Genomic DNA, 144,179 nt, shown 5'->3' with positions numbered 1-144,179 from the left:
ATTAAAATGATCGTGCTGTATAGGGGTGTCATTTTGGCACTCAGCTTATGAAATAGTGGCATAACAAGAGGCGCGTAAAAATTAGCTGCATTTAGTAATTATTGGAAGGTCAATCAATAGGGCTCATAAAGAACTGAAATGAGTCGCGTCGAAATTTTGAAACTAAACTAGAATAAGCTATCCCGGGGGTGGAGAACAAATGAAAGAGTAGATACCAAATAAGTCGCCAGGTTCGATCGGAATACCATTTTGTTTTACAAAGGGAAATTGGCGGCATTGGCCCCCTCCTTAGCTTTAATTTATCATTAATCTGTCGCCCAGCGCAAAGTCCCGAGCGACTAGGAGGAAGCACAGGTGACTACTGCATATAAAAAGGGCAAAAAGAACGGACATGCAAAATTACAGACCACTGGTTTTCTGCAGTATTCTTCAACATGTTCTCAGTTCCAATATAATACATTTCCTTGAGACGGAAAAGTTTCTGTCCACGAATCAGCACGGTTTCAGAAGGCATCGCTCGTTCTAAACTCAACTTGCCCTTCTCCCAGATATATTCTGCGCACCATGGATCAAGGGCAACAGTCAGATTTCGTATTTCTAGATTTCCGAAAAGCATTTGGCTTGGTGTCCCACACCAGACTGAACAAAGATACGAGCTGACGAATATTATCCGAGGTATGTGAGTGACTCGAAGACTCCTTAAGTAACCCAGTACGTTGCCCTTGACGGCGAGTGTTCATCAGAGACAAGGGTATCGTTAGGACTGCCCCAGGAAAGTGCGACAGGACCGCTGCTGCTTTCTACATACATAAATGATTTGGCGGAGAGGGTGAGCAGGAAACTGCGGTTGTTTGCTGATGATGCTGTGGCGTAAGGTAAGTGTCGTTGTTCACTGGCTGTAGGAGGAATGCCAGCTGAAATCGAGTCAATGCAGATGAGTAGGAGAAACAAACGCATCATATTCGCAGAACGCATTAGCAGTGTGTTTCTTGACACAGTCACTTCGATTAAATATCTTGGCAAAACGTTGCAAACCGATATGAAATGGAACGAGCGTGTAAGGACTGTAGTGGGGTAGGCGAATGGTCGCCTTTCGTTTATTGGGAGAATTTTTGAAGAGTGTGGTTCATTTGTAAAGGAGACAGTATATAGGACACTAGTGCGACCCATTACTGAGAACTGATCGAGTGTCTGGAATTACCAGGTCGGAGCGAACATAGTCATCGAAGTGTTTCAGAGACAGCCTGTTAGAAAAGTTACCGGTACGTTCGAACAACACACAAGTAGTACGGAGATGATTCAGGAATTCAAATCAAAACCATGGAGGGAGAGTGACGTCCTTCTCGAGGATTACTATTGAGAAAATTTGGAGAACCGGCATTTGAAGCTGACTGCAAAGCGATTCTGATACCTCATACGTACATTTCGTCTAAGGACTACGAAGATAAGAGAAATTCGGGCTCTTATGGAAGCATATAGTGTTGTTTTTGTCTCGCTCTATATGTGAATAGAACAGAAAAGTAGTAGTGGTGCAGGATACCCTCCGCTACGCACCGTACCATGTTTGCAGCAGTATTTATGTAGATGCGGCTGTTATTCAATGGTTTTGAAATATTTACTGGAGACTACGTAACCTTATGTTACATATCAGATATTGTCATTAGTGATAGTGCTTCTAATGCAGGAGCCGGCCGGTGTGGCCAAGCGGTTCTAGGCGCTACAGTTTGGAACCGCGCGACCGCCACGGTCGCAGGTTCGAATCCTTCCTTGGGCATGGATGTGTGTGCTGTCCTTAGGTTACTTAGGTTTAAGTAGTTCTAAGTTCTAGGGGACTGATGACCTCAACTGTTGAGTCCCATAGTGCTCAGACCCATTTGAACCATTTTTCTAATGCAGGAACGTTGCTAGTTACCTTAATTAAAAGACAAATAAGGAATAAAGTGTATTATTCATTTTAGAAAGTTAGGTTTTACTTGTTGGATTTTTGAAACGTAAGTCAATATTTTTAAGTCGACATCATTACTCCATAATTGCTCTCTTCTACTCTTTCCATAATTTGTACTTCAGTTGCCCAGATTCGTAAAATTTAATGGGTGATCCCCTCGGCAGATGATTTAGTGTTTCGCTGCAGATTTTTCTGTCAGTCGGTTTTTCGTTCGTCCATCATACGCGTGCAGCTGTATTACGTCGTTATCGTAACGAAAGTAAGTTTGGTACGTACTTATAATATGTACGGCAATATTTTGAAAAAATGCAGCCGCGACGTCTGAGGCGTCTTGTCACGGTCCGCGCGGACCCCCCCCCCCCCCCCCCCCCCCCACCGTCCCTTGGGCATGCGTGTGTGTGTGTGAGTTTGTGTTGTCCTTAGCGTAAGTTCGTATAAGTTAGATTATTAGATTAAGTAATGCTTAGGGACCAATGATCTCAGATGTTTGGTCCCATAAGACCTTACCAGTAATTCAGATCCAAATAAATGCAGTATTATTTGAAAATTGAAAAGAAAGTTTATTAGAGATTTGAACGTCTGTAACTTAATTAGATTTTTCAGTGTGCTGTCTTGTAGTACACCACAACGAACACTGAAAGAGTACTTTTAACTGTATACCGTTAACAAAAGTTCCTTTTTGTCTTTGTTTTCTAGATTACATCACTTGTAAGTAGCAGAGAGGTCTTTAATATCACGACATTGATCTGTCATTGAACACTAAGAAATGGTATGTGATTTGCGTACTATGTAGGTATCACAAACGCCATTACACGATGTCGTCACACATTCACGTATATGGGTAATAGGTAATGTGATCTGTCCCAGCCCAGACTGGTAGACTTTTCACTGCAGATCCAGTTTACAACTAGAAGTGGATCCTGCTGATGGTGACATCAAGGTCCAAGGCAAAAAAAATTCACCAGTTACACGGCGGACTGAAGTTACGTTTATAAATTTACCCGAGTCCTGTATTTTACCGCTAGAGACAGAGGAAACATTTTCCACCGTCAGAACAAGGGAAAAACCGGATCGTAAGAAAAGTATACAACTTGAGCTTATCAAATTATCGTCATCTGTCGTGACAATGCGTTAAATTTATTCTTTGGTCTCCAACATATTTTGGGAACTTTTACTGTGGCAAAGCACGCTACTGGATCATAATTCCTGCTTCTGCTAGCGTGTCTGAACATTGCTATGCCTGATTCGTAAAATCAATGTTTCTATTTCGGTACTGGGTACTCTGGTGTCTGACATGATCATGCCAGTTTCTCATTTACTAAATGTGGAGCAGGCAACGTGCACTGTGCTGATAATTGGTAAATAATTGACTGAATGGTGCAAATTCATGGAGGGATAGACTGAAAGTGAAATTGAAATTAATCTTCATTGTGTAGGGCTATTTTTCGCGGTCCGTGTAACGAGAGAGTGAATGAAAAAGCTTTTTTTGTAACACATGTTGAAACTAATTCCTTAATTATTTTCATTACGCACTGACCTACAGAATTTTCCCTGACAAAGACAACTAAAACTTTACCTATTCATTTATTCCCCACAATATAGAAACCTGACACCATCTGACTGCTATACATTGACAACACGACTTCCAATAATTAACACAAAAGAATGGTCCTGAATTGCAATAAATCCTAACAATAATACAAATCCAAAAAATATAAAATTAAAGAAATTTGAAACTACCTCTAACTCTGTTAATTGCCTAAACTCATTTCAATCACGAATTCCAACAGTGCAAACCCCACTCTTTTTCACAAGTCACTTACCTCACAAGCTACTTACAACGTGTTTCATAATTAGAAATATTATCCCTTGCATGTGCTAAGTTGTGCAGAATACTGAGGCTACCTTTTTGTCACAAGCTACATAAAAATGGTGGACTGAGAAGGATTGTGTAGTCATGCAATAGTATTTTTCACGAAACGCATAAAAGTGACAGAAAGGTAACATTGATCATTAATATTCACCTGCTCATCCACAATGAGACGTTTACACTTTAGCATATTCGCGTTAATCCATTGAGGAATTAAAAAAAAAGCATTGAAAACATATTTGGTCGAAGAACAAGCTAAAAAAAACTGCCGTTGTGAAAAAGGAATCGTGGAGATCATAGCAGCAGCTGCAGAAGCGCTTTCGTGAGGTCAAGATCAGTCGCAAGAACTTGGCATGAAATAAAGGCACATTTACAAGCCACTTCTTGTTAGTAGATTTTCATTACATCGCACCTGTGCAAAGCACTGATCAGCTCTTGAATGCACTTTATTAACCACGCTCAAGACGTACGAGTCACAAACCATGGTAACTGTAGTATTTAAACAGTGGATACAAATGAGTAACGGCGCCCGTTGTGGCCGCGCGGTTCTCGGTCCTTCAGTCTGGAGCCGCGCGACCTCTACGGTCGCAGGTTCGAAACCTGCCTTGGGCATGGATGTGTGTGATGACCTTAGGTTAGTTAGGTTTAAGCAGTTGTAAGTTCTAGGGGACTGATGACCTCAGATAAGTCTCATAGTGATCAGAGCCATTTGAACCAAATGCTTAACCGAATCTAAAAGTTTGTAGCCACACCTTTCGTTGCTCTTTCAAGCGAGCAGAAGATTATGTCAGCCAAATTGTATACTGCATAATGATCGGAAAGTGACGTAGTCGAGTCCAAACATACCGAGAAAGTATTTTCAAAACGTAGAGATCATTTTCTCAGCAACGTGTATGTTTCATAGTATGTAGCAATAAAGCTGTTCTTGTAACCAAAAATAGGTATGTCAAAATTCCACAATGTCCTACATAAAACTGAATATCTAAAACATATCCCATAAATTAATTACTGTTGTTGAATAACGATGTTAAATGTTTTGGATGGAACCATTTATGCGTGAGCAGCGTCCGGTGCTAAGCATTTATTCACACCTGCCCCCCCCCCCCCCCGCCCCTCTATTTCTCTACCACACATACAAAAAACACACACACCACACGTAATATACGAGGGCTATTCGGAAAGTAAGGTCCGATCGGTCGCAAATTGGAAACCACAATGAAAGTCAGAAATTTTTTATTGGCAACAGTTAGCCATAGCTTCCTACTACCTCTCTAAGTAGTCGCCACCCGGCTTTGACATTTGTCGTAGCGTCGTATAAACGTTCCAGAATCTTCGTCACAGAAAGCAGCCGCCTGTGCATTGTGTGAATTCTCTACACTGGTCTGCCATTCGTTGTTTCTGCCAAACTGTTGTCGTTGTAACCAGCGGTTCATTTGAGCAGAGATGAACATCGGAGGGAGCAAATTGAGGACTGTATTGTGGGTAATCAAACGCTTCCCATCGAAAACGCTGCAGGAACTTTTTCATTGCCCCTGCAGAATGCGACTGAGAATTGTCTTGAAGAGAGAAACGTATGACATTTATGTTATGTGGGCTGCATAGCTTCAGGCGAAATCTCACACCAGATCCACATACTTGGAGGGAGACGCTGTTGTTGTAGGCATTTCTACGAGCTCACTGTGCGCCCTGTACTGAAAAGAGCGACGTGGCGCTAACTACTGGCATAGCAGAGACGCTGCCCGACACACCTGTTCAAAGCATCATCGGATTTCCGATTTTCACAGAGGTTTCCATTTCGCGCCGAATCGGACCTTACTTTCTGAATACGTCTTGTAAAACTGAAGAGTAAATTTCAAATAGATGCAAAATAAGTCAACTGTATGTTGAATCGAAAAATAATACATCAGCGAACGGTACAAAACACAGAATGAGATTTTCACTCTGCAGCGGAGTGTGCGTTGATATGAAACTTCCTGGCAGATTAAAACTGTGTGCCCGAACGAGTTCGAGTCTCGGTCGGGCACACAGTTTCAATCTGCCAGAAAGTTTCGGTACAAAACACGTTTACGCAAAAACTTGTGGCAATAGAATAGAAAAGTGGGCGGAAGATAATTTTGACAGTTGTACACTACTATTCTATACATTTAAGACCATAGGTCGGATGAAGAACTATTGTCCGTCTATTGCATTTGACAACATGGCAATTTCGAACAGTGATGTGATATGCAGCTGGGAAATTAATCATTTAGATATTGAGAATGTGTTACACGTAATTAATACTGACGGTACTGAATGTATAAAATTTTGGTTCTATACTACTATGTGACTATCAAAGGCGTTTAGTGTAGTGAATATTTTTATGAAATTACCTGCAAGCAGATCGTGTAGCAAAAAGGAAACGACAAGATATGTACATTTTTTTTATTTTCAGTGTCGTATAGAATTTATAATAGTCTGCTAGTGACGGCGACTTTCTCTGTGTTGTAAGTAGTTCTGCTTTCGGGTGGCACGACTCCAGGTGTCGCAGCGAACACGTTATTTTCGGTTGGCCTTCGGCCATCCAGCGAATATACATGTTTAGCTTGGGTATTGGACCGGCACTGTAAAATTAACCTTTCGTATAAAGCTTTCATCATCCGCATCCTACCGTAACACAGTACAGCCTGGCTCTCGACCTCTCCTAAATTCCATAAATCGCTTGAAATCTTAGAAAGATGTAATCCTCTCATCGCCCTCCGCATCTGCCTGCTTTCCCCAACACGTATACTATATCACATCAACCATATTACTACACCTTCTCGTCCTGGACCATCTTCAGACTCAACTCCCACTACCCAAAGATCAAATTCGTCTGGAGATATATCCTTCATTCCAGCCTTAATAAACAACTCTCCACCTTATCCCACCCTTCCGTTGCCCCTTCCTCTATAATCTTCCTTAGTAAGCGCTAGATGCTCTCTGCGGTTCCACGGGGCCCCATCGTATTATACATCATTGTCCTTCCATAATTAACACGATCATTTCCATCCACAAGCATCATGATCATTTTACCATAACAGAATCGACATAATCTCGTGGTTACCTTTTAACTTTCGTTTCAGTTCGTCTAAAATACATCAACAATGTACACATTTTTAAGAACAGCCTTTATCTAATTGTTTTACTTCGTCAAAAGTTTAAATATATGAAAAATTTGGCTGAATAGCCGTTTTGTTAGCAGCCAGACCGATCTCTCGCAAGCAGTTGAGAAAAAAAAAGAAAAAAAGTGAATCGTCCTACCAGAAAAAGTATCAATGTGATTTTCTTATAATTTTTAGAGTTATGAAGACCAATTCAATTTCATCACATTTTTAAAGCGTTTATTCATGTGGTAGTATTTAGTTGCTGCATATGTACTACAGTTTTGGGAAATTCAGATTTGCATTATAACAGTGCAGCATTCATATGAAATGCTTCCACCGCCTGTGAGGGTATTAAATACACGCTGTCGCTCGGCAAGCTGGCAGAAGACTTGGAAGAAACTGATCTTCTCTCATACATGTACTGTAATAACATTGTGACCGAGCCGTGCTTTAGTTCTTTTTATTATACGAAAAGCTTTATAATTATTTTGTTGGCTTTCTGCTTCCTACACACAAAATAAAATGTTACACACTTCTCATCCTCCCTCATTTTGAAGATTTACATGTCTCCAGCAGAATCATGTTTCTTACTTTTCCGTAAAACGTTTATATCAAGGATATTTATGCGGCAATGTTTTTGACCGTGAGTGTTTCTTTTTGTATACGTTTCCTATATCTTTGACGGTACAGTCGTGCTGATAAATTCGTTGACATACTGTCTATTCGACTTTAATAATCTGACCACATCGTGTGTAGTTTGATTTTAAGTGTTTCACTAACATGTATTAATGTGTTATTCGCTGGGCAGCGATAAAACCTGCATAAGGGTCACATTTTGATAAGTTTTTATTAGATCGATTTCTTCTCTGTCCGTCAGTTCCGTACAAATTTTGCAGTCGATTTTAAACTACCTTCACGAAGAGATAGAGTCTAGAAATTTTGAACGTAGCGCAGAATTGAATGATAAACACGATTTTTTCTGTTTGATTCAGTTAGCTCCCTTAGGGGTGGGTTTGGCAGAGGAAAGGGTTGGTAACGCTGTCCTGCAGGACCGGCGTGTTGTGCGAGAATGAATTCGATATATTCGCCACGGCTTAGGTTTTTGCCGTTGTTGCATTACTCGTTTGATCTTTGTTATTCTGACGTGCCTTCTCCATTGTCCGTTTTCCTCTTGTTCTCATATTCACACTTGGCTAACTACTGTTGATGGTCCCTGGCCGTCGGCCATTCTCTGTTGGCTCTTTGTGTCGTTCGCGATCCTTGTCTGGTTATGATCACAATAACTGGCAGCAATAACATAATAATCGTGCATTTCTTCTACGATCAAACGGACAGTCACCCAACTTAAGTGACACATAGAGAAGGAGAATAGAAAACGACAAGAGAAACAAAAAAGCTGATAAAGTGTCACTAGAAGCTTTCCTAAGAGAGAATCTCCATTCCTTCCGAACTGACTACGCAAATGTAGACGAGATGTGGCTCAAATTCAAAGATATAGTAGCAACAGCAATTGAGAGATTCATACCTCATAAATTGGTAAGAGATGGAACTGATCCCCCGTGGTACACAAAGCAGGTCCGAACGCTGTTGCAGATGCAACGGAAAAGCATGCGAAGTTCAGAAGAACGCGAAATCCCGAAGATTGGCTAAAATTTACAGACGCGCGAAATTTGGCACGGACTTCAGTGCGAGATGCCTTTAATAGGTTCCACAACGAAACATTGTCTCAAAATTTGGTAGAAAATCCGAAGAAATTCTGGTCGTATGTAAAGTACACAAGCGGCAAGACGCAGTCAATACCTTCGCTGCGCAGTGCCGATGGTACTGTTACCGACGATTGTGCCGCTAAAGCGGAGTTATTGAACGCAGTTTTCCCAAATTCCTTCACCAGGGAAGACGAATGGAATATTCCAGAATTCGAAACACGAACAGCTGCTAGGATGAGTTTCTTAGAAGTAGATACCTTAGGGGTTGCGAAGCAACTCAAATCGCTTGATACGAGCAAGTCTTCAGGTCCAGATTGTATACCGATTAGGTTCCTTTCAGATTACGCTGATACAATAGCTCCCTACTTAGCAATCATATACAACCGCTCGCTCACCGATAGATCTGTACCCACAGATTGGAAAATTGCGCAGGTCGCACCAGTGTTTAAGAAGGGTAGTAGGAGTAATCCATCGAACTACAGACCTATATCATTAACGTCGGTTTGCAGTAGGGTTTTGGAGCATATACATAATGAATCACCTCGAGAGGAACGATCTATTGATACGTAATCAGCATGGTTTCAGGAAACATCGTTCTTGTGCAACGCAGCTAGCTCTTTATTCGCACGAAGTAATGGTCGCTATCGACAGGGGATCTCAAGTTGATTCCGTATTTCTAGATTTCCGGAAAGCTTTTGACACCGTTCCTCACAAGCGACTTCTAATCAAGCTGCGGGCCTATGGGGTATCGTCTCAGTTGAGCGACTGGATTCGTGATTTCCTGTCAGGAAGGTCGCAGTTCGTAGTAATATACGGCAAATCATCGAGTAAAACTGAAGTGATATCAGGTGTTCCCCAGGGAAGCGTCCTGGGACCTCTGCTGTTCCTGATCTGTATAAATGACCTGGGTGACAATCTGAGCAGTTCTCGTAGGTTGTTCGCAGATGATGCTGTAATTTACCGTCTAGTAAGGTCATCCGAAGACCAGTATCAGTTGCAAAGCGATTTAGAAAAGATTGCTGTATGGTGTGGCAGGTGGCAGTTGACGCTAAATAACGATAAGTGTGAGGTGATCCACATGAGTTCCAAAAGAAATCCGTTGGAATTCGATTACTCGATAAATAGTACAATTCTCAAGGCTGTCAATTCAACTAAGTACCTGGGTGTAAAAATTACGAACAACTTCAGTTAGAAAGACCACATAGATAATATTGTGGGGAAGGCGAACCAAAGGTTGCGTTTCATTGGCAGGACACTTAGAAGATGCAACAAGTCCAGTAAAGAGACAGCTTACACTACACTCGTTCGTCCTCTGTTAGAATATTGCAGAGCGGTGTGGGATACTTACCAGGTGGGATTGACCGAGGACATCGAAAGGGTGCAAAAGAGGGCAGTTCGTTTTGTATTATCGCATAATAGGGGAGGGAGTGTGGCAGATATGATACGCGAGTTGGGATGGAAGTCATTAAAGCAAAGACTTTTTCGTCGCGGCGAGATCTATTTACGAAATTTCAGTCACCAACTTTCTCTTCCGAATTCGAAAATATTTTGTTGAGCCCAACCTACATAGGTAGGAATGATCATCAAAATAAAATAAGAGAAATCAGAGCTCGAACAGAAAGGTTTAGGTGTTAGTTTTTCCCACGCGCTGTTCGGGAGTGGAATGGTAGGGAGATAGTATGATTGTGGTTCGATGAACCCTCTGCCAAGCACTTAAATGTGAATTGAAGAGTAATCATGTAGATGTAGATGAACAGGAATCTGAAGCAAGTCAGTCTCAAAGTCTAGCCAAACGGCGTAAGCGAACTAAAAAAGTTCCAGGAAGGAGCGCATTGTCGAACGTAAAAATGCCAAGGACAGAATGGTTCAGGCGTGATCGAATGAGATGGTGGATGCACATTCCAGTGCCAGTGGCGTGCAACGATTTGCTTAAGCAAGAGGAAATGGAACAGCCGACGAGTATCTCGCTCCCCTTGCTACTAACGCACTTAGTCATGCTCAAACAAGGGCGGTTGAGACTTCTAAAGCTCACATGTCTCGTTTGGAATCTGATGTAATGAGACATCCTGAACGGAAGCAGCACTACAACGTCAACTTGAGGTCTATGCTCAGTGGATAGCTGATGGGGTATATTTTCACTAAACCATAGACAGTTTGTGTGACAAATGCTATGACATCTACCTGAAAAGTTCTATCCAAATCATGTAGTGAAATAAAGTTTGATTGTTCCGAAGCCGTAATGGAACTAGTAACTAAAACAAATTTGCTTGTTTGCAATCGATGCAATGTGCAACTGAAGAGTTCAAAGAGTCATTCTATACTTGCTACAGGGAGGCATTCTCGGTGATACTGCGGTACTAACTGAACCAGAACGACATTTGCTTCAACGCATCATTCCGTATGTCAAAATGATCTAATTCCCAGGCAGATTGGGTCAGCACAGTTTCAAAGAACATACAACGTCATTTACTCTCGAATGTTTGATGTCACCGACAAGATGACCGGAATGCTTCCTCGGTCCAAAACAGACATAGGGATTGTTCTGGTGACTGCAACTATGGAGAGCTTGCCTGAACGTCCTAACGAATTTCAGTACTGCTGCTCCAACGCGCAGTGCTTACATGCGAATTAATTATTGATGTCGATTCGTACGTTCTTCCAGGAACCAAAGAAATGAAGAAATATTTCCGACCGGGCGCCAATGTTTCCCAACAGTCGTGGCGAATTTAATTCTTGCTGCCATTCTACCATCAAAGGAATGGGATACGAATGTTTTAAATCGATACCTGAGTGAAGGCGATGGACTTTCCAAATGAACCCATTATGAAACCATAAGTCAAACAGGTGCCTTTCCAGCTGATAATCGCAATTATTTACAGATAAAAAATCTTGACGTTGTAAGCTACGACAGCCTGATGTTTGACAATGCCTCCATTGTCGAATATGATGGTCTAAATGGCTTGCGTGATGGCAGTTTTTGCGATAGGGGACACGATGGTATTACTTTCCTAAATCTTTGTATTTCGATAAACTTACTGCTCGCCGAGAGTAATGTTGAAATTTTGATCATTTCTATTCTCGCTAACCTAAGGGAAAAAGCAGTGCATAGAATGGATGAAAAGCCTGTGTCATCATATGAAATACTATTGAAGAATTTCTCTCTATTATCCGCCGAACTGTGCATTGCAATAACGAGAAACAATTTTCAGTTGATGTCATCAATGTTGCCGTGAATGGAGGAGTTGAACCAATGCAGCAATGTTTGCAAGCACTTGCATCGATACAGGTGGATGAAGTTTCTGCCGAAAATGACCTAGACCCAGAGCCAATGAATGATCGTATCTGGTTCCTGTCAGTACTGTAATGACACCAATTAATTACAAGCTTCTGATGGAGATGACGAGTTTCAGGTAACTAGAAACATGTCATAAATTATTGGCATACCTAAAAACAGTTTTCTGAATGTGAATAGAGAGTTGAAAGCAGAGAAGTTTTCATAGTTCCATCTCATTCCACATGCCAACATTTGATTGAACGGAGAGCGCCAGTAAAAATTATTCCGGTCTGTTATTTGCAACAGCGAATGCTAGGTTCGGATACCCTTTTTAGAAGAAATGGCTGTTTGTTTTAAGCACTCTCGATATTTGACTGTCTTCGAGAGGAGTGTACGATCAGTGCATATGGCAGAAGTACGAGGAGCACAAGAAGATGTCGCCGAACTTCATGTTTCTTCACTTTTTTTTTAAATTGTTTTTAAATCATGAGTTTTCTGTTTGGTTCGATGCCCTCCACAAATTCCTGTGACAGCTCAGAGTACAGTTGTAATTTACGTACTAAGTTACTTGCTGGATGTATTCCAGTCTCTGTGTTCCTCTACAATTTTTATCCTCTACAGCTCGTTCTAGTACCATGGAGGTTTACGTGATGTCTTAGCAGATGTTCTAGCATCCGGTCCCTTCTTATTATCAGTGTTTTCCACAGATTCCATTCCTTGCCGATTGTGTGGAGAACCTCCTCATTTCTCAACAAATTTTCAACATTCTTCTGTAGCACCACATCTTAAATGCTTCGATTCTCTTCGGTTCCAGTTTTCCCAAAGTCCACGTTTCACTGCCATACGATGCTGTGCTCCAAACGTACATACTCAGAAATTTCTTCCTCAAGGTAAGGCCTATGTTGATACTAGTAGACTTATCCTGGCCTGAAACGACTTTTTTGCCAGTGCTAATCTGCTGTTTATGCTCTCCTTGCTCCATCCATCATAGAGTATTTTGCTGCCTAGGTTGAAGAATTACTTCACCGTCACCAATCCTGATATTAAGTTTCCCGCTTTTCTCATTTCTGTTACTTTAATCATTTCCGTCCTTCATCGATTTGCTCTCAACCGTATAATGTACTCATTAGGCTATTCATTCCGTTCAGCAGATTCTGTAATTCTTCTTCACTTTCACCGAGGCGAGCAATGTCATCAGCGAATGTTACCATTAACATCGTTTCATCTTGTGTCTTCAACTTTCTTTTATGCCATTATTATTTCTTCGACATATGGACTGAACAGTATAGGTGGAAGACTACATCCATGTTTGAGACCCTGTTTAATCTGAGCATTTCGTTCTTGGTCTTCTGGTCTTATCGTTCTCTCTTGGTTGTTGTACATGTTGTACATTATCTGTATTTCCTTGTGGCTTACCTGTATGTTTCTAAGAATTTCGAACATCTTGCATCATTTTACATTGCTGAACATCTTCTATAGGTCGACAGATTCTATGAATATGTCTTGGTTTTTCTTCGCTCCACTATCAGCCGCAGAGTCAGAACTGCCTCTGTGGTCCCTTTATTTTTGTTGAGCCAAAATGATCGTCATCTAACAGATCCTTAATTTTCTTTTCAGTTGTTCTATGTATTATTCATTTCTGTTTGAATAATCTAAGAGGATGCGGTTAATATTGGTGGACAGCTCACAATGAATTATTTGCATTTTTGCTCCCTTGTTTCTCCAGCTACGTTTATTAATTTCAGCTATAATGATCCGAACTGGTCTGATATGCGCAGAGCATTTTAATACGTTGTGTGTCCATTCAGTATAATGATTTTAAAGTAACCTCCGATGAGTTAGATACTGTAAATTTTAAACTTAGCTAAGAACTGGATTACAGTGTATTGCTAACTCACTTTCTGTCAATCTGTTTGGCAGGGGAGGGGAACCACACGATATCTTCAGTTGTGGTGAACAGTGTGTTCGAGTGGCACAGTTCTTAATGCAGCTGCGTAGTACACCGGAGATCTCAGGTTCGGCACACAATTTCTCTCGTCGCCTCTGATTCCGCGTAAATTCTCGATGCAGCTGACACCAACTATCTCTACCTTTCCCGTACTTTTCCCGCTCTCCACCTCCAATTTACATGCCACACAGAGATTTCATACGCACTACATTAGAAAGCAGAAAATAATTATTTAAATAAAAATAAACTATTACCTACAGTAACACGATTTTAAACTGGACTACAAAGTATAAAATAATTTCTCCTGGTGCCTTACAGATTTCTATCCGTACACAGATAGGCCTGAAAAACTGTATTCGTGAAATTTTAATAGCTATGACCGTGGCTGTAAGATTTATGTCGGTAAATGTGGGGCGCTTGCAGTAGACAATAGTTAGGAGCTGAACTATTCATCTATCAGTTATGTGATACATGCGGTCCACGTACCAGTTTCGCATGAGACCAGCAGGCCCTGCTTCAGCGACGTAGCGCCATTCAGCTGTGTGTCGAAATGGCTGCCTGTGACGCGAGCGCCTAGTAATCAGTGAATGGATGTCTCTGTACAGGGACATTTTTAAAGTACCCAACAAAGATGCACAGGTGGCACTGATTGTGAGGCTTTTTCCTAACTGGGACCCTTTGCTGTTTCATTGATGCATGTACCATTGTATCAGTGCCGCTCCCTCGCTTCTCTCTCCCCCGTAATCGCGCCACAGGAGGACTGAAAACCACAAAGATCCATTGCTGCTCCGGATAGCGTCCACATTGCGTCGAATGGTTTTGAACAATCCCTAGTGACTTCACCCTGTACACCGAGCAAAAATTTTGGTTGTAGTATACCCCAAAGGGGTGCGATTAAATTCAATGGGGTTGCTGGATCACACTGTCGAATCATCTGCGAAATTTTTGGGGATCAACGCCCTAATTGAAGGATATGTTTCCTTGACGCCATTTCTGCCAGTTCCTGAGGTCTTTTCTTGTCAGTTCTGAGGGGCGGTGTGTCAGAAATTTTCACCTTGGCCACTCATAAGAAAATCGCATGATTACAACGTTGGGCATCTATTCTGACCTCCATCGCAGAGGCATCAAGAGGAGGGGTGGACCTTGGGTAAGAAGGGGTTGTGACGACTTCGCCATAGTGTGACACGACTACGGTGATGGTGAGCGGAATTAGCCCCTTACACCTTGCATGAACTTCTGAGCTCTAGACTTCTTTTCGCCGGGCCCGAGGGTGACGTCGCAGGGCGCCATGCTTTTGCCCCATTAAAAGCAGGTAACAGTTACTGAGCCATGCTGCGGCTTGCGTTGGTGCTGTTGGAGGCCAGACACATCGTTTAGTTGACGTGGTTGCAGTTGTTTGTATTCTTCTTGTGTTTACTGGGACCACTTGGTTTCGCAAGGGTTGCCTGTCCGCTAGTGGCTGCAGTGGCGTTATCGATATGCACTTACTGTGGCCCTATCTTTGGGGTGACGTCGTTGTTCTTCCGGGTCTTGTGAGTGAGCAGTTCGGTTGGAGATTCCGGAGGAGCGAAGAGGGCAATGTGGAAACACGCCGGGACTGCTGTCGGCACGCATGCACTGCCGGGTGAAAGGGCTGTGGATGCGAGGGTGCACGATCTAGTCGTCAACCGGATCCAGTAAGCTTTAAGTTGAATGGATTTTAATCCTAGCAGTGAAACCTCCAACATTGTGAGATCTCGTTATTCTACAGTGATTTGGGTTCGTGTTGCTGCTCACAGTGTCGCCAAGATGAAGAGCAGCGAGTGGATTGCTTACAAGGGAACCTCCCCATCGCACCCCCTTCAGATTTAGTTATAAGTTGGCACAGTGGATAGGCCTTGAAAAACTGAACACAAATTAATCGAGAAAACAGGAAGAAGTTGTGTGGAACTATGAAAAAAATAAACAAAATATACAAACTGAGTAGTCCATGCGTAAGATAGGCAACATTAAGAACATTTAGGACTCAGTAGCGCCGTGATCCCGTGGTTAGCATGAGCAGATGCGGAACGGAAGGTCCTGGGTTCAAGTCTTCCCTCGAGTGAAAATTTTTATTTTTAATTTTGAGACAATTATCAAAGGTCAGGTACTCACACATAATCAACTTCGCTCTCTAAAATTCCAGGACATGTTCAGATTTGCTTGGACATATGCAGGATTTGACAGTCCACACACGAAAAATTTTAAAACGTTAAAAGCATATGTTTTGACAGAGCACGGGGAAAACTGCGCGACTGTGAAACTGTTGCATTTATTTGTTGCAGTTTATGTGACAAACACTTATGTTTTCATCACGTTTTTGGGAGTGATTACGACATCCACAAGAAAACCTAAATCGGGCAAGGTAGAAGAATCTTTTCACCCATTCGCCAAGTGTACAAGTTAGGTGGGTCGACAACATATTCCTGTCATGTGACGCACATGCCGTCACCAGTGTCGTATAGAATATACCAGAGGTGTTTTCCTATGGAGGAATCGGTTGACCTATGACCTATGTTTTCGGTTCCCATTGGAGAGGCACATCCTTTCGTCTACTAATCGCACGGTTTTGCGGTGCGGTCGCAAAACACGGACACTAAACTTATTACAGTGAACAGAGACGTCAATGAACGAACGGACAGATCATAACTTTGCGAAAATAAAGAGAGTAAAAATTCTCACTCGAGGGAAGCCTTGAACCGAGGACCTTTCGTTCCGGAGCTGCTCACGCTAACCACGGGACCCCGGCGCTACTGAGACCAGAGGTTCCTTTCTGTTGCCTATCTTGCGCATGGACTACTCAGTTTGTATATTTTGCTTATTTTTTTCATAGTTCCACACAACTTCTTCCTGTTTTCTCGATTGATCTGTGTTCAGTTTCTCAAGGCCTATCCTCCGTGCCAACTTATAACTAAATCTGAGGGGGGTGCGATGGGGAGGTTCCCTTGTTAGGGCAGGCAGATCTAATTAGCTTTCCTCGACTTCTTGTTAGTAATTGCTGCATTCTATGTGTTACTGTTTGCTAAGTTCGACCAGCGATATTCTTCCTGCCTGGTGGCCGCTAACGCCCCAGTGACCTGCCCTGGAGGTTAGTGTATGTAACGGCAGTGTACATTTCGTCGCCTTGCCGCTGCTGTCCGGTAAGGCGTGTAGTTTTGACAGTTTCCTTTATTTGTAGGTCGGTTGGACTTTTTATGCTCTAGTAGTAGCAGTCCCTTTCTCCTTTCGGACCCTCTAAAAACGGCATTCTGAGGACATGGTGCTGACCGCCGGTACCGGCTTTGGCGTGGTGTTCCATTGTTGCATTGGTTATCGGACGTTAGGTAGCTACAGCTGATTATCATTAGTCATTCGTTAGACTGCCACTAGTCTGAGTTACCATCTTGTGAAGCGAATGCAACTCTTGGTTGCCTTTCTCATCGCTCGCGGAAGTGGTTTTGGCCTGACCTACTCAGAGGGCGATTCCTGGAGCATCGTCTGTGACTAGCCCTTGTGTTTTATTATTGAGTTATTATTTTATTATTGTATTACGAAGTTACCATCATTTGCTTCACCTTTTTGGTGAGCAGTTGCTTGTCCTTTTGATTTAACTATGTTATTGTATTTGCTGTTTTATTTTATGATTCTAATTTTTTTTAAATAATTGTCATTCTTGGCGTTACAGCAAGTTTAAACAGTTGTGCTACCAAGTTTACTATCATTTTGTCTCACCTGTTTGGTGGCTACTGGCCTGTCTTTTAAATTAACTTTTGCTGTTGCCTTGCTGTTTGACAGTATGTTTCTTAAATTATTTTAATAATTACCATTCTTGGCGTTAAAAGCATTCAGCCGTGACAGTCGCTACTTGTCCAAAATTCTAATGTGGTAATTGTATTTTAGCAGTTAACCTTTAAGACCTTGGTGATTTTTTTTAATATTTTAATAAATATAGTTTGTGAGTTGCAACAAGTTAAACAATTCTTAATTTATTGGCATTAAGGTCTTCAGCCGTGAAACAATTCTTAAATATTTGCCATTTTTTAAATTTGTTGCTGATTTTAAATAAATTGTGTGTGATTAAATGAAAAGCCAACCAATAATATCTGATTATGGCCCCGTCCACAATCGTAACCGAATCCTGCCTTCCCTGACTAGCAGGTCTCAAACTTTTGCTTCGCAGATAGGAGACAATTACTGGTTTGCGAAAAAGTGACCCTTCATCTGTTGCCTAGAGTATTTTGCACACTCTGTACTGTCTGCCTCTTGCCCATAAAATACCGCTTGCTGTCACCCTGCAGTTTTAGCTATTTTAATAATTACAATAACAATAAAAATGTAAAAATTTTAGAGAAGTAATTAATTTTTACATCATTGTTTAGTAAAACATTTTATTGTAACTTCTAGAAATTGAAGATCATTTGGAAAGCTATCATTCAGGAATTTCAGAGGTACATGTGCCATGCAGCTCAATTATGATTCATGAATCTGTCACGAATTTGATTTACGAGAGAAGAAAACCGAAGTGTGTATTCAAACTTGTCTGTATTTCTTTTGAAACTATAGTTAGGAACACATGTCCGCAGACTATGGCTCTGGAAAGGAAGCACATCGGGAATGTTGTTTATTTCAGTTATTTCCATCTACGAACGGGAAACTTCAGCCTTTCTGTTTTGTTTTCTTAGTGGAATGTCTTTCTGTTTTGTCTTACTAAACGTTTTGCAAATTGCCAGTGTTACCTGTGGACTCACGAACTGAGTCGGATTTGTTATTGGCAGCAGGTTCGGTCATCTTATCAATTGGCGCCTTTATTTGGATCGAGTATTTTTCCAGACATTCAGTCCATTCATGTGGCGAGGCCCTCAGACAAGCAACTGAGAAGTATGCTGTGCTAAACATAGCTTGCAATTTCTAGAATTTCTCCCCATTTGCGAAACCTTTAATTTTCATTCTACTTTAGTCTACGGAAGATGGAAATACTTAAAAATATAAACTCCTTGGTGAACAATCTATGATCAGCATGAGCGTCCATCCTTTGCCTTTGGATGTGTACCTGCTGAACTGAACTTACTAACGATAAGAGAGGAGCCAAAGTTATAGACAAAATCATACGACATCTCTACTAACCACAAAGACATCCACTGACAAAGTGCTCGATGATAGCTGGCTGCTGAATAACTCAATTTTAATAGCTTAAAGGCCATCCACCCTTCTCGTTTCAGTTCCACGAGGCGTTTTCTTTAACATCTGGTTAAAGAAAGGTGAGATGAAGGCTTGTGTTGATACCAGCCGTCACTAAAATTCAACTGCACCAAATATAACTATCATTCGCTTTATGTTATAACGTGATGAAGTGTAAGGTTCCACTCAGTGGTGGTGCAGTTTTGTAACAAGTTACGTACAGGCTTCAGAAAGGAAGTTAGACATGTTGCCCGACACTGAGACCATTAGTAGTAGGGTGATGGGGTTCTCAGTGAAGTTCTGATATCAAATTGATATGCAAATTAATTAAATTGATCAATTAATTGACCCCCGACCATTCCACCCCCAGATGATGTCATGATTTTTCTCAGCCTGCATGTGAGCTCCCTCTCCACCATCCCACTCCTTCCTTGTCCTCCACCTACCCCATAGGCGGGAATTTCGAATTTTGGCGGGGATTTCGAATTTTAACGGGAATTTCGAATTTTGGCGGTAATTTCTTTGTTCCAGGGCTGTGCTGACGTCCGACCCCGCCCGCCACCGGGCAGCTGGCGGGAAATTAAAAATGGCAGTACCCTTTCTGGGATTCGATCCCTGGTCCTTCTGGACAGAAAATCCAAATGCACCTCCCTATCACAATTATACTACCAGAGGCATTTGCAATAGACGGGAAATTAAAAATTGCCGTGTCCTTTCTGGGTCGAAAACGCTTGTCCTTCTGGACGGAAAGGTCAAGTGCTCCTCCCAATACATGGAAACTGTCCAGATGCAGGAGACGAAGGTTAAGTTAGTTTATTTATGGAAATGAAATGGCTCTGAGCACTATGGGACTTAACATCTGTGGTCATCAGTCCCCTAGAACTTAGAACTACTTAAACCGAACTAACCTAAGGACATCACACACATCCATGCCCGAGGCAGGATTCGAACCTTCGACCGTAGCAGTCCCGCGGTTCCGGACTGAGCGCGTAGAACCGCTAGACCACCGCGGCCGGCTAGTTTATTTATTTTGGTTGAGAAACTAACGTTAAGATCGGCGCTAATTCTGTAATTAATCTTAAAAATTGGGTTTAATTACGCAACTATATGCATAGCGATACACAAGGACCGCCTAAAATCGCAATGCAGCTCAAAAATTGATGATACAATGCAACTAGTTATATCCTCCTGGGAAAAAAAAATTCACAATTCCACTCGAACCTCAAACTCTACCCTTTAGCTAAATGCTGCCAGGTAAAAGGCTGGTGTGTAAGGTAGTACCTTTATTCTGCCTGGTGGGAAGTATGTTCAACTGATGAGATGCTGGCATTGGACAGAGAGGGGTTTAGTAAGAGTATTACCTGTAAGCATACAACTGAGGACAGTATCTGTAGTTGTTTGACGTCAGAGTTCCCCACAGACATTTGCTTAAAAACCACTGAGTAGCCCAGGCAATCGAAGCCAATACGCGCTACCACAACTGATGGAAGAACTGCATCACAGTTCTTATTAAACTTCGAAACTGTCATAAAAAAACCAGTACTGGTAACGAACAGTTAATAATGCAACACATGTACTGGGGAAAATGTCATCCCCAAAGACAGCAGAGGGGTTCAGAAACTGCCAAAACTCAAGGCCCTCTTGCCTCCCATCATACCTACCCTCCCTCGCTCCCTCGATCCGTCCACCTATGGGCTATGGTTGGGGGTCACAGGATTTTTCAAATGGCCATCTGGTCTACCATGCACCCCCCGGCACGAGCTGGCTGCCGTCATCGTCCAGTCTTCAGGCAACTGTCCTTCGCCAACATTAAAGCATGTATAGTCAACTAAAAGGACGGCCGCCATAAGTGCAACCTGTTCGTCTAAAATATAGCGACACAGCCCCCACACAACGACCCCACGTCCCTAGCAGCCAGCCATTCTGCAATGGAGAACAACTGAATTTGATGTCAACGGATCTCCTATGATCAAACATCTGTTAAAAAAGGAAAACATAACTACGCCGATAATAAATGTTCTCTTTCCACGAAAATACGATCAGTCTGTTGAACTGTGAGTTATTTTCATAGAATATTCTTAAGAATTTATTTTATTTACTAGCCATTCATCAAGAACATTAACACATTTAATCACACTATGTAAGTATACAAGTAGTTGCCAGGGACTAAATGACGAAATCAAAACCTAATTCCTTTTAACTTTAATAGTGTCCAAAAGCATTTTTTTTAAAGAAACAGATTTAAAATTGTAATCAGAAAGCACCCTCTAAATATCAAAGTTACAATTTATTTAGAGACAGAAAGAAACAAGTTTTGACTGTATGAGCTTTTGGGCAGAGAACCTTGCCGCTCCCTTTTGACACGGCCGTAGTTACGACCGCTCACAACAGCCTCTGAAAGACTACACCGGCGCCAATCGGCAACACACCAGATAACTTTAAACTGAGAGTTTTAACAATTTACACAAGCACACAACCTATGCACCCCACCATAGGGGGGATGTACATGGTACGAAACACTAACATTTAAGATATTAACCTTGCCACCGAAGGTGCAACTTGATTTTAACTTCTAAGAAAAGTCTTACGGTGAAAGGGTGGCAACTTTATATACTAAAATGACCATTTAAATAAAAGCCCATGAAATGCAATCTTATATATAATTCTACAAGGTTGGCCAAACAATAGTTAAGATGCTCTGCAGCACACTGATACCGCCTCTCAAGATCATAGGCAATAATATCAAAGTTTCCAAAGATCAAAACATATTTCAGGCACTAGGCCGTTACATTCCAAGCAATAAATTCGTTAACACACCAAATCCGACAAACATGACAGAGGCAGCTACTAACGTACGGTAGATTGATAGGGAGATTACAACTCGAACCGCAGGTTGTTCTAACCCACCCCTCCTCCACAAGGGAAAAACGGACCACCCAATTTATAAACAACCATCTTCCTTTGGGTGGGCAAACGAAGAAGAATGGTGGGGCGACCCCAAAGCAAAACGGCTGGTGACCTCACCAAGAAAAAAAGTAGAATTTAACAAGAGTAAATCAAACAACATATCACCGATCACTTAACTGCTAATAAATTGCAATTTCTCGAGAAGACCTGGCGTAGCACCCCCAAATCGCTGTCCCGAACCGTCCGCTACCAGCCGCTTCATCGGACGCAGGAAGGCGCGCCCATCTCCCGTCTCACGGCGTCGCAGCTCGCACCGGCCAGACTGGTATCATGGGTTGACTCCTGTTGGTCTCGTGTCGACCGCGATGTCCCTACCCCTCGCTATACGTCGCGGCCCACTGGACTCACGTGGCGACCTCACATGCGCTGACGCTCAAGACGGTGAATTCAGTTTGCGACCCACCAACCGATCGATCCAGCCGCCAATGACAATTGCCTGAGCAAATTCGAGCAGACTGGCGGCCTAACGCTCAGATGCAGGAACTAAGCCCCGACCGGGCGACCACTCGCTGAGTTCTCTTACTGACCGAGTGGAAAGACTCTCATTTCGCTGGCTTTAAAGGTTGATCCGAACGACAGACATACTAGCACTCCGAACGACAGACAGATACTAACTGCCTACCAAATGCGGACGAGAGACAGACTAGCAAGCTGGGGACGAGAGACTGACCCAGACTGACCGACAGGCGAGTTTTTTTTTTTCTTCATTGAATTTCAATTCCCCCCGAAGGGGGGCGGTCTGGCACCAGCTTAGTATGCCGCTCTTCAGCCTACAGACTTTGTGAGAAAGATGAAGAGAATAAATAATAAAAACAGGTGATAAAATCAGAGACTTAAAGAGTAACATGGCGAAAAGAAATCGTGGAACTTAAAACAAAGAACAGAGGGATGATGAGGCTAATAAAATACATACGAAGCAGACAGATAAAACAATAGACAGACAATTAAAAAACACGGCAACAGTCTGGATTCTGTTCGCAAAAGACATAAAATTCACACCTAGCGACAGCATGGTTTCTGTTCGCAACACAAGAAAGACGAACAACACTGAATAGTCACTGGAACACTGCACTAAAAAGTTGGCAAATGTGACATACCACAGCCGAGAGCAGGTGGGGGGAAACTGGACAGATGATGGGAAAACAAAAAAGGGCGGAATGGAGAGTAAAAGCGAATGGGGGAACCGGGAAAGGAGCTGATGGAGGATGAGGACCCATAAGAGTGGTGGGGGGCAGACGCGACAGGGAGTGGGGTAGGCAGAGGAGGGGAATACAAAAGGACTTGGGGGGAGGAGAAGGGAGGTAGGGAGAGGTTTAGTGGGGAGAAAACAGGACGGAAGGGGGGAAGAGGGAGCCCAGGGAAAGGACAGAGGAAAGGAGGGGGAGTGAGGATCAGAGTTGATAGGAGGGATAAATGGAGGGAGAGAGGGCATCGTTCGGGAGGGGGAGTTGATGGAAGCCACCTTGGCAAAGGAGATGTAGGGTGTAGAGATGGTGGGTAGGGGGGACACAACGGTGAAGACGTGGCAGGGGGCGGGGATGGGAGAGGAGAGGAGCAACCAGGGGGTGAGGGGGTTCAAGACGGCGGGAGGTGTAGAGGATGCGGATATGTTCGAGGAATAGGAGCAGATGGGGGACGGGAGGCGTATACGGAAGGCGAGGCGGAGTGCATGACGCTCAAGGATCTGGAGGGACTTATAGAATTTGGGGGGGGGGGGACAGATATCCAGGCAGGACTGGCATAACAGAGGAGACAGGCGAGATAATAGCGCCCCTTAAATGCACGTGAACAGGCAACCTTTCCCCTTTCCCACCAAAGGGAGACACCAAAGCTGCAATTGCCACAGCGGCGCCACCGCCAGAAACGGAGGGCGACTCCTTCACACTATGCGCTGCGGCGCACTCTTCAAAACAGCAATTTTTACCACGGGTCATCCATTCTCTTTGGTTTTATAATTGGTATAGTTTTTACATACAATTGCAGGATACAATTCGTATATAACGTTTTGCGACGTCCAGTGAAGTGTAGCATCGCCGATTACGGATGATCAGCAGAGTCATACCCATCCTGCGTCAAACGGGGAGAAAAACTTCCACTATTTTGATGCAAAAACTACCAATATTTGCAGAATGTCCTCGTTATTTCGAAACCGTCATCGGAGTAAAGACAAAGCGAGAATTTAAACTCCAAAGAAAAAATTTCTATCAGCTTGATAGACAGATTACATGACCTGAGATCGTCTCTCATATTCTGTGTCTTCAAATAAAATTTCATGCACATGAGTGTTACAAACATTTCAGACACGTAAAATAACATTAGAGAATACAATCTTTCACGCTATTACTTCATACATCAGAAAAAAGCACGATCATTTTATGTTCGACAACAACGAGCTACAATTGAAGAGAACTTAGCTGTCATGTAGACTATGGCAGGTCTGATTTCAGCAATGCAATGCTATATCATACTAGCGTTTACGAAACAAATCGCGAGAGCCTGTCTCGCCCTCTGTAGGTGGGTGATTGTAAATTCATTAAACTATATCCCCACAATAAAAAAAAAAAAAAAAAGAAAGAAAAAAAAGGAAAGGAAACGCCTGTCAAGGCAGCACGCCATTGTTACCAAATTGATAGGCTAATTAATTGAATTGACCATGAGAGTCATTTTGCTCGGCGAGTAATTTTTTTTTTCAGCAGTCGGATTGCACTCAACAGGTAGGTCAAATGGGAGTCCATGGAGGGAAGAAGACGTTCTTTTTGAGGAACAGTACTGAGAAACGACATTTGAAGCTGACCATAGAGGGATTCTACAGCCCACACCATATATTTTGCATAAGGACCGCGCTATTAAAAACACGGTCATAACGAATATGTTTGCGTCACCCTACATAAAAAGCCTTCTTGAGTCTACAGGTCGCTGACAGTGTTGCACTTTCTGGTAGAAATGCTGTCTGCGATTTGGAATAAATTATCCATTCAACCACATACTTGCGCTGGATCCTGTAGCGATGTTTTCTGATGATTACAGCCACTAGTGAACCATACTCATGCCATTCTAATATCTTGAAATGAGTCACCTTTCTCGAACCTATTTGCTGAGGATCCCATACAGAAAAATCTCCAACGCTGTTTTTAGGCAGTCCCTCTGCGTTTTGTAACTGTTCCACAATCTCTGTAACTCCTTCCCTGCAGCTTCGTCCATGTGATCGTCCCAATTTATGTTGGGACCTGAACGGAAGTCGGACTTCATCCCGTGGAGAAACAGGGCGATGTGAGTTAATGCGACAGGACGGCGTTTTGACCACTCAGTGGAAATGGGAACATGTTGTCGTAGCTCCACCAGCTGTGTACAGTGTGTAAGGTCAGCACCAAATGAAGCCCTGCAACACAAGGTAGTAGATAAGATAATACGAGCAGTTACGGTGGCATTTCTTGTTGGGAAAATTAGGAAGACTCCACATACTGAGCTTGGAAGGAGGATGAGGATTTTGCTAATGCATTGCGGCACATCTCCAAAATACATACATGTACTGCAGTTCGAAGATGATTTGCGTCTTTCAGGGTGCATTAATTTCTATCAACCAAACATTGTCTCCCACCTTGATATTTTATACCATTGGCTCTCACAGAAAACTGGACATCGCATGATGAAAATTATGCTACTGTTGCTTCCACAATACAGGATGATTGAAATAAAAGGCAGAGGAAGTGGTTGCTATTGCCAAAAAAATGCGGAAGACATATGGAAACTAGTAGAGTTTTGTGGCATTGGGTGGCGTTTCCAAACAGCTATCCGAGGTTGACTGATGACCTCAAACATTTAAAGTCATTTTTCACAGTGACATGATAGCATATGTCTAGGTGTCCCGTTTGGATTGATATGTCACATTGGAGTCATGTACGCGATCACTGTTTTGGTGCAGGGCATCCTCAGAGGGTGTTGCTCCCATTAAGACTCTCTCTACAACTCAAACATGTTATCATCATCATGTAGTAATCAACAGCTTACCAGTGACAGATGGGATGGGGAAAGATGCTATCTATTTACTGTAATAAGCAACACAGTTGATCTATCAATTTTAGCAATTTTACAAGTTTTTCTGAAATTTCAACACAGCTCAGTGAGGCGGTAGCATACTTCCCAATTTCTGTATCATCGCTAAACCACCCGTTCACTACTTTGCGAGCACCATATACGAGATTGCGAATCGTGCAATACATCCATTCAATGTTAATTCTCGCGCATATATACAGGGTGAGTCACCTAACATTACCGTTGGATATATTTCGTAAACCACATCAAATACTGACGAATCGATTCCACAGAACGAACGTGAGGAGAGGGGCTAGTGTAATTGGTTACTACAAACCATAAAAAAATGCACGGAAGTATGTTTTTTAACACAAACCTACGTTTTTTTAAATGGAACCCCGTTAGTTTTGTTAGCACATCTGAACATATAAACAAATAATTAATCAGTGCCGTTTGTTGCACTGTAAAATGTTAATTACATCCGGAGATATTGTAACCTAAAGTTGACGCTTGAGTACCACTCCTCCGCTGTTCGATCGTTTGTATCGGAGAGCACCGAATTACGTAGGGATCCAAAGGGAACGGTGATGGTCCATAGGTACAGAAGAGACTGGAAGAGCACATTAAGTCCACATGCTAACACCTTTTCATTGGTCTTTTTCACTGACGCACATGTACATTACCATGAGGGGTGAGGTACACGTACACACGTGGTTTCCGTTTTCAATTACGGAGTGGAATAGAGTGTGTCCCGACATGTCAGGCCAATAGATGTACTTTGTGGTGGCCATCATTTGCTGCACACAATTGCAATCTCTGGCGTAATGAATGTTGTTCACGCCGCAGTACATCTGGTGTAATGTCGCCGCAGGCTGCCACAATACGTTGTTTCATATTCTCTGCGGTTGTAGGCACATCACGGTACACATTCTCCTTTAACGTAGCCCACAGAAAGAAGTCCAGAGTAAGATCAGGAGAACGGGCTGGCCAATTTATGCGTCCTCCACGTCCTATGAAACGCCCGTCGAACATCCTGTCAAGCGTCAGCCTAGTGTTAATTGCGGAATGTGCAGGTGCACCATCATGCTGATACCACATACGTCGACGCGTTTCCAGTGGGACATTTTCGAGCAACGTTGGCAGATCATTCTGTAGAAACGCGATGTATGTTGCAGCTTTTTTAGCCCCTGCAATGAAGTGAGGACAATGTTTCAAGCGTCAACTTTAGGTTACAATATCTCCGGATGTAATTAACATTTTACAAAAAAATAGTTCAAATGGCTCTGAGCACTATGGGACTTAACATCTTAGGTCATCAGTCCCCTAGAACTTAGATGGTTCAAATGGCTCTGAGCACTATGGGACTCAACAGCTGTGGTCATCAGTCCCCTAGAACTTAGAACTACCTAAACCTAACTAACCTAAGGACATCACACACATCCATGCCCGAGGCAGGATTCGAACCTGCGACCGTAGCAGTCCCGCGGTTCCGGACTGTAGCGCCCAGAACCGCACGGCCACCGCGGCCGGCAACATTTTACAACGCAACAAACGGCACTTATTACGTATTTGTTTATATGTTCAGATGTGCTAACAAAACTGACGTGGTTCCATTTTAAAAAACGTAGGTTTGTGTTAAAAAACATACTTCCGTGCATTTTTCTATGCTTTGTATTAAACAATTACACTAGCCCCTCTCCTCACGTTCGTTCTGTGGAATCGGTTCGTCAGTATTTGATGTGTTTTACGAAATATATCCAGCGGTAACGTTAGGTGACTCACCCTGTATACCAAAGCATATCAGACAGCGTCCTATACTGATCTACATGCTTCCAGTATTTCGACCATAGTGCGTTATTTACAATTACGTTTGCCCATATTTCCTTACGCTGCTGGGATTCACAGAGCATTCTCACATTCTTAGGATAAAGTTGTAGAATGAGAGATCTCCCCACATTGCCTTTGACCAGCCCCCCATGACTGTGTCACAGATTCAATTTGGAGCTGACCATAAGTAGGAGGATGCTATACGCACACTATGCAACAGAGTGAACCGAGTCCGCAACTGCTGTCCAGTGAGGACTATTCCGCACTAATCGTACTCACAGCGCCCACCCAAGGGTACAAGATCTCTCCAGATGCACGCATGACGAGGAGGTTAACACCCCTTGTCGGCGTATAGCAGACGTGAGGATGTTGTTATGATATAGCAGACGGTTATGAAGAAGAAGCGTGTAGTTTATACACGATGGAGCTCTAGACGGACGTAGTTTGAAGCATTTCACATAAATCAACTGCGCTATCAATTCAGAAGTATAGTTCTAGTGTGTCGGGTCATCAACAAGAAGGTATTGATAAGAGAGAAATGATGGTGGAATATAAACACATGCAGTCCTAAGGCTACACGATTCTGCAATTAACACAAGCTGTACTGCTAGAGCGGCGCGGCTTCCGACCCATTAATCGTGTAGAATACAACGCCGTTAATATTCCAATGTAAAAAATATTTTCTTAACGCATGATATACTTTCTCCATTCATGTTTCTCTACCATAAACTATGGTGACAAACTGTAAAGTATAAAGCTACTACCAGTCACAACAAAGAAAACATCGATTCTTTGTAACAAAAACACTACGTAAATTCCATAGGTGTATGACTCATGTCGTTTACGAAGTTCAAGCCCGATTACGGTTCAGAAATTATGATACGCTCACAACAGCCCTATAAAATGATCGTTGACAGCCGAAATTTCATACGAAGGAATAAACACCACGACCAATACCCAGAGGAGATTTAACAGTCTTTTTGCAGTTTACCACCGCCCTGGTAACCTTCCTCTTGCACACAGAAGCTATGGCCCGATGTTAAGTTACATTGCTCATGTGCAGGATAATATTGCCGTTTCGTCTTGACGCCACAATTCCAGAATAACTCTTCTCTCCATTATTAAGGCGTGTGTATGTAACATCGGCCTGTTCTCCTCCTCCAGAACACGCAGTTTTATTGATTTTCCTCAGTACTCTTTTCATGGCATGTGTCTCCAATTTTATGTATTCTCAGTCAGTTTCCCTAAATTTACTAGGTTTTCGCGATTTTACGTATCTCATGCTGTTTCTCTCAATTTCTGTGTATCTCACATAAATTTTTCTTAATTATACCAGGTTTTCCTCGAATTTTCCGATGTTATGTCATTTTCCACATTTTTTCCACAGCTTTCAATATGTATGTTGTCGTATTGCGGACATAACCGTGTGCTGCTTGATTTGTTACGAGAATATTTGCGCATGCTATTCACCAACCTACTAAAAAGTCCTACCCTACTCCCCGATGATCCACCTGAATGCATTTTGGATAGGACGAACACAAAAAGTATAGTAACAGCTGGTTCGTACCTATAAGGACCTGAAGACTCGATTTGTGTCCGAGAGGTGACAGAGAAGTGTAGTACATCGCATTCATCTTCGTTTGTCTAGACAAGGGAGCCGAAAGATGTTTTCCATTGATGGATATGTTTCATCATTACACATGCGTTGGAAGCCCTCTGATTTGCTGTTAACGTTCGCAGATAGATAGTGCTCTAAGTTACACACAGAGAACATGCAGTTGTATAACAGTCGATCGCAGGCTATACCAAACAATTGATTCACCCCGAGAGAACAACGGATGAAATTGTTAAATGTGTAATAAATAGAATGCAGCAACATTTCCGTCTTCTTAGTATGCATCATCAGTGTACCGTTAATGAAGGACCTATTTCAATAGTGGTACAAGTCCATTTTTGTTCATTTTGAGATACAGAGTCCTAAAGCTAAATGAGCGCTGAAAAATCTGCAGTTGAGATACCAGATATATTCAAGCATATGGCTTCTTGCCAGGGATGAACCATTCTTTCGTTTTGTTATGATCATTAATTTCAGAAGCATTATAGACAGAAAAGTGGAGGTAATGGACTTGGTACCACTACTGAAATAAGCCCTTCAAATCATACCTCGCTAAAACCCCTCTCACCCGATCAGTCCATCCACTTGTATCATCCTTTAACGCAGAACCATGTCAATTTAGAGGCATATGGCTACTTTTCTCCGGGAAAAAAACATCAAAGAGAGCAATGAACTTCCGTATCACTATTACGTCACGCAGAAGCTGTTTGTAAGGTTTTTGTTAGCTCACACCACATGACTACGATTGGTGGAGAACACAGAGAAACACATTTTAAATACTGTTCGTTAGAGTTTAAAACACGTAAACAGTCCTGCACAGAGTCGAAAACGCGACCCATTCTGTAGTTGTATATTGCAGTCACCACAGCTTGTAATACAACGCTCTTTAGCTAAGGACAATTTATAAAAATTTATAATGCAGCTGCCGATAATTTTGGGTTCACACCTGGGCTGGTACCCTACATATATACATCTGTTATTCTACATTTGATGATCATCCACATTAAACAATCTATCCCAATCGTCTTATCGCTGTCAACGAATAAATGACTTTCCCTGTTTCCATGTACGTTCACATAAATTTTTTTGGTATTCGTCTTGCTGTCACATACTCGTTACCTTGCAGAAGAACGTTCCTGCACCAAGCAGGATTCGTCTCAATGACGTCATCTGGGGGTGGTCGACTGGGGAGATTAATTGATCAGTTTAATTAATTTACATACGAATTTGATACAAAATTGCACCGAGAACACCATCACCCTAATACTAAAAAAAAGAGTGATGTATTTTCAGGAGAGGGTAAATGTTCCATGTTTTCTGCAGACAGTTCTGCTACCAAGCAGATAATACGTGATTCCTTGTGAAACGGTGTGGCAACTGGAAAAGTATTCCAAAACTGAAGTACACTGGACAGTACGATTCTTGTGGGTAAAACTTCTGCCGGCCGCGGTGGTCTAGCGGTTCTGGCGCTGCAGTCCGGTACCGCGGGACTGCTACGGTCGCAGGTTCGAATCCTGCCTCGGGCATGGGTGTGTGTGATGTCCTTAGGTTAGTTAGGTTTACGTAGTTCTAAGTTCTAGGGGACTTATGACCTAAGATGATGAGTCCCATAGTGCTCAGAGTCATTTGAACCATTTTAAAACCTCTACGTATCACATCAATTCAGCGTGAAATTTTGGCAGCATATGGGTCATGTGAAACGTCACATCAAGCTGTTGTGAAATGTTGTCAACAATTGACCAAGGCCGCATAGACGTTGATGGTCCTAATCTGGAAAGAAGGCCATCGAGATCTGCCACAGGATCGGGTTCCCAGCAACTGCAGAGAGATTGTCGTGGATGTTGTTCAGCGGATGGACATCTCAATAGGCAGTGATCATTACATCATCCGAGATCGTCTGCAGTTTCACCTTGGGTTGCGCTATCACCGACATCCACACATGAATCAGCAGCATTTGTGACCATAAAGAAAAAGATACGTGAAAAATTAAGCAAAGGCATTGTTCTCCTGTACAAAAATGTGACGACCCACACGGCGCGTGCGACACACGAGTTTCTCTTGGAAGAGTTCGATGTGACGTTTGGGACCTCCCGTCATGAAATCGAAACCTTGCAGCATGCGATTTCCATGTGGGTGGAAAGAGATTTTCCAACGGCGAGGACTTTCACGCAGCGATTCTCGAAGGCCGTCCGCCACGATATAGCCGGCACGGTAGCTCAGCGTGTTCGGTCAGAGAGGTGGTTGGCCTCTGTAATAAAGAAACTGAGTGAAAGGATCAACAACGAACTTGAACGGATGCCATGTGACCTTCGCAAAAGGAGCTGAGTTGTCAGCGCGGCGGACTATCATGTCAAAGGGCCCGGGTTCGATTCCCGGCTGGGTTGGTGGTGTTTTTTCCGCTCAGGGACTGGGTGTTGTGTTGTCCTCATTATCATTTCATCAGTGGAAGGCAATGAGAAACCACCACTGAAATCACTTCCGAAGATGCTCATGTGGTGAACCTCTCTGATGAGGCTTCCCTATGAGAAGACATGCAGTAAGGCAGAACACAAAGTTCTTTTTCTCGAAGTGTTTTGTAACCAAGGAGTGGGTTTCTGTCAAGGAATGGAACGAGTGGTAGAATCTTATGACAGTCGTCTACGGAGATTTCTTGAGTATCTTGGAAAATAGTATAACCAACATTCAATAATAGTTACTTGCCGTATAGTTATAACTTACGTTTTAAAGTTACCTTGTACACTGGGGGGGATAGAGTATGAAATGGTCACCAGCACTACACTGACGGATCACCTCTGTGTTCCGTAAATAAGTATACTTAGGTGGAATTTTATGTGGAGTAGTTAGAGAGTTGTAGTTACATCACAAAAAAGTTAAATAAGTATCCAGAATGAATTTTAATTTTGCAGAGGAGTGTGCGTTGATTTAAATATGATAGTTTAAAACTGTGTCCCGAATCGGGACTCGAACCTGGGACCTTTTCCTTTGGCGGGTAAATATCCTACAAAAATATTATTTTGTTTTTCGATTTTTCTCTTCTCAGATCAGCCTTGTTATCGCTAGGCTTTTTAATTTTCTTATGACAAAGAAAATGCTTATATCGGCAGGAAAAAATGGAGAGTCAATGGAGAGTCAGCTTCAGGTTGGATGGAGGCATTGTGAGCAGACCTCGAATCCTGAGGCCTACCCCTGCCCCCCCCCCCCCCCCGACCACCCTCCCTCTACCACTCCATGTCCCCCACCTCATGTCACTGTGCCGGTTTTTAATTTATTTTTTAGAAAATAAAGCTTCATAAACAAATTCAACAATTCTGGAACTCAAAAGAAAATAATTTTTTCTTTATGAAGAACGCCATGAGAGAAGGCTCCAAACACAGGGGAAAAGCAAACTATCCAATACCTTGATGATTAAAGGCAATTTGCAACATATTCGCAAATGAAGGATGATAACGTGGAAGCCTCTGCCATTTCCAATGCGCGCTCACCATACATTGGCGAAAAACGTCGGGTTCAGGATGGTTGTGCCCTACTATGTAGGGTGGTCCACTGAACGTTACCGGCCCAAGTATCTCATGAAATAAGCGTCAAACGAAAAGACTACAACGAACGAAACTTGTCTAGCTTGAAGGAGGAAACCAGATGGCGCTATGGTTGGCCGGCTAGATGGGGCTGAAATAGGTCAAACGGATATCAACTGTGTTTTTGTAATAGGAACCCCCATTTTTTAGTATATATCCGTGTAGTACGTAAAGAAATATGAATGTTTTAGTTGGACCTCTTTTTTCGCTTTGTGATAGATGGCGTTGTATAGTCACAAACGTATAAGTACGTGGTATCACGTAACATTCCGCCAGTGCGGACGGTATTTGCTTCGTGATACATAACCCGTTTTAAAATGGACCGTTTACCCCCCCCCCCCTTTTCGTCTTTTCCTCTCCTCCCTCCTTGTTTTTCCCCCTCCTCCAGGTCCCCCCCCCCCCCCATCTGCCTTTGGCTCGGGAGTGCCATATTTGTGCCGCCATTTTCGTGCAGTGTTTTACAGTGTGTGTTTTTCCAGTGAGTGTTCCGTGTTGTGTCTTTTGGGAAGTGTAGCGAACAGCCATCATACTGTCGCTGGGTGTGATTTTTTTATCTCTTGCCAACAGAAACCAGACTGTCGCTCTGTTTTTTTTTTTAATTGTGTGTCTACTATGTTACTTGTCTGATTCCTGTGTATTTTATCAACATGGGCAACCCCTTTTGCTTTCTGTTTTAACTTTCCGCATTTTTACGCCATTTTACACTTTAAGTCACCATTTTATCGCCTGTTTTTCCTTGTTTCTTTCTTCTTCCTTTTTCTAAAAAATGTCTATAGGCTGTAGAGCAGTGTACTAAGCTGCTGCCAGCCCGCCCCCTTCGGGCGGAATTGAAAATCAATAAAGAAAAAAAGGACCGTTTACCAATAGCGGAAAAGATCGATATCGTGTTGATGTATGGCTATTGTGATCAAAATTCCGAACGGGCGTGTGCTATGTATGCTGCTCGGTATCCTGGACGACATCATCCAAGTGTCCGGACCGTTCGCCGAGTAGTTATGTTATTTAAGGAAACAGGAAGTGTTCAGCCACATGTGAAACGTCAACAACGACCGGCAACAAATGATGATGCCCAAGGAGGTGTTTTAATTGCTGTCGCGGCTAACCCGCACTCCAGTAGCAAACAAATTGCGCGAGAATTGGGAATCTCAAAAACGTCAGTGTTGAGAATGCTACAACATCGATAGCACACGTACCATATTTCTATGCATCGGGAATTGCATGGCGACGACTTTGTACGTCGTGAACAGTACTGCCACTGGGCATAAGAGAAATTACGGGACGATGACAGATTTTTTGCACGCGTTCTATTTAGCGACGAAGCGTCATTCACCAAAAGCGGTAACGTAAACCGGCATAATATGCACTATTGGGCAACGGAAAATCCACGATGACTGCGACAAATGGAACATCAGCGACCTTGGCGGGTTAATGTATGATGCGGCATTATGGGAGGAATGATAATTGGCCCTATTTCATCGATGGCAATCGCAATGGTGCAATGAATGCTGATTTCCTACGTAATGTTCTACCGATGTTATTACAAGATGCTTCAATGCATGACAGAATGGTGATGTACTTCCAACATGATGGTTGTACGGCACATAGCTTGCGTGCAGTTGAAGCGGTGTTGAATAGCATATGTCATGACAGGTGGATTGGTCGTCGAAGCACCATACCATGGACCGCACGTTCACCGGATCTGACGTCCCCGGATTTCTTTCTGTGGGGAAAGTTGAAGGTTATTTGCTATCGTGATCTACCGACAACGCCTGATAATATGCGTCAGCGCATTGTCAATGCATGTGCGAATTTTTATGGAAGGCTAACTACTCGCTGTTGAGAGGAATGTAGTTACACGTATTGCAAAATGCATTGAGGTTGACGGACATCATTGTGAGCATTTATTGCATTAATGTGGTATTTACTGGTAATCACGCTGTAGCAGCATGCATTCTCAGAAATGATAAGTTCACCAAGGTACATGTATCGCATTGGAACAACCGAAATAAAATGTTCAAACGTACCTACGTTCTGTATTTTAATTTAAAAAACCTACCTGTTATCAACTGCTCGTCTAAAATTGTGGGCCATATGTTTGTGACTATTACAGCGCTATCTATCACAAAGCAAAGAAAGTGGTCCAACTAAAACATTTATATTTCTTTACGTGTTACCCGAATATGTAATAAAAATGGGGGTTCCTATTTAAAAAACGCAGTTGATATTCGTTTGATCTATGACAGCGCTATCTAGCGGACCAACCATAGCGCCATCTGGTTTCCCCTTCAAGCTAGACAAATTTCGTTCTGTGTTGTTTTTACGTTTGGCGCTTATTTCGTGAGATATTCGGCCTGGTCACTGTCACTGGACCACCCTGTATATTGGACGTAGTGTCTGAGGAGCCATACGATCGTATTAGTCTTTGTCCAAGGGACATGGGACAAGTCAGAACACAGTAGTAGTTCAACCGAGAAAGCAGTTTCAGCTGATGGGGTAAGGAAAGCCAGGTGTCGCGAATCCAGTGCCAGAGTTCTCGTCCCGCAAGAGACAAGCATGTGTGGTAATGTATCTGTATGATGACGTGTGTTGCAAAGACCAGTCGGACAAATACCAATGAATGCCATGTAGGCGTTTTTTGGTCGGGATCAGATTATGAATGACTCTACACCATGATGAGGCGACTTCTGTCCGGATAGGAAGGCTATTGTGAAACCACACTGTGTCAGTGGCGAGACAATTTCAGCAAGGGAGAGGGATGATAGTGTTCCCGAACGGGGGAGCAAAGTTCTGGAGGTAAGGGGCGTCATTGATAAATTGTCGGCTACCAGGAAACTTAATACAATACAAAATTCACATATGTGCCGCAGTTGACATGTTTTGGGCTCTGCCCATCGTCAGATTACCATTTAGTAGCAAAAATTACTTTGACAGCTTGTTCCTTACTTGTTTTTGTTCTTCTGCCTGCCAGCTTCGAACGATGACGGCGCGCACATCACTCTGAATACCCAAGCGGATTGGCCGCACGGTTTTTGGCGGCATGTCACGGATTGCACGGCCCCTCCCGCCGGAGGCTCCAGTCCTCCCTCGGGCATGGGTGTGTGTGTGCTGTTCTTAGCACAAATTAGTTTAAGTTAGTTTAAATAGTGTGTAAGTCTAAGGACCGATGACCTCAGCAGTTTGGTCCCTTAGGGATTCACACACATTTAGAACGATGACAGAATATTAAATTTCTTTCAGTTACCGCTAACAATAATCATTTTAGAGAATACAACGCGCTTTTCAGATTACTGACTGTCCTTGTTAAGTTGGTCACTTTCGAAATGATTGTGCCAATCTTTCCAACTACTGCTTCTCAATACATATCCAGCCACTTACGGCGAGAGTAATTACGTGCACTGTCAAAGTAATGACTCTAAATGTCCATTTTGAATCAGCCGATTGCTCAAAACACCTAAAATCGGTAGTGGTTTGAAACTTATCACAAAAGCGGAGGATGAAATCAAACAAAATTAAAATATTTTGAATATAATTATATTTCCTGTGCTGCTCTTAATCTCAAAGTGAATGTTGCGAATGTAGTTTGCAGAGTGTAAATATTCACTGAATTTCAAACATCCGCAGCAAGTTAACGAAGGCAGACTGCTAATCACTTTTACTAGCAAGATTTAAATATGTCCTGCTCTTGCGCAGCCATTAATTAAAAGACATTCCCACAAAAATTTATGTGAAATGAAAGTAAATACAGCCCACGAAATAAATACAACCGTGGGAAAGGACAATATTTATGTTTAAGATAAAACGTAATCCGTAATTGTGCAAGCAGTTACTCAGACATTATCTTTGTCAGCTTGTAACATTTACTTTTCACTACAGACTGTTAAAAAAATTCGAAGTACACGTTCATTAAGACTAATAGCTCAGTCCTTTGACATATTTGCTACTCAAAAATCTCCAGGTTTGTGGGTTTTCAGAAACGAATTAAAGTGGCATTTATAAAATAGCAAATAAATGGCATTTAGACGGCCCGTGGCTTTGTTTGCAGATTAAAATAGGAAGCGTAGGGAGAGCGTTGTTATCAGGTTATGTAATACTCGTACATCCCTGTTGCCTCAGCTCACTTTATTTTATACGCTTATAAACTCTCATTTTTAAGCATTTATTAATTAATCCTTAGAAGTCTGTGAATATAACAGCATCTGTGTTTTTAGTCACAGCAGCAGAAACTCCCGGAGTATCTGAAGCAGTTATTCAGAATTATGTCTAACTATATTTACGAATTCATTGTATTTCTTTTTGTAACCACAGGATTGTGTTGATGTATTTCCAATTCAAAATGAAATTCACGGGCCCATTTACAACTCTCACCATACGTGGCCCATATATACGTGTGAGATGGTACCAATCCAAATTATAACTTACCATTTTATGAAATCTAAATTATTAGTCACATAGTCACATTAGTCACACATGCAGTATTTGCATCGCACCAGAAACATATTGCATCATTACAACAATACCTCAGAACTTCATGTACAGGTATAAATTACATGCAATTACATGCACTTCATTGAAGACCGTACCCTGGCCAAGATCGGACCAGGTGGGTGGGGGGGGAGGGGTGTAGGGGGGGGGGGGGGGAAGTTTAGGTAAGCATCATAATTTAAAGTCAAAAACGAAATCATCCTACAGAGAATACATATCTAGCGCAAGTAATACTAGCTGTAAGAATTTCGTGAATCAACTGTTTTATAAACTGATGTACGACTCACTCTTGTTGCAACTCTTATCCTACCACTTGCCTGTTATGTCTCTCTTGTCGACCTGTGGATGAGAGGGTCACGCACGGTTGATTAGCGTATATGAAAATGAACTAATTTTCTACATCTGCATCTGCGTGGATACTCAGCGAATCACATTTAAGTGCCTTGCAGAGGTTTCATCGAATCACCTTCACAGTTCTCTATTATTCCAATCTCGTATAGCGTGCGGAAAGAATGAACACTTACATCTTTCCGTACGAGCTCTGATTTCCCTTATTTGTCGTGGTGATCATTTCTCCCTATGTAGGTCGGTGTCAACAAAATATTTTCGCATTCGGAGAAGAAATATTAAGTTCGGTTTCACTTAGTAGAAGAATAACTAATATCGTGCTCTACTAATTATAAATATTATGTGTGACTTCAGCATATGCAGCAAACTGGAAGTGGTCGTTTTGGTGACGTTGCGATCGCACGCCATTAGCTACTAGAGTCTGCAGCCTATTAAGTTAACGAACTTCAATTACAAACCTTATCTTCATGCAAAGCTGACTTTTGAATCATGTCATCAAGCTATTTTCCAGTTACAACCCACGGATATGAGAATTATGCCTTTACGACAACTAAATATATATATATATATATATATATATATATATATATATATATATATGACATTAAATGCTGTTTTACGACACATCATTGAGGTTAGCAGGAAAATGATTTTCCCTTTTCGTCGTCTGTGTGATATGTCCCACATCTCATTCAAGTTTGAGCAATCATGCCATTTTCTTTTCATTATATTTACTGGCATACATTACAAAGGGAGCGGCTAGACTGTTTATAACAATTTCGTGGAACGGTCAAGCTTGGAGTGAATGAAGCACAATTTCTCACAAGACAAAACTCAAAACTACTTAAAACTGTGTTTTTAGAACACCAGACTTACTATTGCTGTCACCTTAGAATAGGTACCTACTACATACAATGTACTCAACTGGAGGCAGTATGATTTAATGAGAGTCGTAGGTATCTCTTTTTTTGTCCGGCAGGTATCAGCTAATGAAAATTTTTTTTACATTCACATGTTCTGTAGTTTTTGAGCCGCGTGAGATTAGCCGAAGGTCTAAGGCGCGGCAGTCATGGACTGTACGACTGGTCCCGGCGGAGGTTCGAGTCCTCCCTCGGGCATGGGTGTGTGTGTTTGTCCTTAGGATAATTTAGGTTAAGTAGTGTGTGAGCTTAGGGGCTGATGACCTTAGCAGTTAAGTCCCATAAGATTTCACACACATTTGAACATTTGTAGTTTTTGACTTGTACGCTAGAATAAACACTGCATATTGAAGGTACAACGCTACTGGAAGATTTTCGGGGTCCACCGCCACCTGCTGCTTTCAGCTGCAAGGAGAATAGCAGCGAGTGGCCGTTTTGAAGTTCCACAACAAATGGCTCTGGCTACTAGTCAGTGACACGTTTGCCTTCCTTCAAATTGATACAGAAACTATTCATTTGTCCGTGTGACAAACAGGATGCGATTACAGTTTGCAAAGGTTATATTTTTTTCTTCTAGACAGTATGAGAAGGGAGTGTGGGAAGCAGTTACTCTTCTCAGCCACTCGCTGGCTACGCCCCTATGAAAAATTACACTTCGTGCGCCATGCTAGAGAAAATTAGTAACCACTATACGGAACAAACGTGAATGACTGATATTACACGGCTGACTATTAAAATTATATCGTCACGACGGAGATAAAATAATCAAATTTTACTTCATACAGTATGAAGAATTATAGTTGATGTGGAGGCATACACCGTGCAAAATTTAGTATACAGAGCTACCATCTCTGGCAACAACAATGTCACTATAATCGGTGGATACCGAGTCAAACAGCGCTAGGATGACATATGATGGACCGGCCGATGTGGCCAAGCGGTTCTAGGCGCTGCAGCCTGGAACCGTGCGACCACTACGGTCGCAGGTTCGAATCCTGCCTCGGGCATGGATGTGTGTGATGTCCTTAGGTTAGTTAGGTTTAAGTAGTTCTTGGGGACTGATGACCACAGCAGTTAAGTCCCATAGTGCTCAGAGCCATTTGAACCATTTGACACATGATGTTCTGCTTGTGGGTCGGTCAACTGCCGGGACATCAGCGCCCGTAGAGAGTCCGAATTTCTTACACAGTCCAATTTTTGCACAGTCCAATCTATCCACTGTCACGAATGATGATTATGATGATGATGATGATAAAATGATGAGGACAACACAAACACCCAGTTCCCGGGCAGAGAAAATGCTCAACGACCAGGATGGCAGATGAAGTAGGTCATTCGATGTAACTTCATGTCAGATGTCATCAGTGGTAGTGGCTGATAGAAGGTAGAAAGTCAGTCTCTCGGTAAGACATGACCTTGAGTTTTCAGTGGGTGAGACATCTGTGGGACGTGTTAGCCAAGACAACAGTTGAACACCCTATATGTTTTTTCAAGATTTTCATCTCATATTTGTGCATCTGCCTCACTCAGCATGTTCTAACCTCCACCTTTCTTTGAGCAATAATAAAACTGCTCAGAAAGTTGATTGAAATCCTCACTATTTCCACAGTAAACTGATTTGTTTCATTGCTTTTCAATTCCTTAATAGCTGGGGCAAAGAGAGGATGGTTAGGACTTCAGTCTTCATTTGAACGAGAATATTGTAAATAATTATGTCGTTTACCTCATATGACGGCATCTAGTATGGTTTCTTCTTGGCGTTGGCAAAGTTTCCCGATGTGTGACATGGTTGAAGTTCATTTTATCGTCCCTACAACTACTAATGAAAAGACGCCGGTGCTTAAATTGATTCCACAGTATGTTTAGCTTAATATTCCAAGTAAAATGTTTTCAACAGTATGAACAGGAGCAAAATTGTACATACAACTCTTTGCACAACACATAACCGACCACGAGGAAACCAAGAAAAACAGTCAAAGCATAGATAAAAAAAAATTTTAACATAAACAAAAATGTCACTTTCCAACAATCCGAAATTAGTTTGAGAGCATTTACATAACAATCTTAATGTCAAAGACTTCATATGTAAGCTCATCAAATAACAAACTTTTTAAAAAATTTCAATACGTGAAAGTAAATAAGTTGTTCGAAAAATAAAATTAATGGTACTGGTATTAGATACTTCTTTGAGCGCATACTCTGTATATATACTCGGAAATCGGTTGATGAAATGTACAGATACAGACTAACAAATGATTGCAATTTCACAAAAACGGGATGATTTCCTTAAGAGAAAGAGCTTACCAACTGAGCAAGACCAACAAGCCAGGTTGTCGGGCAGTGTAACAGACGAGAGACAGGCTGTATCCCACCGCCGTCCGGGCGTCTCCAGATACGTATTCGGCTTGGAATCTGACTAACTGGGGTAGAAATGCCCTCCCGCATCAAACTGAGCCTTTACGACCAGTGATAAAGCCTCTAGAGACGCCCCCGACAGCAATGGCGTAACTTGAATGAGATTATCATTCTGCAGCGGAGTGTGCGCTGATATGAAACTTCCTGGCAGGTTAAAACTGTGTGCCGGACCGAGACTCGAACTCGGGACCTTTGCCTTTCGCGGCCAAGTGCTCTACCAACTGAGCTACCCAAACAAGACTCACGCCCCGTCCTCACAGCTTTACTTCCTCCAGTACCTTGTCTCCTACTTTCCAAACTTCGCAGAAGCTCTCCTGCGAACCTAGCAGGACTAGCACTCCTGGAAGAAAGGATATTGCGGAGACATGGCTTAGCCACAGCCTGGGGGATGTTTTCAGAATGAGATTCCGCTGCAGAGTGAAAATTTCATTCTGGAAACATCCCTCAGGCTGTGGCTAAGCCATGTCTCCGCAATATCCTATCTTCCAGGAGTGTTAGTCGTGCTAGGTTCGCGGGAGAGCTTCTGCAAAGTCTGGAAGTTAGGAGACGAGGTACTGGCAGAAGTAAAGCTGTGAGGACGGGGCGTGAGTCGTGCTTGGGTAGCTCAGTTGGTAGAGCACTTGCCCGCGAAAGGCAAAGGTCCCGAGTTCGAGTCTCGGTCCGGCACACAGTTTCAATCAGTGGGGTAACGACCTGACAGTCGCCCGCCATTCAGCCCGACAACCAGAAGGGATGGTCTGGGTGCCGTTTCATTTCACAGCAGGACGCCCTTTGTCACCCAAGGCACCAAAACAGCATAGCGACACGTAGACGATATTGTACGCCCCGTTTTGTTGCCCTTCGTGGCAAGTCATCCTGAGCTAACGTTTCAGCAAGATATTGCCCGGCAGCACACAGTGAGAGTTTTTACTGCTTGTCTTTGCGCTTTCCGAACCCTACCTTGGCCAGAAAGGTAGTCAGATCTCTCACCAGTTGAGAACATTTGAAGAACCATGGACAGGGCCCTCCAACCAGCTCGGGATTTCGACGACCTAACGCGCCAATTGGACCGAATTTGGCACGATGTCCGTCAGGAGGACTCTATCGTCAGTGTCAATCCTAATAACTGATTGCCTAATGGCCAGAGGTGGACGAAGGCGCTATTGATTTGCTCAGTTTGTGCAGCTCTATCCCTTAAATAAACCATCCAGTTTTTGTGAAACTGAAACCATTTGTTGGTCTGCACATACCGATTTCCAACACATTCGGTTAATTCCAACATGGCGTGTCTGTTTTTGTCTTCGAGTGTAAATTCACGTAACCAAATTCTTTATGTTATTGGAATTGTATAAAACGCTCTTACCCCAGAGGCTGCCAGTTGCTCCTTATTGGATCTCATTGTAAACTGATGAGATGTATCGAGATGTTCACTAAATAGTAGTAGTGTGTCATCACTCGGTTCAATTACAAGCCGACGCTAAAGCTGCAGAAGTTTCTCGCTGCGGGAAAGAAGACCAGGTTTCCACCAGAGATTAACACTGGTGTCGACGAGCTAACGACTGGGGCGAAATCGTGCTGTCTCTCTGAGAGGAGTGGAAAAAGCAGTACATTTGAAGAAATGTCTAAGGGTGACATTTAGCGACTTTCGCGGGAGGACAGCACAGAGACTGCGGCTCCAGTTGCATGAAGAACGGACTTGTCGGTGTCGTCGTAGTGCCTGAGGAAGTCTGTGGCTGGGTGGACAGACGGCGACTGTACCTTGTGCTGGATACAAGCGGCACGCAGGACTCCTAAGTGAAACCCTCACATTGAACAACACGCTGCTTTGTCGTTTTGACTTTGAAGTGCCTGAATGTGCCACTCAACACTTATGTACCTTAACTCAAATACTGCAGTTCGTTTGCCTTGTAGTGATGTTTACCTGTCAAGTTTCTGGCTCCATTTCTTTCTTCCCTTAAATTTATCTTCCGTGCGTACCTTATGATGTTTTAGCTGATGTTTCATTATAGCATTATTTCTGTGTAAACACATTCGAGTTACAGCTCAACTGTGTTTCGTAATAAAATTGTAATGACTACTAAGGTACAATTGTTTCCCTATAACAAGCAGACACTACCATTTCTCAGCCTATTAGTGCTGTAAAATATAGCTCATTCATACCTGCTTACTTCAGGAGAGCACTTGTTGAAAGATAAGACCACAGAGACCTCAAAGATAGGGTGCAGTCAGAATTGAAACACTTGTTTCCAGATTGCCGACCACAGGTGCTGGTGTTCTGCTGCCAATAATACTCAATACCAAAGTAAACCCCTATGAGGATGACAAACCCAACCCCACCACCTCCGTTCTCCCTCAAACTTCCAGACATGAATATGTCCACCGAGATGCTGTGAACAGAACCAGTACTCGACTGAAACGACGATATGGTGCCACTCTCATGTCAAGAGTTGTCTTTAGGAACACCACTGTGGGCATTCTTGTTTTTTACTGTAAGGTCAAGGAAAGCTGCAACAGTGTATCTCACGTTGACGGTCTGCAGTGCTCAAGACGACAATACATTATCCACCCTTCCGTAAACAAGTGCATTCCCGAGTCAAGAAACATGACTTGTCTATGTGATCCAGCACGGACGAATGAACTATACTTCTCCTTTCGGGCGCTAGTCACGTGGGGCCTGAGATTTCGCACGGACTAGAGTGCAGCCTTCCTGAACTCCTGGATTACAGGTCACGGGATCACGACAAGTGCGACCAGCAATATCGTGGAGTGATAAACCGCGGTCACGAAATGCTACGATCATACTGCTTCCATTTCTGGCACAAGCTGCTAAACATTTATCCTTCTTAATCGATACATAACAACGCCTTCTCACAAACAAATTCAAGCAGGGTTTCTGTGTTAATAACATGCCGTGAATAGTTCATTACGTGCAGGAACTAGATTACATTCCTCTTACTCACTTTACGCCTTTGCTTTGAAATGCTAGTCGTTTGCATATCCAAGCACTTAGTACATCTTCTGCCAACTTGACGTTTGTTGCATGTTGCAATTATGGTGTTGCAGTTTTAATGGTCAGTAGTTACCTTAGAGGATTGATGAGTAGGCACAGAATCCATACATACTATAAAAATGGAGGAACACACAAACACATCTTTGAAAGAGGTGGCAAAACACCGTACGACGCTACCAAGCTTGTGTCGCGTCAAAAGGGCGCCAGTTCGAGCACCTACTTTAAGTAAATAACATTCTAGCTACAAAAAAGGTCCTTTCAGCGCCGACACAATTTTTAAAAGTCGTTCTGTACGCTAACTAACAACGGTTGACTGGCTTTTTCCCGGTACGTCTTATTATGAGACTGCAATGGATCCGCCTCAAGACCCCCAGAGTGGAAGCCTGGCGCGCTACCACCGAGCGTGAGGGCCGCCTTGGATACACCGCGATCTCCAGCAGGCAAAGCATTCGCGGTCATGTGTTGTCCAGAGCATCCGGCAACAGGGCAATCCCGCGGCCAACCGGAGCGCGTGGCGCCAAGTTTCCGTAGTTTAAAAATTGTGCGTTGTCGACCTACACAACATGAGAAATTTTTGTTCCTACTGGCATCAGCTGTCCACGGTTAAAACTTCGTGACACAAGTTTTCTCCACCCTGCATATATACAGGGTGTTACAAAAAGGTACGGCCAAACTTTCAGGAAACATTCCTCACACGCAAATAAAGAAAAGATATTACGTGGACATGTGTGCGGAAACGCTTAATTTCCATGTTAGAGCTCATTTTAGTTTCGTCATTATGTAATGTACTTCCTCGATTCACCACCAGTTGGCCAAATTGAAGGAAGGTAATGTTGACATCGGTGCTTGTGTTGACATGCGACTCATTGCTCTACAGTAGTAGCATCAAGCACATCAGTACGTAGCATCAACAGGTTAGTGTTCATCACGAACGTGGTTTTGCAATAGCCGTGGCGCGGTACGTTTGTATCGAGACAGATTTCCATAACGAAGGTGTCCCGACAGGAAGACGTTCGAAGCAATTGATAGGTGTCTTAGGGAGCACGGAACATTCCAGCCTATGACTCGCGACTGGGGAAGACCTAGAACGACGAGAACACCTGCAATGAACGAGGCAATTCTTCGTGCAGTTGACGAGAACCCTAATGTCAGCGTCAGAGAAGTTGCTGGTGTACAAGGTAACGTTGACCACGTCACTGTATGGAGAGTGCTACAGGAGAACCAGTTGTTTCCGTACCATGTACAGCGTGTGCAGGCACTATCAGCAGCTGATTGGCCTCCACGGGTACACTTCTGCGAATGGTTCATCCAACAAAGTGTCAATCTTCATTTCAGTGCAAATGTTCTCTTTACGGATGAGGCTTCATTCCAACGTGATCAAATTGTAAATTTTCACAATCAACATGTGTGGGCTGCCGAGAATCCGCACGCAATTGTGCAATCACGTCATCAACACAGATTTTCTGTGAACGTTTGGGCAGGGATTGTTGGTGATGTCTTGATTGGGCCCCATGTTCTTCCACCTACGCTCAATGGAGCACGTTATCATGATTTCATACGGGATACTCTACCTGTGCTGCTAGAACATGTGCCTTTACAAGTACGACACAACATGTGGTTCATGCACGATGGAGCTCCTGCACATTTCAGTCGAAGTGTTCGTGCGCTTCTCAACAACAGATTCGGTGACCGATGGATTGGTAGATACGGACCAATTCCATGGCCTCCACGCTCTCCTGACCTCAACCCTCTTGACTTTCATTTATGGGGGCATTTGAAAGCTCTTGTCTACGCAACCCCGGTACCAAATGTAGAGACTCTTCGTGCTCGTATTGTGGACGGCTGTGATACAATACGCCATTCTCCAGGGCTGCATCAGCGCATCAGGGATTCCATGCGCCGGAGGGTGGACGCATGTATCCTCGCTAACGGAGGACATTTTGAACATTTCCTGTAACAAAGCGTTTGAAGTCACGCTGGAACGTTCTGTTGCTGTGTGTTTCCATTGCATGATTAATGTGATTTGAAGAGAAGTAATAAAATGAGCTCTAACATGGAAAGTAAGCGTTTCCGGACACAAGTCCACATAACATATTTTCTTTCTTTGTGTGTGAGGAATGTTTCCTGAAAGTTTGGCCGTACCTTTTTGGAACACGCTGTATACATGTGTGCGTTCTCATTTTCTCCTGAACAACGGGATCCATTTCACGCAGACTTGATACATTTAGTGTCTACAAATTCTCAGTGTGGAAGTAAGGACCACCTTCCTATCAAAGTGGTGGGAATGGACGTGAAAAAGCAGTGTAACCAACAACGCGTGACTACTTATACTTCAGCCGTCCAGTATTGGAGAATGAGAGCACTTTGAGACTTGTAACAAACTTTACACATAATTTCAAAAGTTTACAAAACTTTTTCTCGTTGACATCACCCATAAACGATGATAGGAAAAATGTTTATCTCTTATTACATTTTCGCTGTTTACGAAGTAAAGCTACCGCATGATGCATGACGTTTTATTTATTACTTCTTCATTACTAACGGTATAAACTGTGCAGACATTTTTCACATATCCCACTGAATGTACGAGAATTTGTGTATCATTGTACGACGCCTAGTTCAGGACATATGTCGTCAGAAACACCGAGGTGCTTGAGAAGCTGCTACTGACTCTATTCACAACACACTTCGCTGACAGTATCCACATATACCAATGGATGTGCCAGCAAACTTATATCAATGTAAAGCACACAGTTCAGGAGAAACGAAAACACCCAGCTGCGTGAAAACGAAACGGCGGGGAGAAATTCGCTAGAGATACCAGGTGATATACTTTACAAATTCACGTAAAATATATCAAATATGGGTGGAATATATTTGACATGTTCTTACGCGGGCAAAGCCGCGGGTGAAACGCTCATCTTAAGTCCCTGGAACGATTTCAGCTAAATTTGGTACCCATGTCAGTTACAGCCATCGTCTAAACGTAGCGTCTATGGTCTCAGAACACCTTTGGTCCCGGCTTCCAATTTCCACCGCTACTTGAATTGTCACTCATAATCAGCATTAGCGGCCGAAAACTTCCGGCATAGGAAGTCATCCTCATCCTGCCAACGGCCTTGTGAAAAATGGCGGAGAGGCGCACAGAGGTTCAGGGCACTCTCTCGTCATAGGAGTGGGAATCTGCCCTTAAAGACGGAAGAATCAGCAATTATCAACGGCATGAGGATGCAGAGGGCAATGGAAGCCACTTCATTAAGGACATGTAACGTGTAACCACAGGACATGTGGCCTGTTGTTGAAGAAGTGTCATGATGATCTCTCCATTGTCAAAAGATTCCGGAATAGTCCCCCATTCGAACCTCCGGGACATTACTGCCAAGGGGGAGGTTACCATGAGAAAAAGATTGAATAATCAACGGAAGTCTGGGCGTGAAATGTCGGGAGCTCAAACGCTGTAGGGAAAATAGAAAATCTGAAAAGTGAAATGCAAAGGCTCAAACTAGGTGTAGTTAGGACCAGTGAAGCGAAGTGGAAGGAAGACAAGGATTTCTGGTCAGATGAATAAAGGATAATATCAACAGCAGCAGAAAATGGCATAACGGTAGTAGGATTCGTAATGAATAGGAAGAGAGGGCAGAGAGTGTGTTACTATGAACAGTTCAGTGATAGGTTTGTTCTTATCAGACTCGACAGCAAACCAACACCGACAACGGTAGTTCAGGTTACATGCCAACGTCGCAACTTGAAGATGAAGAGATAGAGAAAGTATATGAGGATATTGGAAAAGTAATACAGTGCGTTAAGGGAGTCGAAAAATTTATAGTCATGGGATACTGGAATGGAATTGAAGGGGAAAGAATAGAAGAAACGGTCACCGGAGAATATGGGCTTGGGACAAGGGATGAGAGAAAGACTAATTGAGTTCTGTAACAAATTCAAGCTAGTAGTAGCGAATCGCAAGAGGAGGAGGTATACTTGTGAAGGCTGGGTGATACGGGAAGATTTCACTTAGATTACGTCATGGTTAGACAGAGATTCCAAGATCAGTTCCTTCATTGTAAGGCATACCCAGAAGCAGACATAGACCCAGATCACAATAACGCATTGTTGAAGAGTAGGCTAAAGTTTAAGATATTAATCATGCAGAATCAACACGCGAAGAAGTGGGATGCGGAAGTACTAAAGAATGACGAGATACGGTTGAAGTTCTGTAAGGCCATAGATACAACAATAAGGAATAGCTCAGTAGACAGTTCAGTTGAAGAGGAATGGACATCTCTAAAAAGAACCATTTCAGATGTTGAGAAGGAAAATATAGGTACAAAGAAGGTAACTGCGAAGAAACCATGGGTAACAGAAGAATTACTTCAGTTGATCGATGAAAGGAGGAAGTACAAAAACGTTCCGGGAAACTCAGGAATACAGAAATACAAATTGCTGAGGAATGAAATAAAAAGGAAGTAAACTAAGACGAAATGGCTGGAGAAAAACTGTGAAGACATCGAAAAAGAAATGATTGTCGGAAGGACAGACTCAGCATACAGGAAAGTCAAAACAAACTTTGGTGATACTAAAAGCAAGTGTGATAAAAAAAGAGTGCAACGAGAATTCCACTGTTAAATGCAGAAGAGGGAGCGGATAGGGGAAAAGAATACATTGAATGCCTCTATGGTGGGGAAGATTTGTCTGATATGACAGAAGAAGAAACAGGAGTCAATGAAGAAGAGATAAGGGATCCAGTAATAGAATCATAATGTAAAAGAGCTTTGGAGGACATATAACCAAATAAGGCAGAAGTGCTAGATATCATTCCATCGCAATTTCTAAAATCACTGGGGTAACTGGCAACAAAACGACTATTCACGTTGGTGTATAGAACGAAGGAGTCTGGCGACATACCATCTGACTTTCGGAAAAGCATCGTCCACACATTTCCGAAGACGGAAGAGCTGGCTAGTGCGAGAATTACCGCACTGTCAGCTTAACAGCTCATGCATCCAAGTTGCTTACTAGAATAATATACAGAATAATAGAAAAGATTTTCTTTTCCATGTGCTAGATAACGATTATTTTGTAGTTGTGAAAGGTAAAGGCACGAGAGAGGCAATTCTGGCGTTGCGGTTAATAATGGAAGCAAGGCTAAACAAAAATCAATTCACGTTCGTAAGATTTGTCGATCTGCAAGTAGCGTTCAGCAATGTAAAATGATGCAAGATGTTCGAGATAGTGAGAAAAATAGGGGTAAGCTATAGGGAGAGACGGGTCATATACAATATGTACAACAGGCAAGAGGGAAAAATAAGAGTGAACGACCAAGAACAAAGTGCTCGTATTAAAAAGGGTGTAAGACGAGGATGTAGCTTTTCGCCCCTTGTTCAATCTGTACATTGAGGAATCAGTGATGGAAATGAAAGAAAAATTCAGGAGTGAAAGTAAAATTCAAGGTAGAAGGATATCAATGATACAATTCGCTGATGACATTGCTATCCTGAGGGAAAGTGAAGAAGAATTACATGATCTGCTGAACGGAATGAACAGTCTAATGAATACAGAGTAAATCGAAGAAAGACAAAAGTAATGAGAAGTAGTAAAAATGAGAACAGCGAGAAACTTAACGTCAGGATATCAGGATTGATGGTCACGAAGTAGATGAGGTCAAGGAATTCTGCTACCTACATACTAAAATAACCAATGACAGACAGAGCAAGGAGGACATCAAAAGCACACTAGCAATGGGACAAAGGGCAAGATAAGTCTACTAATATCAAATATCGGCCTTAATTTGAGAAAGAAGTTTCTGAGAATGTACGTCTGGAGTGCAGCATTGTATGGTAGTGAAACATGGACTGTGGGAAAAGCAGAACAGAAGAGAATCGAAGCATTTGAGATGTGGTGCTACAGACGAATGTTGTAAATTAGCTTGATTGATATGGTAAGGAATGAGGAGGTTCTACACAGAACCGGAGAGGAAAGGAATATGTGGCAAACACTGATAAAGCGAAGGGACAGGATGATAGGACATCTGTTAAGACACGAGAGAATGACTTTCATCGTACAAGAGGGAGCTGCAGATGGCAAATCCTGTAGAGGAAGGCAGAGATTGGAATACATCTAGCAAATAATTGAGGACGTAAATTGCAAAGGAGAGGAGAAGGTGGACAGAGACAGAGAGAGGAAGAGCTAAGCAGTGAAAGGGTAGTAGGAGATGAACAGAGAGAGGGAGAACAGAAATGGTTAGAGAAAGGGGAGGAGTTGGACAGAGAGAGGGCAGAGGAGGAGGTTGATAAAGGGAAGAAAAAGAACGGGAAGGGTGGAGAGGAGTTGGAAAGAGAAAGGGGGAGGAGAAGATAGACACTGAGATGGGGAGGAAGATACGGAATTAGCAACAGGAGAAGAAGATGGACAGAGGGAAAGAAGCATATGCACAGAGGAGGGAGGGGTAGGTTGACAGAGAAGGGGAGGAGGAAAGAGAACAGGGGATGGCGAAGATGGACCGAGAGAGGGGGAGGAAGATATAGACTGATAGGTTGAATAAATACATACTTGGGCAATGCCACGTACTCAGCTGGTAATACAATAAAAATGACATTTTAGGTAGTAAGTAAGTGTTGTTGTATTTCAATCTGTCGAATGATTTACTTGAAGTGGAATCTTTAAAAGTGGATTGACTTCAACTAACATGTCACAAGTGTAACGGAACAGAGCACATGGAAAAGGAGACAACTGGTTTATTGTCAGGTGCTGTGGTCGGACTGAAAAGTGACGTGAGGGCGGATGCTGAAGTGAAAACCGGTCGACAGGTTTTCTGGGGTTTAAAGAGACACAATTGCACTCTGTGAATGAACAAATGGAGTGCTACATGTCTGATTTCATGGACTGCCTAGTGAGTAGAAATTAGTAGTCCACCTCGACTTGCGTACTTAAAAAATACCGGAGTCTACCGAAAAAAATGGAGTCAATGAATTACAGTCCTGCGTTTAAATTGTGTACTGCCTGTTTACTATAAAAATTAATTCCTAAATTCAGGACATATTGGCAAAGAGGGTCTGTCTCCCACCAAGACTCATGGAAAGACTAAGTACTTTTTTAGAGTCACAGTTACTATAAAATGATAATGGAAGCTAACTCAGAAAGTTTTGTTCGTAATGAACGGCCCTATAGAGGTAGATATGCTTCCTCCAGTCTGTAAACTGGAGTGTAATGTTTGCCAAAAATTTTACATAGGCCATACCAGTGAGATACTTAAGACTAGGTTCCACGAATATCTGAAAAAAAAGGCCGGTGTTCGGTAATATCTGAGCATTTGAAGGCAACGGGACACCATCACCCTCTATCGATGATCTGCAAATTTTGCATTATACCTAAAAATGACTTGACTGTATATGTCACTCGGTGTAATGCCGAGCTGTACATGTGCTGGACGTCTTCTGCAGTAACAGCTGGTGTACATAGCTCTATCTTTAGTGAAGCAAGAATTCCGCAATTCTGTAAGTGTGATGCTACCTGCTGCGCTACCGCACATGCCACCATGATTGTAGCGGAGGAATTTCTCTGCATTTTAACACTTTATCTGACTTATCACTACATCATTATCCTTTTTAAGGTTTGCTTTTCAGCTCGTGTACGCTGTCGTTGCACATACCCCAGTTAGCTCGACCCGGACGTATGCTTATTTCACAGCACAGTAGTTCCACGAATGTCTCACAGTCCATAGTTCGTAAAAACTTCCGTAGATATTACAGCCGTAGGTATTAGGACTATACCTTAACATTTATTTTCTCTTCTGTTTGAAGATTATCTGATGACGGCCTACAAAGGCTCAACGCATCAGTATTTTCGCAACCAAGACCGTTTTATTCAAAAATAAGTTATAAATAATGCTTCCGAAAACTAAATTAATAACGTAGTTGGGGTGTGAATATTGTGATAAATCATCTCTCTCCTGACTTAGATTCGTTTTTTCTGGGTTGGGAACACAGGCGCCGACTCCATAGGGCCTGAGGGGGGCCGAGCCGGCTCAGAAATTTGTTTGGGGGGGGTGGGGGGGGGGTGAGCATCCCCAATAACTTAAGAAAATTATTAATTATGCTTTGTAAAATCACAAAAGTATGTTGGAATTTTTTATTTTCCTTGATTGTCGATAGTTACCTTTTAAAATACATTCAGTAATGAGTTAAGACAAATAATTATTACGGTAGTATGCAGCATACATGAAAACGAGTGACGTGAATCATGATAGTACTACGGTGCTGGCGAGCACTATGTTTTCGATTTTTTGCTGTGGGGAAACTTAGAATTTGTCCCGGTGCGCGAAACTTCGGGTAAAGTCTGGCGCCGGCGGGCCTGCGCTGAAGCCGCGGCGACATCAAAAGGACTGGAGCAGAAGCGCCTATAACCCTCCGCCTCGCGTCGCCTTGACGCTTCGAGACATTGCGACGCCGCGGCTATAGAAAGTCCACCCTGCCGCCGCAGTCATTCAGTGTGGATAGTTTCGTTCAGTGCATGCTACACGCGTGTTTAGTGTTCCAACTTTAGTGTCTAGGCCGCGCAGGATTAGCCGAGCGGTCTAGAGCGCTGCAGTCATGGACTGTGCGGCTGGTCCCGGCGGAGGTTCGAGTCCTCCTTCGGGCATGGGTGTGTGTGTTTGTCCTTAGGATAATTTAGGTTAAGTAGTGTGTAACCTTAGGGACTGATGACCTTAGCAGTTAAGTCCCATAAGATTTCACACACATTTTTTTAGTGTCTAGTTCACTATTTTATATGACTATATTTTATTCGTCTACTTTAGTTTCTTAGTGTATTGTGAATTAAGTTTGCAATGGATAAATTTCTTACCAAAAAGGTGCTCTTGAAAGTTGATGATACTGCAAGTTAACCTCCAACAATTATTGTGTCGTCAATTGCTTCGTCGTCTTCAGGCGAGAACCATTCACAGCCGAAACCTGGACAATCCAGAAAGGGAAGATCATTTCAGAAGTCCTGATTCATCAAATATACATGGTCAGAATAAGAAACATCTACTGAAAAAGTTTTTTGCAAAACCTGCAAAGAAGATGCATTTACTTCCGTAGTGTTTTCTAATTGGAAAAAGGGTTTGGAAAAATTCCATCTTCATGAAAATACGTTTACACGTAAAGAAGGTGTTCTGAAAGTAAATTCTATCACTAACCGAAGTGTGGCCTCCCAACTGAAGAACAGTTAGGTAGTGATATGAAAATTGGCGTTTAGATCTTGACACAGTTTTACTATTGTGCAATTTCTATGCCGACAAGCACTAGCAATTAGAGGGCACAAAGATGGAAACTCAATTTTCTTTTTTTCAATTGGTGGGACTCCGGAAGAATAACATACTTGAGTTTAAAGATTGGTTAGGGGGTTCGGAGTATAAGTGGACGTCCCACGATATTCAAAACGAGATTGTTGATCTACTAGGAAAGTCTCTGATGAGAAAGGTATTGGCTTCAATGAAGGAAACTGCACATTTTTCTACTATGGTTGACGAAACAAGTGATTTTTCGATTCACGAAGGAGTGTCATTTTGTATTCGTACTGTCGATGATTCCTTAATCGTCAACGAAGGCTTTATTGGCTTATATGAGATCCCCAACACTGAATCACAAACTCTGTTTAGTATTTTGAAAGATGTTTTCGTTCGTCTTGATTTGTCAGTGGATAATTTAAGAGGAGGGTGCTATGACGGTGCATCGAATATGAGAGATAAGTTAGTTTTGAATATTCAGTTAGCCAAGGACTTAATAAACACCGTAAGGGAATCCAACGAAAGGGTGGGACTTTTCAGAAGCATACGCTGTGAGGGTGCCAACAACCAAGCTGGTCTTCGACCCATTTGCCCGACTCGATGGACTATGCAAGCTTCTAGTGTAAGTAGGCTGTTTATGTTTTCTTATTGGCAACGTTACGTAGCGCTCTGTATGAAAATCACTGGCTGTGCTGTGTGCAGTCTGTGGCTAGTTTGCATTGTTGTCTGCCATTGTAGTGTTGGGCAGCTGGATGTTAACAGCGCGTAGCGTTGCGCAATTGGAGGTGAGCCGCCAGCAGTGGTGGATGTGGGGAGAGAAATGACGGAGTTTTGAAATTTGTAAAAGTGGATGTCATGAACTGCTGTATATATTATGACTTTTGATGACTATTAAGGTAAATGCATGTGTTGGGCAGCTGGATGTGAACAGCGCGTAGCGTTGCGCAGTTGGAGGTGAGCCGCCAGCAGTGGTGGATGTGTGGAAGGAAATGGCGGAGTTTTGAAATTACATATATTATGACTTTTGATGATATTAAGGTAAATACATTGTTTGTTCTCTATTAAAATCTTTCATTTGCTAACTATCCCTATTAGTAGTTACTGCCTTCCGTAGTTTGAATCTTTTATTTAGCTGGCAGTAGTGGCGCTCGCTGTATTGCAGTAGTTCGAGTAACCAAGATTTTTGTGAGGTAAGCGATTTGTGAAACGTATAGGTTAATGTTAGTCAGGGCCATATTTTTGTAGGGATTTTTGTAAGTCAGATTGCGTTGCGCTAAAAAAATATTGTGTGTCAGTTTAAGCACAGTCTTGTATAATTTTTCTTAGGGGACGTTTCATGTTTAAAGGGACGTTTCACTAGTATCTTGAGAATACCGTAACACTTTGAAGAACTTCTAGAGCTTTATGAAACATTTTCTGCAGAGGACAAAACAGAGGCAGGTTACAAATGTGCAGGCTACCTTGAGTCAATTGCAAGACTTTTTTTTTAGGTCTTTATTACCATGCAATGAACCCAGTAGAGGATGTCAACGAAAATATTCAATGCCCTCATGTAAAAAATATATAAGGGCTTGATTTGTATTTTGAATGGAAGGCGTGATAGTTTTGAACACTTTTTGGATTGTGTTTAAAAGAAAAACCTTCACAAGTTGATGATCCTTCGCTTTTTCGGAATCGAATTATACCAAAGAAGTATGAAAACAACAAAACCAGCTCACCGCACACTTTCAAAACCCAAAAGGAATGCTACAAAGCTATTTGCATTGAAGTTTGTGAAACGGTGCAATCATGCATTATTGAGCGGTTTGCCTCAACTGGACTCACACTAGTCATTGCAGTTGAACAAGAGCGCTTGCTTTTAGTAAACAGAGGTGAAACACATTTGGAAAGCAACTGAGTTTTTCAAAAATGACCTAGACATTGAGAGACTTACACTTGAATATGTTAGCCGATATCGCTAATAAAGAACAACTGGTGTTAAAAACATGCCTGATGTAAGAAAGTACATTACACAAGAGTCTACAGTTGGAGAAATGTTATGTGAAATAGTGAAGTGCATTAAGCTTCTGCAAGTAGTTCCAATCACGACAGCAACAGTAGATTGGTCATTTAGCGCCCTTAGATCTCTGAAGTCATATCTCAGATCAACAATGGGACAGAAGCGATTGAACAACTTGGCTGTTCTTTATGCCCACCGAGATGTTTTGGTTGAACTGGACATCTGACCAGTCATCAACGATTTCATATTCAGTAATCCAGTCAGACGGTCGGCATTTGCACCTCTCTAAAGACACTCTAGCCCTAGTAATGACATTTAGAGCAATATTAAAAATCTTTATAAAATAGAGAATTCAATACATACATAATGTTAAACTTTCTGTTTCGAAATATTAGTACTAGTTTAATATTGTGTTACTGTATTACTACTTTTATTTTCAAATACTTAAATATTTTTAGAGTTTAAGACCCAATAAAAACCCGCTATTTACATACTTTATGACTGAAAGTATTAGGCATACATTATTAACTTTATTAACTGTACTAAAGCATTAACTTTGAAATATTGTTTTTATTTGATGAACACTGAGCCCTATTCAAAGTGAGCTAAATTAGCTATTTCACTTATTAATCAAAGTGTTATTACTGTACGGCAGCAATATTTTCTGTTTTATTATTTTAATGATAGTTTAGGATTTATTTAAATATAATCTCAGTCTTCTCAGAGCTATATATTCACTGGTCTGTAATAGTCTATAAGCATGATTATTACGGCAAATTAAATTAACTTTTTACGAAAATACCGTGCGTGTTTATGTTTTGTTTCTTTTCTCAAAACCAAAAAATGCGTCAGGCTTGTCGAGTTTCCCGGAGTGTCGAGTTATCGAGAGTCCAGTTTTCGGGGTTCTAATTTTGATCATATGACTCTAAAATGCTTAAAAAACTTAAACACACACGATTTTTCATCTAAATTTTAGAAAATTTCCTGGGGCAAGACCCCCTGTATGGTCGCCCCCTCCCCCCAATATTTTTTTTTTAAGTCGGTGCCCCTGGTTGGGAACTAAGTTTTATTAGCTCCTGCCAATGTCGTTACACATGCTGTGACGTGGTGTTGCGTGTATGTTGTGCGACAGGGCACGGAGGTGGTGGTATAGGTGGGGGTCAGTTGTGCATGGGCAGTACAAATTCAGACCTCGCTCTGCTGGCTTCCGCAGCTTACGGGATCTGCATACCCAAGGACAATGTAACAACACCTTTTAAAACCAATAATGCCTCTTGTAGCTTGTGCAGTCGCGAAGTGTCGAACGCTAATTGGAGCTGCCTCACTGACTTTACTTTTTCGTGTCCGGAAATTACAATTTGTTTGCCCAGTATTGGGCAATGTCCAATGCTTCTTCTTTAGCCAGCCATAGATCGTCGAGGGTGCATCTGTGGGGGCAGGCAGGGCATTGTAGGAGATGTTCCATGTCCTGTCGAGTGCTGCAGTCGCATTTGTCGTCATTTTCGTCCAACAAACCCCATTTGATCAGATTAGATTTCACGGGAGCCACCCCAGTTCTGATGCGGTTAAGCATTCTACAGGTTTTCCAATCACCAGAAAGGCCGCTTGGTGAGTCCTCTCTTAGTAGATGGGGGGCTCATCTAGGGCGCAACTTGGCGTCTGGATTTGAGTCTGCTGTGGCCACACTCTAGGCCAAATATTGAGTGACAGGCATCAAAGGTTTGTTTTAGCTTCTCGGTATGTTCATGGGCTTTCCTACGTGAGTCAGGGTTTGTGAAACCTGCGGCCCTGTGAAGATTTCCTATGGGGGTTGGTTTCATGCAGCCTGTCACTATTCTGCATGTTTCATTCAAGCTAATATCTACCTTTTTTCCGTGAGCGGATCTGCACCATACCGGGCAGGCATATTCGACAGTTGAGAAGCACGAAGCTTGGGCTGAAGTTCTGACCACGGTGGGTTTGTCACCCCATTTGCTATTGGACAGCTTTCTTGTTACGGAATTTCGTGCTTCTACTTTTTGTCGTGTTTTTTCGCAATGATATATGTATGTCAATGTTCTGTCCAGCACGACGCCAAGGTTGGTGGGAGTATCTGTGTAACACTGAGCCTGTACTTTGCCTGCCTCGAGTTCAGATGGAATGCACTCGCTTGCGTTTTGGAGGGATTGGGTTTTAGAGAATTCTTTTTGTAGTAGGTTTCTAAACATTCTGCGTGGTGTCTGTTTGTTCTATATCGTGTCTCCCTACCACTTTCGCGCAACGACGCTCTGAGGGTGTTTTTTAGGGAATTGAATAGTTTGAATCTGGGACCTGTTGCTGGTAAGGAGACGCCAGACCACACATGACATGTAGAATTCAGAAGAGTTCAGTGAGACTAGCGATGATATAACCAACTACTTAATGATTTCAGCGTCATCTCCACTGCACTCCCTGTAAAAGAATCTTAATACTAACTAAATTTAGTGGAAGGGGTTCAAGGCTTTCCTATTTTTAGTTAGCTGGTAAAATAACGTCGAAAAAGCAGTTAAGTTTACCATTGAAATTTTATTCTACTCACAAAACATCGTTTGTAAATTGCACTATTGATAAAATGAAATGTTTTAATACAGGATGGTAAAAACCAACTGCGTTCAACAAAAATGTGAACGAATATTCCCTGAATGGGTTTCCAAGTTCTACAATGGATCGAAGGATGACCTATGCCATATCACATCTATAATGTAGGTTTAAATTAAGTTTCACAAAAGAGAAAACTATCAAAATGGTCTACAGTGACCCTCAATTATCTTTAATTACTTGTCTAACTTGTCGTAAATTACAGTGGCTGATGTGGCTTCTCAATAACTATATAACAGAAAAATCATCGCGTTTCAGAGTTTTACTTCAAGTGGCAAATGTGAACACCACGAGCTTTAATTGACGATCGACACTAGTATTACGTAAAGGGGATGTAACAGATGAGACTTCCGCAGTTCTGAGTGAAGCCTTATGCGCTCAAAAATGAGGCATCGCGTGCGTTCATTACCTTGTCGGTGTTCGTCAGGGGGCGGCGGGCAGCACAGCTCCGCTCACCTCGCTGTCTCGGAAGCAACCACCTAGCAACTCGCTCCTAACTTCTCCTTACTATAATTTACCTAAGTTGGTTTAAAAAAACTATCTGGCTGTGTTTTCATCTGACCAATCAATGTCTCAATGTTAACCTTAAGCTCCGCCTACAAAAATTCTCTCTATCCAATGAGAAATGTTATACTTTTCGTGGTGGGGCAATGTTTTTAAAGTTTGCAACGTAACAGAGACGCGAAAAAGTCTCACGCTAAAACGTGCAGCTGGTGTGGTGCTTTTAGCGTTATCGTAAGATCTATACTGTTCTTCTGGATGGCTCTAGCTTTTAACATGGGCTGGGAGCTGGTCCTAACGTAACAGAGACGCGAAAAAGTCTCACGCTAAAACTTGCGGGTGGTGTAGCCCTAGCGGTTAGCTGGTGACGTGGGTGTCCGTTATCGTAGGGCATTCTCGCTTAACACAGTTCTGCTCTCGGCTTCTGTTCTCGTTTCTCCCCTCGGAACTGCGTCTGTCTCACGGTGGGAAGGTATGACATGCATTTTGGCATTCTTGTGTTAGTCTGTGGTATTCCATTTGCTCTCTCGTTACTCGTATTACTTTGGTTAATTTAATGTCACGATTTATTCGGAGCTATGCGACATACTACTGGATTTGCTTATCATGTCAGGGTTTTCATGGAAGGTGTTGGATTTGCCTGACACCTTACAGGTTGACATTGTAGGAAGGGCGGTTTCTAGTTTCTCCTCGATGCCTTCAAACCTGTTGCCTTGAACTGTTATTGCCAGGTCGTCTGCATGTACAAAAGTTTTGTCTGGAGTTGGTTGGTTATTTGTATATAGGTCGAATAGAATTGACACCAACACTCTCCCTTGGGCGAGCCCATTTTTGGAGCTGCCTCAAATTCGTGGGACCTACGTCAAGCTGCGCTGGCGCTGAACGTACATTTTTATCACGTGTATGGACCATGTGCCTAGGCAGCAGATCTCAAATGAGTCAGCCGTTATGCCCCATCGCACCGGAAGCGTCTCGGCCCCCGCCGCGGCAGCCCAGCACTCATTATCCTGCGTCCCCCGCACCTGCCTCCCAGAGCACGGGGCAGGCGGACAATGCGCGCGCCGTTCGCCACCCTTCTTTCCCGCCCCGGAACAGCCTAACAGCATTAGGCTGCCCCTAATTACGGAGAATGCAATTGTCAGCTCCCGCCCTATACAGCTGCCGTGTCGTCTTGTTTCGGTAACAGGATCGCGTGCTGCCCGTTAAAAGAATTCTACAGCTTCTTTGTCGGGGAGCATCTGTGTTCGCCGCGGGCACCGTAATTAGAAGATTGCTTTCCCTATCCTGGATCCGGCGGTACGGAAACCGTGGCAGCCGTTCCTTGAGTGTTAATCGAGCTGCGAGACACGCCAGCGGGTTCTGTTCGTACTTTCCGAGGCATAGGTCCGTTTCTTGTCAATGTGACTTCATTGACAGCGAGATAGTGCCCCGTGAAGAGCTCATAGACTTCCTGCATAGTTGAATTATCTCTATTATTTATGTATCGTGAAAGTATGCAAACCGATATTGCGCTGGTGTGCAGATCCTACCGATATAAAATCGGCGTATTATTTCTTTTATGGCTTGTATACTCATATGCCGGAGTCGCATTAACCAATCGTTGTGTTTAAAAATACAAATACGAAATAACGTGTAAGAGGTCCATGATTGAGGAATTTGCTGCTAGCGCACTCGAGCAGATGTAATTTCGATGGATTGCTCACGCGCTGCCTGCGATATGTAAGCTATAAGAGAATCTGAGACCAAAGAGCAGTGTTGACTGCAGTAGGAACTGTGTAGCAGTGGGAGTAAGCAGTCGCGCGTGTGGAGTTGGCTGGGCCGGTCGTGGGAGCGATGGACGTGCCTGAGCGGTATAATATAAGTTAAAAGCAGCCTAGTATTGTTATATCAAGTCCCATGTAAATGTTTTAAAAAAATCTCTTAATAATAATCTTTCTTATAAAAAGTAACTTTTGACAATCACTCATGTCAATTTAAAGAATTTACTAATTTCCCCAATCCATGGTCATCCCTATTATTGCTAAGAAAAATCAGTTGTTCTTTTTATACATGACAAGTCTATCGGCCAGCATCGCACTGGGCTGTGCCACAGAAATTTATTGTAAGAGCAGATATATATGCGCTATCCGGCCACTTCATTGAGGTAAGAATTTTCAATTTATTCAAAATGATCTTTCAGGGCCATGACGCAGCACTGCTGACGTCCAAAATTTACCAGTTTAAATTCACAGTCAATTATTGAAAGGTTATAAGTGAGTCATATTTTTATTATTCCTAGGTTACGGAATAATAAACTATTGCAAGGTTACGCTGAATGTGAATGAAATAAACAATTATATTGTTTTTACTGTTGAGAGGTTACGGAATATTTTTCTGTTGGGAGGTTACAAACGCATTTGCTATAAAATGAATATCAGATGTAAAATTTGTCGAATTTGGTGAACAAATATGTAAAAAAACCAGCCTTATGCTTATGCCGATATACATTTCCAAGAGGTAGTTATATACTCAAATGATGCCTGACAATAAACACAAAACAGAGGGAATATAATGGGTGAAGATGAACGAGAAGCTTTGGATGTAGATTCTGCAAAATCAGGAATGTCTGTACATTAACATACTTGCGCCCCACTTTTACAACAAACAGAGGAATCACACAAGACATCACAAATAAAACTGGTCAAGGAAAAAGAGTAATCGGCCAGCTTAACTCCCTGCTATTTACACAGAAAACGAAGCTCTTGGTGTACAAGCCAATGGTAGAGAGACCACAAATGCCGCACAAATATGAGAGCTACCCAAATGAACCAAAAACAAACTTATGTCCCTTGAGACAGATATTTGTCGATGAAGTTTCCACATCTGCAGATTGCAACAGGACAGAAATGAAATATACGGGAAATTATCGCAGAAAAAGACACTGTTGTCGATGCCGTAGATAGCAAAGTATTGACTTGATGTGACCACCTCCAACTGAAAACTGATCGGTAGAAAGAATATGTAAATGGACCCAGCTGAACGAAGAAAACGTGGAGGTCCACGCAGAAGATGGGTGTAAGATGTTAATGATGCGATGAATTTAAATAGCCTACAGGAAGAATATTGAACAGATGGGAAACTATGAAACTTGGGAATCGGAAGACGACGAACGTCGTAGAAAAACCGCACGTACACTATATGAGTAAAAGTATCCGGACACCCCAGAAACATACGGTCTTCATATTAGCTGCATTGTGCTGCCATCTACTGCCAGCTACTCCACATCAGCGACCTCAGTAGTTATTAGACATCGTGAAAGAACAGAATGGGGCGCTCCGCAGAACTCATGGACTTCGAACGTGGTCAGGTTATTGGCTTTCACTTGTGTCATACATCTGTACTCGAGATTTCCACACTCCTAAACATCCCTAGATCCATTGCTTCCGATGTGATTGTAAAGTAGAAACCTGAAGGGTCACGTACAGCACAAAAGCGTACAGGCAGACCTAGTCTGTTGACTGACAGAGACTGCCGACATTTGAAGAGGGTCGAAATGTGTGATAGGCAGACATCTATCCAGACCATCACACAGGAATTCCAAACTGCATCAGGATCCGCTGCAAGTACTATGACAGGCGGGAGGTGAGAAAACGTGGATTTCATGGTCGAGCGGCTGCTCATAAGCCACACATCACGCCAGTAATGCCAAACGACGCCTCGCTTGGTGTAAGAAGCGTACACATTGAACTACTGAACAGTGGAAAAACGCTGTGTGGAGTGACGAATCACGGTGCACAATGTGGCGATCCGATGGCAGGGTGTGGGTACGGCGAATGCCCGATGAACGTCATCTGCCAGCGTGTGTAGTGCCAACACTAAAATTCGGAAGCGGTGGTGTTATGGTGTGGTCGTGTTTTCATGGAGGGCGCTTGCACCCCTTGTTGTTTTGCGTGACACTATTACAGCACAGGCCTATATTGATGTTTGAAGTACCTTATTGCTTCCCAATGTTCAAAAGCAGTTTGGGGATGGTGATTGCATCTTTCAACACGATCGAGCACCTGTTCATAATGCACGGTTTGTGCTGGAGTGGTTACACGATAATAACATCCCTGTAATGGACTGACCTGCACAGAGTCATGACCTGAATCCTATTGATCACCTTTGGGATGTTTTGGAACGCCGGATTCGTGCTAGGCCTCACCGACCGACATCGATACCTTTCCTCAGTGCAGCACTCCGTGAAGTATGCGCTGCCATTCGCCAAGAAACCTTCCTGCACCTGATTGAACGTGTACCAGCGAGAGTGGAAGCTGTCATCAATGCTAAGGGCGGGACAACACAATTTTGAATTCCAGCATTACCAATGGAGGGAGGGACGAACATGTGAGTCGTTTTCTGCTAGGCGTCCGGATACTTTTGATCACATAGTGTATATATACAGTGTCAGAGGGTGGCCGATGCCTACTTGTCGCCAGTTTTTCGTACAGAAATATATAGTAGTGCTATAAGGAGCAATATAAAGTACAGAAAATTTTTTTGCAATATGCAGTAAATATTTTTAATATCACACATTAATAGAGTTTATTACTGATGCATTCATAGATGTAATCAATAAAATGGTAGAGACTAGTAGGAAAGAGTAATAGATCGTAACGGAAGCAGAAGTAGACTACGGCGTAATAATATGAACATGTGTGAATGTGTGTTTAAATATTCAGTACTTTAGTGAATTTTGTTAGGAGTCAGTCTGCTGAATTTATTTTCTACTTTTTCAGTAAAGATGGGCTGTGGCGGTGATGTGAGGTGCTTCTTAATTGCAGGGCTTAGAAAATTTCTAATAGGAATATGAATATTTTTTCTGTGTTGTCATTTAAAAAACAATAGGTCTATTTTATTATTACGGTTTCCATTTATTTTACTTTTTCTCTTGTGTCACAAATATCCACTATGGCTCCCATGAAACTAATAAAGGCAGTTAATGAATCTCTACTGAGTATTTATTGAGATATCATTGTACCTTGCAAAATCATTGCTCAAAGCGAGGTATACACTTCACAACTTCTGTGTGCCTACTCCAAACGCGTGGACGGTGGAAAACGTCAGTGAAGACGAAATTTGTAGGGCCCGACCAGCAGTTAACACCGCAGTTGGTAGCGTAATTTAACGAAACGTTAAACTGAATGTCGATTCTAATTAAGTCGTCGGCTGCGCTGGTCGTATATTAGAGCGGTAGCAAATAACTGCCAATTACCGTCTTTGATTGGGCCGTTTTTAAAATGCACCGGTCCTGGCGGTACGGCCACTAATTCTCCGTTATTAGCGGCATGACCCGACCCCGGCACGATGTGAGTGTTTCGCCCCCACGTCTGAGTCAGCAGGACGTCCTCTCTGCCGCAAAATACCACGTGGTTGACCGCCCAAGCAACTGTAGCTCCTGAGAAATTCTTCCAATTATCATATCAATTTGCAATAGTCTGCGCCGCCAATAAACTCTAAAGTATTCACTTCAAATCTAACAATGTGCCTTGTATTTTTTTTCTTTGTGTTCAAACTCAAACTCAATCTCCCCAATAACTAATACGAGGGATAATCGTAAGTTTTTAATTGAGTGTTACAGATGTTTGCTCAAGCAAACTGAGTAAGTGACTTCCAAAGGTAAATGGCTGTTTATAAGTTATGTGAGTTAATATCGAAAAATCAAGTAATTTTTTCTAATGGTCAGTTAGTCTGTGTAGAGTTGTATGTATAGTTAGAAATTGTAGTGCAGTTGCATTTATTTGTAATTTTTTAAAAATAATGATACTCCTTGCATCTCAAAGCTTTTTTACTATAAAACTGGTACAAGTGCAAAAACATTTCATTTACTTTTCTTTCTTTTCAAGATTTTTTGGTATAACACACATGATATACATAATACAATATATGTTCATTGTTAGATGAGGGTCAGTAATTAAAATGAAAAAAAAAATTTTTTTAAAGAACATAGTTCTTATATAGGACAACAGCGATCTGTATTTATTATAAATAACTTAAAGCAGTCTTGATCGCTTAACTGGAAATCTATATACGTCGGAAAAAAAGATCCAGAAACTCTACTTAAAGAACAACTGGCTTTCAGAGAAAAATATTTCTTTGATCCGTTTGAGGAACTATTCTAAAATACTTCACCCTTCACGATGTTCCATTAGTCTGGATGAGTAGAGATGTCACGATAACCATACCTTCGCTGTAACGATTCCTTTTAATTAGATTTTAACCAAACAATTATTGTCGATTGTGTTTGTACGCTACTGCTTACCACATTTGTTTATATTTTGCATTTTATTATATTACATGCACAGACATTACGTAGACGAATCTGCCTATGTTCTTCAATATGTTTGCTACCACATTAACGTGCTTTATATTTTTTGTACTATATTTACAAGTGATCGTTTTTATACAACATATTACGCTGGATTAAGTGCGTGTGTGCACCAATCCATTTTCTTGCCTTATGCCACTTACCTGTGTTTTACTGTTTGACAAGGGATGCCTTATCTAACGCTATGTGTACTTTTATGTGTTTTATTGTTTGACAAGGGATGCCTTTCACCCTACCCTGCTATGCCGGCTTTTATTGGTATATTTATTAACACTATAGTACAATATAACATTATATTTATTGAAGACATTATTTCGTCCGCCAATGATGTGACCATCCAGACAGCGGTTTTATCTGCTCTTTATCGGCACAATGTCAGTAATTTTACGCTCATGATAGCATCCTATGCAGACCAACGACCGTAACGGTAATAGGAGCTCCGATTTATTATTTTTGAAGTTATTTTGACGAGATGTCTTTCAATTAAAATTTAATGATAACAGGAACTCATGTTCATAGCACTTACTCACACCATGTACTGATCGACCTTCATTGGGTTTCCCTGGCAACTTTAGAGCGACCAGATTTTAGCGTGTTTTGTAAGTCCTATAGATGGTAATAATGACTTACAGTAACTACCACGTTACTTTTTTAAGCGGCAGAAATGCAACTTACATGATTGGCTATCCATGACGTAATGCCGGAGACAGTGGGCGGGGCTTGATGTATTTAATTAGCGGCTCGTGTTCTTCACGTCATGAACGGATTGGAATCCCGTAGTGTTCACTGTACGTTGTCTTCGATTGTGCACGTAGATCTTTCGTAACGTTCACGAGTATTCTCTACAGGGTTGTGTTGTTGTTTCAGACGACGTGATTCGTTACTGCTTTCTTAGGCGTTGTTTTGGTATTTGTCTTTTTCAGGGTTGTAGTAGATACTACCCTGGCTGCGCCGTTACAGCCAGGGTTTTCTTATGGATACCGCCCGGCGCTCGAGGCCGCGGCAAAGCGACTCGTCCTCCGCCCCGCGTGGCGCTGTGGTGCCTACCGAGCAAGCAGCGTGCTGCCGGTGGCGCCCATACTGCCATCTCCCAATGGGTCAAGGACCGCGCGTGGCGTGCCGACCGCCAAAAATCTCCGGTCGCCTCTGGCACTGACCCCAATCTAAGTGTGCTCCTCCCACCCCCTCGTGTGCGGGACCGCTCATCGTCGTTGTCGTCGTCTGACAAGTCACCTGGTCGCCTTGTGATTGACCTCTCATCCGACAGCTGTCCTTCCCTGTCGAATCAGCCACCTGCTGTACCTCATCTCCACCTGGACGCCGGGTTGCTTCGTCCGTTTCCTCTCACCGCCCGGATGGGCCTTCTGAGGCCGTTACCTCTGTTCGAACACGCCGCCACCGTACGTCCTGCCGCTCGTCCGCACATGCTCGTCGCAATGGCGATGGCTCCAGTTCAGATGCCACCCTTCCAGGGGAAGCCGCACCTGCTTCGGCCAAGGACGTGGGTACCGCTGCTGATCCCTCTTGTCAGGCTGCGCCATCAGCCCTACCAACGCTCCACCAACTTGCCGCCCCCACCGAGTGCTGCTGCGTCTACTCTGTCTGATGGGCCTCCTGAGGACTTAACTACTGTTGGCCCGCGCCGTCACAGAAACTCCAAACGCCCTCGTCACGGTGGCGGTGGTTCCGCATTTGCGGCGCCCTCTCAAGGGGAAGCTGCGCCCCATAATGCCATGGACGTGGGTCCATTTTCTGGTCCCACTTCTCAGGCTCCACTGTCTGCACAACCAAAGAAAGAGAAAATCCCTCCAATTGTGCTATACCATCCAAAGAATTACCTAAAGCTGAATGCTGAACTACAAAGCCTCAGGTGGTCAGTTGGGGCTGTCTTTCAGAAGGACCATGTCCAGTACCTCCTCGGTAGCAAAGAAGATTACCTTGCTGTCCTTCTTCAAATCGTGGGAAATGCCTTACTACACTCCCCAAGTTTCTGGTGACAGGAAGACAAAAATTGTCATTAAAGGCTTGCCACCTGAAATTATGTAAGTGCATGTCAGGAGCAAACTGCTCCATCTCAACTTCATGGACCCTTTGGTCCATCAATACAGCAAGAGGGACCCTGAGACCTACAGGTTAATCCCATTGCCCACACATGTGGTCTCCCTCTCTAGTAGGGATGATATTGAAAAGATCTACCAAATCCGGTATCTTCTGAGCACTAAAGTGGACATTGAATCCTATGAAGGCCGCGCCGGGCCCTCCATTTGCCGTAGGTGACAGCGCTTGTGCCACACTGCTAATTACTGTTCTTTGGCATTGCGCTGTGTCAAGTGTGTAGGTCTGCATGTGTTGGAGACTTGCACCCTCCCAGCCTTGGAGAAACCCTCCTGTGCCAGGTGTGAGGGCACATATCATGATCCCCACCACCTGGATTCCTGGAAGGGCTGCCCTGTGTATCAAAAGGTGCTTAAGTCTTCCCACCCTCCCAGGAAGAAACCTCAGTCGAATTGGTCGCCTCCACCCTTCTGAGACCTCACCCATTTCCCTCTCATCTGGAGCCAAGCTGAGGTTCCTCCAGTGGGGGATGTTCAGCCTCTTTCTGCAATTGCACCACAGGAGCCCCCTTCAGTTCCTTCCCATAAGCCCACCCTTGCTGATATGTCTTGGTCTCCTGCTCCTCGTCCATCTCCTGTGGCGGCCACTAACAATTGCCAAACATAAAGACCAGCTGCACCATCCTCACACCCACCTGCTGAAGTTGCTCAACCTGTTGGGGTGGTATCTCCTCTGCCAGTGCCAACTCATGTGCCTGCTCGACACAGGATCCAGCAATCTACCTGGGAAATACCCCCAGCTGATATATCCTTTCGGGACGACATGCAAGACATCCAGCAGGTCGTCTCCTTTTTCACGAAGCCCCACATCAGGGCTATTATTCATGATATGGTTCAAAAAATCGGTCGGTCAGAGGACTGACTCATGAAGGTCATCGCCCTGATTGAAGGGCTCAGCCAGATCTTATTATAATGGCGGTTCGCCCACCACACAACCACCATCCCCCTAGGAATATCGTTGTCTGCATCCTTGATGCCAATGATATGAAATGGATGAAGGATGAACTCAGCACCTTCATCTGGACATTCTCCTTGTTCCTGAAACACACCTTAAGCTGACTGACGTGTTTCACCTATGCAACATCGTGTGCTATCGGACTGACTGGCTCAATTGCTGTGTTTCTCTGCAGGGGGTTGGTCCACAACCAAGAGGCTCTTCAGCCTCTGGACTACACAGAGGCCACAGCTGTCACTGTCTCCCCTACCTTGGGCCCGTCACATTTGCTGCTGCTTATTTGAGCCCTAACCAACCACTCCTTGTGGCAGACCTCTGCAAGCTGACGCCATTTGAGAAGCTTATCATAGGGGCTGACCTCAATGCCAAACATCCAGTGTGACATCCTTGTGTTGCCAATCCCAAGGGTCTCCTCCTCCTTGAGCTGGAAGATGCCTTGGCGCTGTCTGTCTATGGCCCACACACTCCTATGCACATACCAGTCCCATCCAACTGCCAGCCAGATGTTTTGGATGTGGCCATTTTTAAACACGTTGCTTTACAGTTTTCTTTGGGTACAGTACAGGACCTAACTTCTGACCATGACCCAGTCCTTCTACACCTTACCGATGTTGCGTTGTCCTCTGACGTCTGTTCTACTGACATGGTTACTGCTTGGGCCAAATTTGCAAGGATCCTAAACAACAGCACCCAGCCGGACCTAGACCTCACAAACACTGCCAATCTTATATGTGTGGTTGACTACCTCACCGCTAAAATCCAGTGAGCGGTGAATGTCTCTACTTCCCACATTCCTAGGCCTCTAACACCACTGGATGATTTACCTCCACTTTTGCGTGAACTGAAAATCCAAAAGAACCACTGCCACCGCCGGTGGAAGCACTACTGTGACCCTCAGGACAAGCATCTCCCACAGGAGTTCAGTCGCCGCTTAGCGAATTGGAAATCGGAACAGTGGGAGGATAGGATGTCCACCTTTCTCCTCCAGCATCAATCAGACTGGGTTGTCGTCTGAGCCCTGCATCATACCACATTGTAGACCCACCAACCCGTCTAGATTGCCACTGGTCTCACATATGATACCCTCCACATGGTGGAAATCCTGGCTGATGCCCAAACCCAACTGCTCGTCCTGGACCCCACGCCAGATGAACTCCAGGATGAGCAAGATTTGCTGAGGGCTGTAGCTGCCTTCCAAAACAGACCACCACTTACATCCACTCGCCGTATGTCCGCAGCGGAAGTGCTCTGAATCCTCCAGAGGAAATGAGGGAATTCGGCACCCGGCCTCGGTGGGATCGTCGACGAACATCTCTGCAAGCTACCGCAAAATCACTAGTCCTTTTCACCAGGATATGAACTGTTGTCTTCAGAGTGGCCTTTGCCCTCCACAGTGGAAACAGGCAAAGCTTATTGCGATCCAAAAGTCTTCTAAGGACCCTACAGTAACTACCAACAACAAGCCCATCAGCCTTTTGAACACCATGGAGAAGGTCCTGGAGTTCTCTCATATTCCATTGCATTTACCAGCCTTTGGCGGTAGCTGCGATGATCCATCCTGAACAGTCTGGGTTTACCTCCCACCTGTCTGCTGAACTGCAAGTTCTCCGGATCACGGAGCACATCAACAAGGGTGTTAATTCCAGAATGTCGACGGCAGCAGTCTTCTTGTACGTGCAGAATGCTTAAGATAATTCCTAACAACCTAGTGTATAAGATACTGACACAAACGCCCATCCATAACATCTACGTTAAGATTGTGGATGATTTCCTTCACTAGAGCACGTTCCTCGTTGGTCAGTAGGGAAAGCGCTCCAGTGTACGCCACATGTCAATGGGTACCCATCAGGGCTCTGTGATGTCCCCTCTTCTTTTTAATTATGTCAACGGCATGCCTGTCATCCGTCACTGCCATTTGGCGCAATACGCCGATGATACGCCGCTTTATACGACCGGCCGCAATCCTGATCAACTCACTGCTCTCCTCCAAAGACAAGTGGACGCAACAGTCAGCTAGTGTTGCTCCAGTAAAACCACGGCTGTCTATTTCACTAAATGGCATCATATACTCCGACACAACATCTCAGTCCGGGTCCCGTGGGCCCAAGCTACCAAGTATCTCGGGGTCTGGTTGGTTAAGAAACTTTTCTTCCACCGCCTCACAGAATACATCGCCCATAAAGTGTTAAAGTTGACGCCTTGTACCCACTGTTCTTCAGCCGAGAGCTGAATTTAGATACCAAGCTCTGGCTGTATCACTCCGTTGTCCTACCCTCACTAACGTATGGTTCCTCTGCGTGGGCCCTATTAGTAAGGCCCGGATGCTGACGCTCCAGCGCCTACAGAATAAAGTGCTCAGGTTGAGTCTTCACGCTCCTCCGCTCACCAAGGTTGTCACTCTGAGGAGACAAATACAGCGCTTCTCAAGACGACCATTCGCCGTAAGGCTCGCCAACAGTACAGAAAAGTCGACGTCCTCTGTGAGACAATCGCTGGACTCCAAACCATCGGCACTACAGTTCCACGGCGCTGGTACCGACACCCCGTTCCGCTTACCATCCTGGAGGCCTCGGATTCGGGCTATGACTGACGATAGGCCCAATACGACCACGTTTTTCTGTCCGTTTCGTACAGACACTAGCAGTGGCCTGTTTGCGTCCAGCCACTTTTCTCTTTGACCGTAGAGTTGGCGCATTGCTGCACCCCTCCTCTGTCCTTCCGCCGTCGGAGGATGGCACGGAACTTAAAGTTCCACCGCCTCACCTTCAAAGTGCTATGCTCGGCTGTTACTCTGCCGTTGCTTTGAATCTCCTCTTACTTGTCCACCGGACTTGGACTGGATATGAACCGGTGACGCTGTGTCTTAGTATCCCGCCATAAAAAACGAAAACTCTTCACGTTGCAATACACCACCAGCCACAAACAAGAGGATTGCCATGCGCCACCGCCTCTGGCAAACATTCATGGTACATCAGCGTTATTTACTGCTTCATGAATATATGCTATGTTAATATCAGTTCCTGTTTATTGTAGGTCCGAAGATGATCTGATAAAAAGATCGAAGCCGGTCACCATTGAAAAAGTTAAGCGATCAAGACTGCTTCTAAGTTGGAACTTCCTGGCAGATTAAAACTGTTTGCCGGACCGAGACTCGACTCGGGACCTGCCAGGAAGTTTCATATCAGCGCACACTCCGCTGCAGAGTGAAAATGTCATTCTGGAAACATCCCCCAGGCTGTGGCTAAGCCATGTCTTCGCAATATCCTTTCTTTCAGGAGTGCTAGTTCCGCAGGGTTCGCAGGAGAGCTTCTGTAAAGTTTGGAAGGTAGGAGACGAGATACTGGCAGAAGTAAAGCTGTGAGGACGGGGCGTGAGTCGTGCTTGGGTAACTCAGTTGCTAGAGCACTTGACCGCGAAAGGCAAAAGCTCCGAGTTCGAATTTCGGTCCGGCACACAGTTTTACTCTGCCAGCAAATTTCATATCAGCGCACACTCCGCTGCAGAGTGAAAATCTCATTCTGCTTCTAAGTTATTTAAAGCGAAATTAATATAACAAGCTGGATAATAATAAATAAATAGCAAGCAAAATTAATATACCACAACGAAGATATGTTGAAGTGACCCCAAAAATTACAAGAGATTTTTCATAGTCAGTTTCTATAATCCCCTCACAGTGACTGTCCATAGAATCACACTCATGACCTTCTCCTGAAGGATGTCCTTCCTGGGCAACACACGTGATGTTGTACCATTGTGTTGTACACTTTTAAATTTTCCTCCTCTCCTTCTCTTATCACATCCTCTTCTTTCTCGACTCGTCCTCTCGCACCCATAGTAGCTGCTGTGTAGAAGTGGCATATATTGTTCCAGAACTCGGGATGTAGTTCTTCATCGCCTGAAGACTGTCCCATTTCTTGAATTTTATGTCAAACTCATCTTAAGGCAAAGGCTGCAGAAGAGGGATTGATGGAGGACTAATATTTGAGCTTCTAAGTCCGCTTCTGTAAGCTGAAGATCGCGGATTAGTGACTTGAACTGCATTGTTAGAGAATTTTCTTTGCCGATTCAGATCCATCCGGTGTTTCGCCATTGTATTTTGTCCCCTTCTGCTCGTTTTGCTACTTTGTCCTTTGGTATGACATCTATGGCGTTAATTGAAGGGAAGTTTTCTGTTTTAGTTTCCACTACGGAAAACTTTCTGCTGACCTGCTTCATTGTTTACATCCTGTCTTGGGGAACAAATACACGTTTGATGGGTTTCTTTGCCTTTTCACAGAGAACAGATTTTGCCTCTACATTACAAGCCGTAATCTTAAAATATGTCCGATTTAAACACACAATAAATATTACTATTCGTAAGAACATACACATTAGGCTATTTCTTTACTGTAAAAGGAAAATAGATGCCCGAATAGAGGGAGGAGGCCGAAAGGCACGCGTTTTAGCTCACGCAGGCTGGCGTGAGGTCTGGAACAGGTCAAGGAAATGAGACTAGCAAAAAAAGGACGTAGCTGCTGGAATACTTAACTTTAATCCACAATTGGTGAACATCGCTCTTGACGGTACATGTTTTACAGCATCAATAGTAACTGGAAATGGCGCCTTGCTAAGTCGTAGCAAATGACGTAGCTGAAGGCTATGCTAACTACCGTCTCGGCAAATGAGAGCGTATTTTGTCAGTGAACCATCGCTAGCAAAGTCGGCTGTACAACTGGGGCGAGTGCTAGGAAGTCTCTCTAGACCTGCCGTGTGGTGGCTCTTGGTCTGCAATCACTAATAGTGGCGACACGCGGGTCCGACGTATACTAACGGACCGCGGCCGATTTAAAGGCTACCACCTAGCAAGTGTGGTGTCTGGCGGTGACACCACAAATATGATATAGACCAAAGCTGCACGTTTCTCAAAACAAGTTCTTTTTGTATTAGTTCAACTTCAAATCAACAGGGAAAGTTGCTGCAAAAATATTTTAACTTTCACTCACCACAGGATAGAGAAGTTCACAATTGTTGTTGACATATGTTGAGGAACTAGGTTTTCCCGGCTGTGAAACAATCTAAAATCAAGGCAAAATGGCGCTTGCAAAAAAGAGGTAATTTCCATGTTTAACCGAAGAAGAAGATTCTGACAAAGAAGTGGCCAGTTCTGATGAAGATTATTCGTCAGGTGGAAGCAGTTATTGTCCCTCTGATGAACAGTTTTCCGAAAACTACACGGTATTTCATAAATACTTAATTTTTTAACAATTGAAAAATTGAGGCTTAGGTTTGTATCATACTACATTACTGTTGCGTAATACTATTATTTACACGCTAATTGAAATATGTTGGTGCAAATCATACACAGATTATCCATCTCCTATTAATACTGCATTTTTGGTAATAATTTTAGTATTATAAGGTTGTTTGTATAATATATCGGTGCGAGTTGTATATGCTAAACTGGCATTAGTCTTTCTCATTCTCAATATTTTGTCAGACTTAGGATGCTGACGAATGTAAAAGATGTCTGGAGGTATCACCCGCTAAAACACCTAAGGACAGAAAAAAGAAGAAATATGAAGAACTGAAAAAGGTTGAATTTTCTCATTTTGAGAGAACTGTAGGTGCGATCTGTTTTACCTACTAAACAACTTTCAATAGCCTAGATCACATAAAACTTTGAGTTGTACCTTATACACCATTTAAAGTAAATTTTCATTGTTTAGAGTGTGTCCAATGATTAACGAAAATCAGAAATTTGATTTGTATGTGACGTACTTTCTTATGGATAAAATTATTTTGTTGATTGCTGAAAATATTTTATTTTTTCAGGTACCCACTGAAAGAGAAAAGCATAGTTTCGTGAGAAATGGCTACTTTTCTGTACCAAGTTAATGTTAATGAGTGTGGTATTTTGATACACCGAGAGGCATTTTTAAGCATGGGCTCCAGCACAATCAAAGACATCTTCAACACTTACAGATATGCTTGCGTAGTGGTCACTCAACCTTTCCAAAAGACTGTAGAGATATCTAAAGATTAACTTAATATTGCTTCCTGGAAAATCCATAATTATGTTTTATTCTGTTTACTTATTTTTTTTCTGTGAGTATCGTTTCCAATCACAAATTCACTAAAATTCTCTACTATGGTTCTTTAATTTTAAACTAAATTTTTTTGTTTCCAGGAAAAAATGGGAACCCTTCAAGGAAAATTTCACAAGAAGCAGTAGAGACAGTTCAAAACTTCATAAATAATATATCTAAGTATGACAATCACTACAACATCTCACAGAAACCTAATAAAGTGCACTTCGGGCATGACATGTCGATCTCTCGTTACATCAGGAATATTATTTTAAAATTGTGAAGAAAATAATGCATCAAAAGCAAATATCAGTCCGATATTTTTAACCAGGGATTTAATATTGGTTTCCATTTACCTGTTTTAGACACATGTCATTTATATGATCTACATATACATCTAGATGGATACTTTGCAAATCACATTTAAGTGCTTGACGGAGGGTTCATTGAACCACCTTCACAATAATTCTCTATTATTCTAATCTCGTACAGCGCACGGAAAAACGAACAGATATATCTTTCGGTGCAAGCTCTGATTTCCCTTATTTTATTGTGGTGGTCGTTTCTGCCTATATACGTCGGCATCAACAAAATATTTTCACATTCGGAGCAAAAAGATGGTGATTGAAATTTTGCCGTAAAGAAGACCCACTAGGTTCGCCGAGAGTGCTAACGTGTTGATTCCTGGACTTGGGTAGGCGCGCCAGCCTCGGATCGAATCTGCCTGGTGGATTAACGACGAGTGCCAGTGTGCCAGCCAGCCTGTGTGTGGTTTTTAGGCGGTTTTCCACATACCACTATGTGAATACAGGGCTGGTTCCCCACTTTCCACCTCATTTACATGCCTCGCAGACATCTGAACACGTTCACACTATTCCGTGGATTACATTTGATACCGACAACTGGGGTACACTAATTCTGTCCTGAGGGGTATGGGGTGGCGGCAGGAAAAACATCCGGCCACCTCTTAATATTAACATTGTCAAATCCGTACTTAACCACACTGACTCTGCACAACCGCGAGATCAAGAAGGAAGAGGAAGAAGAAGAAAATTCCGCTGCAAAGAAAAATGCCTTTGTTTTAATGATGTCCACCCCAAATCCTGTATCATTTCACTGATACTCTCTCTCCCCTATTTCGCGTTAATACAAAGCGTCCTGCGCTTATTTGAAATTTCTCGATGTAATCAATCAGTCATATCTAGTAAGGATCCCACATCGCGCAGCAGTATTCTAACAGTGGACGGACAAAGGCGGTGTAGGCGGTTTCTTTAGCAGATCTGTTACATGCCAATAATACGCAGTTCTTGGTTAGCCTTCCACACAACATTATGTGTTACTTCCCTTTAAGTTGTCCGTAATTGTAATTCCTAGGTATTTAGTTGATATTATGGACTTAAGATTTAACTGATTTATCATGTTTAGCAGATTCCTTTTAGCACTCATGTTGGTCAACTGCCAAGTTTCGCACCATATAGATATCATTTCTAAATCGTTTTGCAATTTGTTTTGATCTTCAGATGACTTTACTAGTCGATAGACAACAGCGTCATCTACAGACAACCTAAGCTGTCTGTTATGCCGTTTATATAGATGATGCATAGGGCCTATAACACTACCTTGGGGAACGCCGGAATTCACTTGTGTTTTACTCGATTTTTCCGTCAGTTACTGCGAACTGTCACTTCTCTGACAGGAAATTACGGTTCCAGTCACATAACTGAGACGAAATTCAATAAGCACGCAATTTCACTACAAGCCGCTTCTGTGGTACAGTGTCAAAAGCCTTTTGGAAATCTAGAAATACGGAATTAATTTGAAATTCCTGGTCAATATCACTCAACACTTCGGGCGATAAAGAGCTAATTGTGTTTGATAAGATCGAAGTTTTCTAAACTCATGTTGACTGTGTATAAATACACAGTTTTGTTCGACGTAATTGATAATGTTCGAGCACAATATATGTTCCAATATCGTGCTGCATATCGACGTTAATGAAATGGGTCAGTATGATGAATTTCAAATTCCATTGAAACTGCATAATTCACTACATCTGAAGATATGATTAGAAGATTAAAAATTGAAAGGAACCTTCGTCATGTGAAAGCATCTGCAGAACAAAACATCCTTACACAGATTTCCACGTTGGCTAGAGATAATTCCGATGAACATCTTACAAAAGCATTAGACCTACAAGAAACCTTCCGAACAATGCGACTGACGTCCTGGCCTGCATTTTAGAAGAGGAAATTATGGATGTACAGTTTAGATATTCATGGCTGTGTGTCTGAAAATGGACATATGTTCGTGTGGAGCAACGGTGATGCAAAGCGTGGATCTGAGGAGATAGGAAGCTGTCTGCTAAAATCCCTAGTTACAGGGCAACCTCAAGCAGCCATTTCTCACATAATTAGTGATAACTGCAGAGACCAAGGTAAAATTTGAGCAGTTTTGGCACTAGAGAGATCACTGGTGTAATCAGAAAAATTTAAGGCCGTTGAACATTGGTTTCCGCGAGTTGGGCACACGACTGTCCCATTCAAGAGATTTTGGTCTAATTGAGAAGCACGTTAAGAACGGAAACCCCTTAGTACACACCCCTGATGATTGGGTTATAGTCATTAAAGATCCCAACGAAAAGAAGCAAGCAGATTTTATACATGTGACACCTTTGCAGAAAAATATTGCAAAGAAGGACGAACATGATGATGGATCTAAGTTCCGATTTTCGGAAGCGACATCTTTTCATTTTGATGAAGGAATCCCATCACATTTAAAAGTGACGATTACGAAGAATTCACAACTGAAAATATCACTAGAAAAGGACGAGAACATCAGGAGCTTAATCTGTTCCAAATATCAAAAGAGTACATAAAACCTATTCCAATCTGCGAAAAAAACCTGAAAGATATATTATTAATGCGATATACACCAGGTTTCGAAGGGATACTTCAAGAGTATGAGTGAAATAATGAAATTAAATGAAGAAAATGAGACATAGGTTATATATATTGGTTACATTGTTTGAAGTATTGTAGTCATTGACATTATAAGTTATGTTACATGTTGAAGTTCACAATTTTGTAGATCTTTTTTCTTTTAGAATGAGACAGGCCAAAGCCAAATGTTACGCCACCCAGCGATAAAATATTTATTTATTAATAATGTATAACTTTTTCACAAAATTACTATGCGTAAATGAATATTAAGGCGTTTGAGAAATAAACTTCGTTTGTTGGATATCCAGAGAAACTGGTATGTGATTCATGTATTTATTCCATCTTTCGAAACGCTCTTCTGACAAATTTGCATTTTGTGTTTTCTCGACTCAAGATGTAGAAGCGGTAATATGAAACTACATCTTATTTAAACATGCAATAAATATTACTACTTATAAGAATATACACATTACGGTATTGTTGTGCTATTAAAGATAGTAGCAATTCTTCTTCTATCTGCTATTTCATTTATACTAGTTGTATTGTAAAAATAGTCCGTGCGTTGGCTTAAAGCTTGAACTTTACTATCACAGAGTGCGTCACTATGTCGGAAATCGGTTGTCCTTTCACTTACAAGAAATCTACACTTTAGCTTTCCAAATGTGCATTTATACCATTTTCTTGTGCAATATTCTGAGCCCCTCAATCACCACTTCGAAAAAAAAAAAAAATCAAGCTGCAACATGAGACTTAGTGAGGATGTCAGATCTTCCCTACATATTCACGCTTCATCGCTACAGATTTTTCTCGAAGGTGAATGACTCGGAATCTGTGTTTTGGCTGTTCAGTAAATATCCTACCTCGTAAATCGCCCCGTCATTCTGAAAATGTCTGCTACGTAGTGGTTTCTTCACTCCTAAGGGAGAAGAGAAAGTCTCTACGTGCAACGTTAGGAGAGTAGAGGCCCACGGCTGACACTGATAGCTTAAAGACACAGCATATTTGTATCCTGTGTAAAATAATCTGTTGGCAAGTAACAAAAAACACGCTCTTGGAGAGCCTTGGCAAACTTTCGTAAGCGGGATTTCCCTACTATGTTTCTGTGATCTTTTCTCATTCAAATACAGTACGAAAAATCCTATCATAGCACAGAAAGGTGAATATGTCCTGGGCAGAGTTAGGTATGTTAAAGAAGGGAACTAGTTTTTCGACTTATCTGGTAGTTTCAGAGACATTTTAGTAAGTATTACTACCCTTGACATGTAATGTAATTCATCGTGTCAAGTAAAGTAACATGTCCTCTATCACACATGCCATCGTCTCATCCGACGCGGCAATTTCCAAGTAGTGAATTATGACACAATGCGTCATCAAATTATAGGATGCATGCATCCCCACTCTAGGATACTTCATATTATAGATGCAGCCCCACTCTTGGATACTTGATATTATAGATGCATACCACTCGATAGAAGCACATACATTTGTGTCTGTTTGGTCTTACACCGCTCACCATTCAGGTAACAAGAGGTGGCTTTGTGGGAGCAATGGTTCCCTCTGGGAAAAAATCACACCCCACATCCAGCAACGAAAAAATTGTTTTAGTGAAACTCATGAACAAATCCACCCCTAGAAAGTTTACCCCGACAGAAAAATTTCTTTTGCTGTTACAAGTAAGCTCTCATCGCTATGGCCTAATATATTGTTTACTATAGCAGGCGAATCTTTTTTGTTTTGGGCACAGGATCACTTTAACTACATGAAGATAGCAACTGTTCCGAAAGAACAGATAACAATGATGACCATGCAGCTTCTCTAGAAAGATCTTGTTGTGATATTGTACTATATTCCTGCATATAGAACCCTGAGTTACCACTCTAGCGAATGATGCAGTACATTATTCACATGTAATTCAAGTGGTCTGTCAGAATACTCTACGGTGAGACAACTATATGGTTCAGCACTCTGTAGATACCACACCAGTGAACGCTGCAGAACATTATTCGGTTAGACTTTATTTACATGTTGCACCACGCCGGTCGCAGCGTTGTAGTGACTAAAGATGAAGGAATAACAAATCAATAAGAAATAAACGGGGACCAAGTAACAGAGTAGAATGGAAGGTACGTGGTGTAGTCAAGTAAACGAAGGAAAACTACGGGAAAAATAGTCTACTCCCAAATTTGTGCGAAGTGTTAGGAGGGAATGTACTGAACAAAATACACTCCTGGAAATGGAAAAAAGAACACATTGACACCGGTGTGTCAGACCCACCATACTTGCTCCGGACACTGCGAGAGGGCTGTACAAGCAATGATCACACGCACGGCACAGCGGACACACCAGGAACCGCGGTGTTGGCCGTCGAATGGCGCTAGCTGCGCAGCATTTGTGCACCGCCGCCGTCAGTGTCAGCCAGTTTGCCGTGGCATACGGAGCTCCATCGCAGTCTTTAACACTGGTAGCATGCCGCGACAGCGTGGACGTGAACCGTATGTGCAGTTGACGGACTTTGAGCGAGGGCGTATAGTGGGCAGGCGGGAGGCCGGGTGGACGTACCGCCGAATTGCTCAACACGTGGGGCGTGAGGTCTCCACAGTACATCGATGTTGTCGCCAGTGGTCGGCGGAAGGTGCACGTGCCCGTCGACCTGGGACCGGACCGCAGCGACGCACGGATGCACGCCAAGACCGTAGGATCCTACGCAGTGCCGTAGGGGACCGCACCGCCACTTCCCAGCAAATTAGGGACACTGTTGCTCCTGGGGTATCGGCGAGGATCATTCGCAACCGTCTCCATGAAGCTGGGCTACGGTCCCGCACACCGTTAGGCCGTCTTCCGCTCACGCCCCAACATCGTGCAGCCCGCCTCCAGTGGTGTCGCGACAGGCGTGAATGGAGGGACGAATGGAGACGTGTCGTCTTCAGCGATGAGAGTCGCTTCTGCCTTTGTGCCAATGATGGTCGTATGCGTGTTTGGCGCCGTGCAGGTGAGCGCCACAATCAGGACTGCATACGACCGAGGCACACAGGGCCAACACCCGGCATCATGGTGTGGGGAGCGATCTCCTACACTGGCCGTACACCACTGGTGATCGTCGAGGGGACACTGAATAGTGCACGGTACATCCAAACCGTCATCGAACCCATCGTTCTACCATTCCTAGACCGGCAAGGGAACTTGCTGTTCCAACAGGACAATGCACGTCCGCATGTATCCCGTGCCACCCAACGTGCTCTAGAAGGTGTAAGTCAACTACCCTGGCCAGCAAGATCTCCGGATCTGTCCCCCATTGAGCATGTTTGGGACTGGATGAAGCGTCGTCTCACGCGGTCTGCACGTCCAGCACGAACGCTGGTCCAACTGAGGCGCCAGGTGGAAATGGCATGGCAAGCCGTTCCACAGGACTACATCCAGCATCTCTACGATCGTCTGCATGGGAGAATAGCAGCCTGCATTGCTGCGAAAGGTGGATATACACTGTACTAGTGCCGACATTGTGCATGCTCTGTTGCCTGTGTCTATGTGCCTGTGGTTCTGTCAGTGTGATCATGTGATGTATCTGACCCCAGGAATGTGTCAATAAAGTTTCCCCTACCTGGGACAATGAATTCACGGTGTTCTTATTTCAATTTCCAGGAGTGTATTAAAAATTCTGGCCGGTGGGGTGTGAGCGTTGGAAGGAGATAGGGGGAGGGGCGATTATAGGTTTCTCTTTTACGGTGTTCTCTAGGACTATTAGTTTCCATGTTGCATAGGATAGAAAACTCACAGATAATTAAAAGTAGTGTTTTAATGTTATAAAGTTAGGTCTACTGTTGCCTGTTAAATGAAGTGAGATAAAACAAATATAGATAGGTCTGAAAAAGAGTAGACACACTTTGATAGTCAATATTAACGGAACAAAGTCCACCTGCATAGCTGCGTGGTAACGTGCTCGCCTCCATTGCAAGCGGGCCTCGGTTCGATTCCCGGCCGGATTGGAGATTTGCTCCTCTCGGGGACTGGGTGTTGTGTTGTCCTCAACGTCATTTCATCTTCATTACCGGCGCGAAGACCTCCAATGTGGTGTCGACTGAAGTAAGGCTTGGATTTGGTGGTGGCCGAACTTCCCCGGATGAGGCCTCCTGGCCAACGATGCCATACGCTCATTTCCAACGGAACAAAATGACATACTGTTACAATTCTAACACGGGGAAAGGCTACTTTATGTGTTCAGGGGGACAAGGAAGGAGTCTCCGCGAGAGCATTCTATAGCAAAGGCATCAGATTATAGCATGCCTGCGTCCTCTGGAAACGTTATCAATAACGATAACGACCAATTCTTCCACCACCGGAAACCTTGGAAGAAGGTAACAAACAGGCACTTCTCAGAGCCCATCCTGACGATTGTAAGCCTAAACGTCGAGGTACCCACAAACAACAAACAAGACATCTTATCGGAATTCTGCCAGACTGATAAATGGGATGTATTATGCATCCAAGAAACCCACAGAGCCGCAGAAGCAAAAGCATATGAAATACAAGGAATGCGACTAGCTGTGGAAGCACCTCATCCTAAACACGGCAGTGCGATATTCCTTAGAGCTGAGATAACGGTGACTTCTGTCGGAAAATCTACAGTCAATTATATCGAAATACTAACAGCTGAAATTGGAAACTTTAAAGTAACATCCGTGTATGAACCTCCACTAAAAAATTTGTTTTCATCCCGCCAAAAAACTCCACAAACCAAAATACCAAATTCATTGTAGGAGATTTTAACTGCCACAGCATCCCTTGGGGATATAGTGAAACAGACGAGAACCGACAAATGTTGGAGGAATGGAGAGAAATAAGAAACCTCAGTATCCTCCATAATCCAAAACTTATCACCTCATTCACAAGTAAAATACGAAAACGTGGATATAACCCCGACAACTGCATTACCAGCTCAAACATAAAAGACTGCTGTACTAAAGTAGTATATCAATCTATACCTCGAACACAGCATAGACCAGTAGGGGTACAGGTGTATACAGTCGTGTAGACCACTACAGTACCGTTCCTCAGAAGATTTAATTTTAAAAAGGCCAATTGGGAAACTTCCGCAGAGGAACTGGATAAAGCCACAGCAAACCACGCCGCAACCCCAAAGAACTGCCAGGCATTTGTGCGAATGCTACAGAGAATCTCCAGACAACATATACCACGAGTCTGCCGACAGTAATACATCCCAGGTATTTCACATGACTCCAGGCATCTCCTAGCCAAATACGAGGAATTATACCAAAAAAATCCCTTTAATCAAGAAAAAACTTCAAATTTTACAGCTTTGATGGAAATGCTAAGCGAAGCTCGGCAAAATAGATGGATGGGACCCTGGAGAAGATGGATGTTACATATAGCAGCAAACTAGCCTGGAATCTTATTAAAAACCTTGACGAAAACTCAAATCGTCCGAAACAGTCTGCCGCGGTAATATTTAATCAAGTGGCTCATCCGCTGCTCCTGAATGGAAAGGATAATACAAAACAACAGAAAGAAAAATTAACATGACTTTAGAATCAGAAACTAATAGGTTTTTAACGCCCTTTACAATGAAGGAATTCAACAAGGGTCTCAGCAATATGAAAAGCGGCCAAGCAGCTGGGGTGGATGACATGTGCACGGAGCAGATCAAACGCTTTGGACCGGGCGCAAAAAACTGGATCCTGCGACTTTTCAATCAATGTCGCGAAACATGCAGATCACCAATACGCGGAAGGCAAGGATAGTGGCACTCTTGAAACCCGGGAACGCACCTGATTCACCAAAGAGCTATCGCCCAATATCTCTCCTATGTCATCTTTACAAACTGTATGAGAGACTTATTTTAAATCGTATGTCAGACTGTACTAAGATGAAACTTATTCCTCAACAAGCTGGTTTTAGAGCTGTAAAATCGTGTGCTAGCCAAATTCTGTATTTAACAGAACACAAGACGGATTCTAAAATAAAAAGATTGTACCGTTAACGACAGACTGCTGCTCCAGAAGCTCTGTAATGAACTAAGACACTATCGATTTGTTAAGATTATCGACTCCCTATTACAAAATAGACAATTTTATGTTGTCCTCAACGCGAAAAAGAGAGATGGAGAAACCAGAAAAATGGTCTGGCCCAAGGAAGCATTTTGGCGTCCTCCCTATTTAATCTGTGCTCCAACGACCAGCCGATGCCTAAGCATACGAAACATTTTCTGTATGCTGGTAAAAAAAATCTATGTTGGCCGTGTATGTAGATACACCTCACCAGTTGCAGTACCTTTGAGGATGTAAAACAGAAGCTGGAGAAAGCTCTTAGAGAAAAGTCAGAGTGTTATGAAAACAACTTTCTTAAGCCAAACCCGTCCATAACACAAGTCAGCGTCTTCCACCTTCGATCCTGTCAAACCAACCGTAAACTTGACGTCTCTTGGAATAATACCACTGGAGCATACCGACAAACTAACTTAACTGGGCGTAGTGCTCGACAGATATCTGACATACAAGTGCCATAGCGAAAAAACGCGACAAAAGGTAACTGTCAGAAATAATATTCTCCACAATCTAGCTAACAGCAAATGGGGTGCTAAACCTTCCACATTAAGAACCAACGCACAAGCCATATCTTCTTATGTAAATTAAAGTAAAGTAAGTTCTGACCAAACTACGGCTGTCAGTGTTGCCTGTGCGATAGCTACACAGGACCCACCAATCGTTTCCCGTAGCTCGTTCAGTGTCGCTGGCTTCTGTCGATGAACTTCGTATTTCAAGTTCCCCCCTAGGTAGAAGTCAGCAGATGTAAGGTCTGAAGATCGTGGTGGGTATTCAACAGTTCCCCTTCGACCTTCCACCGTCCAAGTAAATTTTCATCCAAGTAGGCTTTGACATCTCTATTACAGTAAGGCTGAGCGCCATCTTTTTCATTTTCAAACGCCTCTCGCATGGCAGGTAAAAAAAAACAAACTATGTTGGCCGTGTACGAAGATACACCACACCAGTTGCAGTACCATCAAAGAAGAATGGGCGAGGCGAACAGAGCAATGACAGACAACACCACGAATTAACACCCGGTAGATTTGCGTGTTTGTTCACGTAAACGTGAGGATTTTTAGGAGCCCAGTGAACGCAATTGTGGCGGTTTGCAGTACCGCTCAGCTTGAATTGCGCCTCATGAGACCAGATAACCATCCCTCAAACCGTTCATCCTCGCGAAGCATGCCTTCAAACTACTCACAATATTCCATCCTTCGATCCGGGTCGTTGTCGTTCATAGTGCGCAGCGGCCTTGGAATGCACACGTTCCATTTTACAGCCTTCAGAATTCGCCGTACGCCTGATCGGTTTACCACGCTTTGACTTGCTCCGGGTTCCATAGGTTTGAGGTGACCTAGTAAAATGTTGCAACACAACAGCGCTGGAAGCTGGACTTGTTGATGTTTTATGTCAGTTAGATCTCTCCTTATGCACACCCTGAACAATACTGTCGGCTTCACATTTATCTGGAATACGATAAATTGTCGTACGTGTTAGTGGCTAAGGTGGAGTACAGCCGTATTAAGGGATAAATTCTGTTCTGCGGGGTAGAAGCGCGGAGGAAGAACGGTCGCCGATTGTGTTCGTGTATTTCCCTTCTCCATACGTTTGTAAACTGAAGGGCGAGTAGAAGATTCCCCGTTATATCTGCACCTGGAACTAACTGCACGGTGTGTCATAAATTTATACCGGCCCTCTACAGCGTACCTGATGAATCAATGGCGATTCTGTGGGCAGACATGTCCATGGGATTCTTATCTTCCACAAAATGCGTTCACAGCACGTGAAATGCAGATATGAATTGCTAATAACATTTACAGAAGTAACGCGTATGGACAAGATCTACGTAAATCTCTGCACCTTTTCTACACTGCTAGAGCGGGAATTCGTTCTTAGTCTATCAGGAAAGGCAACTGCTCCCATCACGAGTGCTGCTCACTTTTCAGTTTACAGACAGACTACACCTCCCCCAGCATTTCCTGTCGAGTTCTCTTACGTGAATGGACAAAATAACTTTGTTGAGCACGTGTTTATATAGATGAGTTATTTGCAGATTATTAAGCGTGTCCTTATTTGAAGTTATCAAGTGAGCTGTTGTATAAAAAAGTTCAACAGTTGCATATCTCAACTGTCTACGGCTGAAGTGACTGTCCCACGCGGAAAATGGCGCCAATATATATTACACAATGTCGACTGTATTATCTCCGTTATCACTGTCTGGAATATTATCTCAGCATGAGACGTAACAAATGCGTTGCCCAGCCTCAGCTCTCCCAACGTCTGGACTGGGAGACGTGAATTGTCTCCCTCTGCAATATCACTGAAGATATTTTTACGGAACAGTATAATACGAGTTCCAAGTTATAAAATCTTTAACGGAGTTCAACCACCTTGACGTAAGATAGGCTGGTTACGTCATGAGTAGCGGCGGACCAGGAAGCACGGTGATGCACGACACACGGGCAGCACAGTCCGCAACTCTGCAGTATCTGACTGAGAGAGTGCACACGCAGCGGGGAAACAGAAAAGGACAGCGACTAAGCAAAATAACACTCACGCTCGTTCACACGGCAGGATGCCGCAAGAATCAGTACACACGACTAGGGAAAACACTCATAGACTAATTTAACTAGCTGCTAAGAGAGAATTAAAGCAAAGGTAGCAGAATAACAAGGCCACATGCGGTCACCGCTAGTAAACAGCACGTCACTGTTGTGTTCACCGTTGTGTCCCCCCCACTCTCCATCTCTACACCCTACATCTCCTTGCCCAAGGCGGCTTCCATCAACTCCCCCTCCCGGATGATGGCCTCTCTCCCTCCATTTATCCTTCCTATCAACTCTGATCCTCACCCCCCCTCCTTTCCTCCGTCCTTTCCCTGGGCTCCCTCTTCCTCCCCCCTTCCATCCTGTGTTTTCTCCCCACCTACCCGCTCCCTATCTCTTTTCTCCCCCCCCCCCCGTGTCCTTTTAGAATCCCCTCCTCTGCCTTCCCCACTCCCAGGCACGTCTGCTCAGCCCCCCCCCCCCTCTTCTGTATCCTCATCTTCAATTGGCTTCTTTCCCCCCTCCCCCTTCACTTTTCCTCTCCTTCCTCCCCCCTTTTTTCCCGTCATCTGACCAGTTTTCCCCCCACCTGCTCTCGGGTGTGGTATGTCATATTTGGGCCATTTTTTTAGTGCAGTGTTTAAGTGAGTGTTCAGTGTTGTGCGTCTTTCCACAGTGTTGCGAACCGAAATCATGCTGTCGCTGGGTGTGCATTTTATCTCTCTTGCGAACAGAAACCAGACTGTCACCGTGTTTTTTAATTGTCTGTCTCTTATTTTTTCTGCTTCCTGTGTATTTTATTAGCATCATCCACCCTGTGTTTTTATGTTTTAAGCTCCAGTATTTTCTGCCATTTTACCTTTAAGTCACCGATTTTATCGCCAACTGTTATTATTTTTATTGTCTTCCTCTTTTTAAAACATCTTCTGTAGGCTGAAGAGCGGCGTAATAAGCTGCTGCCAGCCCGCCCCCTTTAGGGGGAATCGAAACTCAATAAAGGAAAAAAAAAAAAAACAAAAAACAAAAAAACTCCAAGTAGAAGAACTGTCAGGCCAATGGGAACGACGGAGGCAGTGTCGACGACATTCCGTTTCACGATCATGTTGTTTTAGTAAGTCTTGTCTCAGAACAACCAGTACAGTACGAGCCACCCATGGAGTGACGCAGTGCTAAACTTCGCTGACGAACTTCATGCTGTGTCACACCAACCACTACTGATGGGAGAGTTGATGAACTACCAGCGACGGTACGCTACCAGGTGCTGTACTCTCTGAGTACGGGACGGAAGACGACGACCAGGTTTCCTGACAGACCACCGTCCAGTACGCCTAAGCGCATCCATGTGCGGGGCCTACCAGGCCGGCAGTACTGGGTTCGACACCTGCCGCCGACACCGAGGATGGGGTGGTCCAGGGAAGTAGAGACACGGAGTGGGATCGAGTACACTCCCTCAGCCGATAGCAGCTATCCACGCTGTACCAGGCTGGGCTAAGATACATATCGACGCAAGAGGAAAGACGTCTCGCTAGGATGCAGGCGCAAAGATGGTGCAGCGTCCGACACCGAGAGTCTGCCCGTGACCAGGGCTGGAGGCAACTACGGCCGACTGTTGATGATGATGAGGTTTGGTTTGTGGGGGCGCTCAACTACGCGGTCATCAGCGCCCGTACGAAGTCCCAATTTTTATACAGTCCAGTTTTTTCACAGAGCAATTTAGCCATTGTCACGAATGATGATGATGATAAAATCATGAGGACAACACAAACACCCAGTCCCCAGGCAGAGAAAATGCCAAACCAGGCCGGGAATCGAACCCGGGTCCCCGTGATCTAGAGGCAGAAACGCTAGTCACTCGACCATGAGCTACGGTCACAGCCAACACTGCACCGCCCTTTGTAAAGCTGTCACAATAAACAATTCACTGAATAATCACGTTTTCTTAGCGCCACGAGTGGTTTCAGACGATTCCTGACATGGTGCAGTGGCGTCAAACGCTCGGCCTCTCTGTAATATTTCAACGTAAGTCAAGCACTGCATTACAACAGTTCATTATTCTAGACCTGAAGATGATAGGTCTCATTCCATCAGATATGTACACACGCATCTTGGTGACGTGTTCTGTCCATATGTGTAGTGGCTCCACTCGTTAGGTTAGGTTAGACTGCAGCCGCTTCCACAAGTGCCAGCTGTTCCTTAATGGAAGTAACATAGTTAATGGTGGGAGGAGTGCAGTAACTTTCTGATCATCCATTATTCACCACCAAGTGCTTGGAATACAATTACACAGATATACAGACACAGATATATAGACAGCAGCAAGATGCCACACTCATCAATACTGCACTACTCGCTGACAGTATCACGCTTACAAGTTAAACACTTCTGAGCCATTGTTTGCAGGAACATAAAGACTTACTTGACAACTGCAAATAGGTACTCATTCAATAAACTACACAAACATTTATTTCGTCTGTTCATATTAGAGAACTGATAAGGAAATGTTGGAGAGAGATATTCTGTCTATAAACTGAGAAGCGAGCAGCGCTTGTGATGGACGGAATTTCCTTTCCAGAGCACCGCTGCAGCTGAAACACAAGTATGCCAATGAATTAGTTTCCCCCCTCTAGCAGCATAGAATATGAGCAGAGATTTACGTAGATTCTGTACATATGCGTTTCTGGCGCTAGTATTATTAGTAATTCGTACATGCTTTAGATGTAGTGTTAACGCACTGTGAGAAAAATTAACACCCCCGGATATGTCTGACGCTGCATCGCCAGTGATTCATAAGGCACGCTGCAGATTGCCGGTCTAACTTTGTGAAATACCCTGCAATTGTTTATTGTGACGCAGTGGGGATCTTATAACGGGAAATGCATGTACACAATCTCCGACCTACCTTCCTGCGAGCTTCCCTGCCACGTAAAACATTTTATCCCTTAATACAACTCTATTGCAGTCAGACGTGAAACAAAAATTTTATATTTGTGGTAACCCACGTTGACAAATAAACAGTAATTTTGTACCATTAAAACACTATGCTTAACGGTATGATATCTGCAACGTGGAAACTATTAGTCCCAGACAAAAAATGAAAACGATCTTTTTTGTAGAAATTCAATAAGAATAAAAATATAGGAGTGCAGCTAAGCTACTACAAACAGCATAGCGAACGCATTATTGTGGCCAAGACACACACTAATTACAATAGTACAAGTTTAAATGCCAACTACCTTTGCAGATGATGAAGAACTTGATGAAATGTATGATAAGACAAAAGAAATTATTCAGGAAGTGAAGGGAGACGAAAATTTAACAGTCATGGGTGACTGGAATTCGAGAGTAGGAAAAGTGAGAGAAGGAAACATTGTAGATGAATATGGATTGGGGGTAAGAAATAAAAGAGGAAGCCGTCTGGTAGATTTTCCACAGAGCATAACTTATTCATAGCTAACAGTTGGTTCAAGAATCATAAAAGAAGGTTGTATACATGGAAGAATCCTAGAGATACTAGAAGGTATCAGATAGATTATAATGGATAGACAGAGATTTAGAAACCAGGTTTTAAATTATAAGACATTTCCAGGGTCAGATGTGGACACTGACCACAATGTAATGGTTATGAACTGTAGATTAAAACTGAAGAAACTGCAAAAAGGTGGGAATTTAAGGAGATGGGACCTGGATAAACTGACTAAACCAGAGGTTGTACAGAGTTTAAGGGACAGCATAAGAGAACAATAGACAGGAATGGGGGAAAGAAATACAGTAGAAGATGAATGGGTAGCTCTGAGGGATGAAGTAGTGAAGGCAGCAGAGGATCAAGTACGTAAAAAGACGAGGGCTAGTAGAAATCCTTGGGTAACAGAAGATATATTGAATTTAATTGATGAAAGGAGAAAATATAAAAATGCTGTAAATGAAGCAGGCAAAAAGGAATACAAACGTCTCAAAAATGAGATCGACAGGAATTGCAAAATGGCTAAGCAGGGATGGCTAGAGGACAAATGTAAGGATGAAGAGGCTTATCTCACTAGAGGTAAGATAGATACTGCCTACAGGAAAATTAAAGAGACCTTTGCAGAAAAGAGAGCCACTTGTATGAATATCAAGAGCTCAGGTGGAAACCCAGTTCTAAGCAAAGAAGGGAAAGCAGAAAGGTGGAAGGAGTATATAGGGGGAGATGTACTTGAGGACAATACCACGGAAATGGAAGAGGATGTAGGTGAAGATGAAATGGGAGATATGATACTGGGTGAAGAGTTTGACAGAGCACTGAAAGACCTGAGTCGAATCAAGGCCCCGGGAGTAGACAACATTCCAGTAGAACCACTGACGGCCTTGGGAGAGCCAGTCCTGACAAAACTCTACCATCTGGTGAGCAATATGCATGAGACAGGCGAAATACCCTCAGACTTCAAGAAGAATATAATAATTCCACTCCCAAAGAAAGCAGGTGTTGACAGATGTGAAAATTACCGAACTATCAGTTTAATAAGTCACAGCTGCAAAATAGCAATGCCAATTCTTTACAGACGAATGGAAAAACTGGTAGAAGCCCACCTCGGGGAAGATCGGTTTGGATTCCGGAGAAATGTCAGAACACGTGAGGCAATACTGACCTTACGACTTATCTTAGAAGAAAGGAAAGACAAACCTACGTTTCTAGCATTTGTAGATTTAGAGAAAGCTTTTGACTAGAATACTCGCTTTCAAATACTAAAGGTGGCAGGGGTAAAATACAGGGAGAGAAAGGCTATTTACAACTTGTACAGAAACCAGATGGCAGTTATAAGAGTCGAGGGACAGGAAAGGGAAGCAGTGGTTGGGAGGTGAGTGAGACAGTGTTGTAGCCTCTCCCCGATGTTATTCAGTCTGTATATTGAGCAAGCAGTAAAGGAAACAAAAGGATAATTCGGAGTAGGTATTAAGATCCTTGGAGAAGAAATAAAGACTGTGAGGTTCGCCGATGACATTGTAAATCTGTCAGAGACAGCAAAGGACTTGGAAGAGCAGTTGAACGGAATGGACAGTGTCTTGAAACGAGGATATAAGATGAACATCAACAAAAGCAAAACGAGAATAATGGAATGTAGTCGAATTAAATCATGTGATGTTGAGGGAATTACATTAGGGAATGAGACACTTAAAGTAGTAAAGGAGTTTTGCTATTTGGGGAGCAAAATAACTGATGATGGTCGAATTAGAAAGGATATAAAATGTAGACTGGCAATGGCAAGGAAAGCGTTTCTGAAAAAGAGAATTTTGCTAACATCGTGTATAGATTTAAGTGTCCGGAAGTCGTTTCTGAAGGTATTTGTATGGAGTGTAGCCATGTATGGAAGTGAAACATGGACGATAAATAGTTTGGAGAAGAGAATAGAAACTTTTGAAATGTGATGCTCCAGAAAAATGCTGAAGATTAGATGGGTGGATCACATAACTAATGGGGAGGTATTGAATAGAATTGGGGAGGAGTTTGTGGCACAACTTGACTAGAAGACGGGATCGGTTGGTAGGACATGTTCTGAGGCATCAAGGGATCACCAATTTAGTATTGGAGGGCAGCGTGGAGAGTTGAAACCGTAGAGGGAGACCAAGAGATGAATAAACTAAGCAGATTCATAAGGATGTAGGTTGCAGTAAGTACTGGGAGATGAAGAAGCTTGCACAGGATAGAGTAGCATGGAGAGCTGCATCAAACCAGTCTCTGGACTGAAGACCACAACAACAAGAATAACAACATAATGTACTTTAATATTTTACCGGGAAATATTTGCGCTAGAAGTCCAAGTTTTCGAGTTATTCGAGAAAAACGAAAAGTGACCGTCAATGCCCCCCGTCCTCCTCCATCCCAACGCTCATATCCCACGAGTCAGGATTTTTAATATGATCTTCATGACAATCGCTCCTAACGCTGTGTAAAAATTTGCAACTATACGATTTCTCTACCCCCCCCCCCCCCAACCCAAAAAAAAAAAAAAATGGTTGGTCTTCGCTGACCGGGTTAACATGAGAATCCCCTTTCCTGGCGTAGTAAGAAGCGACGTTGTTCTCTCGAACAGATGTTCAGTATATAGTGTGCGACGAGTGGAGTACATTTCTGAATATAACTACAATATGTTTCTCATTGAAGTAGTTTCAGTGGTTGACAGTGAACTCCCCGTAGCTTTCACCCTTATTGCAAATCAAATTCAGTCTCCCTTGTGAGTAAGAAGACAGGAACGATTGAGCACAGAATTGCAGAAGCACGCGTAGTCTATTAGTCTAGCGAACAAGGAGGAACCTTGCGAACTGACCTCGCCATGTCACCCTACCAGGAATCCGCAATAAATCCACCCGACGAGGGCACGAACACACTGGTCGGAATGCATGACTCGATTATTGGACGAGACTTGCCACAGCGACTTGTGATTGGCTGCTAGCAAGCAGGTGGCACACGCTGACCGCGAGACAGAGAGCTCAGTTTATTGCGGCCGAGGCCCTGAGGGCGTGATATCGCTCTATGACGTCCGTAGGCGAGCCCATAAAAGTCATCTCATGTTTATAACGCCACCGCTGAGATCTTGTTTTGTTTATAACGGTTATATTCTGGATCTAGCGCACTGTTTTACTGTCTGCGTCGTCTGAATGTAATAGGAATTCTGGGCATCCATAATCTTAGTGCATGTTTCGCAAGACCTAAGAGTCCCTCATCGAGTATTCCGCAGTAATGCTGTGCTCACCAAAATAATAGATGTGTAGCTTCAAGTTACGTCTGACGTTATTATTTTGAACATATTCGGCCACTACCTAAGCTGGAGCCGATTTTACAATGCAGTAATTTCATTTTATCGCTATGTAACACACATTATTATACAACAATACATTACAATACACAATAACAGGACTGATACACTGTTCAGTTTTTATAATCACTATATTTGTCAGATAATGTATTGGAAGGCGTACCCAGGAGCAGATACATACTCAGATCGAAACACAGTAGTGATGAAGAGTAGGCTGAAGTTTAAGGAAGAATCAATACGCAAAGAAGTGGGGTGAAAATGAAATGAAATGAAGTCCCATGCTTCTTTACAGAGCGTTGGGGAACGATGCGGGAGACCCGCACCGCCTTACTAGGCAAGGTCCTATTGGAGGTGGTTTGCCGTTGCCTTCCTCCGACCGTAATGGGGATGAATGATGATGATGAAGACGACACAACATCCAGTCATCTCGAGGCAGGAAAAATCCCTGACCCCGCCGGGAATCGAACCCGGGACCCCGTGCTCGGGAAGCGAGAACGCTACCGCGAGACCACGAGTGGCGGACAAAGAAGTGGGGTACGGAAGTACTAACAAATGACGAGACACACTTGAAGTTCTCTAAGGCTATAGATACAGCAATAAGGAATAGCTCAGTAGGCAGTAGAGTTGAATACCTAAAAATGGCGATAACACAAGTTGGGAAGTAAAACATAGGTACAAAGAAGGTAACTGCGAAGGAACTATGGGTAACAGAAGAAAACTTCAATTGTTCGGTGAAAGGAGGAAGTAAAAAAATGTTCTGGCAGACTCAGGAATACAGAAATACAAATCGCTGAGGAATGAAATAAATAGTAAGAGCAGGGAGGCTAAGATGAAATGGTTGCATGAAAAATGTGAAGAAATCGAAAAAGAAATGATTGTCGGCAGGACAGATTCAGCATACAGGGAAGTCGAAATAACCTTCTGTGACATTAAAAACAAGAATGGGAACATTAGGAGTGCAACGTGAATTCCACTGTTAAATGTAGACTACATTCAAAGCCTCTATGAGGGGGAAGATTTGTCTGATGTGATAGAAGAAGAACAGGAGTCGATTTAGAAGAGATAGGAGAACCAGCATTAGAATCAGACTTTAAAAGAGCTTTGGAGGACTTAAGATCAAATAAGGCAAAAGAGATAGATAAAATTCCATCAGAATTTCTAAAATCGTTAGGGAAATGGCAGCAAAACGACGATTCACGTTTGTGGGTAGAATGTATGAGTCTGGCGACATTCCATATGACTTCCGGAAAAACATCATTCACACAATTCAGAAGACGGCAAGAGCTGGCAAGTGCGAGAATTATCGCACAATCAGCATAACAGCTCACGCATCCCAGTTGCTGACAAGAATAATATACAGAAGAATGGAAAAGAAAACTGAGATTGCGCTAGATGACGATCAGTTTGGAAATTCTGATATTGCGGTTAATAATGGAAGCAAGACTAAAGAAAAACCAAGACAAGTTCTTAGGATTTGTCGACCTGGAAAAAGCGTTCGACAGTGTAAAATGGTGCAAGATGTTCGAAATTCTGAGAAGAAGTAGGGGTAAGCTATAGGTAGAGAACGATCATATTCAATACGTACAACATCCAAGAGGGAATAATAAGAGTGGACGATCAAGAACGATGTGCTCGTATTAAAGAGGACGTAAGGCAAGGCTGTAGCCTTCCGCCCCTACCCTTCAATCTGTACATCGAGGAAGCAATGAAGGAAATAAAAGAAAGTTTCAGGAGTCGAATTAAAATTCAATGTGAAAGGATATCAGTCATACGATTCGCTGAATGCATTGCTATCTTGAGTGAAAGTGAAGAAGAATTACATGGTCTACTGAATGAAATGGTCTAATGAGTACACGTTATAGATTGAGAGAAAATCGAAATGAAGTTAAGGAATTCTGCTACCTAGACAGTAAAATTACGAGTGACGGACGGAGGAAAGAGGATACCGAAAGCAGACTAGCAATGGCAAAAAGGACATTTCTGGCCAAGAGAAGTCCTACCGAAATGCATATCCCTCCAAATCGCCCACCGTTCCTAATCACCATGGTTCCGGGGAAATGGGACAATATTTGCAGATTATGTTTAATACTCGTAATATTTTGCTTCACTATCACATGCGAACCACAAAGGTTTTCTTAGTGGAGCCACTTTAGTCAAAAGCCGACAACAGTTGAAAAGGATGTGGTGATGTGGGGACAAGTCAATCAGTAACGGCTGGCTGGCAACACCGGCTACTGCTAAGACTTCCTTTTTCGCCTTCAGATGGCGAAAGTGTACAGTAAGCAGCAGAATCTCGTGTACCGATGTGCTCTGGAGTCGGATATCTTCTTCCTCTCTTCCGTGATTTTGCTGCTGTGAGTGCCTCATGGTGACTGATGTGTCACTCAGCACACGTGAAATAACATGAGGGCTGTGATACCCCATTTTAAGGCAAGTGATTAACGTCGGTGCTATGTTTCACCGTGTACCTAAGTAATGACATCTAACACACGTTTCATGATAATTTTTACAGAAGAAGGTACAATATGAATAGACCATTCAGAAAGATTTTCGTGCAGTACCAACCGTCCAGTATTCTTTCAAATTTTTAAGTTATATTTTCTTCTTATTACTTCTTTTCAGACTGACATGGTAGGAAATGAAAAAAAAGTGAGAGGAAAATGGAATGAAGAGCAGAGCGAAGGCTCAGAAAAGTGAGATGCTGATATCATCACCTTCTAAACAATAATTAGAGGAGAAAAGATCGCGTAGAGATTAAAAGCTGAAAAAAGGAAAGATGCAAGAGAGTTTTCGAAATCTGAACTAAAGTAGGATATTCCAAAAGAAAATAAACCCACAGAGGCTGACTATGAAAAACCAATTACGAAGCGGCGAAAAAAATTGCAATTTACTGAAAGTAACAGGTCAATAGAAGAGACTGAACAGTGTTCGGTGCCATTCGAGAAAGATCGGGTGCAGTGTACCAAATAATGAGGCTGGGCATATGTTGGATTTGCGGACCACGATATTAATTTGTGTCTTACTTGTGATCGCTGCAAAACGTTGGTGAACTGAGCTGAAATACTAACAGTAAATTCTTATGCTTATGTGTTCTCTTATTATTCAATAAATATCAGTACAGTGCATTATTAAGAACAGATATTGAAAAAAAAAGTGACAATGGCCGATACTGTAACACTCTTTCTACAACTGTTGTAATTGTAACTTCTTTTACTTTCTATGTATATACAGAAAGGAGAAGACATCACACTGTGCAATTTAAAGAGCATGTCTTCTGGTAAGAAAAGTATATTGATAAGCCGATTAAGCACAGGTGTTATTACACAGTAAAGTAAAAGAAGTTAAGCCGGCTGATATTGCAATAAACTGCCCTAATGCTTATTAGTATTTTCAGTTTTACCCACGTAGTCATGTAATCATGGTGTAAAGGGACTTCAAATCACCTGGCAGGCTTTGGCTTCAAATCTGTTTCACGGTAATGTACAATGCTTCATCGCACCATTACCAACCTACAAGTTATGCATCACTCTGCTCGTACCACCAAATGTTCTCGATTGCTGTAAGGTTTACAATTAACATCACTCGGAGAAAACGCTTGGAGGATCGTAAACTTTAATTGAACAGCAGCATCCAGATCCACCAAAAATAAACGCGAAATACAACCGATTAAAAAAACAGATAAAAATTCGCTGACGCTTTTCTAAAAGACACTTTCCACTCCTTTCGATCTGACTATGTGAGCGGAGACCATCGTTAGTCTGAATTCAAAGAAATAGTACCGTCGGAAACTGAGAAACGTATACCACATAAATTAACATGAGATGGTACTGTTCTCCAATGGTATACATGACGGGTAAAAATTTTGTTGCAGAAGCAACGAAATAAGCAATGAAGATTAAAAAGAGACCAAAATCCCTAATATTAGGTTCACAGAAACTCAGAATTTAGTGCGAACTTCAGTGCGAGATGCTTTTAACCCTTAGATGCATGATGGGGGCCTTGCAGGCCTGGGAGTGAATTAATCACCCATTTAATTATATTAAAATTACATATAATTGGACCTTACTTTATGTAATTCTTAAAAATACGTTTACGATGAAGAAATTCAATAAACTTGTATTTAATGTCGTAAACAGACAGAGCAACCGGCATATGTCTTTAGTGTAAGTAGAACTGTAACCCCCCCCCCTCCCCCGACCCTGACGCCAGGAAGTCACCAGGTACTTTCAGTGAGCGGAAAGAACATATACTTCACATGCACAACTGTCTTGGGAAGCTGCGTATCATCTTGGACGTATCATGTGTCACGAAGGTGAACTCATTCGTCTTGAGTCAGCCGTTTGACTATTCCAGCATGCATTGTCATACCTGTGATGCAAACTGTTTTGGTCAGGCTACCGAATGCCTGCACCTCACACTTAAATCTGCCAGAATTTCAAGGGTCTGATAGCGAAGTTCCCCTTTTTCTCAAAATCAGAACTCCAGACCGCGTAGTTTGCATATTTTTGTAGGTGTGTCAGAAAATGGCAGTTGCCGCTGCGACCGCTCCTCGCCACATCGTGCCATTTTCTGTTGCCGCGTGAATCAGGGTGAAAGGATAAAATACTGCTGCATCAGTGAAGGATTGTTAAATGATATTCGGAGTTCCCTGTCCTCAGGTGAACAACACTTTGTGGAATAGTTGATCATAGTTGATTCCATTTCAATACAGCTGAGCCTCACAGTGGTCTCATGTAAACCAAGTTGTAAAAGGAATTAATTCAGAGGAGAGCTTGTACAGCTTCCACCCGAATGTATGCTTTGCCCATAAAAGGAATTCCTTTTATGATTTGTGTTTGTAATATTTGTGGAAGATTTATCAGCTATTTATAGTTAAGGTTGAATAAAAATTGTCATTATTTTGTAAATTTAAATACACCTCTGTTCTCATTAATACTCTCTCTACTACTCATAGTTTCTATTTATTGTGGTGGAACATGAGTACACAAGCAATTTAAAATGCAGTACTATTAAATTAGTTAATATGATTATTAATTTGACTTCTGAAAGTGATTACATGCTTGGGTCAACAAAAGTACCATGAGTATGTTCACTTATTCACATAGAAGACTCATGTGAGTAGCACATGATTTGAAGCTTATTGACAGGACAATAATTTACATCATATAAATAAAATAACATTTGCACTGAAGCGCCAAGTAACTGGTATAGGCACGAATATTCAAATACAGAGTTACGCAAACGAGAAGAATACAGGCTGTGGTCGGCAACGGCTATATTAGGCAACAAGTGTCTGGTGCAGCTGTTAGATTTGTTATTGCTGCTACAATGGCAGGGTCCCAAGATTAAAGTGTGTTTAAACGTGGTGCTATTGTCGGCGCACGAGCTATGGGACACAGTCTCTCCGAGGAAGCGAGGAAGTAGGGATTTTGGCGTACTGCCATACCACGGGTGTTTCGTGAATATCAGGAATCCGATAAAACATCAAATCTCCGACATAGTTGCTACCGGAAAAAGATCCTGCACGAACGGGACCAACGACGACTGAAGAGAATCATTCAACATGACAGAAGTGCAACCCTTCCGCAAATTACAGAAGATTTCAAAGCTGGGCTTCAGCAAGTGTCGGCGTGTGAACCATTCAATGTAACATCGGCGATGTGGGCATTCGGAGCCTAAGGCCCACTCCTGTACCCTTGATGAGTGCAAAACACAAAGCTTTACGCCTCGCCTGGGCCCGTCAACTCCGACATTGGACTGTTGATGACTGGAAGCATGTTGCCTGGTCGGAGTCTCGTTTCAAATTGTATCGAGCAGATGGTGGTGTACGGGGATGGAGACAGTCTCATAAATCCATGGACCCTGTCTGTCTGCAGGAAACTGTTCAAATAGGTGGAGGCTCTGTAGTGGTGTGGGGTGTGTGGAGTTGGAGGGATATGTTACCTCTCACACGTATAGATACGACTCTGACTGGTCACGTACTTAAGCATTGTGTCTGATCACCTGCATCATGTCTATTGTCCATTCCGACAGACTAGGGCAATTTCTGCAGGACAACTACACTCCTCTGAGTTTAAACATTTCCGCTGGCCACCAAATTCCTGAGACATGTACATTATTGAGCATATCTGGTATAAATGTTGATGGTGTTGAGACAGCAACCAGCCACAAATTTATTTTAAGTTCCTTTGTTCAAAAGGTACCGTTACCGGTTTCGAATCATTACGATTCATCGTCAGACGGCTTCCATGCTTTCACTGCAACATGTGCTGCGTTTTTATACTGTTTTGTTATCCTAAAATATAAATGATACATAATTATAAGCACGTCACAAAGATGGTTGAGTTACAGACTTGCCTAGGGATGTGACTCACGTGAAATGTCGGTTTGTAGTACTTGTTTCCATAGTTTGCGTCCAGCAGACAACGTTTGTTGTTTTCGCCGCATTCACATCATTGCACACATAAACTTGCATAATTGAGCACTTCAGATTTGTCACTGATTGCATTTCCACCATATTTCTATCGTTAAACACGTAAATTTGTGTCACTGAGCACTACTTCAGATATTAGTCGAGTCCATGCCACGTCTCATTGCGTCACTTAGCACGCTCACGGGGCGCTATACGATATTAGGCAGGTGTAACAGTTTCTTTGGCTCTTCAATGTAGCTTCATTCACACATATATTTATGATTTAATTGACTGCAACTTATTAACAGGAACTTGAATGCAAAAGGTTCTTTGATGAGAAAACTAAAAACGCTCTTTCAATCTGAATATGCCCTTTAAAAAAACAGAAGTGAAAATTTGAGATAACAGACATACTATTTACCAGGAAGAGCTACATGACAGCATTAAAATTTCAGTTAGGAATTATTTCATTGGCTAGCATTTATTGTCCAATATGTTCATGAGTACACGTTTTGTGACTTGTTGATCAGTAAGTCTCCTTATATCACAAGATAATGTTCATTCGAAGACGATGTTAGCGTTTCAGAAGTCGCAATACGTCGTAACAAAGATACTAACTTTGGGTTGTTTGACAAGTCTGATGTACATCTTTTACTCTGATTCCAGAGAAGGAAAGGATGACTATTCCCTAGTATAAAAGGATGCTGAAAGTGAATTTCTATTTCGTTTGTAAGTGGTCTGCTAGACCAATCTTTACTACTTTCTGATCATGTGCAGAGCCCCTCCCGTTGAAGTAAAGATGAAACTTTACCGATTTCGTCCATGTTTTACTTACATCTTGTGTCAAATGTGGTAAGGGCTTTGCTAACAATGGGAGGGAGGTTTCATGTACATTTTTTGAAACATTGGATCCCGTGGTGTAGAACTGCACAGCAGAAGACCCTGTAATACTTTTGCACTTCCGTCTTTAAGCCTGCTTGGAAGGTTTCGAGAGAGGACTTCGGCTGCAGTATGTTTATTAGTTCATTTTCGAGAATGGTCACTAGGGGGATAACGAGACTTCGCGTAATTTACTCTCTTCAAGAAACCTGCTTTGTGGCTTCCGCGACAGGCATTAAAATATCCAATATTTTTTTCCTAACATTTCAATGTTTGCACCAGAAATCGTCCTCGGTGCATTTTTTATGGCATGACTGGCTAGCACCTGAACAGTTAATGGTGACAGCCTTGCAAATATTTTCAACATAATGTAACCAGTGTTCCTCCTCGTTTCTGCCGACTGAACCGAAAACATTACCTCTTGGCAGTGCCATCCCATTCTTGCTACAGCCTCAACTTCTCCATAAATACATTACTGTGGCTTGCAAATGTGCCGACTGATTTCATTTCGCTTGTTAGACTTTCTAAAATTTCGTTAATTACGTCTTATAGGCGATCTGTTACTATTAAGCGCAAAAGATACGTGAAACGATAAATGATCTTGTAATAACCCTCTCCAAAATTTATTTTTTGTGTAACGATTCCGGACCAAAGAGTCCATATTGTAAACCGTATATTAACATGTACGTTATCCGTGCAAATAAACGAGAACGCGGCCTCCAGTATTTTCGAGAGCAGTTACGAGAGGGCTGGCTGGTTGCTTTTGTCTTTTGCCATTGTGGTGTCATCATGCTAACATCGCTCCCTGTAGATACGAACAATCTGCAACGAATTAAGCTGATTCTCAGTCAAAGTGTGTTCGAAAACTTTATTGTCATGGCAGTCCACTGTTTTATCACTTTCATTTTTCTGTCTTTTGAGGGAGAGACGCAACATTTCGACGTGGTACCGATCCATCATTGGCTTGACTTCGTTACAGATTTTCAATATCCCTTTTTCGCTTAATGTACAACCTAAACCTGTGGTCATTTGAAAACAGTCCAAGAATTTTGACTAAGTACACAGCGTAGGGCGATTACCAGATTGAGATAGGCCATTTACATTTCAAAAATTCCATTAGTCCACATCTTTAGTTGCGCTGCTCCCAACATTAATCTGTGGTAGTTACATCGTGCTGTATTAAACAGCTTCGGCAATTATTTAGTGAGTCGTGGTGAAAGCCAACTCAGTCCTCCACGCACTCAAAAACTTTCTTATCCCGGTGATAACTCTGTTCGGTTTCAGCAACAATGTTATCGCCAATATAAGACAAAGAATGCCCGACGTTACTGATTCTCGTTTGCTATTGTTTTCTGAAGAAACTATAACAACAAAGTTTGATTCAATAGAATAAAGTATACATACGACTAATACATTTTAAAAATTTAATATAAGTCACTTACTTTTGAAGTGTGCCATAGCCGGAGATAATGAAAAATGCATTACATTAGTTATTGGCGATTTAACTTTGTGAGTGGTGCAGTGTACTTATTGCTACCCATCTGTTCTCCCGGAAGACGACCAGTTTTGATTGTGAAAGAGAATTTTATGTAAAGTAAAGAATTTGAGAGCGGGTGGTGAAACAAACTTACCATCCTATATCTTACACAATATAGCCTCATAAAATATGCCAAATACCCGATAATATGTGTCATATATTTCAAAATAAGAATTTCGTTTAAATACTGGTACATCTAATAAAAGTGTCTTTAGTTTCAGATGGACTTGCACAGGGTAGTGTCTTGGCTCCAATATTATTTAACATCTATACCAATGATCTTCCCATCAGCCGCCAGACACGAATGTTCATATATGCTGATGATGCAGCAGTGGCCACACAGGATAAAACCTTTGAACAAGTGGAGGAGAATCTCACAGGAGCCTTAACAGAACTTGCTACCTATTACGACGGCAATAATCTCAAACCAAACCCTAGTAAATCTCAAGTATCCGCCTTCCATCTTAGGAACAAACAAGCTAAACGGAAACTCCGAGTCATGTGGCAAGGGGAAGAGCTGAAACATACAAACAGCCCAAAATACCTGGGAGTAACATTGGACAGAGCACTTACATTTAAGCAGCACTGTCACAACACTAAAAAAAAGGTCTGTGCCTGGAACAACATACTGCGGAAGCTAACAGTTTCTTCGTGGGGAGCTCAACCACATGTTTTGCGCACCACGGGTCTGGTGCTGAGTATCTCAGCAGCGGAATGTGCGGCGCCAGTTTGGAGGAACTCTGCCCACACTAAGCAAGTTGACGTCGCCGTAAACGAAACTGTACGTATTGCCACAGGATGCCTCAAACCAACTCCCACAGACATCATTTACCCCATCATAGGCATAGCACCACCCACTACCCGCAGACAAGTAGCCGCCGAAATCGAAAGATCAAAACAAAAGAATGATCCTCGACACCCGATGCATATGCACCGAAAACAACGTGTCCGGCTGAAATCCCGCAGGAGTTTCATTGAAACTACTGAAGAGCTTGCCACCAAGCCCGCCGCAAGGCGGCTATCTCTTTGGGAAGAAATGGTGCCACACTCCACAATTGAACTACTTGAGGAGGGATCTGCAGGATTTCAACTACCTTTTACAACTTGGAGGTCATTAAACCGGCTGCGCACTGGAGTAACTGGGTGCAAATCAAACCTATTTAAATGGGGTTACAGTGATGGCGACAGGTGTGAATGCGGAGCAATACAGGACTTGGACCACCTACTGATCTGCCCAGATATGTCTATAACGTGCACTAAAGATGATATTTTGAAAGTCAATGACAAAGCAATCTACGTTGCTAATTACTGGGAAGGGAAGATATAATTGGTGCATCCGGAAACGGAAGAAGAAGAATAATGAGAAAAAGGGAGAGAAATATCATTCTACAGCTACGTTGTATGTGGAGGATCAACATGATTTCGCTTCAAGTTATATCTCAAGGAAACGAGAAATGTGTGCCTGTAATTTTATGAGTCCAAAGAAATAGGTGACAAATGCAGTTTGTTCAACATCCAAATGTAAATGTAATAATATTTTTTCTTTAATTGTAACAGATAAATTTCGAAGAAAGTTGTAAGTACCTAGAGACTTTCTGCTGCGTAGCAACTTTGGTGAAATGATGACCCCCTCTTTCTCTACAAGCGAGTGAGGTAAGTCTTCCATGCACACCCCAATGCATTGTAAGGTTAGGTTAGTGTTTTTTAACGTCCCGTCGACAACGAGGTCATTAGAGACGGAGCACAAGCTCGGATTAGGGAAGGATGGGGAAGGAAATCGGCCGTGCCCCTTCAAAGGAACCATCCCGGCATTTGCCTGAAACGATTTAGGGAAATCACGGAAAACCTAAATCAGGATGGCTGGAGACGGGATTGAACCGTCGTCCTCCCGAATGCGAGTCCAGTGTGCTGCATTGTAAGTCCAACGTTTCCCTCCGCCTACAAACAGGATTTGTATACATTATACATTGCAGACTGTAACTCTTTTAAGAAATGTGCGTTTGGAAGTTTAACGAGTAGTTAAGGCTGCAGTCATCTTCTGTTCTTAGCTCTTACCTGACGAGATGTAGTCTCTCAGACACCGCGAAAATCTCCGAACTCGCTCTCCAAGCTCAGTTCTGGTGTAATGTTTCTGCACTGCCCCTGCACTCCGTAAATTGCTAACCCTACAATATTTTGCTGTCGGTTGCATTATCGACTTTTTGGTTGTTGTTGACACGTGTTGGGGTCTCCTACACCACGCCTCGCGAGGTACGTGCCTGTTTTCTTCATTGTGGTGGAAAGTGTGTTTGCAGGTATATGTTAGTTTCATATTCCCTAATTTTGATGAAATTGTTAGTCAGAGGATGACGAAAGACGTCAGTGATACAGGTCAACAACTAGGCGAAAAGCCGGCCGTTGTGACCGAGCGGTTTTAGGCGCTTCAGTCTGGAACCGCGTGACCGCTACGGTCGCAGGTTCGAATCCTGCCTCGGGCATGGATGTGTGTGATGTCCTTAGGTTAGTTAGGTTTAAGTAGTTCTAAGTTATAGGGGACTGATGACCTCAGATGTTAAGTCCCATAGTGCTCAGCGCCAGCCAACTAGGCGAAAAAGATAACATTACAACAGTCAGTGATCAGAGTTCCGCTAGCGGAGGGTCATCCAGAGGAAAAATTTCTGAGCAACTTTGGTGGGGATCTTTCTATTTCTCAAATAAAGTATCATACTTAAAATGTTAGTTAATATTAAACGTGTTCCGTGTAGTGATATGAAAAACGTAGATCCGAGAACTGAATCTCTGTTCTGCAGGTATCCTTTTTGACCTATCGAGGGCAATTTTTATATGCAAGTTTAAACCCTGGAATTTAATATTACGTGAAAATTTACAAACTAAAGAAGTACTATATCAGCATAAAGCTTCAGCTCTCTGACAGTTCGTTTATGTGTAATAGTTAAATTACGGACAAATGTATGTGATTTTACGTGATAATAAGTAAAATACTGCAAGCTTTATTTACTGTAATAGAATCAACAAGGAATGTCTGAATAACGCTTACATAAATCTAAAATTAATTTTGGAATTATTCCTCCCTTAAATCTGTGTCATAAATATGGGTTTCAGACACGTTACCTTGTGTTACGTGTCGCTTCATGACATCGGATTGACAAAATTATGTAACTCAGTTTGATAATTAGAAGTTCTCTCCTGGTTTTCAAAGAGAGATGTGCGTTAATGGAGGTAGGAGAAGATGTGGTATTGAGGCTGTGGCATACATCGGTCTTGGTGTCTGTAGCAAAGACGACGCAGGTGAAGGAGACGGTCGTACTGACAGCGAGGCCGAAAGGTCATAAGTTGATGAATTTCCTGTGTGGTCAGTATCAGTGTTTCACCTTGAAGCAACCACAAAATTACGGGTTCAATTATCATCCCAAGTTCATTGTAAAGGTATGTTTTCTTCTATATGGGCTAACAAGTTTGTTGTGCCTCTTCCCGTTTTTATTCTTTTAAAATGCAAAGATTAAAATTTTTATATAGAGTTGATACAGAAAGAACCGTGAACGTTTTGGAGGAGAGAGAAATATATGAGCATCTGGAAAAACAACCGTCGCAAGTATCGAATGAGTAGACGGATTTGCTTAACATGATGTCTTTGCACAATTTTTGTCAAATATTAGGTACGATATTAGCCAAAGAAGACGAGCGGTTGCTTTCACCATCATGAATCTTTCGTTGTTACGAAACCACATTATGTTTTAAATACGAACGGTCATTGTAGTTTATTGTACTGCTGACAATATTCTGAATATTTTAAGAATCGTACCTTCTGATGACCAGGAGGGTCCACTTTTTAACTGGCACTTTTTTTTAAAAAAACCTCAATATATTTTATGCAGTAGTGACAAGTATCATATTGATAGCAATATTAATGGCAGTGTAATCAATTTCAACTGATTGTCCATAATTGTTTTCATTAAGAATAATGACAAGGCACATAAGGCAGATAATACTGCCGTCAGAAATCTGCACCTCTCTCCGCTGCCATACATTAACTCTCTGCAAAATGTCGCTGTCTAAACATATTCTGACTAATGACCTCAGCAGGTGAGTTCCATAGTGCTCAGAACCATTTTCTAAACATATTCTTCGACCACTGACTGTTGTTTACGTCCATGGAAAGAAAAGGACACGTTGTGCTGCTGAATAAATTAAGCAAGAACTTACAAGCCTCTTGTTAACAGCAACTCATTTACGTATATCAGTTGTAACAGGTATAAATACTGATATTTACGATGTTGCAGTGCTGGTGTTGTTGTGATTACGTTGCAAAGTTCCTCTGAACACGCATGCATGTCCAAAGGAACAGGCACTGCGGTGACACTCAGAAAAACATAGGCACGGCTGTATCGTATTTATCTGCGATACCGGGCAAGCGACTTTCAAGTACAGCGTCTGACCTGTACGGGAATATACATAATGGACGTACGAGTACAGGTCGTAGACGCGTGGTTACGACTTATGGAAGTTTGCGGCGAGCACTGGGTCGTGCGCGGATAGCCAAGGTAAGGCACCGCTCCTGGTAAGTAGGAAACCCAGGTTCGAGTCCCAGTCAGGCACAAATTTGGCGTCATTCCATTCTACAACTGATGGTTATCCTCATTCGCAATTGTGAACTCATTTAAACCACTGAAATTTTTATATGTGGTAATATGTACACACGTGAGTGTTTTGGATGTTTTTTCTTTGCATCGAATAGTCTTCCCACGAACACGTCACAAACTTCACGACCTGATCTTTTCGTTATGGCCATAGCTGCACCACTAATGGGTCCACTCGTGTCAGTACACACTTACGATTTGGCGTCCACGCTTCCACGCTTCAATAGCTGATAAGCTGCGTAGGGGAAAATAAGCATTAATGGCTTGCTCTTGCCACATCTACTTAGCAGTGCTAACAAACGTAAAAACATATGTCTTTCAGTAGCTGTAATTGTGATGTAAATACTGATATAATAGTGTTCAGTACACTGTCCTCAGACAGCAATAGGTATATCGAAACATATATATATATATATATATATATATATATATATATATATATATATATATATATATACTCCTGGAAATGGAAAAAAGAACACATTGACACCGGTGTGTCAGACCCACCATACTTGCTCCGGACACTGCGAGAGGGCTGTACAAGCAATGATCACACGCACGGCACAGCGGACACACCAGGAACCGCGGTGTTGGCCGTCGAATGGCGCTAGCTGCGCAGCATTTGTGTACTTCCGCCGTCAGTGTCAGCCAGTTTGCCGTGGCATACGGAGCTCCATCGCAGTCTTTAACACTGGTAGCATGCCGCGACAGCGTGGACGTGAACCGTATGTGCAGTTGACGGACTTTGAGCGAGGGCGTATAGTGGGCATGCGGGAGGCCGGGTGGACGTACCGCCGAATTGCTCAACACGTGGGGCCTGAGGTCTCCACAGTACATCGATGTTGTCGCCAGTGGTCGGCGGAAGGTGCACGTGCCCGTCGACCTGGGACCGGACCGCAGCGACGCACGGATGCACGCCAAGACCGTAGGATCCTACGCAGTGCCGTAGGGGACCGCACCGCCACTTCCCAGCAAATTAGGGACACTGTTGCTCCTGGGGTATCGGCGAGGACCATTCGCAACCGTCTCCATGAAGCTGGGCTACGGTCCCGCACACCGTTAGGCCGTCTTCCGCTCACGCCCCAACATCGTGCAGCCCGCCTCCAGTGGTGTCGCGACAGGCGTGAATGGAGGGACGAATGGAGACGTGTCGTCTTCAGCGATGAGAGTCGCTTCTGCCTTGGTGCCAATGATGGTCGTATGCGTGTTTGGCGCCGTGCAGGTGAGCGCCACAATCAGGACTGCATACGACCGAGGCACACAGGGCCAACACCCGGTATCATGGTGTGGGGAGCGATCTCCTACACTGGCCGTACACCACTGGTGATCGTCGAGGGGACACTGAATAGTGCACGGTACATCCAAACCGTCATCGAACCCATCGTTCTACCATTCCTAGACCGGCAAGGGAACTTGCTGTTCCAACAGGACAATGCACGTTCGCGTGTATCCCGTGCCACCCAACGTGCTCTAGAAGGTGTAAGTCAACTACCCTGACCAGCAAGATCTCCGGATCTGTCCCCCATTGAGCATGTTTGGGACTGGATGAAGCGTCGTCTCACGCGGTCTGCACGTCCAGCACGAACGCTGGTCCAACTGAGGCGCCAGGTGGAAATGGCATGGCAAGCCGTTCCACAGGACTACATCCAGCATCTCTACGATCGTCTCCATGGGAGAACAGCAGCCTGCATTGCTGCGAAAGGTGGATATACACTGTACTAGTGCCGACATTGTGCATGCTCTGTTGCCTGTGTCTATGTGCCTGTGGTTCTGTCAGTGTGATCATGTGATGTATCTGACCCCACGAATGTGTCAATAAAGTTTCCCCTTCCTGGGACAATGAATTCACGGTGTTCTTATTTCAATTTCCAGGAGTATATATATATATATATATATATATATATATATATATATAGAGAGAGAGAGAGAGAGAGAGAGAGAGAGTATGTGTGTGCGGGGGGGTGATGAGGGGCCGGAGAAAGGGGGTGGGGGGGAAACTCTGTTCCACATCGCAATCTAATCTGTTTTTAAATATGAGACACATTTAATCGACGTACCAGTAACATAGTGTAATGGCAGTTAAACATGCAAAGTGAAGCAACGTCAAAAAAGTGGTTGGTCTTCTTCTTTATAAGCATTGTTATTAGACGTATTCGAAAATGACCACTGGCCGAAACTGACACGTGCTGAAATATAACAATGAAAGTCAGCTTCAACAAAGAATTTGACAGTTTATTGTGACTATTTAGAATCGTTTTGGCACTGAAAAATGAAATAAATCAGAGCTCATGCGGATGGTTACCGACAATACTTTTTCCCGCACACCATTCACGAATGGAATAGGAAATGCATAAAAAGAAAGAAGCAGCAGAATTACCCTCCGCCAAACAATAAGAGGTTTCTCGCGCAGTAAGTTGTAAAGGTAGATGTCGGGAACAGAGATTAGAAGAACGTAAACCAGACTATAGAGAGTTTATTCAGTTCAACAGTTGCAGCGAGGTGACTGAAGTCGTGGGATAGTCAACGCACACATACAGTTGGCCGTAGTATCACGTATACGAGATACAAAAGGACAGCGCATTGTCGGAGCTGTCTTTCAGTACACAGGTGATTCGTGTGAAGACGCGATTATGGCCGCAAGACGGCAATTGACAGGCTTTGAACGCAGAATGGTTGCTAAAGACAGACGCATGCGACATTTAATTTCGTAAATAGTTAGGGAATTCCACATTCCTAGCTCCACTGTGTCAAGAGTGTGCCGAGAATACCAAATTTCAGGCATTACCTTTCACCACCGACAGCCCAGTGGCCGACGGCGTTCACTTAACGACCGACAGCAGCGGCGTTTGCTTAGGTTTGTCAGTGCTAACAGACAAGCAACACTACTTGAAATAACCGCAGAAATCAATGGCAAGTACAATGAACGCATCTGTTAGGTCAGTGGAGCGAAATTTGACATTAATAGGCTGTGGCAGCTGACGACCGAAACGAATGCCTTTGCTAATAGCATGACATCGCCTGCAAAGCCTCTTCTGGGCCCTTGATTGTACTGTAAAGGATGAGCCAGACAATAAGGGATTTTACTTTATTACATGAGCCTCAAACCGGTAACTTCATTTTTCCATTGCGGCCAAGCCACGGCCGGCAGTGTTAGCTGCCTGTAAATTCTTTCGTCCCACGGTTTAGTAACAGGAAGTCAGCACCGATGAAGGGCACCTTGTTCACGCGCTTCTCTAAGTGAACATTTCTTTCTTCTCCTTACTTTGTCATCTTTATCTCGCTGCTTCTCAGCTCCTCTTGTTTCCTCAAAAATTTCCTGACCACTGGCAACAATAGTACCCTTCGGTATCACAACATCTTTTACACCAAAATTATCTATACTTACTGGTATCGCAGAACCCTTCTGTCTCCTCTCCGGTCGGCAGATACTTCTCTTTATATGTACTGACTGACGATCTAAAACATCATTCTGGGTGAGCAGGTCAACCAGAATGTCTGTCTTGGGGTGTTCTTGATTTTTGACATCTATCCAGAGAATCTTTCCACTTCCGCCTTTTATCCTCACAGGGTCAGTGGTTTCTATCGCCCACATCTGCGGTTTTATGGGAGACTGTGAACGGCGCCTTTCACAGCTCCCTCGCGTCTGACGGGGGTGCGCACTGCCAAATCGGTGAATTGCTTCGCCGAACTGCACAGTTCGCGTTCGATAATCCACTATCCCCTGATAACGGTGCAGGAAGTCATTCCCTAGTATGATGTCAAATTCACCCTTCCTGCCGGCAGCCTGCGCGCAGAAAATACAATGGGAAAACAAAGAAGGCTCAAGGTTTTGAACAGAGATTTCCGCTTACTGGCGTTTAGCTGCGGGCTAGACGCGGTTCGCGTCTGACGTTGCCTGATCAGCTGTCGTCAGAGAGCACGGAACACTGTTCTCGTGAACTCTTCTTCGAGATGGAAGATCAAAGTGTGGGCTGAATAGTTTTGTGTTAGGATACGCCCGGGCAATAGACTGCAAAAGGCGTTGTTCGGTTGAAAGTTGTCAGATGAAAGTGGATAGGACGGACTATGTCGCGAAACGGAAAAGTGAAGAAACGACACAGACAGCTAAGGGACCGCGCGGGTGCCAACCGCGTCACGTAAGGTACGTGCCCTTGCGGGTGGCGGTTGGCTCCCGCGCGAACCCTTAGCTGTCTGTGTCGTTTCTTCACTTTTCATTTTCGCGGCATAGTCCATCCTAACCACTTTCATCTTTCTACTATCAACAGAACAACCCTCGAAGAATCATGCACCACCCGCAAGGGCACGTACCTTACGTGACGCGGTTGGCTCCCGCGCGGACCCTTAGCTGTCTGTGTCGTTCCTTCACTTTTCCGTTTCGCGACATAGTCCATCCTACCCACTTTAATCTTTCCTCTCTCAACACAACACATGAAAATTCATGCACCACCCGCAAGGGCACGTACCTTACGTTACGCGGCTGGCACCCGCGCGGTCCCTTAGCTGTCTGTGTCGTTTCTTCACTTTTCCGTTTCGCGACATAGTCCATCCTACCCACTTTCATTTTTCCTCTCTCAACACATGAAGAGTCATACACCACCCGCAAGGGCACGTACCTTACGTGACGCGGTTGGCACCCGCGCGGTCCCTTAGCTGTCTGTGTCGTTTCTTCACTTTTCCGTTTCGCGACATAGTCCGTCCTATCCACTTTCATCTGACAACTTTCAACCGAACAACGCCTTTTGCAGTCTATTGCCCGGGCGTATCCTAACACAAAACTATTCAGCCCACACTTTGATCTTCCATCTCGAAGAAGAGTTCACGAGAACAGTGTTCCGTGCTCTCTGACGACAGCTGATCAGGCAACGTCAGACGCGAACCGCGTCTAGCCCGCAGCTAAACGCCAGTAAGCGGAAATCTCTGTTCAAAACCTTGAGCCTTCTTTGTTTTCCCATTGTATTTTCTGAAGTACTTTTCCTTTATGAAGATATAGTGCATGGCGCATCGTTGACACGACGTTATCGCCTACTTAACTGTGTAAATGACAATTCTGCGACTCCAAGATAGCTGCTACTTACTTCTTCCTAAAACACGACTTCTCTCACTAAAAACAAAACTTTACTGCGCGACAAAATTCACCGTCTTTATCCTCTCAACATCTTGCGAGTAACTTTACTTTGTTGGTCATCTGTGAATAAACCATATCGATTCCGCACTTATATTTCCCTTTGGAGAGAGTGTAAAATACAGACGGCGCAGTGAACAGCGTCGGTATGCTTCATCTCTCTCTCGCTCTTAAACCTGACGCCTGCTTCCTGCGCCGCGCACGTGAGCAATGCGTGCGCGCACTATGTGATCAAAAGTATCCGGACACCAGACTGAACATGACTTGCAAGTTCGTGGCGCCCTCCATCGGTAATGCTGGAATTCAATATGGTGTTGGTCCACCCTTAGCCTTGATAAAAGTTTGCACTCTCGCAGGCGTATGTTCACTCAGGTGCTGGAATGGCAGACCATTCTTCACGGAGTGCTGCATTGAAGAGAGGTTTCGATGTCGGTCGGTGAGGCCTGGCACGGAGTCGGCGTTCCAAAACATCCCAAAGGTGTTCTGTAGGATTCAGCTCAGGACTCTGGGCAGGTCAGGCCATTACTGGGATGTCATTGTCGTGTAACCACTCCGCCGGAGGCCGTGCTCAATCGTGTTGAAATATGCAGTCGCCCTCCCTGAACTGCACTTCAACAGTGGGAATGAAGAAGGTTCTTCGAACATCAATGATCGCCTGTGCTGTGATAGTGCCACGCAAAACAAGAAGCGGTGCAAGCCTCCTCCATGAAAAACACGATCATATCACAACACCACTGCCTCCGAATTTTACTGTAGGCATTCGCAGTACCCACATCCTGCCATCGGATCGTCACATTGTGTACCGTGATTTGTCACTCCACACAACGTTTTTCCACTGCTCAATCGTTCAATGTTTACGCTCCTTACACCAAGCGAGGCGTCGTTTAGCTCAAGTGGTTCAAATGGCTCCGAGCACTATGCGACTTATCGTCTGAGGTCATCAATCGCCTAGAACTTAGAACTAATTAAACCTAACTGACCTAAGGACATCACACATCCATGCCCGAGGCAGGATTCGAACCTGCGACCGTAGCGGTAGCTCGGTTATAGACTGTAGCGCCTAGAACCGCACGGCCACACCGGCCGGCGTCGTTTGGCATTACCGGCGTGATGTGTGGCTTATGAGCAGCGCTCGACTATGAAATCCAAGTTTTCTCACCTCCGGCCTAACTGTCATAGTACTTGCAGTGGATCCTGATGCAGTTTGGAATTCCTGTGTGATGGTCAGAATAGATGTCTGCCTTTTACACATTACGAGCCTCCTCAACTGTCGGCGGTCTCTGTGAGTCAACAGACGAGGTCGGCCTGTACGCTTTTGTGCCGTACGTGTCCCTTTCTACTTCACTATCCCATCGGAAACAATGGACCAAGCGATGTTTAGGAGTGTGTGAATCTCGCGTACAGACGTATGACACAAGTGACACCCAGTCACCTGACCACGTTTGAAGCCCGTGAGTACCGCGGAGCGCCCCATTCTGCTCTCTCACGACGTCTAACGACTACTGAGATCGCTGATATGGAGTACCTGGCAGTAAGTATGTGGCAGCAGAATGGACCTAATACGAAAAACCTGTGTTTTTGGAGGGTGTTCGGATACTTTTGATCACATAGTATGTATGAGTTGACCCCTTGTCTAATGGAAAACGTCTCATGGTCAGATGAGTCCCGATTTAATTGGTATGAGCTGATGGTAGGGTTCGAGTCTGGGTCAGAGAGTGAAGCTGTGGGCTCATATTGTCAATAAGGCACTATGCAAGCTGGTTGTGGCTTCATTATGGTGTGGGCTACGTTTATATGGAACGGACTGGGTCCCCCGATCAAACCTAACACACCACTGACTGGGAATTGTTACGTTCGGCTACTTGGAAACCATCTGCAGTCATTAATGGGGTAGACGTTACCGAACAGCGATATCTTATCACTGGGCCGCAATCGTTCGCGATTCGTTTCAAGAACATTCTGGACAATTCGAGCGAACGATCTGGCCGCCCAGATCGCCCGTCATGTACAGGATGTTACAAAAAGGTACGGCCAAACTTTCAGGAAACATTCCTCACACACAAAGAAAGAAAATATGTTATGTGGACATGTGTCCGGAAACACTTACTTTACATGCCAGAGCTCATTTTATTACTTCCCTCCAAATCACATTACTCATGGATTGTAAACATACAGCAACAGAACGTTCCAGCGTGACTTCAAACACTTTGTTACAGAAAATGTTCAAAACGTCCCCCGTTAGCGAGGATACATGCATCCACCCTCCGGCGCATGGAATCCCTGATTCGTTGATGCAGCCCTGGAGAATGGCGTATTGTATCACAGCCGTCCGCAATACGAGCACGAAGAGTCTCTACATTTGGTACCGGGGTTGCGTAGACAAGAGCTTTCAAATGCCCCCATAAATGAAAGTCAAGAGGGTTGAGGTCAGGAGAGCGTGGAGGCCATGGAATTGGTCTGCCTCTACCACTCCATCGGTCACCGAATCTGTTGTTGAGAAGCGCACGAACACTTCGACTGAAATGTGCAGGAGCTCCATCGTGCATGAACCACATGTTGTGTCGTACTTGTAAAGGCACGTGTTCTAGCAGCACAGGTAGAGTATCCCGTATGAAATCATGATAACGTGCTCCATTGAGTGTAGGTGGAAGAACATGGGGCCCAATCAAGACATCACCAAGAATGCCTGCCCAAACGTTCACAGAAAATCTGTGTTGATGACGTGATTGCACAATTGCGTGCGGATTCTCGTCAGCCCACACATGTTGAGTGTGAAAATTTACAATTTGATCACGTTGGAATGAAGCCTCATCCGTAGGGAGAACATTTGCACTGAAATGAGGATTGACACATTGTTGGATGAACCATTCGCAGAAGTGTACCCGTGGAGGCCAATCAGCTACTGATAGTGCCTGCACACGCTGCACATGGTACGGAAACAACTGGTTCTCTCGTAGCACTCTCCATACAGTGACGTGGTCAACGTTACCTTGTACAGCAGCAACTTCTCTGACGCTGACATTAGGGTTATCGTCAACCGCTCGAAGAATTGCCTCGTCCATTGGAGGTGTCCTCGTCGTTCTAGGTCTTCCCCAGTCGCGAGTCATAGGCTGGAATGTTCCGTGCTCCCTAAGACGTCGATCAATTGCTTCGAACGTCTTCCTGTCGGGACACCTTCGTTCTGGAAATCTGTCTCGATACAAACGTACCGCGCCACGGCTATTGCCCCGTGCTAATCCATACATCAAATGGGCATCTGCCAACTCCGCATGTGTAAACATTGCACTGACTGCAAAACCACGTTCTTTGATGAACACTAACGTGTTGATGCTACGTACTGATGTGCTTGATGCTAGCACTGTAGAGCAATGAGTCGCGTGTCACCACAAGCACCGAAGTCAACATTACCTTCCTTCAATTGTGCCAGTCGAGGAAGTACAGTACATACTGACGAAACTAAAATGAGCTCTAACATGGAAATTAAGCGTTTCCGGACACATGTCCACGTAACATCTTTTCTTTATTTGTGTGTGAGGAATGTTTCCTGAAAGTTTGGCCGTACCTTTTTGTAACATCCTGTATATCATCGAACATTCCTTGCGCATAATAGAGGTCATTTCGTTCACAAATCCTGTACTGACAACACTTGGGCAATTATGGACGACTATAGAGGCAGTATGTCTTAGTATTTCTGCAAGGTATTTCCAATGATATGTTGAGCCCATGTCACGTCTAGTTGCTGCTTTACGGTAAAAGGAGATATGTATCCCATGACTTTTGACACCTCAATGTATACTGAGATGCAAGGATTAGCACAAGATGGAAAATGGTGGGAGACAGAATAGAACCGGGCGGACAACTGTTCATTTTAGAGAAATTTGGACAAAGCGTGGAATGACTGCCGAAGCCCTGAAGTCTGGCAGAGTACGTGCGATGCTCGATCGCTGTCCGCGTTCGGCTAACCTCGGAGTCCCTGTGGCGGGGCACTTTATTGCGGATTCCTGACAGCACGGAGCGCCGTACAATGGCAGGCCAGCGCTCCCCGCCTGCGAGCAACGCCGTCGGCGGCGCCACCTTCAAAACCCCGCCCCTGGCGGGCCGGCCACACGCCTTACGGCCCAGGACGACTGCTCCGCCGCGCCGCCGAGTTCAAAACTGCCTGCGACTAGCGGACTGCATTAATTAAATTCCTGGCGGCCGGCTTCGCCGTATAAACGATAGACGCTGCCCCCTGTACTTCGCCCCTCTATTTCCTCCCTTCCACTCTCGCTCTCTCTCTCTCTGTGTTCGTCTCCGACAGAAGCACTACCGTGCTCTGTACTCGGCTTTTCTCCCTGTTCCTCCCTCGTTTCACGTGCTGTTTAAAAACTAAATTAACTGCTATCGTGCGGCCGAATACCTTAATTACGATTTATTGGACTTCGCGTCGGTATTAAATTCTGCAGAGTCCTGCTGTTGCTCCTGCGCCGAGTAAATTAAAAGCCCCGATGGTTCAAAACTCAGCAGGAGTTATTTTTATTTCTGTCAGAAATTCCTCGTGCAGTGGTATGAATGACGGTTGAATGAAATGAGATGTGGAATGAGGTTTTGCGCAATATTCTCATGAGTCCATTCCATAAAATGCGAACTGGCTTTCAGCTTTGAGCTTCTTTTATCTTACGCCCTTGAGAGAATAATCAGTAATTTGGTGCTCTGCAATTGTTGTATCCATGTCCTGGAATTCAAGGCAGTAATGTTGAGTGCTGCGTATGTTTCATTCCGATCAGGTCGAATGCTCCGACATAAATTTGCAGAATGATTGAGGGCATGGCGCAAATGATAAGGGTCCAGTGGATGCTGCTCTAAAACATGGCTCTGAGCACTATGGGACTTAACATCAGAGGTCATCAGTCCCCTAGAACTTACAACTACTTAAACATAACTAACCTAAGGACATCACACACATCCATGCCCGAGGCAGGATTCGAACCTGCGACCGTAGCGATCACGCGATTCCAGACCGGCCACAACGGCCGGCGATGCTGCTCTCTGTCCACTGTCAATAGAGGATAGAGACCATTATTATATCCATTACACTAGATTATATGGCATGTACATATCTTCCCTAAGCATACTATTACAGATTTAACAAACACAGAATTTCGAAACTACGGAGAGCATACAAATCCATTTGGTAGAGATGTAACCGTCTGTATGACCACAGACCGTCTGTATGACCAAAGACACCTTACTGAAATCGTTAAAACAGTATCTCCATACGCGTATGTAACTGCAAATACTAAATAAAAAACACTGAAAAACAGATGAGGCCAATTCATAGGAAAATCTGTTGACTAGAATGCGGGAATGAAATCTGGATGGAAAACAAGCCACAGGAGATCTTCCATGTTACAGGAAAAGAATCACAGTTTCCATAAGGAAACAGCGATTTCCGTTTTAAGTCTACCGATATTGAATGGACAGCAACAGGCATATATCAAAAATTATAGACATGGCCTCATCGATAAAAAGCCACAAGTGGGGTAGACCTAAAAGTAATGGGCATTCATGAAGAAACAATTCTAGATAGAACGAAATTTATGAGCCCAATCCACAAACACAAATATGCTCAGAGCGTTATCCGACAAAATTCAGAATCAACAGAACAACATAAAAAGAAACGCAGCGGATTTGTAAAGAGATATGATGAGGAAAAGAAGGAAAAAATTAGCTAAGAAGGCTATCCAATAAAATTTAAGATGGTCATAAGAATGTGAAAAGAAACACAGTGAACGGATGTAAAGGATCTTCGACGAAAAGAAGAAAATAAAACCTTAAATAAATTAAGACGTGTTGCTTAGTTGGGTACAAAGAATTCCAAAAAGTTACTTCCTTCGTCTCCCTGAGATGAAAACGATATATTTTGAATTATAAAACTCATATTCCAGGTACTCGTTAGCTACTGACCCTATCTGAAGACTTTTGAGGCTTAGTAATAATTCGTTGTGGCTTTGCGTCCTAGTACAAGTATTTCATTTCAACTGGAGGCCGCTTCGGTCACTAGCTACCTACCAGTGAAAGGGTGTCCAACGTGCAGTTCTCACCACTTCTAGATCCTGATGAATCTTCACATGACTGAGAAGCGAAGTTAGGTTGAACGCAGACTGAAATATTCGGTGGTGTGACAACATCTCGAAATCTTTCGGTTTCCAGGCATGTCCTTTACAACTAGACGACAGACATTTTGACTCGTTATTCCAGTGAATGGCAGTCATTACGTAAATTTATCTGTTGGTAGAATGTAGAACTTTTTGTTCTTCTGATCTGCTACCATATTGTTGTTTCCAGTAATTATCATATTCTCCCCATAGAGTTAGAGCATAAACTACAGGTGTGTGTGTGTGTGTGTGTGTGTGTGTGTGTGTGTGTGTGTGTGTGTGTGTGTGTCAATATTTGAAGAGCAATTGAAGGAAAAGCTGATAGGCAACGTATTTCAGGTATTTAATTTCTCGTCTTTTGGGACCGAAAAATATGGTGGTCAACGACAGTGGCGACTACTTCTTGTTATAGTAAATTTAGTTGCTTGTGAAAAATAATTAGTTCTAAATTAATGCTATAAAACTCATTTCTCCTCCAGGATACTAAGGCTATCGAGAAAGTAACAGACTTTTGGTCCATCCAGTAGCAGAGTTAAAAATTTTGCGCACCTAGGCACACGATATTACATGCGCACCCCCTCCCCCCCCCCCAAAAAAAAACATGTTTTAAGCAATAAATATTACCCGATCACTTCACAATTACCGTTTTGAATGGGAGCGCTGTGAGCTGTTTCCATACACTGCTATTCGTTGTTCTGAAAGACTTGTCACCGGTCTAGACGCGCTCAATCAAAATGCAATGTCGTTCCTGAACTGTACTTGGCGTACGGCAGCTGACAGAACAAACTTAAAACTGCAGTGTGTTAACACATTCTTCTGTCGAAAGACAACAGAAACGAACATAAGGAAAATAATTTTTCTCTTATTGCCTAAACATTCAGCACAGCGTGTAGGAGACAACGTATTTTTGTTATACGTTTACTTTTAAAATGTTCTTTTACAAGAAACCGTTGAAAATGAAAACAAAAAAGTTATGTTAAGATTTGAAAATTGAAGTGAACGTGTCATACATTAGAAATTAATACGTACTTTTACAGAGATGCGTTCAAAATTAAAATTAAACTCTCGTTTTACGATCTAATAACTTGAATGTGTAGCAGATAAAAGAAAAACACGTTCGGTATTAATACGTGAATCTATAGGATAGCGTAAGAAATGAAAATGAAATAGAGATTTCGGTGCGCGAACTAATAACTAAATACAGACGAACAAAGATCTGGATTTGCTTTTACATAATTTTACAGGCAAGTGGCCGCGCGGTTTGACGCGTCATATCGCGGACTGCGCGGCCGTTCCCGCCGGAGGTTCGAGTCCTCCCACGGCCATGGGTATGTGTGTTGTTCTAAGCATAAGTAGTGTGTAAGTCTGGGGACCGATGACCTAAGCTGTTTGGTCTCTTAGGAATTCTCACCCATTTGAACATACTTGAACAAACTAGTGCGGAAATATCAAATTTGTTTTATAATCTAATAGTTAACGTGTAAAGCATTAGGGTCTGTGTAGCTAGATGCTGCATAATAAGCGTACACAATACGTGTAATCAGTGTAAGGGCTGAACTGTTTTGTGCTGCAGCTACTGCTCTCACAATAGCTCTTTCTGACATTAGCAAAGCTTTTACGTACACTACTGGCCATTAAAATTGCTGCACCAAGAAGAAATGCAGATGATAAACGGGTATTCATTGGACAAATATATTATACTAGAACTGACATGTAATTACATTTTCACGCAATTTGAATGCATAGGTCCTGAGAAATCAGTACCCAGAACAACCACCTCTGGCCGTAATAACGGCCTTGATACGCCTGGGCATTGACTCAAACAGAGCTTGGATGGCGTGTACAGGTACAGCTGCCCATGCAGCTTCAGCACGATACCACAGTGTAGAGACTGGCGTATTGTGACGAGCCAGTTGCTCGGCCACCATTGACCAGACGTTTTCAATTGGCGAGAAATCTGGAGAATGTGCTGGCCAGGGCAACAGTCGAACATTTTCTGTATCCAGAAAGGCCCGTACAGGTACTGCAACATGCGGTCAAGCATTATCCTGCTGAAATGTAGGGTTCCGCAGGGATCGAATGAAAGATAGAGCCACGGGTCGTAACACATCTGAAATGTAACGTCCACTGTTCAAAGTGCCGTCAATGCGAACAAAAGGTGACCGAGACGTCTAACCAATGGCACCCCATACCACCACGCCGGGCGATACGCCAATATGGCGATGACGAATACACGCTTCCAATGTGCGTTCACCACGATGTTGCCAAACACGGATGCAACCATCATGATGCTGTAAACAGAACCTGGATTCATCCGAAAAAATAACGTTTTGCCATTCGTGCACCCAGGTTCGTCGTTGAGTACACCATCGCAGGCGCTCCTGTCTGTGATGCAGCGTCAAGGATAACCGCAGCCATGGTCTCCGAGCTGATTGTCCAAGCTGCTGCAAACGACGTCGAACTGTTCGTGCCGATGGTTGTTGTCTTGCAAACGTCCCCATCTGTTGACTCAGGGATCGAGACGTGGCTGCGCGATCCGTTACAGCCATCGACTGCTAGTGATACGAGGCCGTTGGGATCCAGCTCGGCGTTCCGTATTACCCTCCTGAACCCACCGATTCCACATTCTGCTAACAGTCATCGGATCTCGACCAACGCGAGCAGCAATGTCGCGATACGATACATCGCAATCGCGATAGGCTACAATCCGACCTTTATCAAAGTCGGAAACGTGATGGTACGCATTTCTCCTCCTTACACGAGGCGTCACAACAACGTTTCACCAGGAAACGCCTGTCAACTGCTGTTTGTGTATGAGAAATCGGTTGAAAGCTTTCCTCATGTCAGCACGTTGTATGTGTCGCTGCCGGCGGCAACTTTGTGTGAATGCTCTGAAAAGCTAATCATTTGCATATCACAGTATCTTCTTCCTGTCGGTTAAATTTCGCGTCTGTAGCACGTCATCTTCGTGGTGTAGCAATTTTAATGGCCAGTAGTGTATTTATCGACAGAACTGAACTACATTATTTATTAATACTTTTTCATTTGAGCTTTCTCTCCAATAAGGTATACATTTCAGCAGACGCCAAGAAAACGCATCAGTTGTTAATATACTACAGTATCAGTATGACTTGACTATACAGTGCCGAGCGGTCTAGGTAGTGTTTAGAATTGTTGGGCGCCTTCGGTCACGTCTGCACGTAAACGAGGTTTAGTTCCGTGTTGTGCCATCGGCAATCGTAAAATAAACAGGTAGTACCTAGTTTGTAAACCCAATGAATGTGCTCTAAATTATAATAAAAGTCACATTATAATCTTAAATTTTTGAAACTAATGTGAATAAATGAACAAGCTCACCAGTCAGCAAAGTTTGCGCCTGGATTAGAGGCAGAAAACTCGTTGATCATATCTTCGTCGTTCAGATGGTTATCAGTTACGAGGTCGGCTTCGATGTGAAGAATGGAAAAGGCGTTCAATCTCTTCTCAGACTTTGTAGAACGTAGATACGATTTCTGTCTTTTAAGAGCCGAAACCGAGCGTTCAGCTGAACAATTTGCAAGTTGCATGGATATAAATAATCTAAGAGTAATCTCAACATTCGGAAACACAGACTGTAACCTCTCTTTTCGTAAACATTTACTCATTTCCACTGTATATCACTAATCTCGGAACATTTCAAAAGTTCCTCGAAATGTACTCATTCACTAGGAAAGGAAGGCTCTAAATCTGTGACATATGATGTTTGGACTTTTGCTGTACGTTCAGAAATATCGTTAGGTGAACGGTTCTTAAGGTTACTGAAAACTGTGAAGGAGTCCAACAGAGCTTTCCTTCCTCCTCACTAATTCGGCGTACAAGTTGTCGAGTAATGGGAGAAGTGTTTCGACTCTAAATTTTTCCCTTCCAGTCAGAAGAACTTCTTCGGAGTCCGCTTCTTCGTCATCATGAAGTTTGCATTTTCATCATCTTTGTAGGTGCATTCATAGTCTATATCAGTCACAATCTCCATGGATTTATTGTCATAATAGTTGAACATGCCACGAATAAATGAAATAAATCCTACAAGTGATTCATGTAATTCATACACTATTTTAGTATCAATATTTACACTTCGCAAATTCAGATTTACACTATTAAATCTTTGGAGTATGTCCTTCCAAACTGTCATCATGAATGCTGTTTCTAGTCTGCTGAGTTGATTCAATAAACCTGAAGCTTCAATTCGCACAAGTGAGTTTTCAAATGTATTATTGGCAATATGTGTGAGGGCATTGATAGCGCCCTCCCAGTTTTCATACAGACTTACACACGCTTCCTCTCTTGCTGACGAACGTGTTTTTGATAAACTTTTTACCGTTTTGCTTCCTGGTTTTATTAAAGAAAGAAGTTATTCCAGCGCTGTGTAGAAGCAGTGAAAAAATTATAAAGGTTTTGCACTACATTGAAAAATGAACTTTCTTCCCAACAACAGCTTGCAGCACTAGTGCCGACTAAATTCGAAGATTATGCTGGACAAGGCCCATATTGCGCTTTCGGATTTCGTTCTTTAACGCGTGCTTGCAAACCAGTGTAGGTTCCTGACATATTGCTTGCGTTGTCATATGACTGGCCTCTACAGTCAGTAATATCAGTGCAATTTGTTGACAGGACTTTTAGTACGGCCTCAGCTAAGTTTTCAGACTTGTGTCCCGGGTTTATTATAAAAACAGAAGGAAACGTTCAACAGGTTCACCATTCTCGTTCACATATCTTAATATTAAGTATAATTGATCAATATGTGAAATGTCCACAATAGAATCTACTATCATAGAGAAATATTTGGCCTGTTTTATTTCACTTATGATAATTCTTTTTATTCGTTCAGAAAGAAGCTCTATTATTTCATCACAGATTGTTGAAGAAAGGTAACTTGTTTGTCCCTGCCGTGGATTTCCATATCGTTCAATGTGCTCTGCGGGAAAAGGATCAAAATCGGTTATAATTTCAAGAGACATCATAAATTGACCATTATGCACCACAAGTGCACGACTTGTTAGCTTCTTCACTACTACAAACTGTGCCAGTACATTTTTTCTGTTTCGACATATGACTCGAAATGGCTATCTATTGTTCCAAGTGAATTTTTATTGTTAAGAGTGATAGCTGAAATTTTTTGTGTTCAAGTGAATTCTCATGATGAAATGAAATATTAGAAATATTTTTTCAATCTGCAATACCATTAGTAGTAATCGCGGTCTCACCTCCGAACAATTTACATGGTGCACAAAGAACAGGACCGGTTCTACAGCAGTATACTAGAAAATCACGGAAAGTTGATTCACCATTAAAAGGTTTACGGTAATATACATTTTAGTTGAAATATCTGGTTTTATCGCCCATTGATCTTCTTGAATCAGAAAAACCAACGTTTAAATTTTGATTAATGCCACGTTTTAAGTGACTGTCGATTGTTGATCCATTGACCCACTATTCTGCAGGATCATCACAACAAGGTTATTTCCTTTTGTAATGTCTGACTTGCACTTTTGCTTTTTTCACTGTTATTTCTGTTAATGCACTTACAAAATCGTCAACCAACAGTCAAAACCAAATGTAAAAAATTGTAAAATGAAAGAAAGACTGTGTCCAGTTCCAATTGTACTACACCGCACATGAGCACAAGGCTTTTTACTTTAAATACGGCACACGAGCACAAAGATTTATCCTTTAGACTCGGAGCGATGAACTGACTTACTCGGATTACTCGACGTAACTGTGCTATGAGAGAACGACAATGCAGAAATGATTTAATTTGATTGTCGCCTGTTTCTCTCTTGTCAGTGAACAGTAGAAACACAATTGCCAACTGGAATTCGACTCGTAAAGAAAACGGGACAGTCCCTTTATTGGCTTCTGTTTCCCGCGCAGCAAGAATTTTAGTTGGGACGCAAATATGTTCTGAACGGTCTTGACACCGTCTTTCTAATTTAAAAAGCAAATAATTTTTGTAATTTCTTGCAGTGAGATGTGATGGATCGACTCTTATGCCACTTATTCTTATAACATTTAAGCGATTTCTGTAGGCAGCGGAAACAAACTACGAAGTTTAAGTAGTTTGTTGGCAGCTGAAGTGGTGTGTTGTAATTTTTGTGAAAACTGCTGCTATGTCAACACTCAAATGCCCCTTTTGCTCCAACATAAAATAAAAATAACCTTTCTTCAAAGGATAAAAGCTTAGTTAAGAAGTTTAATATAACATTTTCAACGCCACGTACTATTCGATTGCATAGAGTGGGAACTTTGATATCGTGCAGGCTGCAGCACAATAAATGAGACAAACTAATTTGCTTTGTTCTTCTTTTTTCGCCAAAAAAAGTAACTAAATAAATAAATAAATAAATTTTTTAAACTGTTGTGAAATGTATTTCACACATTAATAGATTTTATGATTATGTTCCTTTCGTATAAACATGTGTTTAAAAGCCGGCCGTTGTGACCAAGCGGTTGTAGGCGCCTCAGTCCGAAATCACGCTGCTGTTACGGTCGCAGGTTCGAATCCTGCCTCGGGCATGGATGTGTGTGATGTCCTTAGGTTAGTCAGGTTTAAGTAGTTTTAAGTCTAGGGGACTGATGACCTCAGATGTTAAGTCCCATAGTGCTTAAAGCCATTTGAACCATTTTATGATTAAAAATGGAAACCTTCCCAGTATCAACATGTTTTCTTAAATTAGTGTCATTAAATCAAAGCTCAGATATTAAAGGACACAGAGCTTTCGCATTAGTTACAGTAATGGATGGTTGACTTGATACTTCCTCATAATTTCTACAAGAAATTTAAGTAGAGTCAGGTTTTACAAACTGAGGCTCACGCATGTTAAAGTATTTAAGAAACTGCTCATTAGTTTATGACAGCTTTTCAGAGGTCCCGCTGTTTTCACGTGGAAAATAATGTTGGGTTAAGTAGAAGCCGGTAACAGTCTAGGAACAATAACGTTTCAAACATTTTGTTGTAGATTGCCGTCCTGACAGTTTACTTCAAAATACACTCCTGGAAATTGAAATAAGAACACCGTGAATTCATTGTCCCAGGAAGGGGAAACTTTGTTGACACATTCCTGGGGTCAGATACATCACATCATCACACTGACAGAACCACAGGCACATAGACACAGGCAGCAGAGCATGCACAATGTCGCCACTAGTACAGTGTATATCCACCTTTCGCAGCAATGCAGGCTGCTATTCTCCCATGGAGACGATCGTAGAGATGCTGGATGTAGTCCTGTGGAACGGCTTGCCATGCCATTTCCACCTGGCGCCTCAGTTGGACCGGCGTTAGCGGGACGTGCAGATCGCGTGAGACGACGCTTCATCCAGTCCCAAACATGCTCAATGGGGGACAGATCCGGAGATCTTGCTGGCCAGGGTAGTTGACTTACACCTTCTAGAGCACGTTGGGTGGCACGGGATACATGCGGACGTGCATTGTCCTGTTGGAACAGCAAGTTCCCTTGCCGGTCTAGGAATGGTAGAACGATGGGTTCGATGACGGTTTGGATGTACCGTGCACTATTCATTGTCCCCTCGACGATCACCAGTGGTGTACGGCCAGTGTAGGAGATCGCTCCCCACACCATGATGCCGGGTGCTCGCCCTGTGTGCCTCGGTCGTATGCAGTCCTGATTGTGGCGCTCACCTGCACGGCGCCAAACACGCATACGACCATCATTGGCACCAAGGCAGAAGCGACTCTCATCGCTGAAGACGACACGTCTCCATTCGTCCCTCCATTCACGCCTGTCGCGACACCACTGGAGGCGGGCTGCACGATGTTGGGGCGTGAGTGGAAGACGGCCTAACGGTGTGCGGGACCGTAGCCCAGCTTCATGGAGACGGTTGCGAATGGTCCTCGCCGATACCCCAGGAGCAACAGTGTCCCTAATTTGCTGGGAAGTGGCGGTGCGGTCCCCTACGGCACTGCGTAGGATCCTACGGTCTTGGCGTGCATCCGTGCGTCGCTGCGGTCCGGTCCCAGGTCGACGGGCACGTGCACCTTCCGCCGACCACTGGCGACAACATCGATGTACTGTGGAGACCTCACGCCCCACGTGTTGAGCAATTCGGCGGTACGTCCACCCGGTCTCCCGCATGCCCACTATACGCCCTCGCTCAAAGTCCGTCAACTGCACATACGGTTCACGTCCACGCTGTCGCGGCATGCTACCAGTGTTAAAGACTGCGATGGAGCTCCGTATGCCACGGCAAACTGGCTGACACTGACGGCGGCGGTGCACAAATGCTGCGCAGCTAGCGCCATTCGACGGCCAACACCGCGGTTCCTGGTGTGTCCGCTGTGCCGTGCGTGTGATCATTGCTTGTACAGCCCTCTCGCAGTGTCCGGAGCAAGTATGGTGGGTCTGACACACCGGTGTCAATGTGTTCTTTTTTCCATTTCCAGGAGTGTATTTTATACAATCATGAAGATGTTGCCAGACAGAAACAAAACGTTGAATGTCCATTCGGTCACCAAGTACTCTATGCATATTTCCAAGCTTGTATCGTCGAATTTCGTTCTTAAGACTCATTTAAACTAGCCTGTTGTTTATTAAAGTTTTTGCCATTTGTCAGCACAGTTATTTTAAAACGGAAAAGGTTAAAATAAGTACGGAGCAAAAACCGTCGCCCACCTCAACGTGCCGCCTCTAGGCCCGTGCCTAGTGGGACTAGGCCCATATGTAAAACCGCCACTGCGTCTATCCCGACACTGCGCGCGGTTACGCCGCCATCTTGGTGCCAACATGGTCCTTCACTAAGTAGGCATCCATCGGTGACACTGCGTGATCTGTGTTTCTTCTACTTTGTTTTCAGTGACGTGTTCAAATGCTAGAATAGAAAATCTCGCCACTTGTGAGGTGAATTCTGTAATTAGGTTTCTGTTAGCAAAAAATTGCAAATCAATTGAAGTTTATTGCGACCTTCTTGATGTGTACGGAAAAAGACAAATGATTGAAAAGTAAGTGAGGCAGTTGTGCATTTATTTTCAAAATGGCCATACCAGTGTTTACGATGAGAATCACCGTGTTGGGCCTAGCCTTGTGACTAGCGAACTGGTGATATAAATCAATGACAAAATTTGGGAAAATCGTCGTTTCAAGATTACAGAACTTTCACAACATTTTCCCCAAATTTCAAGAAGTTTGGTGCATGAAACTGTGGCGGAGGAGCCAGGTCATTGCAAATATTGTGGTAGGTAAGTTCCCATAATCCTAACGGAAGACCACAAGAAAACAGATTAGAAGCAAATGGTAAAAAGTTATCGATCGTATCATAACTGGGGACGAGGCTTCAGTGAAGCATGTCTGTTCCGAAACAAAAAGGCAGTCGATGGAGTGGGGGCACAAAAATTCCCCCAAGAAACGAAGGAAGTGTTTGCAAACGCTATCGGCAAGAAAGATCATGGCTACTGTGTTTTGGGACTCTAAGGTAGTGATTGATTTTGATTTCCTTCAACGTGGCACGACAGTTAACTCAGAGAGTATTGTCAAGCACTTACAAAGTTAATGCGGAGGACACAAAACAATTGTCGGGGAAAACTTAGAGCAAATGTTTCCTTTTCTTCATGACAACGCACGTCCACACACATGGCCAATTGTGCCCGAGAGCTCTTAGGGGTTTTTCGACGGGAGATGTTTCATCATCACCATTAAGTCCGGATTTGGCGCAGGGCGTCTGCCACCTCTTCCCAGCAATGAAGACGTGGCTGCTACACGACGCTTTGATATTGACGCCGAACTGCACGGCGGTATAAACCAGTGGCTGCCATCACAGGCGGCAGTTTTCTACAGAGACGGCATTGAAATAATTATGCCACGGTATGATAAGTGCTTCAATTTGACTGGCGATTATATAGAAATACAGTTTAAGAATGTACCTTTAAAATGTATATAATAAAATTACGTTCTTCCATATTATTAAATTTATTTTATTTCTAAACGTCTGCTACTTTTCGGATATGCCTCATATTTAAGAAAATGTCAGAATGCGATTTGTGCGTTGTAACGATTGGTGAAGCGCTATATCCGAGTACAATATACACCCTAATTTCATTATTCCGGAGCGTGCACACTTATTCACGTTTTCCAAGAGTAACATGTAAAACTCTCAGACCGCTGTTACGATTTATTTACAATGCTGATCTGCTGATACCGTTATCGTAATTATTAGAGTCTTTATTTCTCTTACACCACGGTTTTGAAACTCACCGTTCAATAGTCGAACACAGTTCACTGTAGCTGTATCACAGTCCACACCTTTCACATGGTTTGTGTGCAAACTGGTTTTCTTCTCTCACATAGTCCTCATCCGCAGTGTAAATAGCGATGCTGGTCTCCTTTCATAACAGAACAATTCAATATTTTCTTGATGGCGCTTCGCACTGAAACGGTTATCCACATTCACCAAATCGACTCAGTCCCCCAAAACACCACCCTTCTCTAACTTATCTTTCAAAACAGTCTGCGGGTTGATTTCAATTTCCCGCACAACGGGATGTTTCCGAAGTTAGCTTGTACGCTTTCAATTCCGCATTCCCGCGCCAGCTGGACTACACACAGTCTTCTGTGCTAGCAAAATAATCTCCAACGTTGGTAAAATACTATACGTGTTATTTACTGTGCCTAACTGAATCATCGCACTGCATTAATTACAGAGTAGATTTTTTACAACTGATTTTATGTACAGTCATAACAGAAATTAACAATAGTACAGGCAATATACGGAATAAAAATTTTCCAGTTGGTGTAATAACAACCGAAGACTAGCATACATTCGCACTCACAGGCGAATGAAATGAAATGTTGAATGGACTCTACTGGGGCACATTTGTATGTGGCACCCGAATGTGATTTTATAAACGATGTATGTCTTTGATAGGGTTTATATCGCAGTCCCAAAGATACAGCTTCTGGTCTGAGATTATTAAAGTGTTGGAGTAGAGTTGTAGCTAGCTGTCTGTGAGGAAAAGATGATAGAGTAGGCAATTTTTGTGGTGTGCTGTGCGAAGCCAACAAGTGTTAGATTAATATAAGTATGTCAATATTGTTGAACATGGAAGTCTTCATGCGACCAACGTAAAGATGTTAAATAATTATAATTTTTATTTTACCAGCGCACTAGTATAGATGAGCTGTCTGATAATTTGTAATTGTTGAGTAACCCCAGAATGTACGTAAACTGTTTTGATAAAGAGGCTAGTTAGATATTTTACTTTTGCAATGCTTGTAAGATTTGTTAACAGATCTATATGTAATTTGACGATTTGCATTTATACTTGTTTAACGAGGTTAGGTTACACTTGCTGTTTAAATCTCATTGTTTGTGAATCTTAGTGAGTAATGTAACTTCAGTTGTCAAATGTTTTTGAAAAGACAAACTTAACTGATAATATAATTTTGCTAAAAAAAGTCATTGTTCATAATTCACCATAATCAGTGCCGCCTCCTGGTACAGGTCATACGTTTTTCAAAGAACTTGGATTTTTCTCAAATGTTTTAATTTATCAGCCAAAACAATTTCATGTACATTTCAAAGTATTACAGCCAGCATTGCACATCACTGAGCCTGTAGCGAGCATATTTTTGTGAGAGACCAGAATATATCGCATTACTTCGTTGCTGCTTCAGAGGCAAGACAATTTAATTTATTTGTTATGTACACAGGGACTAATGTTATCAGTTTCGAACAAGGCCAGATGATTCAGTGCCTAAGAGGCTGAATGTGTGTGATGTTTAAAGCTTTCCCGGCGTACTGATTGTTCCACAAAAACACGGGAGAACTGCCGGATATCAGTAACGTCCTGCCACGATATTTCGGCGAAGACTCTGCGACGAAATATCGTGGCAGGACGTTACTGATATCCGGCATTTCTCCCGTGTTTTTCTGGAATAACAGGCTGAATGTACTTTACAGTATTGGGAGTTGATTTGCTCAATCATTTCGTATAAAGTTTTTGATAAAAATAAGAGTAAGCACATCATTTGCAGTTACAACACCCAGCACGATAATTCGAGTTTTGTATTCTTTCCACAGTTCAGAAATTCGTTCAACGTAATCGTAAAGTATTTTTCTCATTAAGAAAGATCCTTCGCTATAGTACGCCAGCAGTTCTAACTATAAGCGATCCTGCACTACATCTGAAACAGCCACAAAGCATTCATTAAAGACGGCGAACATAGCAGAGTTTCAATAGTTTAATTACATCCATGCCACACAGTTTCTCGTGAATTCGTTGAAGTACAAAAAGGAACTGAAATTACGATCACTTATTGCGTAGAAGGCTTATTCCCTCAAGGTAATAACTCACACTATGTAGTATATTCATTATTTTCATGACCATAATTGAACTTTTATGGCATGTTGATCGAGACATATTTTCTATAATGCTCACGTATTTCGTATGGTGTATTTTACGAGAGTACCTTGCCTACATAAAATGGTAGTATTTTAAGTATCTGAGTTGTAGATAATATTAATGTTATTATCATCAGTGCTACCTACCTCGCATATTCGTATATCCTACTGGCATGTAGATCAACAGTAGATCTCTAGAGTCCATTTTACATTAATCGTACATGTGCCGTAGCCTGATGTATCTCTTGCGTGCTTAGAAGTTGTTGCTTCACTTGCAATTATTGTATGTAGGTCACCGTAATCTAAAATGCAAATTACAGGTCTAAGCCAAGTGTGGTACCAGTTGTGTCGTCACCCCTTTGTGATATTCAGTTATGTTAATGAGCTGTTGTTGATTCTGTGAGACTTCATTCAGCACATGTGCTTGTTGGAACTGTATTGCCCTGAATGTATGTGGCTTTTTATGGAACATTAAGACATTTCGGTTAATTTTTCTTCCCATGTACGACTATCCGATGGAAAATGTCATTTTGTATAGTTTTCGTGATTCATCCCTTTCCCTGCTAATGGTGACAATGTTCAGTCATGCAATAAGAATTAAGCTTAACTGAAGAACTTAGTAGGAAATTCGCATCATTAGGGGAGAAAAAAGAAATCTGTGCAGGACCGAAGAGTTGTCTAGATTTGTATTCATAAATATGGTACCTTAAAATATATCCGCTACAAAGCTACTTATAAAGGTTTTAGTGTTTCCGCTGTGTTAGACTAACTGAAAATCATTATCACGAACTGTTAGATGTTGTCAAAATGCTGCCAACGTATGAAATAAAGAGAAATACAACATCATGTAAAAGTCGATCAGAGATTATATATAGTATGGTCAGGGGCGTACTACTGTTTGTCCTTCAGATCAGTGATAGTGTGTCCAATGTCTTCGGAGTCAGTTTGATTTGGTGAACACTACAACAGATTGTCACAGTTAAAAGCCGCCACTGTCTTAACATTCTGGAGAGACGAGTAAATTTATGTTTTTGAGATACACACTAAATTTTCTTTTAATGAAACACGTTCTTGCCGACCCACAACCAGGTAATATTCTCTTACATTAAGAAATTTTGGGAACGTGTCGGGACCACAGCGATTTTTTATTTAGTTAAGAATAAAACATTACAATCTAAATCACAATGTTTGTCCGATCTCTAGGTGGTGACGGGCTTCTATTATGATAATCATCATCTGACCAATATTAAATTACCCCGATCCCCTCGGATAACGGCCCTTAGAGCTGTTGTGTACCGGCAAAACTTAACGGATACCATTCGTAAATATTTTTCACCGTTCTTTTGACGGTTATGGTTACTCAGTTTTGTTCTCAGTATCCTTATATTACTTTCATTTGTCGTACGTGCTTACCAGCTACAGTTATCCTAGAGAGAGCAGCAAATTCATTATCTGGGTTCAGAAAGTAAACTTCCTTTAACGTCACGCAGCCGGCCGTTGTGGCCGAGCGGTTCTAGGCGCTTCAGTCTGGAACCGCGCGACCGCTAAGGCCGCAGGTTCGAATCCTGCCTCGGGCATGGATGTGTGTGATGTCCTTAGGTTAGTTAGGTTTAAATAGTTCTAAGTTCTAGGGGACTGATGAACTCAGATGTTAAGTCCCATAGTGCTCACAGACATTTGAACCATTTTTTAACGTCACGCACCTTGACGGTTGAGTACCGATTGCAGATGAATGTATTAACAAGAATAGCCTTCGCTAACGTTTTGAGAGATATGAAATCGTTGTTCAGCTTGAGTAATACGGTCCTATCCTCCCCACAACTACCGTACGCGGAGTTATTACCACCTACTTAATGTCACTGACAGTTTCGTCTTATAAATTTGTGACGTTTCTGAGGGATTAAATGTATCTCATTTGCTACTTGCATGCTGCTCTGCCATCTATGGAAAAGAAAAAAAAGATAAAAAAAGCGGCGTTATCGCGGACACACGCTGCAGATTCGATATCTTATACTCACAGCACGGACAGGTCAAGATTATGACATACCAAACCAACCTAGCGTCAGTATGGAATACGGGAAAACACAGAAAAGAATAATACATAACTCATAAGATACAAATGTCATTGACAAAGCGAAGGAAATAAAAGTGGACCAGGAAATATTACATGCCCTTAAGATAGGCAGACCAAAATAGATAACCCGACTTAGTTTCGAAATTATATACACTGAGGTCACGAAAGTCGTGGAATACCATTTAAAATCGTGTCGATCTCCATTTGAACAACATAGTACATCAGCTCGACGTGGTTTGGAAACAAGTCGTTACAAGAACCCTGCAGAAATATTGAGCTTTGCTCCGTCTATAGCCATCCATAATTGCGAAAGTTGTTGGTGCAGCCTTTTGTGCACAACTGACCTCTTTACATAAGTGGTCTATGGGACACATGTCGGATGATCTAGATGGCCAAATAATTCGTTAGAATTCTCCAAAATATTATTCAAACCAATCGCAAAAAATTGTGACCTGGTGATATGTTTGAGAACTTGAAGTACCTGAAGGGCTGAAAATTATCTCCAAGAGGACCCAATCAATTCCATGTAAACACAGCACACACTTTTATAGAGCAAACACCAGCTTGAACAGTGCACTGTTGAGAACCTGGGTTCATGACTTCGTGGGGTCTGCGAAACACTCGAAATCTAGATCAGCTCTTACCATCTGAAATCCCGACCCATCTGACCTGTGTCAAGACTTCTAGGGCATAACTAGCCCAGGAGGGCCGCTGCAGGCGATGTCGTGATGTTAGCAAAGGCACTCGCGTCGGTCGTCTGCTGCCATAGCCCATTAACGCCAAATTGCGCCGCACTGTCCTAACGGAACGTTCTTCGTACATCACTCATTGATTTCTGAAATATTTCACGTATTTTTGCTTGTCTTTTAGAACTGACAACTATACGAAAATGATGCTGTTCTTGGCTGTCAAGTGAAAGCTGTCGGCCATTGAGTAGTACGTGGTGAGTTGTTCTGAAATTTGGTATTGTCGCCACAGTCATGACACTGTGGATCTCGGTGTAGTAAATTCCCTAACTAACCTAGCGTCTGCCTGCAGCTAACATTCCACGTTCAGAGTCTGTTAATTCCCATTTTGCGGCCACATTCACGTTGGAAACCTTTTCACATGAATAACCTAAGTACAAATAACAGCTCCGCCAATGTCTTGCCCTTTTATTAACTTGCTTACTACGCGATACTACCGCCATCTGTACTTGTGCAAATTGCTCTTCCGTGACATTTGTCACCTAAGTGTAATTTAGGTTATCATAAGCTGCATGAAATATTATCTGGGTAATTTTATTTTGCGTGCCTTGTACCAATGAAATGTAATACAGAGGAGAAGTCACTGACATGAATCAGTAGCCTTTGTTGTTACTGTAATACTCTGCTCCTGTACTCTGAGTCGAGAAGACTGGTTTGATTAAGCCTATCTTGTAAATATTTCCACGTTTGCGTAATTACACTATGCTACCTCTTTTTGAAGATGCTTACTGCTTCCCTCATGCAAGCTGGATGGGGAAGGAAATACTTTTGACTGCCCCAACTCATGCGTCATCACTACCGACAGAGACTCCCATTTGAGCAGTGAGACGTTTCATTGTGATCTGTCGATCACCTCGAATTATAGTGTCCACACATTCCACCATTGCAGGTGTGACCTCCTCGCGGCAGGACGGCATGCGGGAATGGAGATCCGACAGTTCTGCGCGACCTTGCTGCGGTGTTGACAGGCGTCTCGCATAACGACTCACTGTACTCTTGTTCACTTCAAGGTCTCTGTAGACATTCTACAAGTGTTCATTGAAAGTCTCCGTAGACATTGCACAAGCACCGGCGAGTACCTGTGATGCTCTGGTTCCCGCCGAAAGAAACTGAATGACAGCTCTCTGCTTGGAATGCAGACCCCATTTTGAAGGCCACATATAGATCTGTGACTTATCGGAACTTCATGAACCTACAGGGTCTGAAGCGGAAATATTATGCAGGGTGATTCAATAAGAATACCACAACTTTAAAAATGTGTATTTAATGAAAGAAACATAATATAACCTTCTGTTATACATCATTACAAAGAGTATTTAGAAAGGTTTTTTTTTCACTCAAAAACAAGTTCAGAGATGTTCAATATGGCCCCCTCCAGACACTCGAGCAATATCAACCCGATACTCCAACTCGTTCCACACTCTCTGTAGCATATCAGGCGTAACAGTTTGGATAGCTGCTGTTATTTCTCGTTTCAAACCATCAATGGTGGCTGGGAGAGGTGGCCGAAACACCATATCCTTAACATACCCCCATAAGAAAAAATCGCAGGGGGTAAGATAGGGCTTCTTGGAGGCCAGTGATGAAGTGCTCTGTCACGGGCTGCCTGGCGGCCGATCCATGGCCTCGGGTAGTTGACGTTCAGGTAGTTACGGACAGATAAGTGCCAATGTGGTGGCGCTCCGTCCTGCTGAAATATGAATTGTTGTGCTTCTTGTTCGAGCTGAGGGAACAGCCAATTCTCTAACATCTCCAGATACTGTAGTCCAGTTACAGTAGCACCTTCGAAGAAAAAGGGACCAAAAACTTTATTGGCTGAAATGGCACAGAAAACGTTCCCTTAGGCGAGTCACGTTCATACTGAGTTGTTTCCCGCGGATTCTCAGTGCCCCATATACAGACATTGTGACGGTTGACTTTCCCGTTAGTGTGGAAAGTTGCTTCATCACTAAACACAATCTTTGAAACGAAAGATTCATCTGTTTCCATTTGAGCAAGGATAAAATCACAGAAATCGATTCTTTTAATCTTATCAGCTGCAGACAGTGCTTGAACCAATTTCAGACGATAAGGTTTCATAACTAACCTTTTAAGTAGGACTCTCCATACAGTTGATTGTGGAATTTGCAGCTCTCTGCTAGCTCTGCGAGTCGATTTTCCTGGGCTGCGAACAAATGCTTGCTGGATGCGTGCTACATTTTCATCACTCGTTCTCGGCCGTCCAGAACTTTTCCCTTTGCACAAACACCCATTCTCTGTAAACTGTTTATACCAACGTTTAATACACCACCTATCAGGAGGTTTAACACCATACTTCGTTCGAAATGCACGTTGACCAACTGTCGTCGATTCACTTCTGCCGTACTCAATAACACAAAAAGCTTTCTGTTGAGCGGTCGCCATCTTAGCATCAACTGACGCTGACGCCTAGTCAACAGCGCCTCAAGCGAACAAATGTACAACTAAATGAAACTTTATAGCTCCCTTAATTCGCCGACAGATAGTGCTTAGCTCTGCCTTTTGTCGTTGCAGAGTTTTAAATTCCTAAAGTTGTGGTATTCTTTTTGAATCACCCTGTACATATACATCCATACTCCGCAAGCCACCTGACGGTATGTGGCGGAGGGTACCTTGAGTACCTCTATCGGTTCTACCTTCTATTCCAGTCTCGTATTGTTCGTGGAAAGAAGGATTCTCGGTATGACACTGTGTGGGCTCTAATCTCTCTGATTTTATCCTCATGGTCTCTTCGCGAGATATACGTAGGAGGGAGCATTATACTGCTTGACTCTTCGGTGAAGGTATGTTCTCGAAACTTCAACAAAAGCCCGTACCGAGCTACTGAGCGTCTCTCCTGCAGAGTCTTCCACTGGAGTTTATCTGTCATCTCCGTAACGCTTTCGCTAAATGATCCTGTAACGAAACGCGCTGTTCTCCGTTGGATCTTCTGTATCTCTTCTATACACCCTATCTAGTACGGATCCCACACCGCTGAGCAGTATTCAAGCAGTCGGCGAACAAGCGTACTGTAACCTACTTCCTTTGTTTTCGGATTGCATTTCCTTAGGAATCTTCCAATGAATCTCAGTCTGGCATCTGCTTTACCGACGATCAACTTTATATGATCATTCCATTTTAAATCACTCCTAATGCGTACTCCCAGATAATTTATGGAATTAACTGCTTCCAGTTGCTGACTTGCTATATTGTAGCTAAATGATAAGGGATCTTTCTTTCTATGTATTCGCAGCACATTACACTTGTCTACATTGAGATACAATTGCCATTCCCTGCACCATACGTCAACTCGCTGCAGATCCTCCTGCATTTCAGTACAATTTTCCATTGTTGCAACCTCTCGATACACCACAGCAACATCGGCAAAAAGCCTCTGTGAACTTCCGATGTCATCCACAAGGTCATTTATGTATATTGTTAATAGCAACGGTCCTATGACACTCCCCCGCGGCGCACCTGAAATCACTCTTACTTCGGAAGACTTCTCTCCATTGAGAATGACATGCTGAGTTCTGTTATCTAGGAACTCTTCAATCCAATCACACAATTGGTCTGACAGTCCATAAGCTCTTACTTTCATTAAACGATTGTGGGGAACTGTATCGAACGCCATGCGGAAGTCAAGAAACACGGCATCTACCTGTGAACCCGTGTCTATGGCCCTCTGAGTCTCGTGGATGAATAGCGCGTGCTGGGTTTCACACGATCGTCTTTTTCGAAACCTATGCTGATTCCTACAGAGTAGATTTCTAGTCTCCAGAAAAGTCATTGTACTCGAACATAATACGTGTTCCGAAATTCTACAACTGATCGACGTTAGAGATATCGGTCTATGGTTCTGCTCATCTGTTCGACGTCCCTTCTCGAAAACGGGGATGACCTGTGCCCTTTTCCAATCCTTTGGAACGCTACGCTCTTCTAGAGGCCTACGATACACCGCTTCAAGAAGGGGGGCAAATTCCTTCGCGTACTCTGTGTAAAATCGAACTGGTATCCCATCAGGTCCAGCGGCCTTTCCTCTTTTGAGCGATTTTAATGGTTTCTCTATCCCTCTGTCGTCTGTTTCGATATCTACCATATTGTCATCTGTGCGACAATCTAGAGAAGGAACTACAGTGCAGTCTTCCCCTGTGAAACAGTTTTGGAAAAAGACATTTAGTATTTCGGCCTTTAGTCTGTCATCCTCTGTTTCAGTACCATTTTGGTCACAGAGTGTCTGGACAATTTGTTTTGATCCACCTACCGCTTTGACATAAGACCAAAATTTCTTAGGATTTTCTGCCAAGTCAGTACATAAAGCTTTATTTTCGAATTCATTGAACGTCTCTCGCATAGCCCTCCTCACACTACATTACCCTTCGCGTAATTTTTGTTTGTCTGCAAGGCTTTGGCTATGTTTATGATTGCTGTGAAGTTCCCTTTGCTTCCGCAGCAGTTTTCTAACTCAGTTGTTGTACCACGGTGTCTCTTACGATCTTGCTTGGCACATACTCATCTAACGCATATTGTACGATGGTTTTGAACTTTGTCCACTGATCTTCAACACTATCTGTACTTGAGACAAAATTTTTGTGTTGAGCCGTCAGGTACTCTGAAATCTGCTTTTTGTCACTTTTGCTAAACAGAAAAATCTTCCTACCTTTTTTAACATTTCTATTTACGGCTGAAATCATCGATGCAGTAACCACTTTATGATCGCTGATTCTCTGTTTTGCGTTAACTGTTTCGAATAGTTCGTGTCTGTTTGTCACCAGAAGGTCTAATATGTTATCGCCACGAGTCGGTTCTCTGTTTAACTGCTCAAGGTAGTTTTCAGATAAAGCACTTTAAAAGATTTCACTGGGTTCTTTGTCCCTGCCACCCGTTATGAACGTTTGAGTCTCCCAGTCTATATCCGGCAAATTAAAATCTCCTCCCAGAACTATAACATGGTGGGGAAATCTACTCGAAATACTTTCCAAATTATCCTTCAGGTGCTCAGCCACAACAGCTGCTGAGCCAGGGGGCCTATAGAGACATCCAATTACCATGTCATAGCCTGCTTTAACCATGACCTTGACCCAAATTATTTCACATTTCGGATCTCCGTCAATTTCCGTCGATACTATTGCACTTCTTATCGCTATAAACACGCCTCCCCCTTCACTGTCCAGCCTGTCTCTGCGGTATACATTCCAGTCTGAGTTGAGGATTTCATTACTGTTTACGTCTGGTTTCAGCCAACTTTCTGTCCCTAGTACTATGTGGACATTGTGACCGTTTATTAATGAGAGCAGTTCTGGGACATTTCTATAGACGCTCCTGCAGTTTACTATTAGCTCATTAATATTGTTATTCCCTGTTGCATTTTGCCTACTCCTACCTTGCCGCGTCTCAGGAGACGTCTTGTCGGGCCTAGGGAGGGAATTCTCTAACCTAAAAAACCCACATGTGAACTCCACACGTACTCCGCTACCCTTGTAGCCGCTTCCTGCGTGTAGTGCACGCCTGATCTATTCAGGGGGCCCTACATTTCTCCACCCGATAGCGGAGGTCGAGAAATTTGCACCCCAGATCTCCGCAGAATCGTCTGAGCCTCTGGTTTAAGCCTTCTACTCGGCTCCAAACCAGAGGACAGCGATCGGTTCTGGGAACGATACACTGCCCCCAAACAAACTCCCCTTTTTTGCAACTGAATTTAGTCGTGAAAAAGGTAATGCATTACTTATCGAACTCCCCTTGTATATTCTAAGCACATTTTCGTGAGGTACTGAGCGTTCGTGCTCACGTATTTCCCTTGTGAACAATAAGAAAAGTTGCGTGAAATAACCAAACTTCATATTAAACTTTGAAACACAATAGACCTAACTCAAAGTATTAAATTAACCTTTAGTGGAACATTTATCACACGCGCAGTAAGCATCGTTCAGCATAATTGTCATGGGCACAGACCTCACAAATGTGGCACTGAATTTGGTCTTCTCGGAAGGTTTAATCGATAGTACAAATTTCTTTCCTGTACGTCACTGAATGTTCTTGGAAAGAACTTGTAATTTCTTAAGACTAGTTTCATGGCCAGTCTTTGATTTCCCGTAAAATTGTCAGTCACCTAGTGTACTGAATATTTATCGCTATCTTCCCTGACTGACATTTCATGAAGTCTGTCTTTCTACTGCTCCTTTCATATTATTTTCGTCCCCTTTATGTTGTGACTCTCATTCTTGCCTGTAAAAATTTAACCTTTTCTTGTATTCGTATCGTCAGGTACAACCAGAAATTTATCTTCCGGATACAACACAAATGTGTCGCTTTGTTAGTTTATCATTCCCCTTGTTATTACTTTGGATAGACATTGTCACAGCAACAATGTATAGAATAATATGTATAGAATATTACAATAAAGAAAGTAAGATTATTTCCTGCAAAGAAAACAGAACACTCCAAAGTTAAATCTGTGCACCGAAGAACTCACAAGGAAGAGATAACTTCTTACTATTCCATATCTCATAATAGTTTCCATTCAAAATTTTCCATACTTCACACTGCATTGGGCGACAGGTGCCCACACGAGCGCTAGAGTTCAGAACCAGCTCCTGTTCGATACAGTCCGCTTTTAGATACAACTCAACCTCCCGCTAATTCTAGAATAACTCTACCATTATGAAAAAGACAACGACATGTTTTCCAGTAGGCTTTTAACTTAAAAGAGTACTTTTTAAGCACTACTGGCAAGTTCTGAGAGTGTGATCGTTGTTAAGTGATGCACGGGGACACATAATCTTCGCAAGTATGTAACAAAAATTGCTTACCGTGCCGAAATACCATTCATAGTATGGTCGTCAGTGGACAAAGTATCCAGAAATCAGACATATACAACTGTTTTTTTTTTCGTCATTATTTATGACTGGACTGCAAACGTAACTCCAAAAAGTAATTGACGTAATGAAATTTAGGGAATGCATTTGTCTAGGTAACATATTTAAGTGATTAACATGATATTGTAATCTAAATGGGAAACATACCATTGACAATGTGAAATACTGGTGCAACGGCAAGTGGTGTAACCCGACCTATCCTTGAAGTAACATATTTCTTGATTAACATCAAGCCATCAGGTCCAATCTCAAAGGTAACACACGCTCGCGACCGTTACAGCGTGTATTTAAAGGAAATCTGATTTGCGACGTCTTAGGCGACTAGCGCCAAATTTCCATGGACATTACCTTCGAGCTGTAGAAACATGTCTACCAACTTTAGTTACTGTCTTACAACACCTTCTTGGTGTAACAATTATTTCCGTCAGTGTATATTCACAGGCACAAGCGGGAAGGTAAAAAAAAAAAATAAAAAAAAAACATTTGGTCGGAGAAGTATGTTTACATCGAGCACAAATTTATATGTTAAGTAATCTTTTCTGAAAATAATTGAAATGTAGCCTGATACAAAAGTGAAATGTGGACGACAGACAGACTTTTTTTATTTTTTGGTCATCAGCTTACTGAGTGTTTGATGCGGCTGGCCACGAATTCCTCTCCTGTGCCAACCTCTTCATCTCAGAGTAGCACTTGCAACCTACGTCCTCAGTTATTTGCTGGATGTATTCGAATGTCTGTCTTCCTCTACAGTTTCTGCCTTCTACAGCTCCCTCTGGTAACCATGGTTCTCTCATGTCTTAACAGATGTCCGATCATCTTATCCCTTTCCTTATCAGTGTTTTCTACACATTCCTTTTTTCTCCGGTTCTGCGTGGGAACTCCTCGTTCCTTACCTTATCAGTCCACCTAATTTTCAACATTCGTCTGTAGTACCACATCTCAAATGCTTCGATTCTCTTCTGTTCCGGTTTTCCCACAGTCAGTGTTTCACTACCATACAATGCTGTACTCCAGACGTACATTCTCAGAAATTTATTTCTCAAATTAAGGCCGATATCTGATATTAGTAGAGTTCTCTTGGTCAGGAATGCCTTGTTTGCTATAGCTATTCTGCTTTTCATGTCCTCCTACCTCCGTCCGTCATTGGTTATTTTACTGCCTAGGTAGCAGAATTCCTTAACTTCATCTGCTTCGTGACCATCAGCCCAGATGTTAAGTTTCACGCTGTTATCATTTCCCCTACTTCTCATTACCTTTGTATTTTTCGATTTACTCTCAGTTCATACTGTGTACTCATTACACTGTTCATTTCATCCAACAGATTACGTAATTCTTCTTCACTTTCACCCAGGATAGCAATGTCATCAGCGAATCGTGTCATTGATATCCTTTCACCCTGAATTTTAATTCCACTCCTGAAACTTTCGTTTAGTTCCATCATTGCTTCCTCGATGTACAGATTGAACAGTAGGGGCGAAAGGCTACATCCCTGTCTTACACCCTTTTCAAAACGAATAGTTCATTCTTGATCGTCCACTCTTATTATTTCCTCTTGACTGTTGTACATATTGTATATAACCTGTCTTTCCCTATAGCTTATCCCTACTTTTTTCAGTTTTGAACATGTTGCAGCACTTTACATTGTCGAGCGCTTTTTCCAGGTTGACAAATCCTATGAACGTGTCTTGATTTTTCTTTAGTCTTGTTTCCATTATTAACTGCAACGTCAAAATTGCCTCTCTCGTGTCTTTACTGTTCCTAAAGCCAAACTGATCCTTATCTAGTACACCCTCAATTTTCTTTTCCATTCATCTTTATGTTATTCTTGTCGGCAACTTGGATGCATAAGCTGTTAAGATGATTGTGCGATAATTCTCCCACTTGTCAATCCTTGCCGTACTCGGTATTGTGTGGATGACGCTTTTCGACAGTTAGATGGTATGTCGCCACTCTGCACACCAACGTGAATAGTCGTTTTGTTGTCACTTCCTCCAATGATTTTAGAAATTCTGATTGAATGTTATCCATCCCGTTTGGCTTATTTGACCGTAAATTCTCCAAAGCTCTTTTAAATTCTGATCCTAATACTGGATCCCCTATCTCTTCTAAATCGACATCTGTTTCTTCTTCTATCACACCAGACAAATCTTTCCTCTCATAGAGGCTTTCAATGTATTCTTTCCACCTATCCGCTCTCTCCTCTGCATTCAACAGTGGAATTACCATGGCACTATTAATGTTACCACCCTTGTTTTTAATGTCACCGAAGGTTGTTTTAACTTTCCTGTATGCTGAGTCTGTCCTTGCGACAATCATTTCTTTTTCGATGTCTTCACATTTTTCCCGCAGCCATTTCGTCTTAGCTTCACTGCACTTCCTGTTTATTTCATTCCTCAGCGACTCGTTACTTCTGTATTCCTGAGTTCCCCGGAACATTTTTGTACTTCGGCCCTTCATCGATCAATTTAAATATTTCTTCTGTTACCTTTTTTGTACCTATATGTTCTTTCCCAACTTCTGTGACAGCCCTTTTTAGAGATGTCCATTCCTCTTCAACTGTAATGCCTACTGAGCTATTCCTTGTTGCAGTATCTATTGCCTTAGAGAACTTCAAGCGTACCCCTCATTCCTTAGTACTTCCGTATCCTATTTTTTTGTTTATTGATTCATCCTGCCTATTATCTTAAACTTCAGCCTAATTTTACAATCTATGTCTGACCATGACGGTATCTAATTGAAATCTTGCCGTATCACCCGGCCTTTTCCGAGTATACCTCCTTCTCTTGTGATTCTTGAACAGGATATTCGCTATTACTAGCTGAAACTTGTTACAGAAGTCAATTAGTCTTTCTCCTCTCTCATTCCTTGTCCAAAACCCAGCTTCTCCTGGAACCTTTTCTTCCTTCTTCTACAGTTGCATTCCAGTCCCCCATGACTATTAGATTTTCATCCCCATTTTTATACTGTATTATCCTTTCAGTATCCTCACACACTTTCTCTATCTGTTCATCTTCAGCTTGCGACGTCGGAATGTATACCTGAACTATCGTTGTCGGTGTTGATTTGCTGTCGATTCAGATAAGAACAACCCTGTCACTTAACTGTTCACAGTAACACACTCTCTGCCCTACCTTCCTATTCATAACGAATCCTACTCCTGCTATACCATTTTCTGCTGCTGTTGATATTACCCTATACTCACGTGACCAATAATCCTTGTCTTCTTTCCACTTCCCTTACCCCTACTATATCTAGATTGAGCCTTTTCAGTTCCCTTTTCAGATTTTCTAGTTTCCCTACCACGTTCAAGCAACTGGCTTTCCACGCCCCGACTCGTAGAACGTCATCCTTCCGTTGATTATTCAATCTTTTTCTCATGGTAACTTCTTCAAATACAGGCCACAAGTCCTGTGGATACACGTTACGTGTCTTTAATGCAGTGGTTTCATATGCCTTCTGCGTCCTCATGCCGTCGATCATTGCTGATTCTTCCGCCTTTAGGGGCAGTTTCCCACCCCTAGGGCGAGACAGTGCCCTAAACCTCTGTCCGGTCCTCCGCCCTCTTTGACAAGGCCGTTGGCAGAATGAGGGTTCCTTATGCCGGAAGTCTTCGGCCGCCAATGCCGATTATTAAGCAAAATTTAAGCAGTGGCGGGTTTCGGACCCGGAGCCGAAGACGTTGAATGGAAGACGCTACCCATAGACCAGGGGTCGACAGACATACAGACACTACAAATAAAAGGAGAACAGGAATTTTTTAAAATATGGTTGGTTGGTTGGGGAAGGAGACAGACATCGTGGTCATCGGTCTCATCGGAATAGGGAAGGACGGGGAAGGAAGTCGGCCGTGCCCTTTCAGAGGAACCATCCCGGCATTTACCTGGACTGATTTAGGGAAATCACGGAAAACCTAAATCAGGATGGCCGGACGCGGGATTGAACCGTCGTCCTCCCGAATGCGAGTCCAGTGTCTAACCACTGCGCCACCTCGCTCGGTTTTAAAATACGGTTTTATGGTAAAATCGTGAAGTTGAGACATATAGACCTATCAATTACTGAATATATATGGGGTCTAAATGGGCACAGGAGAGTTTAACTTCGATGATGGGCAGGCTACTGATACAGCAAGACGTTTCCTCTGCGTCAACCAGTAGGAAGTTATGTCGAAAAATGTTTTACAGCCAAAAGAAAGGGAAATAATGTGGTGTCTGGAACTCTAAATAAAACCTGCTGTCGAAAAAAAAAATAATATGATGCATTATTTATTGAGTAGAGGGTAATAGTGATAGGGGTTAACTGCAACAACATATCGCATTACAAAAAAAAAAAAAAAAAAAAACAATGTGGTTCAAAAATGGTTCAAATGGCTCTGAGTACTATGGGACTTAACATCTATGGTCATCAGTCCCCTAGAACTTAGAACTACTTAAACCTAACTAACCTAAGGACATCAGACAAAATGGTTCAAATGGCTCTGAGCAGTATGGGACTCAACATCTTAGGTCATAAGTCCCCTAGAACTTAGAACTACTTAAACCTAACTAATCTAAGGACATCACACACACCCATGCCCGAGGCAGGATTCGAACCTGCGACCGTAGCAGTCCCGCGGTTCCGGACTGCAGTGCCAGAACCGCTAGACCACCGCGGCCGGCGACATCACACACATCCATGCCCGAGGCAGGACTCGAAACTGCGACCGTAGCAGTCGCGCGGCTCCGGACTGAGCACCTAGAACCGCTAGACCACCGCGGCCGGCAAACAATGTGGTAAGGCGACCGTTCGAGATAAGTGGTAATCTGGGTTCGAATCCTCGTCCGGCAAAAATTTTCATGTGTCGCTTCAGGTAATACATTTATATCCATTGCACTTAAGTTGAATTTCAGGAATAAATTTCAGTGTATGAAACTGCAGTTCGTCATCAAATATAAATCTTATAATTCTACTCTAACTCAAAGAAATATGATGCCCTGTTAGAGGTTTCCAATTCACTCAAG

This window comes from Schistocerca cancellata, chromosome 1, assembly GCF_023864275.1.
Source record: "Schistocerca cancellata isolate TAMUIC-IGC-003103 chromosome 1, iqSchCanc2.1, whole genome shotgun sequence".
Classification (NCBI taxonomy): Eukaryota; Metazoa; Arthropoda; class Insecta; order Orthoptera; family Acrididae; genus Schistocerca; species Schistocerca cancellata.
The sequence above is the reverse complement of the archived record's forward strand: the minus strand, read 5'-3'. Positions refer to the sequence as shown.